The sequence below is a fragment of the Ovis aries genome, chromosome 2 (assembly GCF_016772045.2).
Source record: "Ovis aries strain OAR_USU_Benz2616 breed Rambouillet chromosome 2, ARS-UI_Ramb_v3.0, whole genome shotgun sequence".
Lineage (NCBI taxonomy): Eukaryota > Metazoa > Chordata > Mammalia > Artiodactyla > Bovidae > Ovis > Ovis aries.
Genome location: NC_056055.1, coordinates 18,909,315 through 19,053,493, shown reverse-complemented (window position 1 = coordinate 19,053,493; position 144,179 = coordinate 18,909,315). Strand labels below are relative to the sequence as shown.

At 38.1% G+C, this 144,179-nt stretch overlaps 1 protein-coding gene across 2 annotated transcripts; it reads left to right on the top strand.

Annotated features, from left to right (window-relative positions):
* Nucleotides 1–52,074: 52,074 nt before the first annotated feature.
* SMC2 (structural maintenance of chromosomes 2) lies at nt 52,075–104,282 on the top strand. 2 transcript variants are annotated; one of them, XM_060410813.1, is made up of 25 exons: nt 52,075–52,420; nt 53,817–54,041; nt 54,668–54,817; nt 56,752–56,874; nt 57,474–57,512; nt 61,175–61,285; nt 61,480–61,524; nt 62,775–63,008; nt 65,762–65,911; nt 68,996–69,229; nt 70,912–71,071; nt 71,460–71,577; nt 72,330–72,468; nt 73,043–73,162; nt 75,913–76,117; nt 77,989–78,124; nt 80,502–80,626; nt 85,223–85,416; nt 86,485–86,628; nt 89,663–89,857; nt 91,965–92,165; nt 94,643–94,759; nt 97,764–97,924; nt 101,339–101,486; nt 102,350–104,282. In XM_060410813.1, exons 2-25 carry the CDS (start codon nt 53,874–53,876, stop codon nt 102,506–102,508), a joined length of 3,576 nt encoding a protein of 1,191 aa, XP_060266796.1. In that variant the 5' UTR covers nt 52,075–52,420; nt 53,817–53,873; the 3' UTR covers nt 102,509–104,282. The 2 variants fall into 2 exon arrangements, with proteins under 2 accessions (XP_060266796.1, XP_027819964.1); XM_027964163.2 differs by lacking the exon at nt 52,075–52,420 and adding an exon at nt 52,594–52,764.
* The last annotated feature ends 39,897 nt before the right edge of the window (nt 104,283–144,179 follow it).

The following is a 144,179-nucleotide window of genomic DNA, read 5'->3' as shown; positions in this document are numbered from 1 at the left end:
CTACCTGGTGCTCTCTTTCTCCATGACTTGAATGTTTGTAGCCCTGAGCTGCCACTTGAAAGTCCAACTAGTCATGCCACCATATTGGAGAGACCATGAAGAGATTCTGCATGGACACAGAGCAAGATACCCAAGAAGCCCGTCTTGGTTGTGGTAGTGACACAGAGGCTTGACATAACCATCTGTTTTTCCAGAAACAGGTATGATCTAAGATGGAACCGTGTATGACAGTTTATTAAATCCATTCACTGGCTAGTTATTTTTGCTGATTAACCTGATTAAAATCTATTCAGTAATGATCTGAGATCCATCTCAGGAAAACTTGACATATAGGTCAAAAACTAAAGACTTAAATGTCACAGGCAGTATATGTTTCTTCAAAATAAAATTTATAAAGAATTTTGTTCAATGAACAAAATCTTTTTGAGGCTTAATGACTTAATTACTTAGCACAAAGTCCTACTCTCTTATGGAAGAGAAAGAAACACAACATACAGAGTAGATTTAAATCCAGTGGAAATAATAATATGTAGTTCCAAAGCACTTTCATAGGTATAATTGTATTCAGACTCCACAGTAGTTCTCTATTTCTACACTAGAGATGAACAAGAGGTTCAGAGAAGCTAAGTGTATCTCTATTCAAGCCCCACTTCCTCTGCAACCACCCTGACTAAATCGAATCTCTCTAATATGAGTGTTTATACCATGTTCCTCTCCTTCATAGTGCTTATAACATTTACAATTTTCATTCATTTATGTGATTAGTTAGATATTAAATTTGTTTTCGCCACAAGGTTGTACATTTCACTGGAGCATGAACTGTATTTCTTTTGCTCACCATTGTAACCTCTAGCACCTCTCACAGTCTAGTTTAGTATAAGGATTCAATGATAGCTTATGAATAAATGAATGAAGTGATACTCTCCATTATTGATGAAATAACATCAAAAAAGCACCAAACTTTTAAAGTGAATGTGGACTTCCAAATCTGTAGCTCTTCCCATGTTTTAAAGGACTTTATCTCGGGTCTATACATGTTCGGAAAAATCATACAGTCTCATCAGACTTTTAAAATGCTCTCCCACTGAGCCAGAATTCAAAATTTTAAACTCAGTCATCCAAAAGAAACAGATAATCACAAACAAATAATAAAAGTAAAGGTTTATTTCTAATAAATTTTTTCATTTATTCAATTATTTATATATTTATTTTCCAACAAATACATTTTGTATCTCCTATGTATTTAAAACCATATTAAGTGCTACAGAAAATATAAAATTAAGCATAATATACAGTCCCTATCTCAGGGTCCTCATAATCAATTTTAAGAGACTAGAAAAACATGTCACTTTTTAAAATGGAAGATGATAAGAAATGATTAGTTTCCAAAAGCAATGTGCAGGGAATTAGTCCTGCTAGGCATCCATTAAAGACTGAAGTTTTTAGATGCCGTTTCATGAGAAAGGCCAAACAGAAGCAGAATAAATCATGAATTAATTGTGGAAACCTCACATATGTCTGAGGCAACTAATGGGTGGATGGCAGTGCAGCTTGGAGTGGGAATGAGGTGGCAGTGATAGAGAGGTAGGCAATGAACAGATCATGAAGACTCTTATGTTCTCATAATCTTGAAACCCATTGGAAGCCATGGCATAATTTTCTCATTAGTAAGTCATCTTGGAAATAATGTAGATGCTAGAATGGGATAGATTAGGGTAGCAATGACTTATAGGAAATAAGCTATGAGTATTCTAGATAATATAGCTATGAGACGTCACAATATAGAAGTTACAGTTCTTGCAAATTGAGTGATTTGAGTGAATCCATGAGGTGGAAGGAGTTGAGTATATTGTAGAAATAAAGTATAAGTCCTAGAATTCTTGTTTTAGAGGTTGGAAAGAGATGGTTCTATTTATTTGAAAATAAAAAATAACTGTAAGACATGTAAATTTATAGGAGTGGATAAACCATTCAGTTTATATATATATATATATATATATATATATATATGAAACAAGGTAGTAGTGAAAATGCAATGGTAGATATCCTTGTGGCACTGAACTTTTTTTTCTCTCTTTTTTTTTTTTTTGTCTCTTTTGCTGTCTTGCATACAGGGTTATCATTAACATCTTTTTAAATTCCATATATATGCATTGATATACTGTATTGGTGTTTTTCTTTCTGGCTTACTTCACTCTGTATAATAGGCTCCAGTTTCATCCACCTCATTAGTACTGATTCAAATGTATTCTTTTTAATGGCTGAGTAATACTCCGTTGTGTATATGTACCACAGCTACTTATCCATTCATCTGGACATCTAGGTTGCTTCCATGTCCTGGCTATTATAAATGGTGCTGAGATGAACATTGGGGTACACGTGTCTCTTTCAATTTAAAACATAAAATAAAATAGAAAAAATATAAATAAACCATATAAGCAAAAGGATTGATACAAAGTAGAGCAAGAAGAGTGAAAATAAAATTTGAACATCATCAACACATGGAAGGTATTTATTCAATGGAAACTTTAGAGTGTCATACAGGATCAGTATGTAGTTTGAGAAGATCAGAAAGATGAGAACAGAACTGAAAACTACCAAGAGTTATGGTTTGAACAGAACTAGAAAAGACTGAGAAGAATTGGCTCAAATACGTGAAGAAAAGCTGATGAGACTAATGACACCCAAACTAAGGGAGGACAGAGTGTGTGAAAGAGGAAATAGTTAACAGTGTCAGATGCTGCTGTAAGTTCAAATAACATCAGAATGGAAAATAAAGAGGTTGAATTTGACAATTAGGAAATTATTGGTAACCACTTTTAAAGCAGTTACAATTGAGTGACAGATACAGCAGGTAGATTTCAGTAGGTTGATATGGAATTGGCAGTGAGAAAGCCAGTTCTTCCGTGAAAAGAGGTTAATTTTCAAAAAGTTTGACTGTAAAGGTGAGGTGAGAAGTAAGCTATTGAGGACTGTGTGGCAAATGCAGGGGTCTTTTATTTTAATATGTCAGAACAGAGTGTGTGTATTTGCAGCAGAGATTGTGGTGAGCTGGAGGGAGGAACTAACTAGAAGAAAGAAAACCATTGAATTAACAAGATCCGTAAAGAATTTGGAATGGATACGATCCAGATTACAGATAGAGATATTTGTTTGGCGTAGGAAAGCTCTGAAATTCAAGGAAAGTCGTTGAATGCAGTACTCAATGTTATAAATCTGTTGGAGATAGCAGAGGAAATTCCTGCCTGGTGCTCTCAAAGTTCTCAGTAAAATTGAAGGTAGGACAGAAAGGATTTAGCAGTAAGTAAAACAAGAAGGAAATGAATTGGTGGAAAAGAAGCACAGAGCTGTATAGAGTAGGTAGAATAAGGAGGTAGAGAAGATGAGGGTCTTCAATTTTGAATGTTGGCTGAGTTGATGTTAAAAATACCAGATAGAGCATGGATCCTGTCAATTAGAGTGGACAGCCCTCAACTGAGATGTTGGAATTGGGTCCTAGAAACTCTCTGGGCTGAATTTTAACCCCTCCTTGTATCTTGAGGAGGTCCAAAGTGGTCCCACAGTTACTAGCTTGGTTAGTTAAGCCAATAGGCATGGGGGAGCCTTGAAATAGTTATTTTTCAGATTATTTGCATTTATTTCATCAGTTTGACTATTGGTATGGTCATAGCTTCCATGGTAGCTCAACTGGTAAAGAATCTGCCTGCAATGCCAGAGACCCCAGTTCAAGTCCTGGGTCAGGAAGATCCACTGGAAAAGGGATAGGCTACCCACTCCAGTATTCTTGGGCTTCCCTCATGGCTCAGTTTGTAAAGAATCTACCTGAAATGCGGGAGACCTGGATTTGATCCCTGGGTTGGGAAAATCCCCTGGCGAAAGGGACAGCTACCCACTCCAGTATTCTGGCCTGAAGAATTCCATGGACTGTGTAGTCCATGGGGTTGCAAAGAGTCGGACACCAGTGAGTAACTCACTTTCACTTTCACAACTGTACAGTGGTCCCTTCATATCTGAGGGGTATTAATTCCAGGACTTTCAATAAATACTAAAATTCTCAGATATTCAGGTCTCTTATATAAAATGATGTAGTACAGGCAGCTCTCCATATCCACAGGTTCTGCCTGTGTGGGCAGAGGACCAGCTGTACAAACTGATTCAGTATCAGTCTTTGGTGTTGGCTAGGGGTAACAAAGACAGTCAGGCTGCATACTTTGGTTTTTACCTGTTTTTTTTTTATGCCAGTGGGCAAAGAGGCACCAAACCCCATTAGTGGACAGTGTTGGTCTAGAAAACTGTTTACCTGCAGTGAACTATAAGTAAACAAGATCTTTTGATCCAAAATTCAAGATCTTTGCTCCAGATTTCAAATAAACAGTTGGTAAGAAAGTTTTCTTTTTTTCTTTTTAATTTTATGACTCACCAGAGTTTATCTCTGGAGGGAAAAGATTAGAATAATAAAGTAATAGTCATAAGCGTAGGCTTTTCTTATCTACCACAACTCAACCAGACATTCCCATTATCATACTCTCAAAGTTGCTATTATCAATTATGTCATCAGCACTGAAATTTTTATTTTCTAGCATCCTAGTCTAGGACAAATGTATCATGTCTTCTTAGCATATTCCTTCTGTACTTCCACTCCAACATTATTTGACTACCCCAAGTCTTTCAATATATTGACTATCATTTTTTCATTATTCACTCTCCCAACCCATGTCCTCACTTTTTTCTTACTCAGTTTAGATGCCATGGCCCAGCATTAAATAATCCTCTTTCAAGTATCTGCATTTTTGTCTCCTTTCCCTCTGAAGAACTTACAATGTAAAACCCCTACTCCTGTTAATCAAAATTTGCTTGCTTCTTCCTCTGTTCTTGAGCAGCTACATGTAATGAGAAAAAAAGGCACAATCATGTTAATTGTTATACTTTAAATTCAAAATAAAAAGCCCATGGGGATTTTTACCATTGCTGGACAAACCTACATTTCCCTAATTCATTTACTCTCCCACTCTACCATGCTTTTCTTTTCCATGCTTCCTTCCCTCTTTGCTCAAGATTTCTCCTTCCTTTCAACAGATGCCCTTACTTCTCACTTCACTGATAACACAGCATGTACAGCAGAAACTACATAGAGTTGAAATATCTTGGAAGGTTCCTCATTGGAGACTGAGACATCCTCTCATAAGAAGTATAATAAAACCAGTTTTTCTCTCTGGCATTGAAACTTTCCTTAGTTCGGTATCAGATAAAGTATATAGCCTATATTCACAGTCCATACTGTACCGAAAGATATGTATTTAGATATTATAATCATCCTTTCTGTAGCTAGATACCCACTCAATGAAAGTTATATGGGAAATGACCTCAGCTGACTCTTGCTCTGGAACATAAGCTCATAGAATGAAATGACAGGACAAACATTTATACTATATAGATATTAATTTCTAAAGCTATTTAAACTCATATTTTTAAGTGTGGGAGCTACTGAGCGTGAGCTGTTAATTCACTTTACATAACAGATGCATAATGTGACCCCACTGAAAAATAAGATTCATTATCAATTTTTTGTTAAATTTGGTAATCTGTTTAAAATGCTTAGCACAGTGACTGTCATACAGTAAATAATAAATGTTAGCTATTATTAGCAGTGTTAACATTCAAAAGTTTATGTTATACCCAAGTGGAAAAGACATATGAATTTGAAGATAAGTGGTGATGAATGATAAATACTAAATAATAATTATAGGTGCATAGAACAGAGTGATCACCCTCAGATGCCTCCTCAATGATTAGATATGAAATGTTATGCATAAAGATACATGAGATTATAAGAAGAAACCTAGCAGCTGCAAACCTACAGTTCAGATAAGATACAGGACAGCACTGGAGATAATTTTCAGACCATTTCCAGAAAAAGAAGCTACAGAATCAAAGTTTACATGCATATGCTTTATGGTTTTCAAGAAATATTTACATTCATTCTCTTTCTCATTTGATCATCATGGAACTTAGTTAATAGAAGAACAGCTATTCCTATCTTTATTCTGCTAATGAAGAAACTGCGCATAAGAGAGCCTATGACTTGCATAGCCTCCTTCCACTCAGTGGTAGGGCCAGAGCTACACGGTGGTCCTTCTGACTCTAAATCCAACACCTTAGCCATCATGTTCTTCCTGTTTAGCCTGCAACAATAATTCAAAGAAAATAAATGTATTATGATGGTGTCAGGCTTAATATATTGCTTAAAGTGCATGGTTGTGTTGACAAAGTCCATTTAAGAAGAATGAGAAAATCTTTGAAAGTTGTGCAACCAACAATACTGTTATCGCATTAACTAGACACACTGGTATCATCTTAATTCAAATATTTGTAAGCAGAAAAGATAGGCTAATTTTTATTCACAATGCCTTTCCTATCCCATCTGGCACAAGCAATTTCCTTTTGCGTGCCTTTAAAATGTGTTATAAAGAAATCAGTTTTACCCTGAGAGCTTTCACTATGAATCTCACAACTTTCATTCTGGTTATTTCTCAATTTCATCATCAGTAACAAATTGTTCTTGTGTGGTGGGGGCGGGGATTGTGCTTGTCAATTTTTCTAGTTTAGTCCATCAGATTTCTCATTAGTTCTTGCCACTAACAAATGCCTTTGTTTTCTTTCCAAAGTTGCCAGCAGCTATTATAATTGTCTTATCATAAAAACACAGTTTATATTAGTATATAAGTATTAATTGGAAAATTAACTTTTAAAACTAGTTTATAATGAGAATTACTATGTTTACTGACAGTGGCAAACAAAAAGAGTCAGTTTGATTAAAGATATCTTATTAATAATTAAAATATAAATATCTGTCTTCATTCAATTACATATTTCTTGCAGTTTTCTTGATGACTTTAACAGTTGATTAGAAAAAGCTGCTGATGCATAGCTTCAGCTTCCAAAAAGTCAGTGTTATCACTTTTATTAACTCCTTATTGATTCACTACTCTAAGTTGGGCTCAGGTTTGTTATCAGGGACATGGAGGTAGACAAGGTATAACTCCTGACTTAAAGAAGTCAGTCTAAAAATGTGACAATATCAACAACTACCAGTTAGTCAACCAGAGTAATAAACAGAATTTCAGGGTTTTTTTACAAGGTACATAACTATTTTTCCATTGAAATGTCATATCAACCCTGGAAGGAAAACACATTGTAAATAATGTGAAATCCACAGAGCTCCTTATTAAAGGTTATACTAGACCTAGGAAGTGACAGGTAGATTTAGGATGTGAATCGTCTCTTGTCTCCTTCTCTCCCTATGATGAGAGATAAGAGCCACAGTGGTGGTGCAGCCACCATGCTACAGAAGCACAGAAGAATCACTGTCTCACTTTTATTGGCCTGTGCTGCTCAGAAAGACCTGTCCTCAAGTGTTAGTCAAAGAAAATCCCATTTTCCTAGCACCCACTGTCATTAGAACAACCTGGGAGACAGTGTTGCCCACAGCATCCCTCTCCACAAATCATCAGGCATTATTGAGGCTTTAGGTCAAAGCTTCCAGATTTAATTCTGCTCTAAGCCCAGAGCCATGACCACTTAAACTCCCACTGCAGTATCATACCCAATTTTTAGTTCAGACAAACAAGCAGTTTTGAACCCTAACTCATGTGCCAGCCCCTAAGCCAGGAAGTTTTATAATAAATTAAATGATAAAAATAAAGTAAATAAATGGAAGATTAATACATGATGTCCACCTTCAGAAATTCTAAAGCAGAATGCAGTATAAGTTCATTTTTGATGAGGATGAAGAGTACAGTAGAATTTTTTTTTGAGAGAGAAGTTGCAGAAATGTTTATCTTTACTAGAAATGTCCAAAGACTAAACATTTGTCATTTTCTTTGGTCAAGTTCATCAGTTACCTTTCATGTGGTCAATCCAATGATCATTTCTTAATATTCTTCTTGCTCATTCTGTCAGTAGCATTTGGCACAGTTTATCACTTCCTCTTCCGTATAACATCTTCAAGCAGTGGTACACTGGAACCCTCCTTGCAAAAGACAACTGTTAATTTTTTTGGAATTTTGCAAGCCTATTATTAAATAGTTCATAGCTTAAATTTGGCCAAGGTAAAAGTACATTCGTTAAATATTTACCATCACACCACTGATTCCACAACATTACACTTTTGGTTCTTCGCCTACCTTGCAACATTGTCCTGATCTTTCAACCAGTGACCCAGGGATATCAGTTCTTGGACCTGTTCTCTCTCTCTTTTTTTTTAGCTATACTCACTCTCCAGTGGATCTCATCCAGGTTCATAGCTGTTAATGACTACAAAACTTATGTCTACTTTTTGTTGACTACAGAATATTCATCTCTAGCTTTGACTGTTCTGCAGAATCTAAAATTCCATCTATCCATTGGCCTTGTTGGCATCTTCACACCAGTGTCTAACCAAGCATTTCAAACTTAATATTCCAGAAGCAAAGTATGCCACAGTGAAAGTGAAAGTTGTTCAGTCATGTCCAACACTTTGTGACCCCATGGAGTATACAGTCCGCAGAATTCTCTAGGCTAGAATACTGGAGTGGGTAGCCTTTCCCTTCTCCAGGGAATTTTCCCACCCCAGGGATTGAACCCAGGTCTCCTACATTGCAGGCAGATTCTTTACCCCTGAGCCACAAGGGAAGTCCAAGAATACTGGAGTGGGTTCCCTACCCTTCTCCAGGGGATATTCCCGACCCAGGAATCAAACCAGGATCTCCTGCATTGCAGGCAGATTCTTTACCAGCTGAGCTACTAGGGAAGCCAGACTCTCCCTCAAATATGCCTCTCCATGAGTCCTTCCCATGTCCCTGGCCAAAATCTTGGCATGGTCTTGACTCTTTTCTGATCTTACACCCAACACCTAATCCATCAGCAACTCTTTCTACTTTCAAAATACACTCTGAATCTACTTCTCACCATCTCTACTGCTGTTTCCCTAGTTTAAAGTACTATAATTTCTTATTAAAAAAATATTCAATAGCCTCCTAACTAGTATCCCTATTCCAATCTTGCCAGCCAGCAATCTATTCTCCACTCTTCAGCATTAATTCCAATGGCCTTCTATTTCATTCAGTGCAAAATCCAAAGTGATCCCAATCATATCCAGTGTGAACTCTGGCTACCTGTCTAACCTTGTTAACCAGTCACTGGCCTCTCTTTCCCTAGAATTCAGACACATTCATCTCTTTACTATTCCTCTATGTTCTAAGAATCTTTAAGAGTCTTTGCTTTTCTATCAGGCTATAATATGCATTGCTTGGATGTCTGCAGGGTTCATTTCCTTCAGTTCTTTACTCAGACATCAGCTTATCAGAAAAGACTGCCATGATCACCCCCAAATACTTTTATTTTCCTTTTATAGTCTTTATCATAGCGTGCCTTAATATTACATTTATGTGTTTAGTGTGATTCCCTCTTTGGAATTTAAGCTCCAAGAAGGAAGAGACTTGGACTACTTTGCTTACTGCTTATTCCTCAGCTTTTAGAACCATGCCTTGCACTTAGCAATACTTACTGAGTCAATGATGACTAAAATGCTTTTCGTGTAGTTGTTTGCTTTTGTTGGGATATAAGCTTCAGCTCCATGAAAGGCTACCGAAAGATTATATACCTAATAAATTCTCAGAAGCTATTGATAAACCCCTTGATAGTCCTATCCAATTTTCCCAACAGAACCAAACTCAACATGTCATAAATGAACTCATCATTCTATCCACTGGAACAGCAGGAATGGTCCAGAACAGTTCAGAAGACTGTGGTCACTGTAACTTTCACAGCGACTTTTGGTTGCCTACTCAATAATCATGCCTCCCTTCTTCTTTCTGAAAGAAAAACTTTTTTTTTTTTCCTGGCATTCACTCCTCCTCAATATGTTTTAGATGATACAAATTAAGTTGTCTTAGCCAACATGATTTGTCAGTAACTGATTTGAAAGAAGCATGTGATCTAATTTTAGCCTGTGAAATGTAAGAGGTAGTCTGTTCAGGGAAGGAGATTTCTGAAAGGTGTTCCTATACGCATATAAAGACAGTTCTTCTTCCTCTGATGGGTCATGTCTTACCTTCATTTGATGCCTGAAACTACAGTAGGTGACTTGTGATCACAAGGTAGCTGGCAGAGGACAAAGCTGATATCCTAGCTTTAGCAGAGAGAAAAATGAAAAGAACTTGGCTCTTTGATAATATTGGTGAGATACTTAATTAACCAAACGCAGGATACCCTGAATACAAAAGCAGAGTATTTTTCTGCTTATGTGAGATAACAAATTTTCCTTATTGTTTAAATGAATTAAGGCAGAGTTTGCAGTTACTTGCTGTTGAAAGCATTCCCATTTGATGCCAGCTAAATACAAATCTTTCTTTCTGGCTTTCAAGATTCTTCACCTTATGTCTGTGTCCTCCCCCATCTATATCCTGTTTCAATACACTTCACTTTTGAGCCAAACTGGAAGACTGCAATCTCTTTTAGGATACATTCTCTGATTCCCCATGACCATATCTTTGTATAGGCTGCCCCTCATTCTGTTCATTTGTGCATATGAAAAATCCTCAGGGCCCACTCATCTCAGAATGTATCTCTTCTGAAAGATTTTCTGATTTCTGAAATAAACCTTATCCTTCACTGTTTTGAATCCACGTTGTTATAATTAGGTCCTACTTCTCGCATGACATAGATTTGATCCCATTCTATAATATTATACACAATTCTAAATCTTACCCCTACACTTACTCTTCTCTGTATGCATTAAGCACCTGACTGCCTTAGTCAAAAGGAATATGACTTGCCATCTGGTTCTACAAAGATTAAGTTATTAACCACTGTAGTCACTGACCTACAATACAAAATAAGGCCCTCAGATAGTTAGACATATTTCAGAAGAAATTTTTATGAACCCAGATTCTTACTTCTCAACTTACAGCTCTTATGTTGTATTTTTTTTTCTGTTGACATGACACAGAATTTTGCATATGCAGGAAATATTTCTTAAATTGAAGTTCTGAAAATATTTATCTCCAGATATAGTAAGTTAAATAATGTATTCTTATAATTTGAAAGGCACCACACTTAAATCATTACCTTGTGCTCAAATCACTATTTAAAAATAAAGAATAGAAAAAAATGGGTATTTAATGATCAACATGTTTTGTTTTGTTTTTTCTTTTTTGATTGGCAAATACATGCTACAGATAATGCAATACTTATTTTTCACACATTTTCCCTAGCTAACCAGTTGGCCAAAGTAACTGTTTTATTGGCAGTGTATTTCTGCAATATATAGCAGATGCTTTAAAGAGATATAGGGAAGCTTGCCATACATGATGTCAAATTCTTCACTGAATTAAAAAGAAATAGAGGAAAATATAGAAAAATGTATCAGTTTATAGTTAAACTTCTTATTCAGATTAAACGCCTCTGGTTTAGTATATTTCAAACAGACTTGAGATTCTGTTCCTGCTATGGTTTTTTGTTTTAAAAAATTGAACTTAGCAAGAGAGTGAAAGGCAGGGAGAAGCAGGAAAGGACTTGAGTGCCTAATGTATGCCACATACTATATTAAGCACTTTGGGTACATTCTTTTATTTTAGCCCCAGAAAAATCATCTAAGGAAGATGAATTTAATCTCCAGTTTACCAAAGAGAAACTGGAAGCACAGAATTCTGCCCATGAATACAGTTATTACATGATAGAATGAGGATTTAGAACCCAGGTAATTGATAAACTAGATATATTGGTAAATTAATAATATTTTGAACTAAAAGTCAAAAGCTACATTTAATAATATAGAATTTTTAAGATGTAAATTGAGGAACTAACAAGTTAGGATTAATAGATGAGACAAATGCCCATAAATAATATAATATAAAGAAAAATCCAATAAGACCATAAGGAATTCAGAACTGAAATGCCGAACTCTCTGAATTTAGATTTCCCTGAAGGAACTCCCTAAAGCATATTGGGCACCTACTGACCTATCATTTTGCCTTTTCATACTGTTCATGGGGTTCTCAAGGCAAGAATACTGAAGTGGTTTGCGATTCCTTTCTCCAGTGGACCAGAGGTCAGTTTTCATTCAAATCCCAAAGAAAGGCAATGCCAAAGAATGCTCAAACTACCGCACAACTGCACTCATCTCACACGCTAGTAAAGTAATGCTCAAAATTCTCCAAGAGAGGCTTCAGCAGTACATGAACCGTAAACTTCCAGATGTTCAAGCCGGTTTTAGAAAAGACAGAAGAACCAGAGATCAAATGGCCAACATCCGCTGGATCATCAAAAAAGCAAGAGAGTTCTAGAAAAACATCTATTTCTGCTTTATTGACTATGCCAAAGCCTTTGACTGTGTGGATCACAATAAACTGTGGAAAATTCTGAAAGAGATGGGAATACCAGACCACCTGACCTGCCTCTTCAGAAACCTATATGCGGGTCAGGAAGCAACAGTTAGAAGTGGACATGGAACAACAGACTGGTTCCAAATAGGAAAAGGAGTACGTCAAGGCTGTATATTGTCACCCTGCTTATTTAACTTCTATGCAGAGTACATCATGAGAAACACTGGACTGGAAGAAACACAAGCTGGAATCAAGATTGCCGGGAGAAATATCAATAACCTCAGATATGCAGATGACACCATTCTTATGGCAAAAAGTGAAGAGGAACTAAAAAGCCTCTTGATGAAAGTGAAAGTGGAGAGTGAAAAGGTTGGCTTAAAGCTCAACATTCAGAAAACGAAGATCATGGCATCTGGTCCCATCACTTCATGGGAAATAGATGGGAAACAGTGGAAACAGTGTCAGACTTTATTTTTGGGGGCTCCAAAATCACTGAAGATGGTGATTGCAACCATGAAATTAAAAGATGCTTACTCCTTGGAAGGAAAATTATGACCAACCTAGATAGTATATTCAAAAGCAGAGACATTACTTTGCCAACAAAGGTCCATCTCATCAAGGCTATGGTTTTTCCAGTGGTCATGTATGGATGTGAGAGTTGGACTGTGAAGAAAGCTGAGCACCGAAGAATTGATGCTTTTGAACTGTAGTGTTGGAGAAGACTCTTGAGAGTCCCTTGGGCTGCAAGGAAATCCAACCAGTCCATTCTAAAGGAAATCAGCCCTGGGATTTCTTTGGAAGGAATGATGCTAAAGCTGAAACTCCAGTACTTTGGACATCTCATATGAAGAGTTCACTCATTGGAAAAGACTCTGATGCTGGGAGGGATTGGGAGCAGGAGGAGAAGGGGACGACCGAGAATGAGATGGCTGGATGGCATCACCGACTCGATGGACATGAGTCTGAGTGAACTCCAGGAGTTGGTGATGGACAGGGAGGCCTGGTTTGCTGCGATTCATGGGGTCACAAAGAGTCGGACACGACTGAGTGACTGAACTGAACTGAAAGGAATTGGATGTGGACAGTTATTTACAAAATTAGTATTGTGAGCACAATGAGAAAGTACTGAGAGGGAGGCAAGGTTGGGCAAAACACCAGGAAATAATGCATTAATTAACAGATACTGTGGGCAACTGATGCTTAATCCCATTGGTAGGTTCTGAGGAATTGCTCTGCTAACAAATGGGGGAGTTTCAGTAGTTATTATCTACCCATTCCCATCTCTTAAAGCTTTTATATTATCCCTGGGAGGTGGTAAATCCCCAGGACTTTAGGGCTTCCTTGCTCTCCAAGCACTCGCACTGTGTTAAGAAAGTGCCTAAGTCCTAAGGCAGAGAAGCAGAGATGCAAGCACTTGAGATGGGAACCTGTCAGATGCACATTCACGATGTGTCTACAACTCAGAGGAGGTGAGGTGAGTAACACAGTCAGCCACATAGGGGATACAAAGGAGAAGTGTTGAAGACATGCTAAGGAAATCAGGGCAGGCTTCACAAAGATGTCATTTGAACAGGACATTGAAGAATAGTTAGATTCTAACTCAGCTAGGTCTGGCAAGAGGTAAGGAAGAAGAGCAGGAGGTAGAGTTGAGTGTTGTTCAGTTTCAGTCTATCCTGCCCACTCAGTTTAAAATTGCAGCCCATCCTTCCCACCATTCCTTCCCACAATTCTGATCCCCCTTATTTGACTTTCCATTGCATTTGTTAAAACGGTACATAGTTCAATTATTTCTTATATTTACTCTTTACTGTCCATACCATCTGGAGAAGGGCATGGCAATCCACTTCAGTATTCTTGTCTAGAGAATCCCATGGACAGGAGAGCCTGGCAGGCTACAGTCAGTAGGATTGCAAAGAGTTGAACACAACTGAAGCTACGTAGCATGCATGCATGCATGTCCATACTATTTAGAATACAAGTTCAAGGAAGGCAGGAATGTTTGTTTGTCTTGTTCACAAATGTATCCTAAGTACTTCGAACAGTGCTCAGAACTTCAGAGTAGTTTTGGTTTGTTAAATGAAAGAATGAACCTGATCGTTCAGCTCTTGAGTTAAAAGATGGCTATCCCTAAATTGTTCGTAGTGATGCTTTCTAAGGCCCACTTGACTTCACTTTCCAAGATGTCTGGCTCTAGATTAGTGATCACATCATCATGATCATCTGGGTCGTTTTTGTACAGTTCTTCCATGTATTCTTGCCACCTCTTCTTAATACCTTCTGTTTCTGTTAGGTATACCATTTCTGTCCTTTATCGAGCCCATCGTTGCATGAATTGGTATCTCTAATTTTCTTGAAGAGATCTCTGGTCTTTCCCATTCTGTTGTTTTCCTCTATTTCTTTGCATTGATCGCTGAAGAAGGCTTTCTTATTTCTTCTTGCATTCAGACGCTTATATCTTTCCTTTCCTCCTTGGCTTTTCACCTCTCTTCTTTTCACAGCTATTTGTAAGGCCTACCCAGACAGCCATTTTGATTTTTTGCATTTCTTTTCCTTGGGGATGGTCTCAATCCCTATCTCCTGTACAATGTCACGAACCTCATTCCATAGTTCATCAGGCACTCTATCTATCTAGGGTCTTAAATCTATTTCTCACTTCCACTGTATAATCATAAGGGATTTGATTTAGGTCATACCTGAATGGTCTAGCGGTTTTCCCTACTTTCGTCAATTTCAGTCTGAATTTGGCAATAAGGAGTTCATGATCTGAGCCACAGTCAGCTCCTGGTCTTGTTTTCGTTGACTGTATAGAGCTTCTACATCTTTGGCTGCATAGGATATAATCAATCTGATTTCGGTGTTGACCATCTGGTGATGTCCATGTGTAGAGTCTTCTCTTGTGTTGTGGAAGAGGATGTTTGCTATGACCAGTGCATTTTTTTGGCAAAACTCTTTTAGTCTTTGCCCTGCTTCATTCCACATTCTAAGGCCAAATTTGCCTGTTACTCTAGGTGTTTCTTGACTTCCTACTTTTGCATCCCAGTCCCCTATAATGAAAAGGATATCTTTTTTGGGTGTTAGTTCTAAAAGGTCTTGTAGGTCTTCATAGAACCATTCAACTTCAGCTTCTTCAGCGTTACTGGTTGGGGCATAGACTTGGATAACTGTGATATTGAATGGTTTGCCTTGGAGATGAACAGAGATCATTCTGTTGTTTTTGAGATTGCATCCAAGTACTGCATTTCGGACTCTTTTGTTGACCATGATGGCTACTCCATTTCTCCTAAGGGATTCCTGCCCGCAGTAGTAGACAGGATGGTCATCTGAGTTAAATTCACCCATTCCAGTCCATCTTAGTTCACTGACTCCTAGAATGTTGACATTTACCCTTGCCATCTCTTGTTTGACCACTTCCAATTTGCCTTGATTCATGGACCTGACATTCCAGGTTCCTATGCAATATTGCTCTTTACAGCATTGGATCTTGCTTCTATCACCAGTCACATCCACAGCTGGGTATTGTTTTTGCTTTGGCTCCATCCCTTCATTGTTTCTGAAGTTATTTCTCCACTGATCTCCAGTAGCATAATGGGCTCCTAATGACCTGGGGAGTTCCTCTTTGGTATCCTATCATTTTGCCTTTTCCTACTGTTCATGGGGTTCTCAAGGCAAGAATACTGAAGTGGTTTGCCATTCCCTGCTCCAGTGGACCACACTCTGTCAGACCTCTCCACCATGACCCACCCATCTTGGGTTGCCCCACAGGCATGGCTTGGTTTCATTGAGTTAGACAAGGCTGTGGTCCTAGTGTGATTAGATTAATTAGTTTTCTGTGAGTATGGTTTCAGTGTGTCTGCCTTCTGATGCCCTCTTGCAACACCTACCATCTTACTTGGGTTTCTCTTACCTGGGGCATGGGGTATCTCTTCACGGCTGCTTCAGCAAAGCACAGCCACTGCTCCTTACCTTGGATGAGAGGTATCTCCTTACCGCCGCCATTCCTGACCTTCAACGTGGGATAGCTCCTCTAGGCCCTACCAAAGCATCACTACGAACAAAGCTAGTAGAAGTGATGGAATTCCAGTTGAGATTTTTCAAATCCTGAAAGATGATGCTGTAAAAGTGCTGCACTAAATATGCCAGAAAATTTGGAAAACTCAGCAGTGGCCACAGGACTAGAAAAGGTCAGTTTTCATTCCAATTCCAAAGAAGGAAATGCAAAGGAATGCTCAAACTACCGCACAATTGCACTCATCTCACATGCTAGTAAAGAAATGCTCAAAATTCTCCAAGCCAGGCTTCAGCAATACGTGAACCGTGAACTTCCAGATGTTCAAGCTCATTTTAGAAAAGGCAGAGGAACCAGAGATCAAATTGCCAACATCCACTGGATCATGGAAAAAGCAAGAGAGTTCCATTAAAATGTATTTCTGTTTTATTGATTATGCCAAAGCCTTTGACTGTGTGGATCACAATAAACTGTGGAAAATTCTGAAGGAGATGGGAATACCAGACCACCTAACCTGCCTCTTGAGAAATCTGTATGCGGGTCAGGAAGCAACAGTTAGATCTGGACATGGAACAACAGACTGGTTCCAAATAGGAAAAGGAGTACGTCAAGGCTGTATATTCTCACCCTGCTTATTTAACTTATATGCAGAGTACATCATGAGAAACACTGGACTGGAAGAAGCACAAGCTGGAATCAAGATTGCCGGGAGAAATCTCAATAACCTCAGATATGCAGATGACAGCACTGTTATGGCAGAGAGTGAAGAGGAGCTAAAAAGCCTCTTGATGAAAGTGAAAGTGGAGAGCAAAAAAAGTTGGCTTAAAGCTCAACATTCAGAAAACAAAGATCATGGCATCCGGTCCCATCACTTCATGGGAAATAGATGGGGAAACAGTGGAAACAGTGTCAGACTTTATTTTGGGGGGCTCCAAAATCACTGCAGATGGTGAATGCAGCCATGAAATTAAAAGACGCTTACTCCTTGGAAGAAAAGTTATGACCAACCTAGATAGTATATTCAAAAGCAGAGACATTGCTTTGCCGACTAAGGTCCATCTAGTCAAGGCTATGGTTTTTCCTGTGGTCATGTATGGATGTGAGAGTTGGACTGTGAAGAAGGCTGAGCGCCAAAGAATTGATGCGTTTGAACTATGGTGTTGGAGAAGACTCTTGAGCGTCCCTTGGACTGCAAGGAGATCCAACCAGTCCATTCTGAAGGAGATCAGCCCTGGGATTTCATTGTAAGGAATGATGCTAAAGCTGAAACTCCAGTACTTTGGCCACCTCATGCGAAGAGTTGACTCATTGGAAAAGACTCTGATGCTGGGAGGCATTGGGGGCAGGAGGAGAAGGGGACGACAGAGGATGAGATGGCTGGATGGCATCACGGACTCGATGGATATGGGTCTGAGTGAACTCCAGGAGATAGTGATGAACAGGGAGGCCTGGTGTGCTGCGATTCATGGGGTCGCAAAGAGTCAGACACGACTGAGTGACTGAACTGAACTGATCTGATCCCTTAATTTACTGAAGATGGAGAATCTGAAAAGAGAAAAAAATATGAGAAAAGAATCAATGAATTCAGATAGGAACCCCATTGAATTGAAGGTACCTGGGAGACATCCCAGCCTTATTTCAGTACCCTGTGGAGGAGGATGGAGAAGGAAATGGCAGCCCACTCCAGTGTTCTTGCCTGGAGATTCCCAGGGACGGGGGACCCTGGTGGGCTGCCGTCTATGGGGTCCCACAGAGTCGGACACGACTGAAGCGACTTAGCAGCAGCAGCAGTGGAGGAGGAAGGGCAGGAATCGATGCTCAGTTGGCACTCTGTGTCTTTGCCATTAAACTTGATATTCAACATCATACATTTGATACATCTTCAAGGATCTTTTTCCTCAGGAAATTATCTATATTTACAGCATTAATATACTCTGGCAGGCATAATAATCTCACATTTTTCTGGCATCATCTATCCTCAAGGGCCTCTAGGATTTTGTGCTAAAAAGTTAGTTCTCTTATGATTTGGCCTTCACTTCTTTAAACTAAGAGCATCTATCGCAGGAGATGATTCTGCTTGACAGCTCCCAGTTACTCAGTAGTCCTCTCACCATCACTGTGAAACTCAGGGATCTGCTTTCCCTTGGACTCACTCCTCTGCTCTAATATATCACAGGATTCTCCTCTGACCCTACATGCTGGGTGGAACTTGGGGATGCAAAATCTTCAGAGGTGAGCTCTGTTCTCTGACTCTGTGTGTTAGTCAGTCTTACAATCAAGATTATTCCAGTACTGACACGTATTCTAGTTCTTGGCTGATCAGATATAAATAATAAAGGTTCAAGCGATAGCTAATGTCTGTTTCTGACATTTAAGTTTACACCTACTGTGCCCTGACAGTGAAATTTGCTTGTATCAAATTACCATAATTTGGAAATATTCTTAATTGTGTTGAAGTTTACCTTCACTCTAATGATGAAGAAATGGTTTGTTAAGCAAATTAATAGAGGAAAACCATTGTGAACAGAATGCTGAAAGTTTATAACTAATTCGAAGATGAAATTACTTTCAAGCAAACTTGAGTGCTTTAAAAGCATCATTTACATTTATAAGTAATACCTATATGTAATAGGCTAATTACAGTTGTTTTTATTTATTCATTGAGCCTATTTCCCAAAGCATTCTCTTAAACTATGCTCTCATATTCTATCATCTAGCTTATTTGATAGTAAAACAAGAGGTTTTTAAAAATTACAATACTTTAGATTCTTCCCTAAATCTGCCTCCATCCAATCAATGAGGTTTGCCAAATGTGAATTCACCAGCCAAGAAGCAACATCCCCAAATTAAAATGTCAAAAGCCCAATGCTGTAAGCTTCGACATGAAGAAATTTCTTCATCAACATGATGAAGTTTTATAGCCTTGTTTGAAAAGAACAGATAAGCACTGAGTGAATATTATTTAAGCCAGAGGCTAAGAGGTTCCTCATGGGCCGTAGCACAGTGAGGGGAGCCATAGGCATGTAAAGCAAGCCTTTGAAGGAATCTTGTGCCTTTAGAGATAAAGAAGCTAACAGAAGAAAGACTTTCTCGAAGTGTCTCATTGTCTGACCATTGGTATTTCCATTTCTTATTTCATACTGCAAACACTAATGTATTTTTGTCTTGATAATTACTGGTGCTGAAAGGCATCTCTTTCTGAATATTGTGTGGCTATGTTCCTCTCTCCAAATATGATTCTATTTCAGTCAGAAATTCTCCATATTTATCTACTTTGTATGAGATTGTTTAAAGAAAGAGCTTGAAAAAACATGTCTTTAGTTTTTGTCCTAGTAATTAGTGTGATGCCTTTAGTTTTTGTGTTTTAACTCTACCATGTAATTGTATATGACATTACTCATTGGTGTGTAGATTCACTGAATGAATTTTTCTACTAAAAATGGTTATTCATACTAATCTTTCTTTGCTCACGTTTTTTTTTTTTATTCTACAAGGAAAATAGTTGCAAGCCAAAGACAGATGGGAAATAGAAAGGCATCTGGGGACAATCACTGACTGGCACACTAGGGTGAAATTAGAGGAAAGAGAATGGGTCAGGCTTACACAGGGCTGAACAGCCATGTCTATGCCAAAATTAGCTCCAGTATCTCCTAAACAACTGAGGAAGGCAATTCATTTGATGATGCTTGGTTTAAACTCTCTTCTATGTTACACCCACCATTGAGACCCCCTACACTGACTGGCTCAGAGACTCTCTGGTTCTGTTTCTCTAGGAAAAAACTTCTTATTTCCTGCAGAATGTGGAGGCTTCCCAAGTGGCACTAATAGTAAAGATCCCACCTGCCAATGCAGGAGATATAAGAGATGTGGGTTTGAGCCCTGGGTAGAGAAGATCGCCTGTAGGAGGGCATGGCAACCCACTCCAGTTTTCTAGCCTAGAGAATCCCATGGATGGAGGAGCCTGTTGGGCTACAATCCATGGGGTCACAAACAGTCGAACAGGGAATGTAGAAGAAGGTTAGGTACCTGAAACACCAGGGTCAGGTTGACACCCTAGAGTAGTAACTGGTCTTCATCAGTTCAGTTCAGTCACTCATTCATGTCTGACTCTGCAACCCCATGGACTACAGCACGCCAGGCCTCCCTGTCCACCACCAACACCCAGAGCTTGCTCAAACTCATGTCCATCGAGGTGGTGATGCCATCCAACCATCTCATCCTCTGTCATCCCCTTCTCCTCCCGCCTTCAATCTTTTCCAGCATCAGGGTCTTTTCAAGTGAGTCAGCTCTCCACATCAGGTGGCCAATGTATTGGAGCTTCAGCTTCAGCATCACTCCTTCCAATGAATATTCAGGACTGATTTCCTTTAAGATGGATTGGTTGGATCTCCTTGCAGTTCAAGGGACTCTCAAGAGTCTTCTCCAACACCACAGTTCAAAAGCATCAGTTCTTCAGTGCTCAGCTTTCTTTATGGTTCAACTCTCACATCCATACATGACTACTGGAAAAACCATAGCCTTGATGAGATGGACCTTTGTTGGCAAAGTAATGTCTCTGCTTTTTAATATGCTGTCTAGGTTTGCACAGCTTTTCTTCCAAGAAGAAAGCATCTTTTAATTTCATTTAGTATTGCCTTTCTTGGGAATTAGGATGAGAATTGAACTTTTCTAGTCCTTTTGCCACTACTGAGTCTTCCAACTTTGCTGGCATATTGAATGCAGCACTCTGATAGCATCATCTCAGGATTTCCAATAGCTCTGCTAGAATTCCATCACCTCCACTAGCTTTGATGACATCAGGGCTTCCTAAGGCCCACTTGACTTCACACTCCAGAATGTCTGACTCCATGTGTGTGTGTTTCTCTACATGTATAGGAAAAATAGAGGGAGGAAAGGTGAGTATGTAGTCAGGTGGAAAACAGTGAGGAGTCAGTATAACAAGCTAAGAAATCTGTTTTATCCTGAATAATATGATCATTAAGAGATTTTAAGCATGAGGGTTTCACAATTACTTTTACACTGTAAGTTTTCCACTGCAACAACAATTTGGATGGAGAGTAAATTGGAGGGGTCAAAACCAGAAGCACATAAGTCAAGTTGGAAACTATCTCTGTAATCCAGTCAATGAATGCTATATTCACTAGCTAAAATCATCATAGGAATGGAGAAAAGGTAATAAACTGAAGATATACTAGAATGTCAGAGTATATATGAAATACTAAATAAAAAGCAGGGTTCTCAATGACTCACTAATTCTGTGATAAGGAGGATGACTTCATTTTTATTTGTTTGAAAATAAAGAATGGAAACACAGGATGGGGTTTGGTAAAGATAGGGGGTGGATTTTAGATATTCTGTCTCTGAGGTACCCACAAGTCTTACAAGTAAAAAGATATTCAGTAGCAGTTGGAGACATGGTAAATAGGTTGGGCTTTTCAACACCCAAATAAATGATAAAAAGGAAAAAATTATATAAAGAATAATTTAGAAAAACTTCCCACATCTTTTAATCTCATTTATACCTATGACTTTACATAATATTTATAAACTAATGGTTCTGAATACATAAATTTGGCTCTAATCCTTATAATCCACCTGAGCTGAATCCCTGCTCAGTGTTTTCTAGGCAATAGTACCTTGACATCTAAAGACATACTAAGCCTTATCTTTTATTTATCCTGGTTAATAGATTGATCACTCCTTAGTTTCCAAGGCAGAAACCTCATTTCGTTTCAACAACTCCTGTTCTCTCACTCATTGTATCAAATCAATTCTCAGTTCCTTTCAATATTAATCAAGTAAATATTTCTGGAACCTATTCTACCCATTCTATCCTCACTGCTAATTCCTTGTTCAGACTCATATAATAACCTTCAGTCCATCTATTGCACTGGCCTAGAAGAGACATGATAATATGATTCCAATATGGCTTTAGCATCAGGTGCCCACAGAATACTCAAGGCAGTAAAGTGCCTCTATGCAGTGAGCATTCTGAAGTATCTAGGTTTAGATGCTAAAAAAATATATGTATTAAAAACCCAATAATTTTGTTTGCAAAAAATGTAGAGGCATAGATTGACATAGTAACACATTCTTATATTTAAATGTGGGAAAGCACATGTGCACATGTAGGGGTTTGATCTTAGCTCACTTAAATTGACATCAGATCAGTTCAGTTCAGTTCATTTCAGTCGCCCAGTCGTGTTTGACTCATTGCAACCCCATGAATTGCAGCACGCCAGGCCTCCCTGTCCATCACCAACTCCTGGAGTTCACCCAAACTCATGTCCATCGAGTCAGTGATCCCATCCAGCCATCTCATCCTCTATCATCCCCTTCTCCTCCTGCCCCCAATCCCTCCCAGCATCAGAGTCACAATTCATCTAATGGCATCCATCTTAAAGTCAGTCATGATGCACACAAATAATTATTTGATCTCTATAAGAAGGAAATGACAATCCATTCCAGTATTCTTGCCTGAAGAATCCCATGGACAGAGGAGCTTGATGGGCTATAGTCTATAGGGTCACACAGAGTTGGACACAGCTGAACAGACTTAGCATGCACCTGATTGGTCATTCCTTTTGTGTTCATTTCAGAAGCATAATCTAACACGTTCTGACTATGTTTTCATATACAGCTACATCTGCCGATTTAATGGCAATACAATTTTTTTTTTAAATAGTCAGTGGTATACAAAATAATAGACAGTTGGGGCCAAATGAAAAGGGAAAAGAATATCACAGCCTTTTAAAATGCAGGTTTCAAAATGCATCATCTCCATGGCACATCTGAATGTCAACAGTCTGTATTATGGTTTCTTTACTTGGCCCTAAGAAGAGTAACTAAAAACCCTCTTGATGAAAGTGAAAGAGGAGAGTGAAAATGTTGGCTTAAAGCTCAACATTCAGAAAATGAAGATCATGGCATCTGGTCCCATCACTTCATGGGAACTAGATGGGAAAACAGTGGAAATAGTGACAGACTTTATTTTTTGAGCTCCAGCATCACTGCAGATGGTGACAGCAGCCATGAAATTAAAAGATGCTTACTCTTTGGAAGGAAAGTTATGAACAACCTAGATAGCATATTCAAAAGCAGAAACATTACTTTGCCAACAAGGCTTTGGTTTTCCCTGTGGTCATGTATGGATGTAAAAGTTGGACTGTGAAGAAAGCTGAGCACCAAAGAATTGATGGGTTTGAACTATGGTGTTGGAGAAGACTCTTGAGATTCCCATGGACTGCAAGGAGATCCAACTAGTCCATTCTAAAGGAAATCAGCCCTGGGTGTTCTTTGGAAGGAATGATGCTAAAGCTAATACTCCAGTACTTTGGCCACCTCATGCAAAGAGTTGACTCACTGGAAAAGATTCTGATGCTGGGAGGGATTGCGGGCAGGGGGAAAAAGGGATGACAGAGGGTGAGATGGCTGGATGGCATCACCAACTCAATGGACATGAGTTTGAGTGAACTCCAGGAGTTGGTGATGGACAGGGAGGCCTGGTTTGCTGCAATTCATGGGGTCGCAAAGAGTCGGGCACAACTAAGCAACTGAACTGAACTGAACTGAAGCTAGATATCAATATCAGTTTCTCAGTGATGTGTTATCTTTTAAATTATTTTACTTTCAGGTAAATTATTGAACATAGATACCCTTGCATGTAAACTGTAGCTGGCAATAAATAACTAGGACATCAAAAAGCTTAAGTTACTTATAGTAAGTTTACAGTACAACCCACCAAATGTCCATTACCCGCATTTTTCTTTATAGACATTCCTTTGGAGTCTATTCTAGAATTCATGCTGATAATGAGTTTTTGAGCACTAATTTTATATGACACAGGGTCATATTTGAAAATTTTTTATCAAAATAACAGGAGATGTAATCTTAAATACACTGCATAAATACAGCTGTCTTTAGTCTCTGAGGATAAATAGTGACAAATGAGGCTTAGTTTTTGATTTGTGTGGCTGCTGCTAAAACAAGAGTGGGTGTTTTAATGGAGCTCTTAAGTGGATAATAGGCATGCAGTGAGGTATGATAATAAGCTCTATGTTTGGTTTCAGGATTATATTTTTCACAGTGTTTCTGCACAAGAAAGTGTTTGCAATTTATAAAAGAATCAGAAGCCTATTTACATGGCCACTGGGATGTGTGCTAAATTTCCTTATGCATTTAAATATCCCTATTTTCACACCCACTACAACCATTATTTAGTTTGCAGATTCATTTAACTGTATAATGTGTTCTTATTAACTGCCAAAGAAATCACATCAAATTAGGTGTGGATTTTTATTATGTTAAAAAAAATAAAAATTAAACAGTAATGCAACATGCTAAAAATGTTTAAATCACAAAATGGGTATGAGGAGAAAAAAAACTTTGGATAAAAATCTTTCATCCAAACCTTCACATTAATGAATTTAATGTTAATGTACTCCAATTACAGGAAAGCAGTAGCTGTGATTTTGGGGACTGGTTTGATGAAACTACTAGAGAATCTAGATTCTCTAATTACTGAAATGTGATAGACCACAGAAATGACTACAAATTGGATACAGGGAGCCACGGAATCATGACAAAGCAGCAGAAACTCCTGCTTTTGCAAATCTCAATGTAGTTGGTATAGAAGGAAGAGTACTCAAAGGTACAAGGAAAAGCTACGGTTGGTACTCTGAAAATAACATATTCTGATATCCTAATAAAATCAGCAATTGATTTCCTGCAAATAAGATAATGTGAAGGCAAATATACAGGAATTTTATTAGTATGATGCCTTATATTTCCCACTATATGTACCTACAGAGGGTGGGAATTGGGAGCTCGTATACACCCGTGGCGGATTCATGCCAATGTATGGCAAAACCAATACAGTATTGTAAAGTAAAATAAAGTAAAAATAAAATTTTAAAAAAAAAGAAAAAAAAAAGAAACAGCACAGACTTTCAGGGAAGGCAATGGCACCCCACCCCAGTACTCTTGTCTGGAAAATCCAATGGACGGAGGAGCCTGGTGGGCTGCAGTCCATGGGGTCGCTAAGAGTTGGACACGACTGAGTGACTTCACTTTCACTTTTCACTTTCATGCATTGGAGAAGGAAATGGCAACCCACTCCAGTATTCTTGCCTGGAGAATCCCAGGGATGGGGGAGCCTGGTGGGCTGCCGTCTATGGGGCCGCACAGAGTCGGACAGAACTGAAGCGACTTAGCAGCAGCAGCAGCAGCACAGACTTTGGTGCAGACAAGTCTGGACTCCCATCCTACGTATGAAAATTTCTAGCTATAAAATGTGGGCAGATTATATATCATCTTTATTGTTGGCTTTCTTCTTTTTAAAGTTTGATAAGGGGGTGTACTTCTGATTCAGATGATGAGCTCAATTCCCTTTATGATCCTATAGAGTCAAGATATTTTGAAGATGCTTCTAAATGCCACACAACTAGATATTGTATTTATGTAACATATGTTTTTTAAAGCATTCCTGGACTCACAAGAAATTTTTTTTTAATTTAATATCTTTCCCTAATTTTTTAAAATAGAACTAAAATCAAATGGTTTGGTCTTGACAATAGCTGAATCAATCTTAGGGCCTTCCCTTTTCTTAAAAGACAGCACAAGTTCACAGACAAATAACTCTATGGTCCAGTGGAGCAGGGTTTAAGAAAGCCATCAATTTTCCTTCATTTCATTCTACATTCTCTGTCTTCTTTAGTACAAACTAGCAGTGTCGCTGGTATAATTCCATCTTGATTCTTGCCCTCTGTTGAGACGGTTGATAGTATCCATGGTCTTGTTGTTGTTTAGTCGCTGAGCTATGTCTGACACTTTTGCTACCCCAGGGACTAGAGCCTGCCGGGCTCCTCTGTCTATGGGATTTCCCAGGTAAGAACACTAGAGTGCGTTTCCATTTCCTTCTGCAGAGGATCTTCCCCATCCAAGTACTGAACCCATGAATCCTGCATCTTCTGCATTGGCAGGCAGATTCTTTACCATTGAGCCACTGGAAAGTCCATTCATGGTTCATACCCGCACTTAATCCCCATATTAAAAAGTCATTCAGACACACCCTAGATGTTCTTATTTCTTGTAATATGAGCAGGCCAAGAATTTTCGAAGTCTTCAAGTTCTGTTCTTTTTTGCTAAATGATTTCATTTTCCATTTATCATTCTTCTGTCATATTTTCCTATAAGTAGTGAGGAAGAACCAAGCCTTTCCTTCAATATTTTGCTTAGGAATCTCTCTCCTAGGCTAACAGTCCAACTTCATTGCTTGTAAATGATATCCTCCAGAAAACATTAGAACACAAATATAATTCAGCCAAGTGCTTCACTGCCTTAGCAGGGATTGCCTTTTCTCCACTGTCCAGGAATATATTCCTCATCTCGATCCAGTTCAGTTCAGTCACTCAGTCGTGTCTGACTCTTTGCAACGCCATGGACTGCAGCATGCCAGGTTTCCCTGTCCTTCACCGTCTCCCAGAGCTTTCTCAAACTCATGTCCATCAAGTCAGTGATGCCATCCAACCATGTCATCCTCTGTAGTTCCCTTCTCCTCCCTGCTTCAATCTTCCCCAGCATCAGAGTCTTTTCTAATGAATTCAGCCCTTTGCATTAGGTGGCCAAAGTATTGGAGCTTCAGCGTCAGGATTAGTCCTTTCAGTGAATATTCAGGACTGATTTCCTTTAGGATTGACTGGTTTGATCTCCTTGCAGTCCAAGGGACTCTCAAGAGTTGTCTCCAATGCCGCAGTTCAAAGACCTCATCACAATGGCCTCTACCATTCATATTTCTACCAACATTCTGTACATCATTATTAATGCATTTTTAAAAGAAGATTGAACTTTGGCCACCTCATGCTCATTGGAAAAGACCCTGATGCTGGGAGGGATTGGGGGCAGGAGGAGAAGGGGCAACAGAGGATGAGATGGCTGGATGGCATCACCAACTCAATGGACATGAGTTTGAGTGAACTCCGGGAGATGGTGATGGACGGGAAGGCCTGGCGTGCTGCAATTCACGGTGTCACAAAGAGTCGGACATGACTGAGCAACTGAACTGAACTGAACTGAAAGGAAGATTAGATCTTCCTCTACAGTGTTTTTCTTGTTCTGAGCCCTTACCAGATTGCCTTTAAGAATCCCTTTACAGCAATGCTGAATTTTTCTGGTATGCACCTCAAAACTCTTCATCTAGTTCTAAAATCCACTTGCACATTTTTAGATATTTGTTAGAGTGGAACTGTACTTCTTGATGTAAATTTCTGTCTTAGCTCTGTCTCTCATTATGAGAGCTCCACACTCACAACCTCATTCAAAATTAACCACTCCCTAAAGGCTCCACCTTTAAATACCATCACGTTGGGGATTAGGAATTCACCATATGAATTCGGGGTGGGGAGACAAACATTCAATCCATAGCATTGCCTTAGTACTCTACCATAAACTTTATTAAACTGTACTGTTATTGCCTGTTCATTTATCTGTTTTCTTTTTTATAAATTAGGCTTCATAACAAGAATTTTGCCATTGTTATGGTTGTATTCCATGCATCTAGCATAGTGGTTGTCGACTCCAAGTAAATATCTATTAAATTGCAAAAGGAATTAATATGTAGGAACAGGAAGACATATCTCTCCTTTTTGTAACAGAATTTTTCAATATTTATTAATACTTCTCTAAAGGGTAGCAATTGCAATTTTATTATTTTACACATTTCCAATGAATTCAGTTATTTTCATTAATTTATAGTTTTTTATACTTTTTTTTTCCAGAGAAGCAGAGAAAAGAGAGAAGTTAGTATTAGTATATGCTGCTGCTAAGTCACTTCAGCCGTGTCCAACTCTGTGCGACCCCATAGACAGCAGCCCACCAGGTTCCCCCCCCACCCCCCCCCCCGCCCCTTGGATTATCCAGGCAAGAACACTGGAGTGGGTTGCCATGTCCTTCTCCAATGCATGAAAGTGAAAAGTGAAAGTGAAGTCGCTCAGTCGTGTCCGACTCTTAGAGACCCCATGGACCACAGCCTACCAGGCTCCTCCATCCATGGGATTTTCCAGGCAAGAATACTGGAGTGGGGTGCCGTATTAGTGTATAGATAAACTCAAATCAGGTACTGTCTCTTTCAGAAGTTAGTGCTGGCATTCGGATCAAAACATCCTAAAAATCAGCGTTTGGTGCATAAAAATGATTCCTTAAAATGATCAGTATTATTATGGTTCTTTCTGTGATGTGATAGAAAAAAAGAACTCTATTTTTAACAAAGAATTGTATAACTTCATGGGAAATGTGAATAATATAATTAGCTAAAATCCATACAAGTGTTATTATCGGGGAAAAAAGTATTCTCTTTTTTCAAAAATGACCCACAAGACATTAAAAACACCATTTTCCAGAATCCATGTTTTTCTTTTACCCTATCTAAGATGTATTGAAGTGTTAAGGAACTGGCAAATAATTGTTTTATCATTTAATCTAAACTCTACCCAATGCACACTACATAAATTCAAGTCTGTTATCCTCATAGCATTTATTTCAAATTGATGTCAGTTTACTGATTCAAGAACATTTAATTTAATTTGTTGAATAAAGGAGATGAAGCATTTCAGGGGAAATAGGAAATGACACTGATATTGATAAACTGTGGAGAATCCACTTATAGGTGCCTCCAAAGTATGACTTGGGAATAATTAGTTCCATTTTATTAATTTCTAATTCTGTCTTCTGCTTGTAGCACAAGCAGCATTATACCAATAATGAAAGATATACATAAAAATAAAATCTCTCCCACCTCACTAACAAATCCTTTGTTTTCACTTTTTATATGCTCTTGATCATAAGAAAACAAATTTTATGCATTTGAAAGTATAGTGTACACTTTAATTTTTTTTGTACTTGACAGTATGTTATAAACATTCTTATATGTTGCTATTCTTCACAACAATACATTTTAATGGGTAGTTTATAGTCTACAAATTGATACTGTGCTGTTTACTGAACCATTTCTCAGTTTCAGATAATAAGCTGCTTTCAGTTTTTCACTATTATAATTAAGTTAGCAATGAGTACTATTGCATATGATTTTTCATTTTTCTTTCAAATAACATAGAGTCTCAACAATAGTAATAAGAGGTTCAAAAACTTTAAAATTTTCAAAAGTGAAAGTGAAGTCGCTCAGTCGTGTCCGACTCTTTGCGACCCCATGGACTGTAGCCTATCAGGCTTCTCTGTTCATGGGATTTTCCAGGCAAGAGTGCTGGAGTGGATTGCCATTTCCTTCTCCAGGGGATCTTCCAACCTAGGAATTGAACCTGGGTCTCCTGCATTGCAGGCAGATACTTTACCGTCTGAGCCACCAGGGAACTATTTCAAACTTTTTGCTATTTGGTTTTCTCAAAAAATGACTATTAATTCATCCTCAGGGCAACATGCATTAGTGCTGTAGTTTCAACACAAACTTGCGCATATAAGCTAATTTACTAGTTGTAAAAAGATACATCGTTTGATTTTACTTCTTTAACAAATACATTCAACTTTGTTCCCTATGTGATTATTCGTGTGTAGACTCATGATCCCCTTCTAGATTGCAGCTCCCTAAAATAAGGACTATTAAGAGCATGACAAGGTTTTAAAGGGAGCTGATAATCCTCTGAAGAGAAAGTGATCCTATCCCTCTTTTAGCCCCTTCCCAATTTCCTGGCTTATTCTTCAACTACGTCTGACAGGGATTTGTATTATACTTTATTCTTAGCACAAAATCACTAACTCAATATTTTCTGATGTTGAAACATGGTACGTATCATTCTGCATTTCATCTTATAGAGGAAGTAGGGATACTAATTAAGATGAGAAGGTCATTTATTTATATTTATATTTATTTAACATAAGTTAAATAACTTAAAAATATAAGTTTATATTTATAAATAAATATAAGGACCCCTGATTTTAAGAGTACCACTGACTTTATTCATAAGGTCACTATTTACTCTTTGATTCTAAGGGGACTTTTTAAATGTATTAAATTCTAATTTTGTAAAAAAAAAAAAAAAAAAAAAGAATAGCTACTTTGTTTCAAGTGCTTATTATGTGCCAGACATTTATATATGGGCTTCTCTGATGGTCAGTTGGTAAAGAATCTGCCTGCAATTGCAGGAGACACCGGTTTGATTCCTGGGTGAGGAAGATCCCTAGAGAAGGGATAGGCTAACCTCTCCAGTATTCTTGGGCTTCCCTGGTGGCTCAGCCAATAAAGAATCTGCCTGGAATGCGAGAGACCTGGATTTGATCCCTGTGTTGGGAAGATCCCCTGGAGAAGGGAAAGGCTACCCACTCCAGTATATTGGTCTGGAGAATTCCATGAACTATGTAGCTCATGGGATCGCAAAGAGTCGGACATGACTGATCAACTTTCACTTATATCTAATTTTGCCAACAGTCCTATTAAGTAAATGTCCATTATCTCTATTCTATGGATTAGGAAACTAGGAATCAGAGAAGTATCCTGTCTGGATCTGTGTTGTAAATGGCTAAGGTGAATTTCACATCCAATATTGTCTCTCTCTACAGCTATGATCTTTCACTTATACTGAGTCATTTGAAAGTGAAGTCACTCAGTCGTGTCCAACTCTTTGCAACCCCATGGACACCAGGCTCCTCAGTCCATGGGATTTTCTAGGCAAGAGTACTGGAGTGGGTTGTCATTTCCTTCTCCAGGGAACTTTCCCAACCCAGGGATCGAACCCAGGTCTCCCACATTGTAGACAGACGCTTTCCATCTGAGCCACCAGGGAAAGAGTAAGTATATTTTCTTCTTTAAATCTTAATTTTCTATTACAAAGTACACTTTAACATTAGTATATTTTAAGACATGAATCAGTTATAACCCATGTAATCAAAACTCAATGAATTACTATTTCTGCTTAAAACCAAGAAATATTTCTTTCCATATAAATTTTCACCTGAATTTTTAAAATCCAGTATGAATTTTATAAAGGGCTTCCCTAGTGACTCATACAGTAAAGAATCTGCCTGCAATACAGAAGACCTGGGTTTGATCCCTGGGTCAGGAAGATCCTTGGAGAAGGGAATGGCTGCTCACTAGAGTGTTCTTGCCTGGACAATTCCATGGACAGAAGAGCCTGGTGGACATGGGGCTGCAAATAGTTGGACACAACTAAGAGACTAACACACACATGAATAAAAAACACTTACAGGGCCTTATCTCCCAAAGCTCTGTTATGTTACAGGCTATATGCCATTTTTGACCATGATTTTCACCTTCTTGCTTCTGCACGTCAGCCTACTACATCAGCAGACTTCAACAGCAGACTTCCTTCTTTAACTATTAGGAGCCTAATCCAAAGGGTATCTTCCTTATGACAAATTTATTAATTATTTGAGTCAAAGTAACTTCTACCTCTTTGGAATAGCTGTATGACTTTGTTCTATTCTCTTCTACTTCAGTTTTTTTATTCCATACAGAGTATAGAAAGAACATGGGCTTTGAAGTTGTACAGATGTGATTCAGTACTCTTCTCTAAATTATATCACGTTTCTAAGATCAAAGTTCTAATTAACTACTGTAAGCTAAGTGCTTCAGTTGTGTCAGACTCTTGGCGACCCCATGGGCTGTAGCCCACCATGGGGTCCATTTTCCAGGCAAGAATACTGGAGTGGGTTGCCATTTCCTACTCCAGGGGATCTTCCCCATCCAGGGATAGAACCTGCATGTCTTATGCCTCCTGCATTGACAGGTTGGTTCTTTACCACTAGCACCACCTATTGCTGTGTAACATATAAGGATTTCTTCTTGCTCTTTAGTCTATGAGTGAGCTACATGGTTCTTCTGGTCTTGGCTCCACTTACTTATGTATCTTTAATGAGACTTGTATCAAGAAGGCAGCTTCACTGGTGTTGGCTGGGTTCTTACATGTATTTGTTAGTTGGCAGGCAATAGATGATGTAGGGAAGTCTCAGTTAGGATAACTAGACTCCTTCCACATAATTTCTCATCCTCCATTAAGGTAGACTGAGCTTTCTTACATGGCAGAGCCAGTGCCAAGAGAGAAAGTGAGTATCTTTGAGCCTAAGCTGAGAAATGACAGTCACTTCTATCATAGTCTGTTGGCCAAGAACTAATCATAATAGAAGTTCAGATTCAAGTGGTGGGAAAGAGAGTCCACCTCTTGAAGGGAGGAACTGCCAAAATCAGCATAATGGGAATACCTACATTTCAGAACTCATAAAATATTTGATTAAAATCCTTAGCAAATGCTTTAAATATATATTTATACTCAATACATGTTAAATTACATTCCTTTACACATCTCAGCCTGACAAATCCTGCACAAAGTAAGTCCACAAGAAACACCAAATGAATGGATTATAGAAACATATAATCTAGAAGACTTTCTGGAAAATAATTTTTTAATATTTCAATAAAATATGCAATTAAATACATTATTGCCTCAAAATTATATTTAACTCAAATTATATAAGATGTATAGCAAAATAAAAATTGACGCTAAAAGTCATGACAACTTTAACCATTTTCCTTTAAACTCCTGTTTCCTAATTTATATTTTTATGTCATGTAAAAAGTGGGAATTTTAAAAGGAGGTGTGTGATCATTTTCAATATATAATTTGTTCAGGACTATTATTTTTGGCAATAGATTTTCTTTTATGGGATCAAAATAGAGTATATAAATTCTGCATCACATGCTGGGAGAAAATCAGTGTTGCTACACAATTCTCATGCTTCAAGGATTTTTACCATAAGAGAAATCTGTAGGAACATAACACCTTCGAACTTCACTTCCTCAGTGTGTCTTAGATAGACATGGTGAGAATGCATTCTCGTGAGTTTTACTTGCTGAGGTAAAGCACACATCATGTTTAGTAGCCAAACAGATATGCTGATCTTATTATACTTACAGTTTTATAAATAGAAGCCACCTTATCTTGCCAGAGAGCTTTGAAACAATAATCTGAAAAAAAAAAAAACCAGCATTTCCAAGATAAAATTGAATATTTACATTTATATATGTAGTAAAATTCAGGATTGGGATTTGAATCATATGAAAATCAATAAAATTTCTCTCATTCAATAAGAAAATGTAATTTGCTATAATGAAATTTCTCTAATTAATCTTCTGGTACAGGTTCACATATTTCTACAGAACTCTGAGTAGGCACTTCAGTATTTCTAATGTTTTTGATTGGCTTTTTATTTTTTATGGTGTCAAAAGCAATTTTCATACATATAAGAAAAATGCCTAAGTTTGAATGTGCCATATACAATATTTAAGCTTTTAAAAGTATTGTTTCACAGTTATGAAGTGGTTCAAAAAACGCAGACAACAATGCAGAATAATATAAAAATCATGTGCCCAGCACCTAGCTTTATCATGTTCTCCCAGTATTTCATATTTGCTTTGGGATTTTCTCTAAAATCTTTCATTTTATCATTACCTTCATTTCTTCCCACAGATAATCTACTCTCAATAACTCAGTGTGTTTATTTATAGTTATGTTTTCTAATATTTCTATTTGTATTTATCTATAAACCATATACTACAATTTTGCAGAATTTTGAGCTCTCTATCATGTTATAGGTATTATTTTTCAAATTGCTTTGTGATCTTTATCCATATTGATATATGTGTTGCTCTGGTTTGTTTATTTTGACTGCATTATTTTTGTAACATTCTGTTTTATGACTGCATGACACTACTTATTCTCCTGTGGATGGATACTGCAATTGTTTCTTATTTTTCCCCTTTCAAACAATTCTGCCAGAAAGTCTAGGACATATCTCCTTTTGCACACATGGAAGAGTTTCTCTGCTAAAAACAAACAAAAACAAAACGGTGCTGAATTGTAGGGAATATACTTCTTAGATATTACCAGTTCACAATTCATTTGCCATTGTTGAGAGTTCCCTTTCTCCAAATTTTTCTTTCAGTAATAAGTTATGTGCTTCCTTGTTATCATATAATGACATCTGCAATGTGTCTCTTGACTCAGACCTCAGTGTCGTACTCAACTATGGTAACCGCCAGACTCTTCATTAAGATCATGAATCCTGATTAAACCTACCAGTTCCTGCACCATGGATCAAAGCAAGGAAGATGTTTATTTTGTGAGAGGAAGAAATCAAGAATGTTAAGAATGGGACCTCTCGCTGTTCCCATATAAAAGGTATGTATGATTTGTTAAAGGCGGACTATATCCAGATGAATGCTCTGCAAATAAGCATACAGATCTCACAGGGCACGGTTCTTGGTATTTTGTAGTCTGGGAATCAGTAGTTAAGCATTCTTACCTGTCCATCCCAAATTCTCCTAGGAAGGCTCTATATATTGAGAAGCTTATTTTGTCTTCGGAATGAGACACCTTTGGTATGTGTTGTGTTACACACCAGGAGCATCCAAATTTTGCCCTCCTCCCTCCATTGCCTAGAAAGGAGGCTTTCTAGGAGAATTTGGGAGTGGAGAGGAAAGAATGCGTAACTACTGATAGCAGAGAGCTCACATCCACATGAGTACTGATAGTTTTGTCTCCTGTTCTGATTTTGACCTTCCAGGTAGCATCAAGTTTGTCTGATATTATAATGATATATTTCAATGATATATCATTATACTGATATAATTATATATTAACCTCTTCAATTCCCAGTAGCCTCATTTATTCCAGGAGAAACAACTGGGAATCAGGAAAGGAAAGTATTTTTTTCAGCACAGCCAGAAACTAGTAAACCATGGACTGTAACACAGTGCTTCTGCTTAGAAAAGTATTGCTTCTCTCATATCATTCTTCCAAAATGACTCCCTTTAATTTATGTTGTTTTCCTCTCAGACTTTACTGGCATTTGCTAGACAAAACTGAATTTTGTAATGAGTTCCTAGAATTAATATTGTGTAAATATGAGCGTTAGACTCAATGTTATATAGGTCCTCTGCATCTTATATTCTACCCCCTTTTGAGTCTTACAGCCACAGAATTTCATAGCAGGGGAGATCCTCAAAAGTTGGTTCAACACTTCTGACTTACAGGTAAGATAAAGGTGAAAAACTAAACATAAAGGGGTTGGTTTCCCAGTGTCACACTGCTAGCAAGTGGCAAAACCACTATCATACTTTTTCTAATTGTAACTGAAAAGGACAAATAAAATTCAATGATAAAATTATATTAATATCTGTTTCTCCAATCTAAGTATCCATCAGAAAAATTTATGAAAGAGAAATAAAGGCATGCCTTCTCCATGTATGAATTGCGTATACCTAGTCATGTGTGGAGGTGAGAGTTGGACTGTGAAGAAAGCTGAGTGCCGAAGAATTGATGCTTTTGAACTGTGGTGTTGGAGAAGACTCTTGAGAGTCCCTTGGCCTGCAAGGAGATCCAACCAGTCCATTCTAAAGGAGATCAGCCCTGGGATTTCTTTGGAGGGAGTGATGCTGAAGCTGAAACTCCAGTACTTTGGCCATCTCATGTGAAGAGTTGACTCACTGGAAAAGATTCTGATGCTGGGAGGGACTGGGGGCAGGAGGAAAAGGGGATGACAGAAGATAAGATGGCTGATGGCATCACCAACTCGATGGACATGAGTTTGAGTGAACTCCGGGAGTTGGTGATGGACAGGGAGGCCTGGCATGCTGCAATTCATGGAGTCACAAAGAGTCGGACACAACTGAGTGACTGAACTGAACTGAACTGAAACCATGGACAGAGGAGCCTGGTGGGCAACAGTCCATGGGTTTGTGAAGAGTTGGACACGATCAAGCAGACATCCACATGTCATATGTTTTTAATTGAAGACAAAGCCAAATCTTTGGGTGTCCAACTTAGGCTGACTTAACACATTATAGTGTGTCCCAAGGAAAGCCACCCAACTGTGTTTTGCTCCCACTGCCTGTACCTGCTTTTCTCCTTTCACTTCCAACACTTCATCATCACCCTGAAGGGGAAAACCCGAACCCTATTGCCAGACACAATTTGTTTCTCATCTTGAATTAAGAATTTATTAATTGCTCACTAATAATTGACCTCTCCTATCTTTGTGACCTATTTTAGCTTGAACATATACTTATCATAAACCTGAAGCCTTTTTTTTTTTTTTTTTTGCATCTTTCCAAGCATATGTCTGTACCTTGGAATTATAGATGAATTCATCTTTCTTTCCTCAGTACATAGCAGATTAGGTGTTCTGTGACTATTTGTTAAGGAAGGAGAAAGAGAGAGAAGGAAGGAAAGAAGGATGGACGCTGATAAATTGAAGCCAGACTACGGTAAGGGACAAGAGCATTTCAGCAAGAGAACTGTTTTTAAGAGTAAAAAGAATTGGTCTGAAACGAGATGGTTCCCTTTTAGTGTTAAGTTTTTATTTGTATCCATTCTAACCCAAGCTAGGATTGTATATACATCCACAGAGAATAAAAAGGGCTCTGTGTTAATTGAAAGGTCTGTTTCACTAGACTCAGTAATGATTTGGGACCCAAATAACTCTCCTGTGGAACACTTCTTTTTACAACTGAACATAACATACTTCACAAGTGCAGAGGTACTTGCATATTGGCAGCAGTAATACTGGTTCATGCCAGCATAGATCACTGGACATGGTGCTGTTAAAATAAGTGCAGAACAGATTTGGAGCAGCAGCTAGGAAATCCCTATTATAGTAGCAACCTTGGCTATGACATCAGCAAATCTTGAGAGTAGCTGGTTTTCAATAAATAGTGGTGATAAAAGATGGTCTGATTCTAAGGCCAGTGAGAGGTATCTCTGCTTAGAGCAGAGATGTGTCATCTTGAAGCAACATTTCTGTAGAATTTTTAAGGCTGATGGTGGTGGAATCCTGAATTGGTTATCAGAAATTAATTGACTAATTAAACTTCTTTACAGATTCATCCATCATATATTTGCCTAGTGCCTTCCCTCTATGTTAAGTCAGAGTCCTAAATGTTTGTAAGTGCTGGACACACACTAGAGGACAAAACATATGGATTTTCTGATTTCATAGAACTGAAATTTTAGAAGGAGGAGACAGGAAACAAACAAGTAGATTAGTAAATAGGTAATTTTAGATACTTGTATCCAGATGGCTAACAAAGAAAGGAATCAAGAATGACGTCTAGGTTTTGGAGAATGGTTATGCCATTTACTGAAATGTAGTCATTTAAAAATTTTTTTAGTGAGAAAAACCAAGTGTTTTCTTTTGAACAAGTAAACTTTGAGATGCTGCCTTGATATTAATGGAAATGTTGATTAAGCGGTGAAACATAGGAGTCTGGAGCTTGGTGTCCAGCTGTGAATTTTCCTCTGCAACAAGCATGGAATTAGGTATAGGAGCATTGATAGTGCAGCCTGGAACATTACATGTAGGCTGACAGCAGGTGGCTGCCTCAGCTGGCTCATAATCCACATGTCCCCATCTCTTGGGTATTCCCACGTATGTTTGAGGATGGTTACTGTAAGAGTAAAGGAGCTCGAGTTGCTGGAGGAGTGGATGGGAGCTTGAAGCAAGTAAGATTTGGGTGCTCATGTGGATGTGAGCTCATTGAAACTTACAAATTAGTGAGGAATAGCATGTTCCCATAATAGAAATACACACAGAATGCTATATAATTGTTTAATGAAGTGTCCCAATGTGATTACTTATTTTCACTGTATAATTCACAATTAACGTGTATTAATGTCAACAGACTAGTGCTGTTAAATCAGTGGAGACAATGCAAATATCAGGGTAGTGGATTTGGAACAAAAGTGAGATCATCTTCCTTCAATGAATATTGTGTTGCCTCAGCTGCTGGGAGTCCTGTTGGCAGGCAGTCCACGGCTGCCCTCATCTTCAGAGATGGCTGCAGAGAACCACAGGTCCCCAGTTCACACCCCTTCCCAGGGTGGCCCACACCCAGTGTGGAGAGTCCATGTAGGGAGCCCATGGAGAGAGCTATGCCTGAAGAAGCCCTACCTGCTCTCACACTGGATGTTAGAGACTTTCCAGCCCAGGCATCACACAAACCTCAGAGGTGACCTCAGCCTCAGCCATCACCTGATTGCAACTGCTTGAGAGAACCCAAGTATTATCCCTCAGGTGAGCAAAGAAATGAGCGCTATTATTTTAAGCCACTGTTTTAGGGTGGTTTGTTCACAGCTACAAATTATTGCTCTCATGATAAAATTATTTTAATTCTTTCAGTCTCAATCCCTCTATCTAAGGTATGGGAGTAATTTTATTAAAAGTCCCTGAACCTAACTCTTGAGCATATTGTGGAAATAACTTTAATAGGTATGTAAACTTGCTTTAGAGGCATTAGAGGAGCAATATATTATAATTAGCAACATAAATCATCATTAACTTAGAAGGGAATGTACAGAGTACCAAAAAAGCAGGGCTCCTAATTTCAAGGAGCAACAATATCACCTTTGAGTTCACAATCATTTACCTTAACCACACAAATATGGAAATTTTTAAATGTAAATTAAAGGGCCTGAACTGGGAGGGGGAAAACAGAAATCAAGAAGTGTACTTAAAAGCAATAATATAACATATACTTTTGCTTATCTGTCCCTTTCGTAGAGCCCAGATCAGCAGGGTGTTTTCCAATATACTTGCAGAAGGTCCAGTCTAGCTTTAAGCACAGAAACTCAGTATTTAACAATTCCCTCTTTTACACCCACTAAACACTGCCCACCCTTTCACGTCCCCTCAACCCCCTATCCCTGCCATCTTCTCTTAATTCTCTTCTTCTGTATACTTTGAATTCCTATACAGTGAAAGTCACTCAGTCGTGTCTCACTCTTTGTGACCCCATGGACTATACAGTCCATGGAATCTCCAGGCCAGAATACTGGAGTGGGTAGCTTTTCCCTTATCCAGGGGATCTTCCCAACTCAGGGATCAAACCCAGGTCTCCGGCATCGAAGGAAGATTCTTTATCAGCTGAGCCACAAGGGAAGCCCAAGAATACTGGAGTGGGTAGCTTGTCCCTTTTCCAGCAGATCTTCCTGACCCAGGAATCAAACCAGGGTCTCCTGTATTGCAGGCAGATTCTTTACCAACTGAGCTACCATGGAAGCCCTGTATCTCCATCTAAATATGTGTCTTTAAAGAAACAAATCCAGAGTTTTTTTTTCCCTAAGAGTAACCATCACAGCACTTTGCAAATATTAGAAGATACTTAGTACATATTTTCAGAATAGATAAAATAAAAACAATAGCACAAATATAATTTGAAAGATAATAAAGGATCAATGATTACTTACTACTAAGATTCTTTTTAATTGAAAATTCAACTACCAATTTAACCTATTTCTTTTTCTTTTTGAGTTTCTAGACTCCAAGATCTTCCGTTAGTCATTAGCGAAGTCACTTCCGTTGTGTTCGACTCGTTGCGACCCTGTGGACTATAACCCACCAGGCTCCTCTGTCCATGGGATTCTCCAGGCAAGAATACTGGAGTGGGTTGTCCTTTCCTTCTTCAAAGGATCTGTCCAACCCAGGGATCAAACCCAGGTCTCTTAAATCTTCTGAATTGGCAAATGGGTTCTTTACCACTAGCACCACCTGGGAAACCCTGCCAAAGAGTCCAGTTCTCTCCTCTGACCCTGTGCCTTTCCAGGCACATTTTGATATTGCATTTCCTGAGCCCCTTGTGGAAACCCACTCCAGTATTCTTACCTGAAGAATCCCATGGTCAGAGGACCCTGGAGGGTTATACGGTCCATAGGGTCTCAAAGAGTTAGACATAACTGAAGTGACTTGGCACACATAGCTTGCATGCATTGTAATAAATAGTTGTGGTGAATTGTGAGTATAGGTGGTGTGTGTCAGTTTTGATGAAGTATTTTAAATTCTAGTTCTTGTCCCTTCCAGAGCTCTTGTTCCCTCTAGCAGGGATCCACAGGATTCTAGGTCATGGCTGCTTCCTTACTGACTGTGAAAAGCAGAAATGTCTCCTGCCTCTGCAATGGATATATAGCATGAACAAGAAATAAACCATTGTTGCTTTTAAGGCTGCTGCTGCTGCTAAGTCACTTCAGTCATGTCCGACTCTGTGCGACCCCAGAGACGGCGGCCCACCAGGCTCCCCCATCCCTGGGATTCTCCAGGCAAGAACACTGGAGTGGGTTGCCATTTCGTTCTCCAATGCATGAAAGTGAAAAGTGAAACTGAAGTCGCTCAGTCATGTCCGACTTCTAGCGACCCCATGGACTGCAGCCTACCAGGCTCCTCCGTCCATGGGATTTGCCAAGCAAGAGGCAGTTGGTAATTTTTTTTTTATTTTTTCCTACAGCGTAACTTCCTGATATAGCCCTTCTGATAGAGCCCCTAATACTTGGTGTCCAGAACCTATTGATGGGTTTGGCAAAATCTGAGAACAGAAGGACCATAGCTCAGGTATGATTTCTCTCCTTTCTAGTTGCCAGTGGAGTATAAATTGGTTTAGTAATTCAGCACTTAACTTGAGATGTCAACTTGTTACCATAGAGACCATGAATCAGCACTTCTAATGACTAAATCATATGTACACTTTAAGCTTTCTGAGCTCTACATTAGATTCTGTTAAAATAGCTGGTATATGTGTGTGTATTAATTGCTCACTCATGTCCAATTCTTTGCAACCCCATGGACTGTAGCCCACCAGGCTCCTCTGTCCATGGGATTCTCCAGGCAAGAATACTGGACTGGATAGCCATTCCCTTCTCCAGAGTATCTTCCTGACCCAGGAATTGAATCCAGGTCTCCTACATTGCAGACAGATTCTTTACCTTCTGAGCCACCAGGGAATTCCCCTAAAATAGCCTATAGTATTTCAAATTTTATCTGGTATTATCTTAGATGGTTCCCCAAAGAGTAGACTGAAACAGAGATTTATGTGCAGAAAGTTTATTTGGGAGCGCTGTCCAGAACACCCGTGCCCTAGTGCAGAAAACAGAATTGGCCAGTGGGAGGAGCCACACCATGGTGCAGTCACAAGGCTTCGGCTCATGGCCTGAGAAGCTGTTGCAATGGCCCTTTATAGTTATCCTGGTTGAAGTAAAGGGGCTTTTGCGTCCCTGCACCAACCAGTCACTGGATATGGCCCAACACCAAAGGGGAGATTAACTTCAGCCAGGCAGCTTCCTTCCGTGGAGAGCCATGCTAGGGAAGAGGCTCAGCTGTGAGCCATCTGCAACCAGCTCTCCTGGAAACTGGTGGATCTCATGCCTTGGTCCCAAAGGGGTATTCTGTGTGGTATGGTTCAGCAGCCATCATTAGAGGAGTATAAATTTCTAGTAAACTTATTGGAAGGCTGTACCAGTTAATCTACTACACTTGGACTGCTGATTCCCTATCTCCACCTGTCAAAGGTATATTTTTTCCCTAAGGATTCAGCTCAGATACTATCTAGGAAAACCTCCAAGGATGTACCTCTTGATTATGTTCCCAGCTTTGATTTTTTTTTCTTTTTGTCGACTCCCTGGGCACCTGCACCAATCCTATGTTACATACTTGCCTTATATGAGGAAAAGGTCCTTTAAGTAAACAACTCAGGTTGCTTCTCAAACAAGGCATAGAGAAACTAAGGTGGAAGATGGTGGGGCAGGGGGAATAAGAAGAGGAATTCCAATGGGACACTCCACTCTGGTGGCATGTGTGTTTTCTGGCGCAGAGGACATTACATCTGTGAGTCTCAGAGGATCTTCTTACCCATGCTGTGTCTTGTAAGCTATATTCTTCTCTCTTTTCACCATATTGTATCCTTTCTCCAGTATTATTCCTAACATTCTAGTCAAGGATTATTTAAATATTCCATTCTTGGCTTTACCTTCTTTCAGAGCCTTAAAAGGAAAACAGATCATTCCCATTCCCTTTCAGGTTTTCTGTCGCCATTGCTCAGCCCAGACTCCATCCCGATACACAACTGAATCCTGAATGGTGGTTGTTCTTACTGAAGTATTTCTTGGAGGGAGAGGGATATGTCAGAGAATAAAGGTCTGGGCTGTAAGAGACTGTTATTTTCCAAGTAAAGATCTCTGCTACATAGCCAACCTCTGATAATGTTTGAATTTTTATTTCACCAGAAAGCAATTTCTTTATATTTTGAAATCTTTCATACATATATTTTATTTCCTCAATAGACTTATTTGAGATAAAGAGTAAATTTAAGAAAATCATTAGAAGCCTTAATTTCCCCATTTGAAAAATGTGTGGTTATAATTCTTCAAAGGCCCTTCTATGAGCAGAAGCTGCTGATTTTATGAGTCAGCCTAAAATGATAGGATGTCACAATTCTAGAAGAGTTGAGAATACCTTATCTCTGGTTTCCATATTAGTTTGCTGGCAGAAATGCTGGCTACATCTTTTTGTTACTGTCAAGTAAAATAACTGCTCTGGAATAGAGGGCAAGAATAACACAAAGAAAGTAAAACAAAGACATTTCGCAACAGCCATCATCAGGAACTCAGGAGTGATTCGACTTACAGCAGCTTGAAATTTTAAGAGAAAAACAGAAAATGCAATCTGCCTTTTCATTTACTTTCTGCTTCTTCTTTAAACAAGCACACTTTATCTCCCCAAAGATTTTCCCCTAAAAAGAAAACACATTGCACAGCTTGACCTGTAATTTAAATCACAATTAAGTTTCCAGTTAGGATATATCTTCATCATAAATCTGCTCTAAATTCCCCAGTGTATAGTTAAATTCCATTATCCTCTTAAACAGCATGACCCCCCATTTTAATTCCCCTAGACATAAAATGCTGAATTATAGCTTATTTATGAGTTTCATAAATAAGACCAATTTGATTGCCATTTGCCGACAAATTCTCACCAGGTTATTACACTCCTAGATCTCATTAACTAATAAAAAATATACAAAATAAAAATTATTCTAAATTAGTCTTCCAAGAAGAATTGCTGGCAACATTTTTTTTTGTACAAAAAGAAGATCCCACCAACCAACCCTAACAGGAGCAGTTCTTCCTGTTGTACCTGCTCAAGACTTCTACCTATACTAAATCAAATCTACTTTTTAGGAATATTTACAAGTCCACCCTTTAGCCTGTTACAGCATTTATTCCTAGTGGAACATTGCTACTTCACTAAGAATTCACTCCCTGTGAGCAGTGTTTAAAATGCTTCAGCTTTTGTTCTTGACCTAAGCCTGAGTGCCCACTATAAGTCCAAGCATGACTGAGAATGTCCAAGCGTGACTGAGAATGCCAAGCATCTGGTGAAATAGGCCAGCTGGGGTTTCTATGACTTGAGGGCTTCAGCAGTCACATGGAAAGAACAATTATTTGAGGCATTGAGACTGATAGCTACTACTAAGGCAGAATAAGAGTGCTGTAAAAAGTTACGCTTTACAATCAATAAAATAAGAACTGATATCCACCACGGTATAAGCTCTGTAAGGCAGAAATTCTTGCTGTACTGCTCCCTGATATTGTGAGCACTCAAGCATTTGCTGAATAACTGGATGGACTTTAGTCCCAGTGCTACTCTGATCTTTAGTTCTATGATCCACCTTCTTTGTCTATAAAACAGAGATGATAATAACATGGAATTGTTGAATAACATGAAGTAACATAACAAAAGTATATTAGGATTTTTTTTTTTTTCAAGCAACTACCCACAGATTGGGGGAGGAGATATTGAAATGGCTTGGTGGCTGAAGCCATAAATAGCTGAAATGGCTTTAGCTGTTCCAGCATTAGTAGAAGCTTGTTTTTATTTTACAGGTCAAAAGAGCAAGGACAGGAAAGAGACTTGGTGACATGGTCTTCCTTGTCCAGTGACAAAAGGACATAAATAGAACTTGATCTGGATTTCTGAAGACCCCCTGAACTCTACTGTGAATGTCCCATAAAAGCTGATGTTTTGAAGGGAAATGCCCTCAAATCTTACAAATATATTGATGTTACACTGCCCTGGTCTGTAGTCCCTTAGGAGCCCAAGGGCAAGATCCCACCCTTATGAGAATGAGTGGGATTTGAGGAAAATGGAGTAGAGGAAGGGTGGAGACTGAAAGGTAATAAACCAGGGATTTCCTATCTGCTATGTACCGGATGTGCAACAGAAGTGGGATGGAAGTCAGTGTTTGGAAACAAGGTGGGAATGAGAAAAAGAAAAGAGATAGTAATCAAGATAATTTCTAAGTTTCTGTGCATGTTAGTGTTTGAGTATCACACAAATCTGTAGGAATTTAAGTAAGGGCAAAAATAACAATAAAGCAGCCACCAACATTCATTTGAAAAATCTGAAAAACAGAATGAGTGTTCTCTGATTTAGAAAAAACAACCACCTTAATAATCTTTACATGTTCGTGTAATAGTTCATGCATTTGATAAACATTTATGGAGAACAACTCTGTGTCAAGAACTGCACTGGAGGCAAGGTTTACAGACCCTGATAAGCTAAGACCACTGACATCATGGTGCTCACAGCAGAGACAGACAACTATATAAATGAATAAATAGAACACCATGTAACATAAGTCTGTGTATATAATCAAGGAGTGGGAAGAAAGGGTGTGATTATACCTGGACTGAAGCTAGAAGTGTGGTTATACCTGAATTATATTCTTTCAACCTAAAACTTCAGCTATTCCAGCGTTAGTAGAAGCTTGCTTTTATTTTACAGGTCAAAAGAGAAAGGACAGGGAAAAGTATATGGCTGAGAGCTCTGAGAAGCCAGCAGCTGTTAATGCTCATTCCATGGCAGATTCCTTATGAATGTCACAGTGGCCACTGGCTGTAGTTGTTCAGTCGTAGCCAACTCTTTGTGACCCCATGGATTGCAGCACACCAGGCTTCCCTATCTTCACTACCTCCCAGAGGTTGCTCAAACTCATGTCCATTGAATCAGTGATGCCATCCAACCATCTCATCCTCTATCATCCCCTTCTCCTCCTGCCCTCAATCTTTCCCAGCATCAGGGTCTTCCCCAGTGAGTCTGCTCTTTGAATCAGGTGGCCAAAGTACTGGAGCTCAGCATCAGTCCTCCCAGTGAATATTCAGGGTTGTTTTCCTTTAGGATTGACTGGTTTGATCTCCTTGCTGTCAAGGGACCTCAAGAGTCTTCTCCAGTACCACAGTTTGAAAGCATCAATTCTTTGGTGCTCAGTCTTTGTTATGGTCTCTTACATCTGTACATGACTCCTGGAAAAACTATAGCTTTGACTACAGACCTTTGTAGGCAAAGTGATATCTCTGCTTTATAATACTCTGTCTAGGTTTGTCATACCTTTTCTTCCAAGGAGCAAGTGTCTTTTAATTTCATGGCTACAGTCACCATCTGCAATGATTTTGGAGCCCAGGAAAATAAAATCTGCCACTGTTTCCATTTTTTCCCCATCTATTTCCCATGAAGTGATGGGACCAGATGCCATGATCTTCATTTTCTGAATGTTGTTTTAAGTCAGCTTTTTCACTTTCCTCAAGAGGTTCTTTAGTTCTTCACTTTCTGCTACTAGGGAGGCGTCATCTGCCATCTTTGAGATTACTGATATTTCTCCCAGCAGTCTTGATTCCAGCTTGTGATTCATCCAGCCTGGCATTTTGCATGATGTACTCTGCATATAAGCTAAATAAAAAGAGTGACAATATACAGCCTTGACATATATCTTTCCCAATTTTGAACCAGTCCATTGTTCCATGTCCAGTTCTAACTGTTGCTTCTTGACCTGAATACAGGTTTCTCAGGAAGCAGGTAAGGTGGTCTGGTATGCTCATCTTTTTAAGAATTTTCTACAGTTTGTTGTGATCCACACAGTCAAAGGCTTTAGCAGAAATAGATGTGTTTTTTTTTCTGGAATTGTCTTGCTTTTTCTATGATCCAGTGGATTTTGGCAATTTGATCTCTGGTTCCTCTGCTATTTCTAAATCCAGCTTCTACATCTGGAAGTTCTCAGCTCACATACTATTGAGGCCTATCTTGAAGGATTTTGAGAATCACCTTCCCAGCATGTGAAATGAATGCAATTGTCGGGTGATCTGAACATTCTTTGGTGTTACCTGTCTTAGGGACTGGAATGAAAACTGACTTTTTCCAGTCCTGTGGCTCTTGCTGAGTTTTCCAAATTTGCTGGCATAGTGAGTGCAGCACTAAGCAGCATCTTCTTTTAGCATTTGAAATAGGTGGTTGCTGGTGGCATTACACAGATAGAACACTGCTAGCTGGTGTAAAAAATTTTTCAATGTCAGATCAATGAAATAATCACCACCATTAGCTTGTTGAAGAGTTTATTGATTATGCTGTATATTTCAGTATTTTCCAAGTCCTTTGACTTTTTAAATCTATTCTTTTCCTTTACCTTAATCAGAAAGCAGCAAATGAATCTCCTAAATTTATTCATATTCAACCAATATTGTGCTAGGTACTGAGGAATGTCAGAAGGTATGTCACAGTAGGAATACAGGTTAGAAGTAAAGTCTAGATAAAAGGCTAAGGGATTACATAAGAATCTGAAAATAATTCTCCCAGAAATGGATCAAATTCAGGGTTTAAAATATAAGTAGAAATACACAAGGGAGTAGATATGGAGAGGGGCTAAGTTCAGCATGTGCAAAGACATAAAGATGTAGAAGAGAACATCAATATTTCAAAATTGATAACAAACTTTTCAAGATGGCACATAAAATGTTCCATAATCTGGCTTATCCTACACTAAATCTTGCTACTTCTTGCCTCTTACACTGTGTTTATCTTCCATGTCCTTGCTTGTGCAATATATCATTTATAAAGCCTTTCATTCTTCCTCTGGTTAATTTCTTTATGCATGTCATCTCTATTCATCTATGGACCCTTTGGGGACAGGCCGACATCTTATCCATGTTTGTATTCCAGAGCATAGATTCTTAGAATAAGGTAGGCATTCTATAAATGCCTATTGAATTCATCTGTTCATTTTAAAAGTTGTCACTTTTTTTTTTTTGTCATTGGTTGGTGCTTGGTTTATAGTAGTGAACAAATGACAAGGTAATCTAAGGAAGAAGTTGCAGGACGTGAGTCCTAGGAAAGTAGATGGAGAATAAATTACAAAAGGCCAGGCATGCCATCTTAAAGAGGTTAGAATTAATTCTATAGGCAATTTTCACCAAGAGTTTATACAGAGTAAAGAGATGTCATATTTCTGATATAGAAACATATATTTTGTAGGACATTTAGAGCAGAGACTGGTGGCTAATAAGTATTGCTGAGGTAGAAATTTAAGTAGGAATTTGAATAATGTAACAGAGAGAAAACGCTGATTACTGAAGGGCAGATCTTGTGGAAAATATCTAAGAGTGATATCTAGTAAGAACTGAGCTGGTAACAAAAGGAAACCAACTGAAAGACAGTCAAGCAGATGTGTGTGGACTTGAGTAAAAAGTAGTAAGGGACCACTGTGAAAGGGAGAACGATGAAATGAGAACGGTATTTGAGAAAGGGGAGTGAATAATCCTCCCCATAAAAGGAGGGCTGCGGCAAAGCAGAAGAGCAATGAGATGAGTAGCTTTGGCTGGTAACCAGTGTGAAAGTGATAAAAGCCATCAAGAACAGTAAACACTGAAAGAACAAATACAAAATAAGTACTAAGAGACTGGATTTTATGAGTAGTGCATGAAAATATTTTCTTAAGAGCTGATATACCAGACATCTTTCTCTGTTTTCTAGGAAAAGCTCATTTGAATGTGGAATTGAAAATCTGAAAGCAGGAGCAAAACAAAGATCACTAATGTGCTTCATGAAAAGTAAGTGGAAGGGCCTCCTCTAACCTAGTTGACTGAAATTCTCTTCATAAAGTCATAGAACTACTGGGTAAAATATAACTATTGTCATATAAACCATATACCATGCATAGTAACAAAAACCAGAAAATTCAAAATGCCAGAAACAACCTGAAAATGTAAAGAACAGGCTCTGACAGGCAGCCTTCCAACACTTATTTTATACTTGGCTATAGTGCTCAGGGGGCTTCCCATGTGGCTCTCCCTGGGGCTCAGTGGTAAAAAATCATCTTCCTATGCAGGAAGCACAAGAGGTGTGGGTTCAATCCCTGGGTTGGGAAGATCCCCTGGAGAAGGGAATGACAACCCACTCCAGTATTCTTGCCTGGGAAATCCTATGGTCAGAGGAGCCTGGTGGGTACAATCCATGGGGTCCCAAAAGTCAGACACAACTGATTGATTAAACAACAATAATAGGGCTCAGGAGCCAGTGGCTGGGTTCTGAGGCACAAGCAGTAGCCCTTGAGCTTCAGTGAGCCAGAGGAGCTGGAACTAGGCCCTTATATGAAACCTGCAGCCTTAATGATCTGCCAGTCATTGCGATTGGAAAAGCTCCACATACTAGACTCTGGAAGAGGTAAGAAGGTTTGTTTTTTGCTTGGAGCTTTGGATAGGGAGATAAAACAAAAGCTACTTGTGATAAATTAAAACCACAGACCTGCAACAGACATGAATTTATGATACCTGTATAATTCAGGAACCACAAACTGAGAAACAATCCTTTACAAATGTTCCCAGATCTTTAAGAGCCAAAGAACCCTGGCAGAAACAAATGTGTAAGTGCTCTGAAGGGACCCTTTCACAACTCGGGGCATAAGAGACTCCCATAAACCAAACAACCCCATCCAAGAACCACAGACTCCCATAAACCAAACAATCCCATCCAAGAACAGCACCACAGGAGGAAACAAATCACTATGAGTAAGAGTCAGCAACTGTTGCAGAGTTAGGAACTCAAAAGCTTGAAATAGTAGAACTACCTAAAAAAAAGATAAAGATATTTAACTTGACTAAGGAGGCAAAAATAACAGGAATCAGAAGGAAAATATAAGCAGATTTCACAAGGAACCAAACAGAACGTGTAGTACTGAAGACAATGTGCTCAGTTGCATCTACCTCTTTGCGGCCCATGGACCGCAGCATTCCAGGCTCCTCTGTCCATGGTATTTTCCAGGTGAAAATACTAGAGTGGGTCACCACCCCCTACTCCAGAGGATCTTCCCAACTCAGGGATTGAACCCGCATTTCTTATCTCCTGCATTGGCGGGTGGATTCTTTACCACTAGCACCACCTGGGAAGCCCACTGAAAACATTGTCGGTGAAATGAAAATAAATGTGTCTACATGAAAGAATATAATCACATCCTTTTTTAGTCCTCATTTTAAATTATGCTTAGCTGGCATTCTTTCCAAGTTGCCAGATTGGTTTTATTTGGTGTATTCAAAATGTGCTGCTACTCAATACAATTTTTAAATACGAACTTCAGTTCTTCCCACTGAACCCAAAATTAATCTCTCAACAAAATGAACAAAACTTTCCTTATTTCTGCAATGAAGGTAAAATTCTTTCTCCCCCCTCCCCTTCTGTCCTAAATTCCAGCAAAAGAGGATTGACTCAGTTACATATAATTTTGTAGGACTCCAAAATTAGAAAACTGAGGCTTTGGGAAGTGGGTTCCTCCCAATACCCTGGAAGAGATCAAATCTTTTTCCTAGCTCCTGTTTCACTTGTGTCCTGGTACTACTGCCTTCTACATAAGGACAAAGACTCCACCTGCCCACCAGTGTTCAAGCTTTCAAAAGCTTTTTTAAAAAAAAAAAATAGTTTTGGTTGTGCTGGGTCTTATTGCTGCATGCCAGCCTTCTCTAGTTGCAGCGAGTGTGGGCTACTCTCTAGTTGGGTGCATAGGTTTCTCATTGCGGCGGCTTCTCTTGTTGCAGGGCACAAGGTCTACTGTGCGCAGGCTTCCGTAGTTGCGGCACATGGGCTCAGTAGTTGTGATGCATGGGATTAGTTGCCCCATGGCATGAGGAATCTTCCAGGACCAGGGACCAAACCTGTGTCCCCTGCACTGACAGGCAGATTCTTAACCACTGGACCATAGGGAAGTATTCAAATGCTTTTGATTCACGGTGATGAAACAAGAACAGTGCCCTATTTATTCTGTATCTACCCTATACTACATGGACTTGAGTTTGAACAAACGCTGGGTTTGGAAATAAAAGGAAGCCTGGTGTGCTGCAGTCCACGGGACTGCAAAGAGTTTGACACTATACAACCCTATAGTCTATCTTTACTTCCGTTCCTAATCTCTCCACATTAGAGGGGTTTTAGTGGTTTCATGCCTTGGTGTTCTCCACTTCTCTATGGCAATCCCAGGGGCCAGTTTTAACTAAGCCAGTAGAGATTCCTTAAGTTCATCTATACTAACTGCAATTCGTTAGTGCTTCAGATATGCTTTAAGACTAAAACTGCTGTAGACCTCTCCTTTTATAGGCAATTTTCACTATAATAAATACTTTTAGTGGAAGTAGTTAGATGTCTATTTTTATAACTACCCAGAAATCCTTATACAGCAAAAGTGTATTTGCATGTATTTTTTCATCCACTTGACTTAAAAAATATCAGCTGGTTATTAATTTATTAAAATAGTACAAAGGGTAACAATGTCTGTCCTAACACATTTTCACCCCAAAGAACTATTTATTTCACAACTTGATAAAATCCACATTAGGGTCTGTTGGCAAAATAAAATTCTTCATTCTCAAAGAGATGAAATGAGGAGGACATAGTTGAAAAGAAATGTATTTAAGACCGAAGAGAATCAATACAAGTGAAGAGCTGTGGAGTATAGGGGATGAAGGAATCACCATAGACAAAGCTAAGTGTTAGTTATTCAGTAGTGTCCCACTCTTTGCAACCCCATGGACTGTAGCCCGCTAGGGTCCTCTGTCCATGTGATTTCCCAGGCAAGAATACTGGAGTGGGTAGCCATTCCCTTCTCTAGGATATCTTCCCAATCCAAGGATCAAACCCTGGTCTCCTGCCTTGCAGGCACATTCTTTACTATCTGAACCACTATGAAATAGCAACAAGACAAAAATAACTGACTGAATGATGTTAGGCCTGTAACGACTGACTTATCTAAGTGGGTGAGATAAGAGTAAATAAAGTAATTTTTCTTATACAAACAGGAAACCCCCACAAAACTTTTAATTCTCCCAAGTAGAAAAGATTTTCAAATCAATGGCCCATTCTTGGTAGCTTGACTGGTGTCCAATACTGCAAAGTCGAGGCCGAGAAAGGAATTTTAAATATATAACCCCAAATTAGCATGCTGGCCGCATCATCTCTTTTATACATCACCTAGGGAAAGCACCATAGAGCACGATGAAGCTATTTCCTTCCTAACTCATTAATATCAACATGCTTAACTGTAAGTAAACTGGCCGTTTTTTGTTTTTAAGAAAAATACACGCTGACAACAGCATCTGTTATTACTAGCACTGGAGTCTGTACATTAAGAGAAGTAAACATTAGCTCTGGAGCAAGACCGCGTGGAAAAAAACCTCAGCTTTCCCACTTACTACTTGGAATAAGTTGCTTAACCTGGGACTCAGTATGCTCATTTGTAAAATGAGAACAATAACGCGGATTTCATAGGGTTGCTAAGATTTTAACAAGCGCCTGAAACACAACCTGGCACCCGAAATCAGTAAATATCAGCTGTTATAAGGTGTTCCCCCTAAAATTCTCTGAAATGTTAGTTCTGCCATTGCTTATCATTCCACAGCTTTTCAGAGAAACGAGGGAAACTCCTATTCGTCCAGCCTCTACTATCAGCCCCACTCAACTTCTCCCGCGAGCGCTGCATCTGGTGACAGTCTTATCGGCTGTTTGGGACAGGAAACCCGAGCCCTCCAAGGTCCTTCGCCGGCGAGGGGCGGAGCCAGAACTCGATCCAGTCCTCAGAAGTTCGTTCGGCGCCGCCCCAGCCGCAACAAGGTGCAGCTTCCATTTAGAGGACCCTGGCCCAGCCCAGGGGGATTCTGAAGCAGAACGAGGAAACCGACACGAAGCCATCCTGCCTCCGGTACTCGGAGACCACGGGGTCCTGCCCCACTGAAGCCCGCCGGGCCTGAGAGTAGGCGGGGATTTCCGGGCGCGATGGCGGCCAGAGCCGGCCTGCGGCAGGGCGGGGCCGGCGAGCGCGAGGACCCCAGGCTGAGGTGTGGGGCTGCCCGAGGTGTGCCGGATACCGAGCTCAACATTTGCCGCCGACTTCTTTAGTCCTCAGGTCCGACCCGTCGCTTTTCCTGAGCCGTCCTCTTCTCGACCTTCTTTTCTATCTCTTTGTCCCTTTAACTGCTTGATGGAAGAGAAAAATGGAACTTTTAAGTCAGGCATCTCTGAGGCACCAGCCGATGGAATAGGTAGTGGAGGTGGGGTCCTGTGATCGCGCCGAAATTCAAAGGCAAAAATAGTTCCGCTCCGGTGCCGCGCGCGGGGCAGATGTAGGAGCAGCTTTGGTGGCATTCGCCTCTTAGCGCCCGAAGCTGGGCGAGACTGGCGCACTCTGCCCTAGTGGCTAGGAAGAGCTTGCGCCTCAAGCCCAGGCGACCTGACGCAGCGGCGAGGCAGGTGCGTGCGCGCGGCCGGTTGGGCCTAGCCGGGCATTCCTGGCGGGAGATGGGCGTCGGGGCCTGGGGAGCAGAATAGCAAGGAACTTCAGAGTAAATTTAGTCCTAAAGGGATTCCTAGCAGAATGACTAGTTCCTGTCCAGCCTTGGAGTAGGGCGAGTAAGGGTTGACAGAAAGCCCTGGTGGGGCGAGGGAAGAGCCTGAGTAAAAGCAAAAGCCTTCAGCTATTTATCTGGGGGGTATATCTACTGATATTTAAGAAATATTTACAGACCACCCACCCATCCCGCGCCTTCGAGTCAGGCAGTATTCTGGCATACAACGGTGAATGTAGAAGATGCTACGGAAGATTACATTATGATAGGTTGGGTAGAGCAATAAGTAAGTACTGATTAGTGTTAGCTGTAAGTCCGTGAAGGAAAAAGCAGAGAGGGAATGGGACCTAGTTAGGTGACGTTTGAGTAAAGACGTGAGTGATGTAAAGGAGAGTGAGTCGTGTCAGTGTGCGGGATAAGTGCATTCTGGGCAAAGGGGATGCAATGGTAAATGATCAGTAGTCTGTGTTAGCGGGAGTATGATAACGGTGGAAGATTATAAGCCTGGAGAAGTAGGTGGTTGGCTTCTAGGTTCAATTAACTTCTGTGTATGTGCGTGCTAAGTCACTTCAGTCGTGTCTGACTCTTTGCGACCCCATGGACTGTAGCTCACCAGGCTCCTCTGTCCATGGGGATTCTCCTGGAAAGAATCCTGGAGTGGGTTGCCCTGCCCTCCACCAGGGGATCTTCCCTACCTAGGGATGGAACCCACATCTCCCGTGGCTCCTGCATTGCAAGAAATTTCCTTTATCGCTGAGCCATCGGGAAGCCCAGTTAACTTCTAAATAGAGGCTAATTCTTGTATATTTTTAAGTTAAAGAAAGATACCTTTACATCAGAGGAAATAGCTCAGGAAGTGGCTGTTTTGTTTCTATTGCGCTGTCATTATGATGTAGTCTATTTATTATGATTCCAGTTTTACATTCCACTTATGCGTTGTTTTTCTGTTTTGTACAGAACTGCTTTGTGGCTTGATTTCTAGCAGAGATTTACCTATCCGAGTCAGTAGTGAAAATGCACATTAAGTCAGTCATTCTTGAGGGATTCAAGTCCTATGCTCAGAGGACTGAAGTCAATGGTTTTGACCCTCTGTTCAATGCTATCACTGGTTTAAATGGTAGTGGAAAATCCAACATATTGGACTCCATCTGCTTTTTGCTGGGCATCTCCAACCTGTCTCAGGTAAAGTGTAAACTTTCTGATGTATGTGAATTTAAGTTTGAGAAACCTCAAGGGAATCTTTGCACTTGGAGAGGACCAGTATTACCAATATTCTCTTCATTTGCATTCTTACCTGAATTTTCTTCTACCTCACTGCAGTCCTTTAAAGGTAAGTATTTTAACTCCATATTTTAGGTGAGAACATAGAAACTTAGAGGAGTTGCTTAAGGTTAATCCTTTAAAGATGTTTGAAGCAACATTGAAACTCACACATTTTCATTCCAGAGTTTGTATGCTTTCCACCTGCACCCACCCTCATTATAATGTCTTTTCAGGATCTACTATTGGGATTGAATGAATAATGAAATTTTTAGACACTGTCTTTCCATAAATTTTTCAAATGAGCTCTTGTTAAGAAATGAGTAGAAAACAGTTTAGTTCAGGATTAGAAAGGTCCTATGGAGAGAGAGGCCCATTTCAGGTTGATGCCCATTTTCTTTGCTTTCCTTGCCTATGAATACCACTGCCTGTTCTTGACTTCTTAATGGATACTACATGGGTGGTTTTCCAACAGCAAGAAAGCTATTTTTAGTGCTATTTTGTACAGTACTGAGTTTTGTAACTGATAAACTTTTCCTTTATTTTAGGTTCGGGCTTCTAACTTACAAGATTTAGTTTACAAAAATGGGCAAGCTGGTATTACAAAAGCCTTGGTGTCAATCACCTTTGATAATTCTGACAAAAAGCAGAGTCCTTTAGGATTTGAGGTTCATGATGAAATTACAGTAACAAGGCAGGTGAGTGAGTGACTACTAAACATTTGGTTACCTAAACGCTTGCGTGTCTCATGTGCATTTTGGCAATACGATTACTGGAAAGTTGATCAGCAAAACTGATGGATCAAATACTGCCTAGATTCCTTAAGAATATCTTGTTTTGCTTAAGCAAATTCCACCATTTACCAAGTGGATTGAAAGGGATGTGAAATCCATCCGTATAAGCACTCAGCCATGCTTATTTAAACCATAAACCATACACTTGAGTCTCTCTGTGCTAGAACGCCTGTAGTTCTTGGGATTTCACTGTTTCCTGAGGTAACCCACTCTATTTTTGGTAATTAGAAAGTTATTCTTATAAATTGAGCCGTACTGTAGTGTTGTTTTCAGATTTTACACGTAAATCCTAGTTATCTTGAGAGCACCAAGATAACATGTAATTTATTCTTTATTTCAATATATCAGTGTTCTCCTGTAAGTGTGTTTTCTAAGCTAAATTCTCTAGGTCTTTCAATTGATATTTAGTTGTTTCTAGGTCTTCCACTTGTGTCATCACATGGAATGCAAATTTGCTCCAGTTTTATTTATACACACACATATATATGTATTTTAATGGTTGGCACTTCAAATTGCATGTGCCAGAATTGGTCTGGCTGGGACAGGATTAAGCAGAATTGTCACTTCTTTCATTTTAAGTACTCTACTTCTATTTTTCTCAATATGATGTTGAAGAGTTCATGATATATTATGAACTCATATCTGATTTACTTAAAATCACTCTTAAGTTGTTCCTGTTATTACTTAAGCCATATACTGCCATTTCTGCATCTAAGCAGGTTCTTGAAACCAATGGAGGACCTTAACATTTGTCCCTTAAAATCTTTTTATCTTACTATAATCAGACCGTGTTTTCAGTTTGTCAGAGTTTTATCTTTAAAAATTCTGTTAATTCTCATTTACTTTTCATCTTAGCATTATGTAGCTTACAGATTTCCATCTGTATGTTAATGAAAACTCCGGTTGAAAAAAAAAAAAGGATTAACTATATTGGGACAAAATCCTGTTCTCTGTCTTTAAACATCTATCAAATAATTACCTCTTCAGGATTTGAAGAAAATCTGCTACTAATCTACCCAGAATTCCTGTCCTCTTGTGGTCCATATGACTGTTTCTTCACCAGAATTTTGTTATAAAGACTTCCTCACATTTCTTTAGGCTATATTAGGATTGTTGTTCAAATATTAAGAAATGATCTACCACCCTAATACTGTCAGGAAAAGAAGTGAACTCATATTTATTTAATATTAAGGGCTTGATGTGTGCTGGGCATTCTCAAATGCACGGGGAAATACAGATAGAATGAGAAACAGATCTTGTCTTTAAGGACCTCAGCAAATGGATGAGGCAGTCATACCTCCAAAATGACAATGTACGTGCTGTAGTAGACTGAACAAGCTGTTATCTAGTGTAAGTTGCTCCTATTAAACCCATGCTGCAGTTCCATGATTGTTCTTTTTCTTTCAAATATTCACAAGTCTTATCTTTTATCAATAGTTCTAGAGTCTTGACAAGGATTGTTACTAAAACTGTGTGTCTTTTGTTTTTGGTATTTGACTCCTTTGGAAATCAAAAAGTGGAGGAAGATGGGTCAGCCTCTGAGTAAGGAAAGTTGTAGAAGAGGGTGATCAGGGATAGAAGCTGCATTCTATACATCCTTGGAGACATAAAGGTGGAAGGCACCTTAAAAACCGTGGGAGGTTAGGAGGCCCTAGATTAGAAGCCAGTCTCACATTGTTTTTGACCATGTTATACTTTTTCTTTACTGTTTACCCTAGATTCATTTTATTTATCATTAGTTGGAAAAAACAAATAAAAGATAATATATTTGGGAATTTTTCATCTTCACTCAAGATATGTGTGTTCATTTATGTCTTTCAAAATTATTTCCTTTGCAGGTAGTTATTGGTGGCAGAAATAAATATTTAATCAATGGAGTAAATGCAAACAATACCAGAGTATACGATCTCTTCTGTTCTGTTGGTCTTAATGTTAACAACCCTCACTTTCTCATCATGCAGGTATTTTGTTTGTGGACTTTATATCTCTTTCATAATAGTTTTGGCATCTTTTTAACTTACGGGGGAAATACTTCTGTTTGAATTTTCCTTTTTTAATTTGCTGTTAGGCTGATGTTTGGGCACCTGTTTATAAATGTGGGTTAGTTATTTGTACTTATGTGTTCTGGTATATTGCATACATTTGAATTTTGAAGAATATCTGGAATTAATTTTCTTTGACTTATCTTGAAGGGCTATTGTTCTAAAAAATCAAGAGATGTTCAGTAATTATACCAACATTTATTTACACACTTACCCATTTTAGAGTTGGAGACTTATTACATCATTCCCTGTCTCAGAAAAAGTCTTGAGTTGACTTTGTATTATTTATGTAATTTATATCACTAGTAAGAAAGTAAGTAGTAAAATTCTATAATTAAAAGCTACCCTTGTTCTCAAATCTTAAAAAAGAAACATCTTTTCATGTAGGTGGGAGAAATAACTGCCCAAAGATTTGTATATTAGGATATAACAGCTTTAGTACAGATAAACATGTATGCCTTTAGGTTATTCTTTCTGAATTTATTGTTATTACAGTAAGTTTGTCATTTTATTTTCAGGGCCGAATTACAAAAGTGATGAATATGAAACCTCCAGAGGTAAGAGCACTCTTTAGGTGCAGTAAAAATAGTAATTGTAGATAACTGTCTTAATCTTTTAGCTAATCAATTTTTAAACATAATTTTTCCATTATTAAAATTCTTGGGAACATTTATTTAAGAATGATTAGTGGATAAAATAATTTTGTTTTTTAATATTTGACACCATGCCCTAGGTTTTTTTAAGTGATATAATGTAAACTTTCAGAGCCTTAGTTTCCTCATCCATAAACTGGAGTCTGTAACCTTTACCTCAAGATCTATTCTGAGGATTAAATCAGAATCTTTAAAAGAAGTAAAAGGAAAGTCCTAGGACCTTGTTAAGCAGTTTTTTTAAGTTTTTTTTTTTAATTGAGATATAATTGATAAAGTAGTTTCAGGTGTATACCAAAAAGGTTTGATACATATACAGGATTCAGTATATATGTATATCACAAAATGATCACCGCAGTTTAGTCAACATTGATCACTGTATCAACGTGATATATTGATGTGATCATCTTTCAGAATTTTTTTGAAGATAAAATTATACTGTCTACAATTTTCAAATATGCAGTTAAGTATTATCAACTATAGTCACCATGTACATTACATCCCCAGGACCTTTTACTTTATAACTGGCACTTTTAACTTTTGCTCACCACCTATCCCCCACCTTTGTCAGCCACTAATCTGTTTTCTGTATCTATGAGTTCAGTTTTGGGTTTTTTTTTAAAGATCCTACATGTAAGTGAAATTACACTGTATTATCTTTCTGTCAGGCTTATTTCACTTAGCATAATGGCCGTGTGTTCTATCCATGCTGTTGCAAATGGCAGGATTTCCTTTTTGTACTTTCATGCATTGGAGAAGGAAATGGCAACCCACTCCAGTGTTCCTGCCTGGAGAATCCCGGGGACAGAGGAGCCTGGTGGGCTGCCGTCTATGGGGTTGCACAGAATCGGACATGACTGTAGCGACTTAGCAGCAGCAGCAGCAGCATGCCTAAATAACATTCTATTAAATTTATATATATAAATATTGTATTCTTTATCCATTCATCCATCAGTGGACACTTAGGTTGTTTCCATGTTTAACTGTAACAAATGATGTTGCAGTGAACATGGAAGTGCAGATATCTTTTCAAATTAGGGTCTTTGGTTCCCTCAGATAAATGTCCCGAAGTAGAATTATTGGATCATATGGTAGTTCTATTTTTAATTTTTTGAGGAACCTCCATGCTATTTCCCATAATGGATACATCAGTTTACAGTCCCACAGACAGTATACAGGTTTTCCCTTTTCTCCACATACTAACCAGTCTTTGTTATTTTTTGTCTTTTTGATAAAAGCCATTTTGACAGGTGATGTCTCATTGTGGTTTTGATTTGTATTTGCCTGATTTGTATTTGTGGATGGTTTCCTTTCCTATGCAGAAGCCTTTTAGTTTGATGTAGTCCTGCTTGTTTATTTTTGGTTTTAGTGCCTTTGCTTTTGGTATCAAATCCAAAAAAAAAAAAAAAAAAAATCATCACTAACACAGATGTCGGGAGCTTACCACTTACTTTTTTTCTAGGAGTTCTATGTGCCCATACAGTATTAAAAGAAATTTTGGTTCTAAAGTAGCTTTTCTCAGCTCGTGTTCCATGTCAGAGTTAAACCCTATGGGAAGAGATTTGAGTGAAATTAATTCATTAGATATAATGGATTGCTTAAGACATTAAGACTTAATTTTGTTTTGGAGCCCCCTTGAGAAGAGTTGATATGAAGGAATAAATGTTTTGTATAAGAGCAAAGGCTCTTTTGGCATTTTTATCTATGGAGAAGAACTAAAAAGACAACTGATAATTGATGATACTAGTCTGGTTTAACCATAGGTCACACTTAACTTTCTGCAGATAACATCTTAAGGGAAACTTCTCATTCAAAATCTGCCCAATATATAGAAATCAAACTAGTTTTCAGAGAAATAATCCTCTTGAGGTAGGGATTGATAGTGATTAGAAGCTTCTGATAAGGGAGTGCTAAAAAATTGTCCTTATAAAATTATAATTAGTGTTTGCCTTTTTCAGTGTACTCACGTGAGTTACTTTACTTCTCAATGGCACTGAGATACTTTCAGTCCTCAGCAGATGAAGAAAGAGGAACAGGGAAAACTAAGTTACTTGCCCAAGTTCTTAAAGTATCTGCCACAGTTGGAATGTAAATGTTAGGCCACGCTTCATCTTTGTAGGAACAAAACAGCTCAAGTCTCACTTGGAACAGTTTTAAGTAGAAATTTATAAATTGAAGTATTAGTTAGCTTTTACTTTCTTCTTATATTTGAAGGAAAAGAGAAAGGAGGAATGAAAGGTTGTTGCTGAATGAAAAAAGGCGGCCAGGGTTCTTGGCCTCCGGAGGAGAAGAATTCAACCTGGGGCCAGAGACTAGGCTTGATCGCTCAGAGCTTTGTGTGATAATGTTTTATTAAAGTATAAAGGAGATAGAGAAAGCTTCTGACATAGGCATCAAAAGGGGGCAGAAAGAGTACCCCACTTCTAATCTTCAGCTGGATGTTATATACAGTCACTAGCAGTCTCTTCTCTTGCCTGGAGAATCCCAGGGACAGGGGAGCCTGGTTGGATCTCAGAGTTGGACATGACTGAAGCGACTTAGCAGCAGCGGGCAGTCTGTTAATGAAAGAAAGGAATGTCTTAAAACTCAGAATGGCACCAAGCCCCTTACCCATAAGATGCATTTTGGGATAACCTTGGCACCAAATGGTTCATCCTGGGCCATAAAATGATTAACTTCAATCTTGTAGAAGGACAGATTACCATACAAATAGTTTCGTTTACATAGATTCAGTTCAGTTCAGTTCAGTCTCAGTCGTGTCCGACTCTTTGCGACCCCATGGACTGTAGCCCACCAGGCTCCTCCGTCCATGGGATTCTCCAGGCAAGAGTACTGGAGTGGTTTGCCATTTCCTTCTCCAGGGGATCGTCCCGACCCAGGGATCGAACCCAGGTCTCCCGCATCATAGGCAGACGCTTTAACCTCTGGGAAACAATATCTGCGTATAACATACTGGTTTGTCAAGTAGGTTCTGAGCCAAGAGGCCAAACCTGCTTGAAGACAGAGTCTGGGGTAAATGCATAGTACATTAGCATAGCTTAAGACAAACATTTCCATAAGAAAAATGCATTGGTTATCTCAAGGTTTGAGAATAGTTAACTTCAGGTGAAACCAGGTGTCGTTATGGCAACACAGTATTTTAAGAAAAACCTCCTTTTAAATTTGTATAGAGAAGGAAAAAAATATCGCTAGTTTGTTTCCTCTTGCCAATTAAGAGAGATAAAAATGTCTGACACTTGCAGGCTATTTCCTCCCTTTGGAGACCCCTGGCCTTCCTGCCTGTTACCCTCTCAGGAATTACTGGCTTCAGTTTTCAAAGATACGTACTCTGGAACCTCAGTGTAGCATAAAGTTTGATTTTAGAATTGGAGTGAAGGCCAGAAATAATTGTTGAATCTTAGGGTTATAGATAATATGTACATTTTTTTTAATGTACTTAACTTTTATGGTCCTTAACTATTTTGTTAAGTTACTTCATGGCGTTAAGGCCTTAAGTAATATCCTAATGTAAATTCCAGTGAGACTCACTGGCTTTGATTCTTAAAACATTAATGCAATTATCTTTCCAGATTTTGTCCATGATAGAAGAAGCAGCTGGAACCAGGATGTATGAATACAAAAAACAAAATGCTCAGAGGACTATAGAAAAAAAGGAGGCTAAGCTGAGAGAAATTAAGACGGTAATTAAATTTATATAAAATATTTTTAGGGAAGAGAGTACTTTTCTTTTAGAGTTTCTCTGCTGTAAAAGAGGGAAATTTTACCACACCTGTCCTCTCCCCAGCCTTTGGTCAGTTTTCCTTAGTCTCTTACCTTTTAAATTTCTTTAGTGGTACTTCACGTACTCAAAAATATTTTTTCCTTTATTTTCCAGATACTTGAAGAAGAAATTACTCCAACCATTCAAAAATTAAAAGAGGTGTGTACTGTATATGTGAGGACAGCCAGCTAGAATGTCTCTCAAAATTGGTGATGAATCCATGATGATACTCATGGGGGTGACATGTGTTCCATTCCTCAGAAGTGTTTCTTGGAGATGAGATAAGGAGTTAGAGTTGATAGTCCATGCTCAACCTTCTGCTTATAGGGGACAGTGCATTTCGTATCTGTTAAGTCATAATGGTTTTAGAGATTGACTGTCATAATCTCAGAAAGCAACATGCCAGATTTTCATTCTTTGTTGAAGACAAGTGTAAATCTAAATTTTCCTGGATAGTTAGAATTGAGTGGAATAAATATTTCTTACAGGTATGGTACTCTTAGAACCTCTTGGTAGAGTGAGTAACTTCTAGGGTAAGAGGGGTTATCACTAAAATTACTGCTGTCAAGGCAGTTAGTAGATAATAGGTATTGAAACAGATGGCTGTTTTCTCTATAATCTTTGCACTTCTGACATCATATCACTGTTTCAGTGAAAGTATTTTAAGTCATGTATTTAGAAATTTCTTACATGTTCATTAAAATTTGATAATTCTCAAGCACTGAATCTATACAGTAGCATAGATGTAATTGGAAAAAGTGAAAAATTGTGAACTTTAAGGCTCTGCTTTTGTATGTATGATTTAGTAGAAAAACACTAGTTCATGAGTTTAAACCTAGGTGTCATATTTGATTTTGCCAAATTCTATATCTGATAATATGAAGAGCTTATTTAATCACCCTGAATTTGTTTCTTCATCTGCAGATTGGGAATTTTCATTGTTAACTTTGTCCTAGTAGGTACCAGTGGGAATGAAGTTTAGTAATATGTGAACAAATATTTATAAATAGTTATATGAATTAATATAGGGTGGGCATCTTGGTAATAGTACTACAAAATACATTTAATAGTGTATCATTCATGGTTTTATAGTTTTATAGACTTATTCCCACTAGTCTATGAATCTTACGACCATATTTCTTTGTTAATCCCAACTGTGTGGTTATATTTGAGAAGAAGTAGCCACAGTGAATTCACTAAGATGACATTACTATCTAAAAAGCCACAGTTCTAATGTTGTTTGAGCTTTCCTAAAATTAATAGTCCATAATTACCCAAATTTAAGACAAAATCTATTATATTTATTGTGTAATGGGAAATTTTTTATGTGTTGCTGTATTTAAATTCTTTCCAAATTTGTTTAAAAATATTAATGTAGAGTTATACGTTATTGGTGATTTCTCTTTTAGGAAAGATCTTCCTACTTGGAGTACCAAAAGCTATTGAGAGAAATAGAACATCTGAGTCGTTTATATATAGCTTATCAGTTTTTGCTGGCTGAAGATACTAAAGAACGCTCAGCTGAGGCATTAAAAGAAATGCAGGATAAAATTAAGAAGCTTCAAGAAGAAGTGTCTGAGAATGATAAAAAAATAAAAGCACTTAGTCATGAAATAGAAGAGTTGGAAAACAGAAAAGATAAGGTCAGACGTGTAAGAATAATAATACACTGAAAAATATTAAATTATGTAACTATTTTGGGTTTACTGGGCATTGTGTTCGCCAATGAAAAAAATTTATCTTGATGTATGATAATGATATAGTTTCAGTTCAGTTCAGTTGCTCAGTTGTGTCTGACTCTTTGTGACCCCATGGACTGCAGCACACCAGGCTTCCCTATCCATCACCAACACCTGGAGTTTACTCAGATTCATGTCCATTGAGTTGGTGATGCTATCCAACCATCTCATGCTCTGTCGTCCCCTTCTCCTGCCTTCAGTCTTTCCCAGCTTCAGGGTCTTTTCAAATGAGTCAGTTCTTCACATCAGGTGGCCAGAGTATTGGAGTTTCGGCATCAGTCCTTGCAGTGAATATTCAGAACTGAATCCCTTTAGGGTGGACTACTTGGATCTCCTTGCAGTCCAAGGGACTCTCAAGAGTTCTCCAACACCACAGTTCAAAAGCATCAATTCTTTGGTGCTCAGCTTTCTTTATAGTCCAACGCACATCCATACATGACTCCTGGAAAAACCATTGCTTTGACTAGATGGACCTTTGTTGGCAAAGTAATGTCTCTGCTTTTTAATATGCTATCTAGGTTGGTCATAACTTTTCTTCCAAGGAGCAAGCATCTTTTAGTTTCATGGCTGCAGTCACCATCTGCAGTGATTTTTGAGCCCAAAAGAATAAAATCTGTCACTGTTTCCTTTGTTTCCCCATCTATTTGCCATGAAGTGATGGGACCAGATGCCATGATCTTCATTTTCTGAATGTTGAGTTTTAAGCCAACTTTTTCACTGTCCTCTTTCACTGTCATCAAGAGGCTCTTTAGTTCTTCTTCACTTTCTGCCATAAGGATTGTGTCACCTACATATCCAAGGTTATTGGTATTTCTCCCGGCAATCTTCCAGCTTGTGCTTCATCCAGCCCAGCATTTCTTATGATGTACTCTGCATAGAAGTTAAATAAGCAGGGTGACAATACACACCCTTGACGTACTTCTTTTCCTGTTTGGAACCAGTCTGTTGTTCCAATACTTGTTATAACTGTTGCTTCTTGACCTGCATAGATTTCTCAAGAGGCAGGTCAGGTTGTCTGGTATTCTAAACTCTTTCAGAATTTTCCACAGTTTGTTGTGATCCACAAAGTCAAAGACTATGGCATAGTCAGTAAAGCAGAAATAGATGTTTTTCTGGAACTCTCTTGCTTTTTTGATGATCCAGCGGATGTTGGCAATTTGATCTTTGTTCCTCTGCCTTTTCTAAATCCAACTTGAACATCAGGAAGTTCATAGTTCATGTACTATTGAAGCCTGGCTTGGAGAATTTTGAGCATTCCTTTACTAGCGTGTGCTGCTGCTGCTGCTGCTGCTAAGTCGCTTCAGTCGTGTCTGACTCTGTGCAACCCTATAGACGGCAGCCCACCAGGCTCCCCCATCCCTGGGATTCTCCAGGCAAGAACACTGGAATGGGTTGCCATCTCCTTTTCCAGTGCATGAAAGTGAAAAGTGAAAGTGAAGTCGCTCAGTCGTGTCCTACTCTTTGCGACCCCATGGACTACAGCCTACTAGGCTCCTCCATCCATAGGATTTTCCAGGCAAGAGTACTAGAGTGGGGTGCCATCACCTTCTCTGACTAGCATGTGAGATGAGTGCTATTGTGTGGTAGTTTGAGCATTCTTTGGCATTTCCTTTTTGGGGATTGGAATGAAAATGGACCTTTCCAGTCCTGTGGCTGTTGCTGAGTTTTCCAAATTTGTTGGCATATTGAGTGCAACACTTTCACAGCATCATCTTTCAGGATTTGAAATAGCTCAACTGGAATTCCATTATTTCCACTAGCTTTGTTAGTAGTGATGCTTCCTAAGGCCCACCTGACTACATGTCCTGCATACAGATTTCTAAGGAGGTACTCACTCTAGGTGAGTGATCACACCATCATGATTATCTGGGTCTTGAATATCTTTTTTGTGTAGTTCTTCTGTATATTCTTGCCACCTCTTCTGAATATCTTCTGCTTCTGTTAGGTCCATACCATTTCTGTCCTTTATTGTGCCCATCTTTGCATGAAAAGTTCCCTTGATATCTCTAATTTTCTTGAAGAGATCTCTAGTCTTTCCCATTCTTTTATTTTCCTGTATTTCTTTGCATTGATCACTGAGGAAGGCTTTCTTATCTCTTCTTGCTATTTGGAATTCTGTTTTCAAATGAGTGTATCTTTCATTTCACTTTTGCTTTTCGCTTCTCGTCTTTTCACAGCTATTTGTAAGGCCTCCTCAGACAACTTTTGTGCCTTTTTGCATTTCTTTTTCTTAGGGATGGTCTTGATCCCTGCCTCCTGTACAATGTCACGAACCTCCATCCATAGTTCTTTAGGCACTCTGTCCATCGGATCTAATCTTTTGACTCTGTTTCTCACTTCCACTGTATAATCATAAGGGATTTGATTTAGGTCATACCTGAATGGTCTAGTGGTTTTCCTTACTTTCTTCAATTTAGGTCTGAATTTGACAATCAGGAGTTCATGATCTGAGCCACAGTCAGCTCCTGGTCTTGTTTTTGCTGTCTGTATAGAGCTTCTCCATCTTTGGCTGCAAAGAATATAATCAATCTGCTTCGATATTGACTGTCTGGTGATGTCCATGTGTAGAGTCCATAGTTTATTAAAAATAAATATATATAAATTATACGCTAACAGATTTTTAAGTATATGATTGAATTGGGTGCCTTTGATTATAGGAAGTTGGAGGTATACTTCGATCTTTAGAAGATGCTCTTACAGAAGCTCAGCGAGTTAATACTAAATCTCAAAGTGCCTTTGATTTCAAGAAGAAAAATCTGGCAAGTGAAGAGAACAAACGCAAAGAACTGGAGAAAAATATGGTAGAGGTAAGCAAATGAGAAGTGTAATTTAATTCTAGTAATATACATTCCTCCATTCTGTTAATGTTTATTGAGTGCCTGCTGTGGACCCAGGGTAATTGTTTAGGCTAGGATGTAGCAACTGACAAAATGACAGTAATGAACAAAATGCCTTGTGGGTCTTCATTCCAATGAGGAAAATGATGATAAAATAAGTGAAATATGAAGTATGTTATATAGTGGTAACTGATGAGGAGAAAAAAAGCAGTGGATAGGGTTAGTATTGAGCAGAGAGGTGCAGTCTGGAATTTTAAACTGGGTAAACATTAAAGGTCTTATTGGGAGGCTTGTATTTCATTAGAGACCTGAAAGTGATCAGAGAAGGATGTAGATAGATTGGGAGGCTCTGGGGGGAGATGTTCCAGACAAAAGAGCAGCAGCTGCCCCGAAGTGCCTAAGGTATTAGGAAAGCAGAGAGATGTAAAGCTGGTTACCACTGAGTAGTAGAGATGGGGTGTAGGATCACATGTGATTTTGCAGAATACATGAAGGACTTTGCCCTTTACTCTGAGTGGCATGGGAAGCTGCTGGAGTTGGTTGAGCACAACGGTGACATTTTAATATTTTGGTAGTACTATTCTTGCTGTTTTGAGGATAAATTAAAGGGAAGAAGTAGAGAAACTAGGTAGTAATTGGTAGTGCAGGTGATAGTCCTTGGATAGATGCAGTAGAAGGTGGAATATTAGAGAAGTTGTGGGATTTTATGTGTACTCTAAGGGTAGGCCAACAGATATACCCTGCAGATTTTTTTTTTTAATTAAAGTATAGTTCATTGGTTTAGAATGTTGTTTTCTGCTGTACAGCAGAGTGACTCAGTTATACATGTATTTTCTTTTTTTAATTTTCTTTTCCATTATGGTTTATCACAGGATATTGAATGTAGTTCCCTTTGTCATACAGTAAGACCTTATTGTTTATCCATCCCATACATAACAATTTGCGCCTGCTGATCCCAAACTCCCAGTCCTTCCCTCCCCTTCCCACTCTTCCCCTTGAAAACAAGTCTATTCTCTGTGTCTGTGAGTCTTTCTATTTTGTAGATAAGTTCATTTGTATCATATTTTAGGTTCCACATGAGTGATATCATGACGTTTGACTTTCTCTTTCTGACTGACTTCACTCAGTTTGATAACCTGTAGGTCCTTGGTATCCATTGATCCAGTGGCAATTTTTCATTCTTTTTAATGTCTGAGTAATATTCCAGTATGTATAACATCTTTATTGGTTCATCTGTCGATGGACATTTAGGTTGCTTCCATGTCTTTGCTACTATAAATAATGCCCAGCAGATTGGTGTTTGAATATGAAAGAGGACTGAAGGATAACTCCGGAGTTCTGTTGTTGACAGTTTGAAATATGGTTACCATTTGTTGAATGGCGAATAATAGGCTTGAGGAGATAGTTAGACATCTAAGTAAGGATATTGATTTGATAGTTGAAAATATGAACTTTGAATCCAAGTTAGAAATGCAAATCAAAATACATATTTTAGCATGCACCAGGGCTAATGGTCAGACTTCTTTATATATACTCATTTCTTCAGTGATCCCATCCAGCCCTGTACCCCTCAGTACCATCTACATGTTGATGCCTTTCAAACCTATAATTAACCTTGACTCCTTCTTTGAAGGACTCATTTGTCCAGCTATTTAATTGGCATTTTTATATGGATGACTTTAAAAAACTTGAAACTTAACATATCCAAAATAGAACTCTTAAAATTTTCCTCACCTACCCAAACCTGCCTGAGCTACTGAATTTTCCTCATGTAAGTAATGCTGCTGTTCACTCCAGAACCTGGAGTCCTGAATTTTCCTCTGTCTCCCAACCCTGTGGTATCTAATTCATCAACAGATTTTGTTGATTTTAAAAGTATATCCAGAATATCCAGATATATGTGTATATCCAGAATACAGCCACCTCTCACACTTCTTTCACTCCTCACGTGGTTCATGCCATCACCTCCCAGGAAGGTACTCAGTAGTATCCTCATTAGCTGTCTTTTTTTGCTTGCTCACTGTGTTCCAGCCACAGTTCCTCCAATACCCAAGCATATTCCTCAGAGCTTGGCAAGTGTACCATCCCCCTAGTATTTGCATGGTCACACCTTTTGTTTCGTTTAAGTTTCTGCTCAAAATGTCATCACAAAAAGGCCTTTTCTCATTACTCTTAAAATTGTAGTTCCATCATTTTTTGCTTTATTTATTTACTATGTCTTCCACCTTAGAAATGTAGGCTCCCTGAGGACCCTGTGTCTTTAATGTCTAGAATAATGCCTGGTACATGGTAAATATCTAAGAAATGCCCAGTGAATCATGAATTAAGTGAGCCAAATTTCTGATCACTTTCATGTAAATATGAGATTTTTTTTTCCTTTTGGTGCAGGTATCTCGTATAGGATTAGATATCTGGTTATTAGAGTGTTAGTCTTTCAGTCGTTCCAACTCTTTGTGATCCGATGGACTGTAGCCTCCTAGGCTCTTCTGTCCATGGAATTCTACAGGCAAGAAGACTGGAGTGGGTTATCATTCCCTTCTCCAGAGGATCTTCCTGACCAGGGATCAAACCGGGGTCTCCTGCATTGCAGGCAGATTCTTTACTTACTGTATGAACCACCAGGGAAGCTGTTCCCATAATAATTTAATACTTAAATTTTATGGCCTTTAATAGTTTATAAAAGCATTTTCATATACATGCTCTTAATCCTGAAATTTCTTTTATGCTTGGGGTAGAGTGGATATTATTTCAATATTATAGTTCTAGAATGTGATTTTTAGTTGTTTCAAGTGGTTTGTTTAAATTTGCAATAATATTTTAACTCATTCTCTCTCAGACTTGACTATAACATGGAATGAAGGTATTTCTTTTAGGATAAGAGGTACATTTATCGTAAAAATTGAGAAATTTCAAAATGAGAATAAAATATTTAAAATTATGGTTAAATTACCATGTTCACTTCAAATTGGTATGAAATTTGATGACATTAAAGGTATATATGTTTCAGTGGTTTTCTAAAATATGATACTTTCCGATTTCAAACTCTTCCTAAAGGATTCTAAAACTTTAGCAGCAAAGGAAAAAGAGGTTAAAAAAATAACAGATGGACTAAGTGCCCTTCAAGAAGCAAGTAATAAAGATGCTGAAGCTTTGGCCATTGCACAGCAGCACTTTAATGCTGTTTCTGCTGGTCTGTCCAGTAATGAAGATGGAGCAGAAGCAACTCTTGCTGGTCAGATGATGGCCTGTAAAAATGACATAAGTAAAACTCAGACAGAAGCCAAACAGGTAAGTATAGACAGTAAGAACTATGTGATTGCAGTTTTTATTTCTTTATTATTATTTTATTTTTTGTGAAGCTCCTTCACACTATGCTTTGGCGGTTGTTAAACAAAATGTTGAAAATATTCAGATAACTATCAACTATTACATTCTGCTGCTGCTTAGCACCTATAACAATGAAATTCATATATACTGATCACTACCTATTGACAATGTCGGTGTAAGAGGCCATAAAGCATAAAATACCTTTATAGATTAATTGAAATTTTAAGTGCAATAAATGTTCTGTTTTCAGCATTGTATGGAATACTTGAGGTTAGCGTATTTGTTTTCATCTTTTTGGTATTTTATTGACATTATAAAGTTGAAGTTTTAAGCTTTAATAGGAAAATAAAAACATCATCTTCACTTATATGCCTGCAACACTTAAAACTATAGCATTTCAGTGTCAAACTTACAGCATATACATTTTTCCGTCAATTTAACATCTTCTTGCTGTATACTTTTATTCCTCATCAATACAGTTAGGTGCACAGTTGGACAGCATAAATATATATAAGTGCAAATATGCATACCTAAGTGAAAAAGAAGGAAGTGATTTCTAGCTTTCCATTTTGTTTTTAATTTGATCAGTTCAGTTCAGTCGCTCAGTAGTGTCCTACTCTTTGTGACCCCATGAACTGCAGCACACCAGGCCCCCCTGTCCATCACCAACTCCCGGAGTTCACTCAGACTCATGTCCATCGAGTCAGTGATGCCATCCAGCCATCTCATCCTCTGTCATCCCCTTCTCCTCCTGCCCTCAATCCCTCCCAGCATCAGAGTCTTTTCCAGTGAGTCACCTCTTCACATGAGGTGGCCAAAGTACTGGAGTTTCAGCTTCAGCATCACTCCCTCCAAAGAACACCCAGGACTGATCTCCTTTAAAATGGACTGGTTGGATCTCCTTGCAGTCCACAGAACTCTTAAGAGTCTTCTCCAACACCACAGTTCAAAAGTATCAATTCTTCAGCACTCAGCTTTCTTCACAGTCCAACTCTCACATCCATACATGACCACTGGAAAAACCATAGCCTTGATGAGATGGACCTTTGTTGGCAAAGTAACGTCTCTGCTTTTGAATATGCTATCTAGGTTGGACATAACTTTTCTTCCAAAGAGTAAGTGTCTTTTAATTTCATGGCTGTAATCACCATTTGCAGTGATTTTGGAGCCCCAAAAAATAAAGTCTGACACTGTTTCCCCATCTATTTCCCACAAAGTGATGGAACCAGATGCCATGATTTTCATTTTCTGAATGTTGAGCTTTAAGCCAACGTTTTCACGCTCCTGTTTGACTTTCATCAAGAGGCTTTTAGTTCTTCTTCACTTTCCTCCATAAGTGTGGTGTCATCAACTAATGACAATTCTTTGATATTAACCTTTGAGCTCATTGATGTTAGTTTTATAAATATTAAAAATATAGACTTAAATTATAAGATATTTAATATTTGAGCATATATTCATTTATATTCTGAGTAGTATTTTGAGGAGAATACATTGGGGAATGATTGACCTGTTGATATAGTGATCCAAGTAGTCAGTTAAATTTTCAAGGCTGATGTCTCTTAAAACATTCTAAATCTGTGGCCATTTTATCACTAGCACTGTCTGCCTCGTATAGCCTGTTTTATGTTTTTCTGTTACAGGCTCAGATGAAGTTGAAACATGCCCAACAAGAATTAAAGACTAAACAAACAGAAATTAAGAAGATGGATAGTGGCTATAGGAAAGATCAAGAAGCATTAGAAGCTGTGAAAAAACTTAAAGAAAAACTTGAAACTGAAATGAAAAGGCTAAATTATGAAGGTTTGCCTTTAAAGACATGTTAAATCATTAGGAAGTAGTGATTATTAATAGAAACTTAAAGGAGATAGCAAGTAGGAAATTTTTTTTACCTCATTAATGTTAATGGGAATAGTATAAAAATTATTTATACTATAATCAGAAAAATATCAAAGCATAAAACAATCCTTTGAATTGAAAGGATGAAAATGGTTTTATGTGTTGAAAATATGTCTACTTGACACAATAGAAATTCAAAAGTTAAGTATGCTTTTCTTTAATATTTATCAGGAATTTGCATTTTGCTTTTAGAAATGCTTTGGAAATAGAGATTACTAATATTTTCCTTAAAAAAGTAGAATATTTGAGCTTTTAAAACATGGTTTCAATTTACTTATGGCTTACTGTTCAGAAAACAAGGAGGAAAGCCTTCTGGAAAGGCGCAGGCAGCTATCTCGTGATATCAGTAGACTAAAAGAAACAGAAGAAGCTCTCCTGGCCAGATTTCCCAATCTTCGATTTGCCTATAGGTAAGAGTTGAATCTTGAAATTGAACATGGTAGTAACTAGGATATATTTTTGTATAAAAGATACCGTAAGCTGCTTTTCCTTAATTGTTTTTTCTTTTTTCCTTAAATCTTTATTGAACGTTTCAGATTTGTAGACAGGAAATTCTTGTGAAATTTAAGGTTACTAATGCCACTCATCTCAAAACCAAAATAAGGGGAATTTAATCTTAGTCCAAAAAGTTTGTTTAATTTATTTTTATCATTAATGTTAAATAGCTGTGTTAACATTTTACAGTTTGTTTTATTAATGCTATATGGTTTTTTTCTTGGAATACTTAATATATGTATTACAAAGATTAGGACATTAAAGTTATTTTTGTTACCTTCAAAACATTATGTTTACTGAAATCTTTTGATTTGAAAACAATAGTCTATTAAGGATAAATTAGCATACTGTATACATAGTTTAAAAAACCAGGGTACGTTAATTTATAAAAGCTTCATTGCTAAAAAGACTCAGCTGACAATGCAACAGAACTTCAGTTTGTAAAAAAGAAAGTGACAACGGAAAACATAAATATTTGTGAAACACAATAAAAGGTGTGTCTGTAGCTGGACAATCACAAGACATTTGAAATCTTTTAATTTTGATAAAACTGCTGATTATTGTGCTTTCTATTTAATGTATTGTCAGAAAGAGCTCTTGACTAGTAAAATACAACTTTTTCTATTTTCTTGTCTAAGATTAATTTTTGTCCACTTTTCTGTTTTAGGGATCCAGAGAAGAACTGGAATAGAAATTGTGTGAAGGGACTTGTAGCTTCACTGATCAGTGTAAAAGATACTTCTGCAACCACTGCTTTAGAATTAGTGGCCGGAGACCGACTCTACAATGTTGTAGTAGACACAGAGGTAAACTGATTTTATTTAAAACATATAATTGCTGTTAAAACTATAATAGCTGCTAGCTTGAAAAATCATGTGCTCTTAGAAGAATTGGGTACTTTATTGATGTTTTAAACTTTTTCTAAGGCTAAATGTTGGGCTTCCCTGATAACTCAGCTGGTAAAGAATCTGCCTGCAATGTGGGAGACCTGGGTTTGATCCTTGGGTTGGAAAGATTCTCTGGAGAAGGGAACGGCTACTCACTCCAGTATCCTGGCCTGGAGAATTCCATGGCCTGTATATAGTCCATGGAGTCGCAAAGAGTTGGACATGACTGAACGACTTTCACTTAAGGCTAAATGTTTATCTTTACAGGGTAAAACGATAGAGTTAATGATTTTTTACATTTTATTAACATTATTCCAGAGGAAGTCGTATGCTAACTCCAGAGTCCAGAATGCACATATCCATCTTAGAATTTTGATTGTTCAGGATAGTAGGCACTCAGCATGTTTATAAATTCCTAAACTTGTACTGTTTCCATTTAAATGTTTTTTGTTGTCATTAATATTTTTTTCATTTCTAATGCACGATGTTTTAGGTTACTGGAAAAAAACTACTAGAAAAGGGGGAATTGAAGCGTCGATACACTATAATTCCACTCAATAAAATTTCATCCAGATGTATTACTCCAGAAACTCTGAGGATTGCTCAGAATCTGGTAAGTCTTTTTTATATGCTTTGTCTGCATCTTACTGTTTTTTTGTTTTTTTTTTAATTATAGGATATTAACTGTCCTCTGAAGTAAATTGGGATTTTAATCATATATCAAACCACACAATTTTATTGTGTTACTGTGCTTTAAAAAGTTAAGATACCAAGAGAATAAAATCAGCTTTTGTGAAATTAGATGGAAAGAGAACAGAAATGTTGGAAGACTAAAATTCTCTTTGATATTTTAGAATGTCTTTAAAAGATTTTTATTGGACTATAGTTGGTTTAAATGTGTTTTGGGTATACTGCTAGATGATTCAATTATACATACATGTGTATATCCATTATTTTTCAGACTTTTTTTCCCATATAGATTATTACAGAATATTGAGTAGAGTTCCTTGTGCTGTACAGTAGGTCCTTGTTATCTGTTTTATTTTTGCATGTTGTGTGTGTTAAGTCACTTTAATCATGTCCGACTCTTTGTGACCCTATGCACTGTAGCCTGCTAGGCTTCTCTGTCCCTGGGATTCTCCAGGGAAGAATACTGGAGTGGGTTGCCATGGCCTCCTTCCAGGATCTTCCTGACCCAGGGATGGAAGCTTCCTCTCTTATGCCTTCTGCATTGGCAGGTTGATTCTTTACCACGAGCGCCATCTGGGCAGTAGAGTTCCCTGTGCTATACAGTAGTAGGTCCTTGTTGGTTATCTGTTTTATTTATACTAAGGATTCGCTCAGTCATATCTGACTCTTTGCAACCCCGTGGACTATAGCCCACCAGGCTCCTCCATCCATGTGATTGTCCAGGCAAGAATACTGGAGTGGGTTGCCATTTCTTTCTCCACTGTTTTATTCGTAGTAGTGTGTAACTGTTAACTCCAATCTCCTAATTTATTACTTCCCCTACATTTCCCCTGTGGAAGCCGTAAATATGATTTTTAAAATCTGTGAGTCTGTTTTATAAATAAGCATTTGCTTGTCTGTAAAGCTTTTGATTTCTCTGTTGAAGCTGAATGAGATCCTTCTGTGTAGAGTAATCTCTTCATTGTAGGTTTTTCTCTTTCATCACTAGGGCTTGTGGCTCAGCTGGTAAAGAATCACCTGCAATGCGGGAGACCTGGGTTCCTTCCCTGGGTTGGGAAGATCCCTTGGAGAAGGGAATAGCTACCCACTTCAGTTTTCAAGAGTTGGACATGACTGAGTGACTCACTTTCACATTAAATATTAAACTTTTGATTTCTGATTAATGAGAATTATAGAACTTATAGAGAAATATAGGAGTTCTGCAGGTTTTTTTTTTCATTCCAGGCAGACTTAAACCAGCTATGGTGATAACCATTATGGAACATAATCTGTCAGTCTTGCAGAGATGCTTCTCTACTAGAGTTTTTCTAGATTGCCCACCAACCTGTGAACATACAAAGCAGGTAGCCAGGATATGCAGTCAGCTGCTGGGCTAGATCTAAAGTAGTATGGTTTCTAGTGAATAAATGAGTGCAAGGAAATATATTTAAAAGGCTACTGTGGTTGTATAATATTTGGTAAGAACATGAAACCAGTTTTAACTTTCAGTAGTGATATCAGTATTTGAGCAGGTATTCTAAGTTCATAAGTAAAAAAAACAATTATGTGAAACCTGAAACTGCATGTATAATTAAGATAATAAATGGATATTCAGTAAATTTCTGAAATTGAGAAGCATATTCAGTAAATTTCAGAAATTGAGAAGCCTTCAATGGAAATTGTTTACTGTCAGAAGAAAGATGAGTATAGAGTAAATAGGTGGTAATTTTGGTTAGTACTTCTTTTACTTTGAAAAATCACCTAAGTCTAGAAGGAAGTTATTCTCATCTGGGGTCAAGTTCCAGTGTTAGAAGTAAGTTGGGGTTTTAAGTAACAACAAAAGTACTTTTACCCAGATCCCTTAGCCACACACACTGAATGGTAACTGCTATGTCAGAGGACATTGCTGAACATATGTTGCAGAGAGCTGCCTTCATTATAATTTCTGCTACTGCTGCACTCTGTAAAGTATATTCAGTTCAGTTCAGTTCAGTTGCTCAGTCATGTCCGACTCTTTGTGACCCCATGAATCGCAGCACGCCAGGCCTCCCTGTCCATCACCAACTCCCAGAGTTCACTCAAACTCACGTCCATCGAGTCGGTGATGCCATATTAGGTTGTTTTAACAATAGGCTGAGGTAGACATTAAAAAACAAAGGGTGAGAAAAGACAGTTGGATCAAAATAAAAGATTGAGAGATTTTTTAAGTTACTTTTTTACTCTCAATTACTGTTTTCGTTTCTATAACTGGAAGGTAGTTGCTCTAGCATGTTTTATTTGAGTAGAAAAGTATTCACTTTGGGACAACCAAGTTGATAGTTGAAGTAAAACATGTAATTGTGTAACTGTGTTGATCTAGAAATTGTACTTTAAGAAAGTGTGTTCACAGATAATCCACTTTGAATTTAGAAACTTGATAGGGGCTTCTACTTGATTGAAACTCATGACTGGTATTTTAGCTAAATGTTTTACTTAGATTTTTCAGTGCTTAAACTTGAATTGTTTTTTTTTCTAAAAGTGAGTTTTCTATAGCATTTTAGAAAATTCAAAAAGAGTTGTAGTGCTGGGTTCATATATTAAGTTACTGTTAGTATTTATACTAACAGTTGTGGGCGTTATTAGTATTTTATAAAATAGTATTTGAAAGGAAAGGAGTAATATGTATTATGACATATGACATATGTTTTCTCACAGGTTGGCCCTAATAATGTTCATGTGGCTCTTTCCCTGGTTGAATACAAACCAGAACTTCAGAAAGCAATGGAATTTGTCTTTGGAATGACATTTGTTTGTGACAATATGGATAATGCAAAAAAAGTAGCTTTTGATAAAAGGATAATGACTAGAACTGTAACTCTAGGAGGTGATGTGTTTGATCCTCATGGGACATTGAGTGGAGGTAGGATTTATATCATTTTTTCCTCCTAACTCCTTTGTTCTAAATAGGATGGGGACTTTTTTTTTTAATAGGAATTATTGGGGTTGGAATAATTCAGTGTTTCATTCCTAAAGGATTGAGTTTTCATTTGTGACAGTTACTTATTATTAATTGAGAAATTATACACTGTCATCATCCAGATGGAACTCATAGTCTAATAATCAGTACTATAGCTTTTCTTGCTCACCTATTCTTGTTTTCTCTTTTTTGCCAGATATTCTAGTCACTGGGAAACAAAGTATTTTTATTCAGTGCAATTGTAGCTTGACCACCCAGTTTTCCTTTAGGAAACATGTTAACTTCTAATATGTGTATATGCTACTGCTCCTGTCAAAAGTAAAGCAAAACTTTAAATCTGCCCTGAGATGGTGCCTTAAGAAAGGAATTCTTAAGTAGTGAGCATGTATTTCGTGTCCTAATATTTGTGACACTGTTTCCATATCCATGTCAAGTGACCATGTGATAAACTAACAAATACTGAACAGTACTTACTGTGTACTAGGCAGTGTTGTAAGCCTGTATGTCCAGTACAGTAGCTACTAGCCACATGTGACTTTCCATTTAAATAAGGTAATTAAAATTAAATAGAATAATTTACTTAATTGCAGTAGGCATATTTCAAGGGCTCAGTAACCACAGTGGTTAGTGGGTAATTAGATAGTGCAGATATGGAAAATTTCTATCATTCTATAAAGCCCTATGCTAAGGACTTTAATTAGTTCATTTAATCTTTATAGCAACCTTGAAGTAGACATAACTATCTTTTCCATTATATGTTTGTAGAAACTAAAGCATAGAACAGTTAAGAATTTGCTGATAAGTGGCAGAGCCAGGGGTCAGAGTTTAAAGAGGTAGCCTGATTTCACAGTTTGTGCTTTTAACCAAACCAAGAGACTTGGATCCCTCTTGAGTTATGAAGTATCTTAATTTCTTTCTAGTCCAAGAAAACAGTAGCCAATATAATGAGTTTCATGATCAAGTTCCTCAGAGTACACAATAACTAGTATTTTACAGTTGGAAGATAGAGACCAAATATTTTAAAATATCTAGATTAGAAGGAACATTTTAGATTTCACTGAATTATATGTTCTTGAAATCCCCCCTTAAGTGATGGCAGATATGTAACCCCATGTCATATAAGCAAAGTGTTCATAATAGCATTGTTGATTGACCTTCCTTTCTTCCATCAAACCTAGAGTTTTCTTGACAGCTTAACACCTCAGCCTGTTACTGCCAGACAGTTATAATGCATGTAAGGTGAAACCAGTTTACTATGCTGTGTCAAGTTTAGATCATGTTACGATATGGTAATAAACAGCTCCCAAATGTCAGTGGCTTACAGGTTTATTCTATAATTATGCTACATCATGTTACTTGTCTCTGCTCCATGTTATTCTCATTATGGGATTTAGGCTGACTGGAAAATAAATCTTTTTTTTTGAACATACTTTATACATGGGAAAGGGAAAACACATGGTAAATGATGTGCTCCCTCTTAAAGCTTACTCTCAGAAGAGGCAGATTTCCCACCTCATCGGCTAGAGCACATGGCTAAGCCTGATCTTAGTAGAGCAGAAAGTGGTTCTGAGAGGGATCCACCCAGTGAGCAAAGGCAATGATGATTCTGAATAAATAATCCACCACATATAGAGTGTTTGTTATCATATATGTATGCCCTAAGATTCAAGTGATAAAATGGATTCTGTAGCTTCATAAACCACTAAAGATTGGCTGTTGAATTATTTCAAGTGTAAATCTCTTACAAAACTGTATTGTTTCCTAAATACATGGCAACTCAGTGTCCAAGGCCTGTTTCAATTTGCCTCTGTCAGGTGCTCGATCCCAGGCAACTTCCATTTTAATGAAGTTTCAAGAACTTAAAGATGTTCAAGATGAGCTCAGAACCAAGGAGAATGAGCTGCAGGCTCTAGAAGAGGAATTAGCCAATCTTAAAAACACTGCTGAAAAGTAAGACTTTGGTTGGATTAAGCTGTTATTAAAATTTTTAAAAAATAAATAATAACCTTAGTATTGAATAAGTTGTGAATTGATAACTTATCAGTTATATGTATTTTTTAATATAAGTGATGTCTTTGTTTTACAAAATTATGGAAAGTTAATTAAAAAGAAGAAAGAAAAATCAACCAAATATTCCTGTTTTTCTACTGAGATATATACTCTGTTAACATTCTGTGGGGATTAGTGGGGAAACACACAGATGCTCTGAAGGTTGATGCCAGAGGACACTTGAGTCCTTGATTTGAAATGTTGTAATATACTGTAGCATTGATTGGGTGTCTGTAACTAAGTTTTGCAGCCTTATGGCTGTCCTATACATGTTGAAAATAGCTAGGTTGCCTGTGGAGAAGTTAAACAAGTTTATGTCAAAAGTCACTGCGAAAATTAAAGTGTTTACTTCCAGTGTTCTTTCTTTGTGGGTGTGGATATAGGTATGTGTGTGTACTGTTCAACATTACTTCTGTTTGTGTATGATACATATTTATGTATGATGAAATATATGTGTGCCACATTTTTTTTTCATAATTGGGGTCATGCTATTCAATGTAACCCTTTTTGTCTCCTAACATTATTTACTATTGCGTGTCTCATGTGCCAAGTACTCTTCAAAGAACTGGGAATATAGCAGTGAATCAAATAGATAAATTTCTTCCTTTATCTTATTTCCATATGTGGAGTTGGGGCAACAGACAATATAAAAAGTTAAATTGGTAAAAGGTATGTTAGATAATCTAAATTCTAAGAATAAAAATGTAAAATAGGAAAGAAGTGTTGAAAGTTTATATGGGGTGGGCAGGGAAAGCCTTACTGAGAAGATGACTTTTGAATAAACACCTGAATGATGTTGAGTGAACTCACTATGTGGTTATCCAGAAGAGTCTTTAAAAACTTCAAGAGTATAAATGCCACAAACTTAACAAAGTACAGTATTTGAGAGTTTAATCGTAATTTTTTTCTAATCCCTCTGAAGATGGCAAGTGGGAGATGAGATAAACATTTTATTTAGAATTCACAATACTGAATAAAGGTAAGAGAAAATAAAAGATAAAAACTTAAATTTTTTTTGAGGGGTAAACTTTTGGCATTTATCTTCTGAAATTATCAAAGCTTAGAATAGTACTAAGACTTTTTTGGGACACAATATATATATGGAAAAGATTGTTTACAGTAAGTCAAAGGGGCCATTCCAAGATGTAAATTGTATCATAAATGCCCACTTTCAAACATATACATGTAAAGCCTACCTTTTACCTTCGTTGACATATGACATTAATCATAAAATTAAAGAACTTTCTGTGAGAAAGATAAAAAGATGTTTCTGAAATGTGGAAGCTCTGTCAAGGGAATGAATTACAAACTCAATTGTAGTCACATTTGGCTTGGAACTGTTTGTTGAGCAGTACTAGGTCGTTTATTCTACAGAGTTGTTTTGTAGACTAATTGTGGCCCTGAGGTCCAGGAAGAAAAGAAGATTTTGAAAAATGAAAGTGGAAGGGTCACCTAAAGCCATTCTTTCATAGACCATATCAGGAAAATAGCTTGCCTTTTTTAAAAACTTTCTTTACATTTTTAAATGAGTTGAAAAATGACTCTGAGTTAAAATTATGGCTTTTTAATTGCTGTCAAGCAATCTCAGACAAGAATACTCAAGGGAGTATTTATAAGTTGCTTGTTTTTTGCCCTCAAACCTCGTGATTTTCTAGTTACAAGCAACCTTTGAATTTACTATAATTTAAAATTTCACTGCAGCTGAATTAGCAAAATACCTTCCAAAGCCATAATTTGAAGCTGCCAGAACTGGGGGACAATTAAAGGATCTACAAAAAATAAGTGCTTGGTGAATGTTTAAGTTTAGTACTATGTCATTTTGAACCACCAGTCTCCTTACAAAATGGAGGCAGTGTTATTATTTTTTAAAACATTTGAAACTGGGGACTAAGCTAACCAAACTTTTGAAATTTTATACAATTGTTTTATATTCTGTTTTTGTGATGGAGGCTGTTATGGAGTTTTTCTTTTAGATAAGGATCAGTGAGAAGGGTTATTTTTAAGGTAACTTATTTATTCAAAGATTATTAGTATTTTCTAAAATTAAGAATATTTCTGTGGATAGTTACTATTGGTCTTGGTCATTTAGAGTACCTTCAGTAACCAAGTCAAACTTGAGTTTAATTGATGTTTTAGAAGTGTGCAAGTCATCAAAATGAGTCTTGTAAAGTGGCATCGTACATTATGTTGTATGAGTTTGTTTTAGGTAAGAGCTGTTTAAATGCATGTCTCAAACATCAGAAAAATTGTCATTTATTATAAATTTATCTTCCTTAAGGTATCGCCACCTTAAACAGCAGTGGGAGATGAAAGCTGAGGAGGTAGATTTATTACAAACCAAGCTTCAGCAAAGCTCGTATCACAAGCAACAGGAAGAATTAGATACTCTTAAAAAAATCATTGGTAAGTTAAAACATTTTGTGCTAATCTGTTTCAACTGATAACCATACTTTAGGTATTTGAAGCTCTCATGTTTATTGTATGTTTTAATTATATGTAATAATTTTCTGTTAATTTGTGCTTTTTTGTTGGGTTGCTCATAGCTTGTTTTTATTGTTCTCATGTACCACATTTATAAATACCTTTTGTGTTATATGCTTGTCTTTTGGTTTTGTTTATGTTTATAGTATTTTTGTTATATGTGTATAACTATCTCTGTCCCTAATTTTAAGAACCTATCTTAACACCTTTAATCAGAATTTAATTGTATGTGGCAGTTTTAAATTTCTCTTACTCCTTAGGACTATTCACAGGCCTATTTTCCCCCACTAATATTTTTATTCATTTTTTCTCTTTTATAAAATTTAAAATGTATTCACTTCATTCACCTTCCCCACCCCCTGCCTTTGCTGCTGCTGCTGCTGCTAACTGCTAAGTTGCTTCATTCGTGTCCGACTCTATGTGACCCCATAGATGGCAGCCCACCCAGTCTCCCATCCCTCTGTGACCTAAGATATTTAAGATTCCACATATAAGTGAGATCATATGGTATTTATCTTTCTTTGACTTATTTCACTTTATGTAATGCCCTCAAAGTCCATCCATGTTATTGCAAATGGTAGGATTTCCTTCTTTTTTTATGGTTGAATAGTATGCTGTGGTATGTTCATGCCACAGTTTCTTTATCTATTCATCCATTAGTGGACTCAGGTTGTTTCCGTGTTGTAAATAATGAAGCAGTGAACACCACCTGTCTTTTGATAGCCAGTATAACAGTTGAGGTGATCGCTCTTTGTGGTTTTGATTTCAATTTCCCTTATGATTAATGTTGAGTATCTTTTCATTTACCTCTCAGCTGTTTGTACATCTTCTGTGGAAAATGTGTATCCAGGTCCTCTATTTTTTGGTTTGATCAGTTTTCTTTCCCGTTGAATCATATGAGTTCTTAATATGGTTTCGATATTAACCCCTTATCAGATAGATGATTTACAAATGTTTTCTGTTCAGTAGGTTGCCTTTTAGCTTTGTTGATGATTTGCTTTGCTGTGCAGGAGCTTTTTGGTTGGATGTAGTCCCCCTTGGTCACTTCTGCTTTTGGTGTCAAATTCCAAAAATCATCAACACCTATGTTATGGAGCTTACCACCTGTTTTCTTCTAGGAGTTTCATGATTTCAGGTTTTACCTTCAAGTCTTTAATCCATTTTGACTTAACTTTTGTATGTGGTGTTAGACTTAACTTTTGTATGTGGTGTTAGAAAGTGGTCTGGTTTCATTCTTTTGTAAGTGACTGTCCAGGTTCCTTGCAACATTTACTGAAGAGACTGTCTTTTCCCATAACATATTCTTGACTCCTTTGTCATAAATTAATTGATCATGTGTGCATGGGCTTTGTTTTGGGGTTCTTTTATTCAGTAGTCCCATTGATCCTTGTGTCTGTTTTTATGCCACTACTCTACTGCTTTAATTACTCTAGCTTGGTAATATAGTTTGAAATCAGGGAATATAGTGCCTCCAGTTTTGTTGTTCTTTTTCAAGATTGCTTTGGCTGTTCAGGGTCTTTTGTGGTTCCATACAGATTTTCAGATTGTTCATTCTATTCCTATGAAATAGGACATTGAAAGTTTGAAAGGATCTGACTTGAATCTGTAGCTTGCATTGGGTAATATGGACATTTTAACAATATCCTTCCAATCTGTGAAGAGAGAATATTTTACCATTTATTTCTGTCTTCAGTTTCTTTCATCAGTGTTTCATAGTTTTCAGTGTACATATCTTTCACCTCCTTGGTTAAATTTATTCTGAGGTATTTTCTTTTTGATACAGTCGTGAATGGGATTGTTTTCTGTATAGAAACAACAGATTTTTGTAATTGATTTTGTATTCTGCAGCTCTGTTGACTTGCTTATTATTTCTAACATCTTTTTGATGGAGTCTTTACAGTTTTCTATTTATAATAGGGTTTTCTGTTTTGTCGTCTACAAATAATGACAGTTTTACTTCTTTCTTTCCTATTTGGATGCCCTTCTTTTCCTTGCCCTGTTGCTGTAGCACTTCCAACACTTTGTTGAATAAAAGTGGTGTGGCATCCTTATCTTTTTTTTGGTCTTAGAGGAAATGCTTTCAGCTTTTTACCATTGAGTATCAGAAACACTGGGCTGGAAGAAGCACAAGCTGGAATCAAGATTGCTGGGAGAAATATCAATAACCTCAGATATGCAGATGACACCACCCTTATGGCAGAAAGTGAAGAGGAACTAAAGAGCCTCTTGATGAAAGTGAAAGAGGAAAGTGAACAAGTTGGCTTAAAGCTCAACATTCAGAAAATGAAGATAATGGCATCCAGTCCCATCACTTCATGGGAAATAGATGGGGAAACAGTGGAAACAGTGTCAGACTTTATTTTGGGGGGCTCCAAAATCACTGCAGATGGTGATTGCAGCCATGAAATTAAAAGACACTTACTCCTTGGAAGGAACGTTATGACCAACCTAGATAGCATATTGAAAAGCAGAGACATTACTTTGTTGACTAAGGTCCATTTAGTCAAGGCTATGGTTTTTCCAGTAGTCATGTATGAATGTGAGAGTTGGACTGTGAAGAAAGCTGAGTGCCGAAGAATTGATGCTTTTGAACTGTGGTGTTGGAGAAGACTCTTGAGAGTCCCTTCTACTGCTAGGAGATCCAACCAGTCCATTCTGAAGAAGATCAGCCCTGAGATTTCTTTGGAAGGAATGATGCTAAAGCTGAACTCTAGTACTTTGGCCACCTCATGTGAAGAGTTGACTCATTGGAAAAGACTGATACTGGGAGGGACTGGAGGCAGGAGGAGAAGGGGATGACAGAGGATGAGATGGCTGGATGGCATCACCGACTCAATGGACATGAGTCTGAGTGAACTCCAGGAGTTGGTGATGGACAGGGAGGCCTGGCGTGCTGCGATCCATGGGGTCGCGAAGAGTCGGACACGACTGAGTGACTGAACTGAACTGAAAACATCAATGTATCCCTGGAGTAAATCCCACCTAGTCATGGTGTATGATTCAGTGTGTTCTTGAATTCAGTTTGCTGATGTTTTGTTGAGGATTTTTACATTTATGTTCATCAGGGATGACAGCCTGTGATTTTTTTTGCTTATGGTTTCTTTGTCTGGTTTTGATATCAGGATGATGATGGCTTCACAAAATGCATTTGAAAGAATTTTCTTTTTGTCTGATTTTTGGAAGAATTTGAAAAGGAAAGATTAGTATTAACTCTTTAAATGTTTGATTTAATTCAACTGGACTTTTGTTTGTTGGGAGGTTTTTGATTCCTTATTAAATTTCCATATTACTGTCTTTTCACATTTTCTATGTCATCATGATTTAATCTTGTTAGGTTGTCTTTTTCTAGGGATTTATTTCTTATGGGTTGTCTGATTTGTTGGTGTGAAATTTTTCATAGTTACCTTTTATGATTCCTTATATTTCTGCGGTATCAGTTGCAGTATCTTTTATTTCTGACTTTGAGTCTCTTTTTTTCCCCTTAGGTCTAGCTGGAAGGTTATTGGTTTTAAAGAGCCAGCTTTTAATTTCATGGATTCTTTTTTCTATTTCTTTTTAGTCTCAATTTCATTTATTTCCACACTGATCTTTATTATTTGCTTCCTTCTACTAACTTTGGGTTTTGTTTTTTCTTCTTTTTGATGCAATTCTAAATGGGACTGTTTAGTATATAGAAACACAACAGATTTTTGGTGTAAAGTTGTTTGAGATTTTTCTTTATTTCTTTAGGTTGGCATTTGTTGCTATGAACTTAACTCCTCGAACTGATTTTGCTACATCTAATGTACATTTGGTTTGTTGTATTTCTGTTTATCTTTGTGTTGGGTATTTTTAAAATTTCTCTTTTGATTTCTAGAATGATATTCTACAGTGAAAACTAGTATAGGAAATTGTATAATCTTGGCTTTCAAGGTTATGTTTGTACCTAGTCCTAACACTTAACAGTGTATGTTGATTGTGAGCATAACATGCTCATTCTATCTTACTTTATTTTTTTAATGTCTAAATTCAGAGGTAATATGTTTCCTATGCTTCGTCCTAAGTATAGTCTCACAATATTTCTCCACTTTAATAAGAGTTTCCTTGAATAAAAATAAGTGAGCAAGGAACACTAAGTTAAGCTTTTTTATGGGGTTAATTAAAAGTATTCTTATAACTAAAATAAAAGTACCATAGTTATGTGCTCAGTTCTGGTTTTATAAAGCATATGGTATATAAAACGGTCTGTGATCTTTTTATAAGTTAAATTGTAGATAAAGTTTATGTTACTCAATTTCATGTGATTGGAAATAATTTCTTTACAGAATTTAGATAATTCAAGTATGGCTCTAAGGTATGACCTGTGTTTTCAACATACTATTTCTAGGATAAAGTTAGAACAGTTAATTTTTTTTAAACTCTTGACTCCAACTTTCTATACCTTTTCTTCTCTTAAAAGTTGAATTTGTAAGCCCTTTTCTGTAGCTGTTACTAGTTGGAAGATCTCATTTAGTTGTATTTGCCTGCTTTATAATGCAGAGGAAAGTGAGGAGACCTTAAAAAACACCAAAGAAATTCAGAAAAAAGCTGAAGAAAAATATGAGGTGTTGGAGAATAAAATGAAAAATGCTGAAGCTGAAAGAGAGAAAGAACTGAAGGATGCACAGAAAAAACTAGATTGTGCCAGAACTAAAGCAGATGCTTCTAGCAAAAAAATGAAAGAAAAACAACAGGTAATTTTTTTTAATAGAATTAATCTTTTAACATCAGCGTAGAACTGAAGGGTGGTAGAGCACCATTGGTTGACATGGCCTTCTTCATCGATATGTGTCACAAATCAAAAAGTGAGAGACAAAGTTGCTTGATAAAGGTTTGATTTTGATAATGTTTCATTCAGGAGTGGACCAAAGCTTGTATCATGTAAGCCAAGCTGTGTCTTATCAGAGAATCACTGTTGACGTTTCTGTTTGGTGATCATCTGTTTGAACAGACACTGTGAAGGAATAATGATGGCAAAGCATGTTATATTTGCAGTGCTATTCAGTTGTAGACTATTTTGGATAGTTTCAAGGCTGGAATTTGAACCTATGTTTTTCTGTTTACAAAGAAGGCTACATGCTCAATCACTATTCTATACAATTTCACTATTGAATACAGTTTCACTTAAATCTAACTTTGCTTCACAGTTCTTTTTAAACCCACCTTATGATTCTACTATTAAATATTTAGCTTTATACAAAGCATTTTGTAAAGAACTAAAGGCTATAATGGGAAAGAAGAGAAGCTATTTTTTTTTGTCATTAAATAATTGTTTAAAAAAGGTTTTTAACCTCTCCTAATTTATCTGCTATATAGAATTCTGTATTATTTTTCTCTATAGGAATAAAAGGATGAAATAGTTTATGCAGAGTTCTTTGAACCCATAAAAATTGTATGTACATTTTTTAATATAGAAAAATAAATTCATTTTCCCTTTTTCTTCTTTGGAAGCAGCTTACATGTTTTCAGTAATTGAGTAAGCTATGGTCCTTACTTGCTTAAGTATCTTATTAGTTTTGCTGAAGTGAAGTCGCTCAGTCATGTCCGACTCATTGTGACCCAATGGACTGTAGCCTACTGGGCTCCTCTGTCCATGGGATTTTCCAGGCAAGAATACTGGAGTGGGTTGCCATTTCTTTCTCCAGGGGAACTTCCCAACCCAGGGATCTAACCTGGGTCTCCCGCATTGTAGGCAGACGCTTTACTGTCTGAGCCACAGTAGTTGGTAACTATTGAATGCCCAGATGCTGTGTTTTTTATAGGAAGTTGAAGCTATCACCCTGGAGCTGGAGGAGCTCAAGAGAGAGCATGCATCCTATGAACAACAGCTTGAAGCTGTAAAGGAAGCTATCATATCCTACGAGGGTCAGATTGCAGTAATGGCCTCTGAGGTGGCTAAAAATGAGGTGAGAGTGATTTAACCACATTAGAGAAATACAGATATCAGTCTGCTTCTGAAATGGTGGCTTAAAGATGTTTGACTTCAGAGGTCTCAGTCTCTTCACCCCTGTCATGATGAGAGGGAAAATGATGACTACCAATCAGAAAGAGTCCTGAAATAATATCACTAATTGTTTTAGTCCAGGTCTATTGGAAAATGAAAACACCCAGTAATTTGACCAGGCCGAGTTTAAATAAAAATTATTAACTATAACAGGAATTTGGAATGATGTATGACTGGATTGCTAAGGGGTAGAGAAAACTCTAAAGAATGAATAGCAGATATAGGAGCAGTTATTACCTATAAGCTGAAGCAGTGCACCCCCAGAAGGAACAAATCTGGAAAAGAGCCCCATTCTACCTGCAAGGCTGATAACTACATGTAGTTGGAAAACACATTATTGTGGCCCTCTGGTGGTGGGGTTTGGTGTAGTAGGGAAACCATGCTGAGCAAAGTGCTGCACAGGACATCTGCTGGGAAAACAGCTTTCTGGGACACCAGGGGGACTGGCCACAGGGAGGTGCCCAGCCTGTGAACAGGCTGCAAAGACTGCTGCTGGGTATGCCATGTAAGTGACAACCTTGCCTTTGAGAAAAGCACATCAGAACCAAGAAGTGAAGCCCCTTCCTTCTCCAGTGTCCCTAAAGCATCCTTTACTGATGAGGCTTCATATTGTTACACTCGGCAAGGGAGAGTTGTTCCCATCTCAGAAGCAGGCAGTGAAGGGTGGATTTGGGGTACGAGGTTTCATGTTGTGAAGATATTTCTATTTCCTGCAAATATTAGAAATGCTCCCTCATGAATATTGGATACCCTCTTGACCCTTTCTTTGATTTTGACCTTGAATTCTGTTTTGTTTCATTATTTCTACTCATACTTTTTAAAACTCAGATTTAATTGGCATAACATTTATATTGGTTTCAGGTGTACAATATAATGGTTCAACATTTTAATATATTGTGAAATGATCACCCCATAGCAGGTTTTTTTCTTGTGATGAGAACTTTTTAAGATGTGCTGTCTTAGCAACTTTGAAATACATAGTAGTAGTTATTATTACTACTGTCACCATGCCCTACAAAGTGTAACCACCTTTGGTTTTTTGATACACCTTTTTGTTGTTGTTGTTAGTTTTCTGTTCTGTTGCAGTTATGTACTTTTTGTAGGTCATGTTAACTAAAATGTAATAGCTTCTAACAGGGGCATTCCATCCATTTACCTAGGATATAGTAAAGTGTGTTTTTTTTGCCTTTTGTCCTCTACTTTTACATTTCCTGTTACATTTTTTCCTTGAGATGATTGTTTTAATTGCTGTAGTGTGCATTGTTTTAGAAAGTAGTTCTTTTCTCTTCTATTTGTGGTTAAACTCAAGGGTTTTTTTTAACACATTATCAAATCAATAGCAGAACAATTTTTTAACTATCTTTTTGAATCAGGGTTCAAAATGCTTTTCAGCTTTGTGTTTTGTCTTGCTGATTACCTTTTCTACAGTTTCTTTTCTGCCTTCTGACTTGCCTTTTTGTCTCATTCCTCCATATCTTCTACCATCTTTCATGGACGTCATGTTGTGGAATTTTTTTTAAAATTAGATGTCATATTTTTAAAGAGAAATGTGGAAGTAAAATAAGTCACTTCTTCCTTGATCTAAATAATGATAAAATCAAAAGCATATACATATTTCGATAAAGAGAATATCTATTTTTCTATGGAAAACTATAAAATGTATCTCTAAGTTTGTAAATGTTGTTCTTTTAGTCTCTATATTCTAAATTGTTTCTGTTTGCCCTCTTAGGGAGCTAAGAAGATAAATTGCCTTCAAATTAATTATGTTCAAACGAAACTAAAAACTTTGGCTCAATCTGAAGTGATAGATATCCTTGTTTTTCTCTTAACCATTGTAGATTGAAACAGTTACACCTATGACACCATCTTCAGTCTTTAGGTGTGAGAGAATCAGCTTAATAAACATGTTTTTGTCATGCGCTTTTGTTTTGGATTTTTTAGATGAATGCTGAGATTTAACTTCCTCCTGCAAAGGACCTTTTATGACACAAACATTATAAAGAAATTACTTATGTCATGTTCAATAACTTAACCATAATGTCAGGTATTGTTTATCGCTCAAAATTATCTTGTTTTCTAATGAGCATGCCTTAAAAAATTCCTAAATTTTTACTGACGCTTATCGTCACTTCAAGATATCTATTCTTCCTCAGTCTTTTAGCAAGTTGTTCTACTCTTTGTTTTTCCCTACCTAAATCTGAATTGAGCTAGGTTCTTTTTTTTCAGATGTTTGTGTGAGTTTGTGACCATATCTTTACCAGAAAGACCTTTAAGATCTAGCAAAGAACTTTCATGGGGAGGAGGTGAGAGTTGGTAGACTAAATCCCAGCTGTAATTTTCACTTCGGAGACAAACCGATGATACTAAAAGAGTGAGAAGTTTTTCTTTGTGCCACAGATATGTTTCTTCAAAAAGTTTCTCTTCCTCTTCCATATCTCTGTTTTAACCCCTGTGCTAGAACTAAACACCCTGACCTTTTGTTGCCACTGTCAGAGGCCTTATGGCTTACTTCTGTAGAAGGGAAAGGAACCAATGCCAGCTTACCTTACTTCCACCTCCATTCTTTGCCTTCATAATAAATGGCATTTGGGGGTCTGTCATATTATTTTGTAACCACCACCAGAATCCCACTCTTTTGAGAGACCGTACAGGGCAAATCCCAGTAACCCCTCCTCCACCTAGGTGATCCCAGTTTTACTGTGTCACAGGAACTTTGTTGCTTCCAGCATGAACAATGCATCGCATCCCTTTTTCCGTAGTGGTAATACAAGTTTTATTTGTAAATGTGTTAGTCATTTTCATGGGGATATAAAATGTAGAAGGTTAGATGACACATTGCCTGTGTCACATAGAAGTCTGTTGGATGATCTTTCAGTAAACCAAAAAATGTCTCCATCTTACCTTGCTGTATGTTATCTTGTAATTATTCATTGCAGGAGTTAGTAAACAAAGCTCAGGAAGAGGTGACCAAGCAAAAAGAAGTGATAACAGCCCAAGACAACATAATTAAAGCTAAATATGCAGAAGTAGCAAAACACAAGGAGCAAAACAATGACTCTCAGCTTAAAATTAAGGAACTGGACCATAACATCAGCAAACATAAACGGGAAGCTGAAGATGCTGCTGCAAAGGCATGTTTGTATTGTTCACTTTTATTTTTAATCAAATTTTTGCCTCTGGGTTTTTGAAATGTTCTGGTAAAGTGCTCAGTGAAGAACTTAACTGTAAATGGCAGAACTACTGTGTAACAATTTTGAGGCATGCAACTATGACTGCTTCTCAGCAGTCACCAAATGGCAAAAATGTTTTATTTTTAAATTTAATCTCAGGGGCTTTATTCCCATCTCCAAGATGTTTTTAACCAAATATTGAATGGCCTCCCATGGAAATGACTGTTTTTTTTAATCCCCAGTTGTTCATAGAACTAATTACTAATGTATTAATAGTAGTAATATGTATTCTTTACCTAATTGCAAATTGAATTTAGGGAACTCACAGAGAAGTATCCACAAGGTACTTCTGAAGTAAGGACTTAGTTGGTTTAGGATATCCTTATGAGGGTTAGTATAGTCAATGTTCGAAGTCTCATTTGAAATCTGACATTTTGCCAGGCAGTGTCTTTGAAGTTATCCCACAGTTTATTGGTCACTCTTAATTAAAATTTCTTTCATGTATCACAGTAACCTAAGTACTTTAAAGAAAATACATAGTTTTGCAGGAATTCATTGCTTAGTTAGGAGGCTTCATTTATGTGGTTTTAATAATTCACTCATCATGTTTTCTTACTGGTGTGTAACAGTTTGGTGCCTTTTAAATCTTTTTTAGCATCATAAAAGTACAAGAGATTTAATTTCAAAAAGATGAGAACATACAAAACAGTCTTCCACCCTTTTCTGCAAGAGCCATGATTGCCTGTTCAGGTTCATTACTTTGTTTAAAAAGCATTTTTTTAATGACCACATGATAATATCCTAATATTTTATTAGTATTGATTTCCCATTTGCCTAGTAGCCTAGTATTAGTGGATTCACTGAACTATTACCAATGCTAATATTACTGTTAATAGGTTTTTTTAAAAATATAATTGACAATACTAGTATTGGTGGTTGCTAGGGGATTCTATTTACAGTTAAGTGAAGAGGGTACAAAGAGCGACTTGCAAGCAGAACTGCTAAAAAGTCAAGTATTCTTTAAAATACATAGTTTATCAAATATTTATTGTATACTTGTACCAGGCACTGACTTCCCTGGTGGTGCAGATGGTAAAGTATCTGCCTACAATGCAGGAGACCTGGGTTTGATCCCTGGGTCGGGAAGATCCCCTGGAGAAAGAAATGGCAACCCACTCCAGTACTCTTGCCTGGAAAATCCCATGGATGGAGGAGCCTGGTAGGCTACAGTCCATGGGGTCGCAAAGAGTCGGACACAACTGAGTGACTTCACTTTCACTTTACCAGGCACTAAAGATACAAGAATGAGCAACATGCCACAGAATGTGTTCATGGTGCTCACAGATGAGCAGGAAAAAAAGATAGACTAGAAATGACCATATTACTTTGAAGTCTGGTGGTGTGACTGTACTCATGGGATTAATAAGGATGATTGACAAGGATTAGCTTTCAGCAGTCAGTACCAATCTTAAACAGTTATAGTAGAAGAAAGTCTTCTTAAGCACTATAATTAAAAATCCTTAATGGTTATATTACATGAGTATTTTACTGTGCCTTGTCAATGAGGGTAGCAAGGGGATGGAGTCAATATTTAAGATAATGTTTTACTTAGATTATAATTTCAAGAATTATTAGGTACCAATCACGATTAGGCTTTCATGATTTTACAGTATCTATGACTTAAATATTCATATAAGACTAAACTTTCACAAGTTGTTTTTTTGAAGTAATACGTTGAATTTGGTAAAATCTGGAGCCTCATCTCATTATAATGGCAATGTTTACACACATACACACACCCGCATACACTTAACTGTTTCTCTGAGTTCACATTTATTTTGATGCTTAAGTAATATCTTTTTCTATTTTTTGTAGCCTATCCTCTAGATAAAAATATTCATACTTCTTACAGGTTCACAGTCAACAATGAGTCTCATTTTTTTTTCAAATGAGTCATTGTGGGATTTTCCTAAAAAATGTTTGTAAAAATTAGTAAATACTTAAGAAACTAATTTTTAAATATAGGTTTATGAGCAATGATATCATTCTATTATCATCTTTTGGCTAGGTATCCAAAATGTTGAAAGACTATGACTGGATTACTGTAGAAAAACACCTCTTTGGGCAACCCAATAGCACCTATGATTTCAAAGCTAACAACCCAAAAGAAGCTGGTGAGAGACTTCAGAAGTTGCAAGAAATGAAGGAGAAACTGGGAAGAAATGTCAACATGAGAGCCATGAATGTGCTGACTGAAGCTGAAGAGCGTGTAAGTCACTTTGCTCTGCCTGTGGCCGCTGCAAAACATGAGTAGCCTTGGTGGATTTTATGACCCCTGGCGTGTGTGCGCTCAGTCTGCAGCCCATGGACTGTAGCCCGCCAGGCTCCTCTGTCCTCGGGATTCTCCAGGAAAGAATACTGGAGTGGGTTGCCATTTGTGTCTCCAGCAGATATGACCCTTGAGACAATTATTAGAGTCAGTCTAATAATTTAGGCTTAAATTTTAGATTTAAAATCTTTGCTTTATGCTTTTGAAAATTTGTTTTGTGTTTTCCTTTTCTTCCTTTTCGGTTATTTCTTTTCTTATTTCATTCTTTTTGTTTCATCAGTTACCTGTTCTGCTGTGCTTAAATGACTTTTCCACTGGCTTTTGCTTTTGCTGTGAACATGTTCAACCCCTCTCTTATTTTTGGTTTAAATAAAAACACTTTCGATCTTGTTAACTCCTCACATTTTTACCATTTCTTTCACTTGTCTTTTTGAAAGGCTTTGAAGAAGACTCTACAGATTTTCCCCACTATCCAAAAAGTAGGGCATTCCTTTGAAACCCTTCCTATGCCGAAATGGTATAAAGCAAAAAAGCAATTACCGTAGGGCCCGTCTTGCTAACAGATGCACAGAGCAAACTGAAATAAAGCACAGATGCTTATAGACACAGTTCAAAGCTCTGGGAGGAGGTTTGATGCTGAGATGCTCAGTGTTGTTCCCATGAGGAGCTTGATGGTGCCACTCTCACTGCTTAGGGTGTGTCCTGCTTCTGTAAGAAATGGCTCACTGCAGCACACATGCTGAACGTTATTTGTGCTTTTTACCGTTTCTTGTAAAAGCAGTGATACAAAGTGAACTTTGAAAAAGTGAGAGAATACCTGTCTGTTCTAACCAGTGTCTTCCTTTGATTCAGTGTATTGCAAGAACCATTACATAAGTAAATGACTAAAACTGTTATATACATTAACACTGTTTTACTAATCTGTAAATCCAGCAGCATCTTCTCTGTTTTAATGCTCTCAGTTACTTGATGGTGTTATTCATCTCCCTTACCTTTTACAGTCTGCATGTCACTAGAAAAACCCAAAGGGGAAAGCAATTCCTATTCTTTATGGCCCCATAGGAAATAGCAATCTGAGTAATTTTATATTTTGCCCTGTATCTTCTTTAATTCTGTAAAACTGAATTTGTATAACAGCTAATGAGAGTGCTATAAAAGTGAGTACCTGTGAGCTCAATCACTTTTAACAAATTTTTTGGTAATGGGTTTCTTAAAGCTGTTACTGACATTAGTATCTACAAAGAATCTATATTATGTCAGATACTAAACAGATTAATAATGCACATACTGTGACCTTCTGTTAAATATTCCTGCTGGTTTTCATTTCTCCATTAAGTCTTTGCAATATATGGCATCTTCGTGGAAGGGAAATATTTTGTCTGAATTTGAGCTGCTTAACATTGTGAAATTTGTTTCCTTATACTTGTTTGCTTTTATTATATAATAATAACTTGAGCTAGTTTTGGGGGGTTTTTTTTGTTTGTTTTTTAATTTTACAACTCCCATCTCCATATCAGAGAGGAAGGGCTTTGTTATTGTATTTTGGGTCACCTCATGTAAGAAAATACATGGAATTATGCAAGGAATAGGATAAAAATGTGGCCAAGGTCCTAAAACCTTTTCTTCACAAAGGAAAGGGACAGCAAGGAAACTAGCAAGACTGGCTGTAGTTTTGCAGGGAGAATATGAAGCCACCTTGAAATGTGAGGCTGTGAGGAGAAATAAGTTAAAAGGGTTTTTAGAAAGTTCTGCTGCTCCTCATGATTTGATTATCCCTCTGTAGTCTCCCTCAAATTTTTTTTTCAGTAAATTTCTTCATTAACCAGAGAAGGCCACTCTGAAAATGAGATGTGGGAGTGGAAACCTGAGGCGCCAGTTAATGTCTGAAGTAGAGGAAGAACAGTGCAGGGGCCATAGGGCTACAGTGAGCTTATGCTCAGGAAACTGAAAATGAGACCATATGGCTGGAGCCTGGGGAGGAGTGTGTCGCCAGAAGTTCAGAGATAAATAGGAGCCAAATTATGTGGGACTTTATACATCATGGTGAATAGTTTAAAAAGTTACATCTTTATGTCACTGCTAAGACTGACCTTGCATGCAAGGCTACTTTTGAGTTTACATGACAAATACTCCCTTTTTTGCCTTGGCTACTGGGTAGATAAGGGAATATAAGTGAAGTCAAAATGTTTCAAGAGTTTGTGCTATCAATTCTCAGCTATAGTAATTGAATTTTACATATAGATGTGTTTACTTCCCTCAGTTTGGGTTACGTTGTAACTCAATGTAGTGTTATCTTTTTGGTAAGAAGGAGTTGTATGTATCGCATATAAAAATAGTAAAATCTCTTTATTCTTGACCGAAGCCTAAAATAGAAATTTTTTGGTTTTCTCGATTAAGTCTGCTTTTTATCTTACTAGTATAATGACTTGATGAAGAAGAAGAGAATTGTAGAAAACGACAAATCCAAAATCCTGGCAACTATAGAAGACCTTGACCAGAAGAAAAACCAAGCCATAAATATTGCTTGGCAAAAGGTATTTGAACCCCAAAATATTATCGTTTATTCTGTATGAGGCAAAGATGGAAGATGACATCATGTTAATAGCGTTGTACTCTAAGATAAATTTGAAGCAACAGCTTTGTGTTTGAATAGGGCACATGCTCATACCTTGTAGACGTTTTAAAGCATTTTGTCCTTTTGGACTTAACTGCTGCTGCTGCCATTATGGTCTCATCATCTTCTTGTCTGGTTCTTAAGCTACATTAAGTTAACTCTGTAGATTTCCCTCCATCTCTTGCTAATTCTGGGTTACCTTTAAAGGGGACAGTATTTGCCCTCTTTCTCATGAGATCATAGGTTCTAATATTGGACAGTATTCTAAGGTTTCTTCCAAATATCTGCCATATCCTTACTCATCCTCTGCCTAAAACTGGAAGCACTATTTGTTTCCCGTTACAGAAGTGCTAATTGTTGGACTACCTCTCCAGAGGACCCCTTCAGTTGTAACCTCTTCAGTTTCTCTTGCCATAACCCACAGAGGTCAAATATTAGTGCTAAGAATATTTCTATAGCAAAATTGTATTCCACTTACAAATCATTAATTGTTTCAAAATTCATAAGTATTATATATTCTTAGGTTTTTTAGCAAATCATTTTATAATATTAGATTTATAATTATAAAATATTATTTTTATGTAAGTATAACTTATTAACAGACCATTTGCTCTTATTTTATATTAATTATCTTAAAATAATTCCATAGTTTTGATAATTATTATCTCTATAAATGAAGAAACTAAAGCTTAGAAAGTTGAAATTAGCCTAAGATCGTAATAGTCAAAAGATAGGAAAACTAGAAAATTCTCTTTTCCTAAATTAGAACTTAAGTTAAAATTACCTTTTGTTACTCTTGGAATTAGAACTGGTTAATTGGAAAGTCAGTATTTCCAGGATTCATATTCAACAAAATCCCAATTAACCATTTTGGTTTTGTTTTATGACAACTTCAGCAGATTTCAAGGTTCCTTACTGTTATTTCTAGTTCTCTGGCTGCATAGATTTGTCTCCTTTAGCATAATCCTTAGCTTCTTCTGTAAAGTTTTCCTACCATAACAAAAGACTGCTAGTCAAAAGCTTTCATAGACACTGTGTTGTTTGGCATGTTAGCAAGTCTGGGCCTCTAGGATTTAATTGGGCACCTTACCACTTTTTCTCTTTTTAATTTTGCAGGAACTTTATTTTTTGTAATGGCAGAATAGTTATCTTTTTCATTTGGATTATTTTTCCTGCTCTACAACTTATTTTCAGTGTTCTATCTCCCTGTAGTATTTCTGTCATTTAAAAAATGCTTGCAGAAAGTTGGCCACAGTACATTTGGATTTAACACTAGATCTGAGATTCTGTCTCTTGGTTTCCCCATGATTCCTGGATTTAATTTGAGTACAAATTTATATTTTAAACTGATTTTTCATCAGTCCCCAAAGTTCTCCCAAACCAAGTAAATCTACTGAGTGCTTATTACATATGTCAGACACTATTCTTATATTAATTTTCCTATTTAATTCTCAACAGTAACCTAATGAGATAGGTATTATTATCAGCATTCCATACTTCCTTATGGCTTTAAGTGTACTTCCTTCACAACACCAGAGTATTTTAGAAACTGGTTGTATTTTTGTTTCCTTCTTAACCTCACTGGATTTTCAATATTCGACTTATTTCCTGTCTATGATAGGGCTGTATTCTTCTCTACTTATTAACTGATAAGATTCTTTTTTCCCTTTTGAATAGTCCACATGGGATCCCATGGTCATCTTTTGGATTTATTAGCGTTCCACTGTCTTAATTTTGAGCTGTCTTTCTCCTGTCTGTCTGGTCAAAAAATTTCAAGTGTTTATAGACACTGTTATCTTCCATCTTTCCCCCATAAAAAGAGTAGACCTCTCCCCATTGTAATGAACCTTGTGTAGCTCTGGAAGTTTAGCCTAGATAAAACTAGAATCTACTTTCTCTGTGTAGGCTATTAGCATGTGTGCAGTTCTTAAAATATGTGTTCCTTAGCAAATTTATATTTAGGAGACTGTTTAAGTCTAGGAGATTTCCTTATTACTACAGATATTCATAAAATATGTACTTGCATTTGAATTTTATACTTGATTGGAGAACTTGGCTGTCATATATCTTTGTTGGCGGGGGGCGGTGTGCATGCGTATATACACTCAATTTTGTCTGGTGAACCTCTAAGATTATTAGTCATATCTGAAGACAGATGGCTGAATTCTCAAATGTGTATGCACAGAAATTACTCAGTTACAGCCTAGAATATTGGTCCTAAATCTCTGTGTAATCTCCTGCTGCAGCTTTATGGGGATAGGCCAAATAGCTTCTCCGGCTCTTTTCTTTTGGGGCTCAGTCCGGCTCCTGTCCCTTGACAATCTGTGAAAAGTATAGAAAAGAACCATTAAACACCTTTACCAGATGTGTTTTGATTTCATGCCTCTTTTTCTCCTAGACTTCACTCTGATCTTAAGCTTTTTAAAGGTAGCTGATAATGATAGGCCTGTCTTACCATATCAGTCAACAGAAAACAAATTATACCAAAAAAAGTTTTTGTTTTTCTCCTCTAGCTGAAAATTCAGCCTCCAATATTATCCAATTGTGTGTCTCTGAGGATTCCTGCAACATGGCCACCTGTTGTATCAAACTTCATCTTAGTGTTAGAGGTACAGCCTGTAGTTTCCCCTCAAAGTTTGAGCAAAGCTTAGTAAATGATTTCTGTGAAGAGACACATAAATGTATCACAGCTTTATATACTCTTGTCGCAACCACTGGACTCTGATGTTGTGATGTTGTATTGCTAGCAGCTATAGATAATGCATGAATGAATGGGCATGACCAGATTTGTCATATGGACCATAATTTGCCAACCTCAAAACAAGAGTAACAGATAACAAAATTCACCTGCTGGTTTGCAAATATACATGTCATTTGATTTTTCTTGGAGAACCTTCTATGATATAAATCTTTTTTTCATCCAGGTAAACAAGGACTTTGGATCTATTTTTTCTACTCTTTTGCCTGGTGCTAATGCTATGCTTGCACCACCAGAAGGGCAGACTGTGTTGGATGGTCTGGAGTTTAAGGTTGCCTTAGGAAATACTTGGAAAGAAAACCTAACTGAACTTAGTGGTGGTCAGAGGTGAGTGTTCCCTTTGAAATAATTCCTCTTATTATAATCCATCAACTCTTTCCCTCACAATTTTATTTCAGATTTGCTTTTCTGTATTTGCATGTGGAATTTAAGGAGCCTAATCTGTGAGACTATGAATTCTGATTAGAACACTTGACTAAAATGATAGGTAACAAAGTAGAAATAAGGATTAGCATCTAGGAAACTAGACCAAATACATGAGAAACAATTATTTTCAGATACTGGAAAGTGAATGACCCAGGAGTACGATCCTGAGAGAAAAGAAACAAAATGCTTAGTCCAGTGTTTACCCTAGCTTTCTCCCTAGGAGTAACTCTTGACTACAGATGCAGGGAGGGAAACCCACACAAAGCCCAGTAGTCTTACTAAATGAAGGAAACATTCGAATTTGGGGAAGTCTCAGGGAAATACATCATGGCATTACATTTGCACCGTCCCTAAAGTGAAGGCTATTCTAGACACACCTTAGCAAAGGTTAATTGCAGGCCTAACGCTATTTAAAGACAGACCACAAGGTTGAGACTGTAAACAACATAATCACAGTGTTCAGCATCTAATAAACACTACTAGGCAGAAATCAAGAAAATGTGATTTATAACTTAGAGGAGAAACAGACCCAGAAGTGACAGATGATAAAACTAGCAGACAGGAAGTTAAAGAGAGTTACATGTCCAAAGATTACAAGGCAAGAGAAATGGAAACTGTTAAAGAAGATGCCAGTGAAACTTCTGGAGATTTCTTAAAAAACAAACCTGAAAGGAAAAGTTCTCTGCCTGAGATTGATAAGAAATTTAACATTAAAAGGAACTTGAGTGAATTTGAAAACATAGCAATAAACTACTAAAGTTAAACTTAGAAAGAGCTTCAGTGACCTGTGGGGCAATATTGAGTACTCTAACATACATATTATTGGACTTTCAAAGAGAGGAAGAGGTAAAACAAGATACTTGAAGAAATAACAGCCCAGATTTTCCAGGTTTGATGAGTTCTGTAAATCCACATACTTGATTTCTGTGAACCCCAGGTAGGATAAGGGATGGCCAGATGTTAAAGAATCTGCCTGTAATGCAGGAGAGCTGGGATCACTGGGTCAGGAAAATCCCTTGGAAAAGGAATGGCTACCCACTCCAGTATTCTTGCTTGGAGAATTCCATGGACAGAGGAGCCTGGTGGGTTGCAGTCTGGGGGGGTGGCAAAGAATCAGATACCACTGAGGAATTAACACTTCGCTTTCACATGTAGGATAAATGTATGCACTCTCTTCCTACACATAACAATAACACAGCAAAGCATGTCATACATAGTTGCTGAAAACCAGGATTAGGAGAAAAAAAATCCTAAAAGCAGCCAAAGGTAAAAAGGCACATTAAATGCCAAGGAACAAAGATAAGAATGACTTTAGACTTCTTGTCAAAAACTATGCAAGCCAGAAGTCTGGAACAACATCTATAAAGTGCTAAAAGAAAAACATGATAACCTAGAATTCTATATGTAGAAATAGTCTTCATATTGAAGGCAATATTTGTTTTCAGAAAAACAAAAGGTGGAAGAGCTGTATAAGTTAAAGGAAGTTCTCTGGTGAAAGGAAAATACAAGTGGAAACTTGGGTCTACATGACAGTGAAGTGTACTGGAAATATGTTCTAGACTTCAGGGAAGTTTCTGCAGCCTTACACAGTGATTCAGACAGCATACTGAGAGAAACTTTAAAAGATCATTAGGCCTCACTCTTTACCTGCAGAGAGCCAAATGATTAAAAACCTCTGAGAGAAAATTGTGAATATTCATATAATTGAAGATGTGTATTAATTTTGTATTTTCCCCCTGCGGGATGTACAATCCATACTCCTTGATTGTTCTCATGTGCTCTTTGCTGTCATGGAACTCTTCTCCTTTGGATATAGAAAATAATAAGATCTGTTCATTTCTCTTATGAGATCTTTTGTCGTTTTTATGAATAGAATAGCAGTCCACTCTTTATTTTTCACTGTTGATAAAATTCCTAAATGTTCTAAGAGTCAAAAAAGACAGCTTCTGCTTCCTGGTCAATCAAAATTGAATTCCACAGTATAGATCACAACATCTTTAATTGTTTTTGCCAAAGTCCTCAAAAAACTTTTTGAGGAAAAGAGAGAATATTTGCTTATTTTCTTACTGGAACCTAAAAATTATTTCCATAATTAAGACAATATAAACTTATTTTCAGATATACTACAGTCTAGCATAGTAGTTTAACTCTTGGTGAGCCTTTTTTTTTTTCCCTCCTGAATGAATAAGTTGAAAGCTCAATGCCTTAAATATTTGGCACAGAGAAAGCCATTGAAAAGTAGTTTTAGGTCACTTTAATGACCTCAGCTACTCTGTTCAGCTTGTTTGCTTTTTATTGTACTGTTTCATTCCTTTCCTTTGCTAGAAAATTTGGTTTCACTTTCCTAGACCCCTTCTATACACATTTTCCCCCCACTTACATGTTTCTTTCTTTTTTTTTTTTTTTTTAATTTTTATTTTTACTTTATTTTACTTTACTCTATTGGTTTTGCCATACATTGACATGAATCCATCACGGGTGTACATGTGTTCCCAAACATGAACCTCCCTCCCCATAACATCTCTCTGGATCATCCCCATGCACCAGCCCCAAGCATGCTGTATCCTGCATCGGACATAGACTGGCGATTCGATTCTTACATGATAGTATACATGTTTCAATGGCATTCTCCCAAATCATCCCATCCTCTCCCTCTGAGTCCAAAAGTCCGCTGTACATATCTGTGTCTTTTTTGTTTCTTAATAAATACCCTATTGGAATACAGTAAGCATTAGACTGTTTAGTGCCACATGCTAGAAGATATTTGAAGTTATAGAGTTAAGTGTGTTATAGCTGTTACTGTAACTTTAATTCTATTTTTAAATAATTATAAATGTTTTATATTACAGTAAATAAAGATTTTTAATGAAACACTTAGGAAAAAATACTATGAGAAGTATTGTATTTCTTCATGCCAGATTAGAACAAAATCCATTACAATTAAAAGGGATATAAAAGAACTGAAAAAGAGTTTTGAGGACGGAAAGGAAAAACTATTAACACTAATATGATGTCTCAAGATTAGATGCTAAATTTAACATTCTAATTATCTGACAAGAAAGAAGAACATATAACTGTTCTATTCAAAATAACACTCATTGAAGAGAGGGAAGAATGGAAAGCTAAACTAAAAGAAACACTTTAATACAACAAAAGTTTTCAAGTTTGAAACTTAAGATTCTTTTTTGTATTAACTATCTTCAAAGCTAAATCAGCACTATTCATAATAACAGGATAGCAGATTTGCTTCAGCGCTTTGGTAAAAAGTGGTAAACTCGAGTTTTGATGGTATTTCTGTCGGCCTTCTTTCCTCAGGTCTTTAGTGGCTCTGTCATTAATCCTGTCCATGCTCCTTTTCAAACCTGCCCCAATCTACATCCTGGATGAGGTCGATGCAGCCCTGGATCTTTCTCATACTCAGAATATTGGCCATATGCTGCGTACTCATTTCACACATTCTCAGGTAAGAACCAAAGAGAGCCTCAGAATAGTTCTAGGATTTGTTTTTCTAAAACTATTCTTTAGTAGTGGTCAATATATATAAGGAATTTAGGATTGAGGAATACCAAGGTGTTGTATATCTTTAAATATATAATTCTATTCAAATGGTTCCAGAAGGAAAGAGGCTTTCATCTCTTATTAAAGAAAGAGCCTGGAATTATAATTGCAGGTTATAGCCTGAAGAGGAGTCTATTTTTTTTGTCACTTGGAATTATTTAGCTTAATTATTTTCTCTAGCTAGCTGCCAGAAGATGCACAATCAAAACAAGACTTGTTTCAAAGATGTACCTGGAAAATATATCAGAAAGTCATGTGTCGTTTGATGGATATACTCTTCATTCCTCCTAAAATGCAGAGAAAAACCCTTGAAGCTAAAAACAGTTTTTTATTGAACTGTTGCTGCAGTAACTAGGGCTACCAAATAGATAAAGCATTGAACAGCTCTGGGGGGCTTCTCTTACAGTTATCATAGATTGTGTATTTATTATGGCAGGTTTTTAGCAGATAACAGTGGCATTTAGAGCTAGCAATAAGACAGTTGATACTAACTGGAGAAGATAGCAACAAGCAGTCAACCAGCAGGAAATAGTAACTTGGGTAATGAAGCACTCACAGTAGAATTAAGAGACTCCTAAAACTGCATATGGAAAGAATTAATTTAGGTGCCTAATGATAACTATTTATTATGTGCATTTGCTTAGAGCCCAGCATTTAAAGAGATAGCCAAATCAAATTTTTTCCAAATGATTCTTAACCACAGTATAAAAAGAGTGAACTTCACGGATGCTACAAATTTTTCTTTTATGTTTTCCTTTTTCCCTTAAGTTCATTGTGGTATCCCTAAAAGAAGGTATGTTCAACAATGCAAACGTCCTTTTCAAAACCAAGTTTGTGGATGGTGTTTCTACAGTAGCCAGATTTACTCAGTGTCAAAATGGAAAAGTTCCAAAGGAAAACGAATCCAAGTCAAAAAGACCCAAATGATCACACATGAAGTTAAAAGTAAAGATTCACTTCTTCACCTTGACCTGTTTTTTAAATATACACTTTATAAGAACTTGGGATTCATGTTGTTTATATAAAAATTTAATATTGTTACCTAACCCATTTTCTCTTCCTTATATAATCAGTTATAACTGAGCATAAATTCCTCTTTTCTGAATCAGTGTTAACTATGGTCCAATTACTGTAATTGTGATTTTATGTATGTCACCAAGTGTTTTTTCTTACACAAATCTTTTCTATATTAGGGAGCCTGAGATACATAGTTGGTGGTAAATTTTGTATGTAAGAGCAAAATTACCAAGAAGCAGATGAAATTATATTACAGAATAAATATAGCTGATAATTAGCTTTTAATAGCTAATTCCTAAATTAATATTAGTGTTTTCTGTTGCTAATAATGTCACTCAGGTAAGGAAGAATCATATAGCAAGTAGCTGGACCAACAGAGGGAACACAAAGCTGTTAGCCATGCACTGAGCTATTTTGTTTAGTTCCTTGAAGACAGTGCCAGGTCTCTGATTTAGACTCAAATAGAAAGCAGATTTTTAAAAGATTCCTGTTATTTTAATGATGTTTGAATATCATATTATGCTTAGTAATTGGTCTGTGCAGTCTTTTTTTTTTCGGTCTTTATGAGTATTTTAATAAGAGCTTGGGAGAAAGGTATCCTCTGCATGCTGCTCTCTGCTGCAGGTTTATCTGAAGTCTCCTAATATGGTCAGAGATGTTGTTAGCCTTTTCATAATCCAATCAATAACAGTCTGTTGGTGAGTAAGAATATAGGAGCCAGCAGACTAAACCAAATTAATCTTTTTCTTTTAGTCAGATACATATGTAAATAAATAGATTCATCTGTTTTACCAAAAGGACTCAAAATTTCATGACTATTTCTTAGTGTCCTCTGTTTTCCAATTCAAAACCACAGTTTCCTTTTAAGATTTCAAAAGATGGCGCTAACAAACAGCATAAGAATACTATTGGTAAGACTCTTAGTATCTCCTAGTTTATCCCTAGAACCATGTCTTCCAAACTCCAAATCTTGAAAGTTCTGACGTGATTTAACTTGACCTCAGGTATATTATTTTGGCCCCACATTTCTTCTTACTACTTGAGTTTTTGTTCCTTTTTGGTATCCTTTTCCTAGTATATGCTCATACTTCCTGGTCTTGGGTTTAATATTTCTCATCCTTCATCCTCATACATAGCTGAGGATGTCAGGTAACACCCAGGTAACTGTGGGGCACATTGGAAAGATTGAATATGGAATTAGTTCTGTCCTTTGTTGGAGGAGACAAAGCTATAAATGCTGAGTTACAGGAAGGCCCAGTATTGTATACGGTAGATGTAAGTATGGTCGTGATGGTTTAGTCACTTAAGTCATGTCCAACTGTTGTGACCCCATGAACTGTAGCCCATCAATTTCATGAGATTTCTTTCCAAATGTATTGCAAATTGTTTGCCAAAAAGAATTAATTCACACTGTTGTCAATATAGTATACCTGTTGACTCCATCATGGTCAGCAGTGGCTGTTAATTATAATGATTCTAATTTACTAGTTATAAAATGGTATTTAATTTCTATATTAATTATAATTTTGTAAGTAATTTGTAGGATTGACTGTTTTACCATATGTGCTAATTTTATTTCCTCTGCCAACAAATTTTCTATTTGTTTGCTTTTCCAATTTTTGTCTATGTATATAATCTTGTTTTTTGATGGAAATCCTCTAATGTATTAAACTTTTGTGAGTAATGTTGTCATTATTCTTTAATTAGAGGGAACACATTAAGGGGAATGGGAACATTTGTTTCACAGTAGTATGAGTAACTAGTATTTGAGCTTTTTCTATACATCAGACACTGTATTCATTCATGTTTTCACACTTAATTCTCATAATAGTCCAGTGAGGTAAATACTGTTATCATTAGCACTATATAACTGAGGAAACTCAGTTGAGCCGTGAGGTTAAGAAACTTGCCCACTGTGTTAATACAGTTAGTGACTAGCAGAGCCAAAATACAGATCTTACTGTTAGTCTCTAGAACCTATTTATACTCTACCTCTCTGATAGCTTGAACATCTGCATTTGTTATACATAGTAAATTTATGAGATGTCTGGATGACTAATATATACCATGTGAAACTTAGGGAAAAACCTCAAACATTCAAAGAAAGGATTCCTTGCTTTTTTGTTATTGGGGTTTCAAGTATGCTAACAGCAAATTCCAAAACAAAGATGAGAGAATCCCTCTTCTACAATATATGGTGGAGTAATTTAACAGGCTAACACTCCCACAGTCATGTCATTTGCAAATTAAGGAAGTTGCTTTTTTTTTAATCTGTTACCTTTTTTATTCTGCCTTATTTTCACTGGCTTGAACTTTCAGCTCCACGTTGTATGTAAGAGTGATGCGAGCTGGCATATTTGCCTTTTTCTCAGAATTAGGAGGAAAGCTTTTCAGTCTTTCACCACTGAATATAATATTAGTTACAGGCTTTTGGTAGATATTCTTTATCACCTACCTTAATATTTATTCTAGATAAATAAGAATAAAGCAAACCCAAATTAGAAAGATGGAAATAATAGAGGGTAAAAAATCAACAATTTATAAGAGAAAAATAAGACAAAAATTGATGAAATCAACATTTGTTTCTCAAAAGAGCAACAGAATCAGTAGCTCTCTAATTAGACCAATCAAATAAACCAGAGAAACTACCAATCACTAATACCAGGAATGAAAAAAGAGTTGCCACTATGGATCTTAATTAAGGATACAAATTATGACCACTCTTCTGTCAGTAAGGTTGACAACTTAGGACAAAATGGGAAAATTAGGAACATAAAAATCACTGGAACTGCCACAAGAAGAGACAAAATCTGAATAGCCTCAAAGTTATTATCTTCCCACAAAGAAAACTCCAATCCCATATAGTTTCTCTTGTTATTTCTTCCAGTCATCATTACACAAAATTTTTCAGAAAATGGAGGAGGAAGAAATAGTTCCAACTTATTTCATGAGGTCATCCTTGTTCTGATATTAGAACTAGACCAAGACATTACAAAACAAGAAAATTACAGGACAATGGTCCTCATGAACAAAAATCCTGAAAATATTAGCAAACAATCTAACATCTATAAAAAATAAGTCATTTTCAGATTTTTTCAACAGATGGAGCTGACATATATGGAAAACAAGCACTCACCCTTTACAACATACATGAAAAATAACTAAAAATGAGTCATGGACCTAAAAGTAATAGTCACAACACTTCTAGAAGACACTTTTAGTGGTCACAGATTAGGCAAAGATTTCCTAGGACAAAAAACAAGGCATTAAAAAAAAGAAACATTACATTGAAAATCTCTTCAAAAGACAGGAAAACAAAAACCACAGATTCCGAGAAATAATTTGCAGTGTGCTGTGCTTAGTCGCTCAGTGGTGTTCAACTCTGCAACCCCATGGACTGTAGCTCCTCTGTCCATGGGGATTCTCCAGGCAAGATCACTGGAGTGGGTTGCCATGCCTTCCTCCAAGGGATCTTTTCAACCCAGGAATCAAACCTGTGTTTCCTGCATTTCAGGCAGATTCTTTACCAGCTGAGCTACCAGGGAAGCCCTTGCAATGTACAGTTAACAGAATAACATACGAAATGAAGAAAACTGTTATTCACATGTTCAGTATTTGCATGAATGGTGCGAAATGGTAGGTGAAACTGCTGTCACTTTAGTTTAAATCAAGGCCACGTGGTATAAGTAGTACCAACTGCATTCACTACCATGCATTTGAACTTTTTAAAATGGCATTTTGAGTGTATTTAATAAAGCTTTAAGAGTTATTTTATATCTCAGCTTCCTGAGTACATGTCTAATAATCTCAGTGATTAAATGTGAGTTATGTATAAAGCACTTACGTTGCATATCAAAACATGATGGTTATTTTGCAGAAATTGAATTATTTCAGTTGGGTGAAGAAACTTTTTTCATAGAATTCCACTTTTACTTGAAAAGATAACTTAAAAACAAACTTGGTATTTGTTAGACATTTCTCAAAATGAACAAACTGAGCCTGTCACAAGAACCTAACATACATGTTGCAAATAATTGTAGCTTTGAAATGAAAATTAGAATATTGGCAACCTTGTATTCCTCATTGTGAGCCTGATATCAGTTCAATTTCTAAAGACTTTTCTGATAACACTGGTGGCAAAGTTAACATGGGTTTTTTTAAAAAAATATTGTAGTATGAAATGTATTAGCATTTTGAAGATCTTTGTAACTCAATGAATGGTATTTTTCAGTGACCAATATGTCCACGTTAAAAAATCATGGATGGGTAAAATAGCCATTCTAATTACAGGAAAGACTGATGATTTTAATATTACAAGGTAGAACTTTTGGTTTCAGATTCCACATTGCAACTGGCTTAAGAAGCTGTCACTTTTTGTTGTTTGTATCAAGAAAGAATATCCACATTATCTAATATTCCTCCTGTTCCCAACTCCGTGTTTATTCTCAACTCTCGACAGGAAATTTGAATAATTTGTTCAAAGTCATACAACTAGAAAGGGGTGGAGGCAGAATTTAGACTCACACTGTGTGGCTGAAGAGCCATATCCCATTATGATGTAACAAACTATGAGTTGGGTATACCTAATGCTTTGTACCTGGAGCTGAGAAAACATACTATTTTGCATTGCCAAGATTCTTAAACTTGTCATGCATGGGTCAGAACAAGGAGTGATATATTTAAATCCATTGTGGAGAACAGATTGCCGATTAGGTCTAAGGATCTAGTGAAATACTATGGTTACTAATCCCTAAATCTATGACAGAATGGTAGGCAGAAGCTGTCCCTTTTCTTGTTAATCAATTAAGGATCAGAATTTTCTTCAGTGGCCTGAGAGAAAACACAATTCTTTACAACTTTTCTTATGCAGATTATAGGATGAGCTCAGTTTGTTGATGGTCATTAAGCATCTAAAGTTCTTTTAAACTTCAAGGTTCACTCTTGTTCCATTCTGCATATTGGTTCTAGTGCACATTGCTACCCTATGTAAACATTTTGGCATTCTAAGCTCTCTAATTGCCCACTTGAGGAGTTACAGCCTATCTTAAGCTAACTACTTTTATGAAGGATCTCTACTACACCCAATCTGCAACAGTTGCCACTCCTGAACACAGCCCTCTTCATGTTTTGCTCATGCTCGTCTGTGTGGAATAGTCACTACACCATCCTACCAACAGTGTACCCATTCCCCAAGATTCTGCTCAAAAGTCACCACCTCTGGGTTCTTCTCTATTCCCATTTCCCTCAAGTGTCATCCAAAAAAAAAAAAAATCCAAAAGTGTAGTAATTGAACACAAGTCTTAGTTCTAGTAGATTATAAACAGCTGAGTGCATCTCTTAAGAGCTCATAACCTATTAATGCATTGATCACAAAGATTATTTGCTAAATAGTATCAGTTAAGTTCAGTCACTCAGTCGTGTCCAACTCTTTGAGACCCCATGAATCGCAGCACGCCAGGCCTCCTGTCCATCACCAACTCCCAGAGTTCACTCAAACTCAACGTCCATCGAGTCGGTGATGCCATCCAGTCATCTCATCCTCTGTTGTCAACTTCTCCTCCTGCCCCCAATCCCTCCCAGCATCAGAGTCTTTTCCAATGAGTCAACTCTTCGCATGAGGTGGCCAAAGTACTGGCGTTTCAGCTTTAGCATCATTCCTTCCAAAGAACACCCAGGGCCGATCTTTAGAATGGACTGGTTGGATCTCCTTGCAGTCCAAGGGACTCTCAAGAGTCTTCTCCAACACCACAGTTCAGAAGCATCAATTCTTTGGCACTCAGCTTTCTTCACAATCCAACTCTCACATCCATACATGACCACTGGAAAAACCATAGCCTTGACTAGACGGACCTTTGCTGACAAAGTAATGTCTCTGCTTTTGAATATGCTATCTAGGTTGGTCATAACTTTCCTTCCAAATAAATGAGTGACTGTGAAGAAGGCTGAGTGCCGAAAAATTGATGCTTTTGAACTGTGGTGTTGGAGAAGACTCTTGAAAGTCCCTTCGACTGCAAGGAGATCCAACCAGTCCATTCTAAAGGAGATCAACCCTGGTGTTCTTTGGAAGGAATGATGCTTAAGCTGAAACCAGTACTTTGGCCACCTCATGCAAAGAGTTGACTCATTGGAAAAGACTCTGATGCTGGGAGGGATTGGGGGCAGGAAGAGAAGGGGATGACAGAGGATGAGATGGCTGGATGGTATCACTGACTCAATGGACGTGAGTTTGAGTGAACTCCAGGAGTTGGTGATGGACAGGGAGGCCTGGTGTGCTGCAGCTCATGGGGTCGCAAAGAGTCGGACACGACTGAGAGACTGAACTGAACTGAACTGAAGGAATCATAAAAGTTAAAGATGGACCAGACCATGGTATTAATCATTACCACGCTGTATGGATTATCAAACTAACTAGAATGAGATAGATTAACTCATATTCACTCTGAAAAGTTAGTTACATTTTGTCATGTAACCATGCAGTCTTTTTGTCATGTTACATGTAACCATGCAGGATTTTGTCATGTAACAATGAAGTCTCACAGCAAAATTTTATAAATGAAAATTTCATGCTAGAGATTTTTCCTCCAAAGAAAGAAAATTGATAGTGTCAGCCCTTTTATTATCTGTTCCTTGCTATTCTGTTTCTATAGGTGTGAAAAGTATATAAATTGTTTAAACCATTGTATTCCAAAGTTGAAAGGTTTTTATTTCATACCAACTTTAATCAAAAAGATAATTTCAAATCTGTTAGTAAGAGGTATAGAAGTTTGCTTTATTGGTAATTACTTAGTATTAAAAATTCAAGGCAGATGGTAATTTGAGAAAAAAAGTCTAAAAGAGACTTTTATCCTTAGATTGCTTCCAGCTCAGCCTAAGGAGGCAGGTGTTAAGTACATCCTGATTACCTGTGCTTTTGGGGACTAGAAACAGCATGAGTAATTTACCTTTATAAATAATTCCAGTGCATTAGCCATATCTTCCACTCCCTCTCTCAAGTAATTTCCACTAGGGCTAAATGGACCAAAAATGCACTGTGCTGCCAATCGATGGGCCATGTTCTTTCCTGGTGGGTTGCTATTGAAAAGGTTAGAAGGTGAAATGTAGATTCAGAATAAAGAGAGAAAAGGAAGGAGGAAAACAAGCATATTGACTGCACATGGTTTCATCTCTTACGTATTTTAACAAGAAAGTTCCTGTGATCATTCTCAGATGATAAAAACAGGCACAAAGAAAGGCTGCTGCTGCTGCTAAGTCGCTTCAGTCATGTCCGACTCTGTGCGACCCCATAGATGGCAGCCCATGAGGCTCCCCCGTCCCTGGGATTCTCCAGGCAAGTACACTGGAGTGGGTTGCCATTTCCAGAAGTTAACTTACCTCAATTATGGTGCCACAAAATCAGAATTTGAGAATGTCTTTACTTGCAAGGTTCATGATCTTTCAACTGCGCAACTGTTTCTAAAATATTATTTTAAAATATAAAATTATTTGAAAGAAAACCCTTTCCACACAAGACTTAAAAATGAACATAACTTTGAGATGAACCCCGTTTGCCCTCCATTTTCATAAAACAGTAAAATAACAAAAAAATACAAAATAAGCACAAACACCACGAAACAAAGTTTAGCTCAATAACATCTAATAAAAAGTTGGCTTAAAGCTCAACATTCAGAAAACAAAGATCATTGTATCCGGTCCCATCACTTCATGGGAAATAGATGGGGAAACAGTAGAAACAGTGTCAGACTTTATTTTGGGGGGCTCCAAAATCACTGCAGATGGTGATTCCAGCCATGAAATTAAAAGACGCTTACTCCTTGGAAGGAAAGTTATGACCAACCTAGACAGCATATTGAAAAGCAGAGACATTACTTTGCCAACAAAGGTCTGTCTAGTCAAGGCTATGGATTTTCCAGTGGTCATGTATGGATGTGAGAGTTGGACTGTAAAGAAAGCCGAGTGCCGAGAATTGATGCTTTTGAACTGTGGTGTTGGAGAAGACTCTTGAGAGTCCCTTGGACTGCAAGGAGATCCAAGCAGTCCATTCTAAAGGAGATCAGGAATGCAAGGGATTTCTGTGTGTTGATTTTATATCCTGCAAAACCAATACAATATTGTAAAGTAATTAACCTCCAATTAAATTTAAAAATTGCAATAGAAAAAAAAGATCAGCCCTGGGTGTTCTTTGGAAGGAATAATGCTAAAGCTGAAACTCCAGTACTTTGGCCACCTCATGCGAAGAGTTGACTCATTGGAAAAGACTGATGCTGGCAGGGATTGGGGGCAGGAGAGGTTGACAGAGGGTGAGAGGCTGGATGGCATCTCTGACTCGATGGACGTGAGTTTGAGTGAACTCCAGGAGTTGGTGTTGGACAGGGAGGCCCGGCATGCTACTATTCATGGGGTTGCAAAGAGTCAGACACGACTGAGCAACTGAACTGAGCTGATGCAGATAAAGGTGAAATAGTTACTGCTTAGGGTGAGACTTTGATATTATCTGAAGAGCAGCATGTTCACACAAATCTTGTAATCAATCATTTTCTCACCATTTTCCTCTCTTCACCACCATAAAACCTTACAAAGCATGCTGTAGTGTCATTTTCTCATCACCTACTAGGTGTCCATATTAAGAATACTTTAATTTCATATCCTATTAAAATACCTCTAGTTCATGCTAAAGAGAATTATAGAAGTATTGGGTTGGCCAAAAAGTTCATTCGGGTTTTTCCCTAACGTGCTACAGGAAAACCTGTTAAGGAAAAATTCAAATTAACTTTCTGGGCCACCCAATATAAGTGAGATCACCATGCAATGCTTAAGATGCAAGTTGCTGAGATGAGCCCCAAATATGTTCTTATTTTTAAACTTACCAAAATAAAAGCACAAACACTTAACCAAGAAAGCATTACAGACCTGAGAATGTATCCCTAGAGATCTTGCAGTTGCAGTTTGAAAAAGACTGCAATCTAGTATATCAAAGATATACCTGCATAATTTGTACAGACAATCTTTATTCTCTGACAAAGGCAAGGATCTTCTCACAGTAGCATTTTTTACTATCCACACCTGTGTTCCACCGTACTTTATGTAGGATAAAGCTTTTCCACTTGAATGGTAACAATTTCAGAACACCCTTTCTGCCCATTATTTTGGGACTAAGGAAAGTGAGCCAGAATAACTTTGCTATTTGGGGTCTAATTTTTAATTTCTCAAAGTCCTATAAAAATGTCAAATATAACCTATTTATTATGCCTTTTTCATAATGTGAAATTGATAATACCAAACTGTTAGGATAGAAAAATTAGAACATGGTACATGCTTGACCTTTCTTAAAATATACAAGGTACAGGGAAAACAAAGTGTTAAACTGTATTCCCATTAGCATGTGGAGACAAGATATGGAAACAAGTGTCTGTTAATGGATGAATGGATAAAGAAACTATCACACACATACACTGGAATATTATCCAGCCATAGAAAGAAGGAAATCTTGCCGTTTGCAACAATACGGATGTTCTTTGAGGACCTTACACTAAGTGAAATAAGTCAGACAGAGAGAGACAAATACCATATGATCTCACTTATAGGTAGAATCTAAAACAAAACAGAAAACCTATGCTCAAAGAGAACAAATTGGTGGTTTCCAGAGGTAGGGGGTGGGTAAAATGGCTGAAGAGGGTTGACAAGTGCAAACTTTCAGTTACAAAATAAATCATGGGGATGTAATATACAGCATGGTGATTATAGTTAATACCATATTATATTGATATATTTGAAATTTGATAAGAGATCTTAAAAGTTACATAAGAGAAAATTGTGTAACTGTATGATGTTATAATAGGCTTACTGTGGTGGTCACTTTATGATGTGTACAAATATTATGTTGTACAACTGAACCTGATGTTATATGTTGTATAAGATGAAACTGTTTTGCCTCATTTTTAAAAAACAAGCTGGAAAAGTGGTCTAGGACTGGAATGAGGAAATTCTGATTTTCAGCTGTCCTCAACAAATTGATTTGAATGGACTGAAGGGAAAACTGATGCTAGAAAATCTAATCAGATATCAAGAGAATAAAACTGAAACTTCCTCCTAAAATATATAAGGAAAACAGACAAAAATTATTCAAATGTGTTACGGCCCCATTTAGAAATTAGAAAATTTAGCACAATTCTAACAAGAGCAATGACCAGAGGTATAATTAAAATGTTCCTGCATTTTAGGCAAAATTGTTGGAAAAGGAACCACACCTAATGCCATCTGGGCTTTCTGATTTGCTTTTTATTACAAAGTCACCATCTATAGCTAAATAGTTTATAGTTTGATAAACTCAAACTCAAATTCATGGTGTGAAAACTGTCAATTCACTACCTTTTTAACTCCAGGCACATTAATGAAAACTCACTGTAACTTTTGGTCCCCTCTGCTGTCTAAACCACAGACATGATGACAAGCTTAACTCAGTAACCTGGGACAGAAATAAGGGTTGGCTTACATTAGGTGCTTCGGCCTTAGAGTCTGGGTAACAGGACATCAAAATCGACAAGTCACTTTTTTTTCTTTTCTCCCTGCCTCAGGCACTCTCCTCTTTTTTCCCTCCTGACCCTACCTGCTCAAGTCTTGCTGACTAATTCTTCCATTTTTGCCTGGCCTTCTTTTAATGTTTGATGGCATGCTTTTGCAGGTAGGTCTTTGCCAGAATTTCCACAGGACAGTTTTTCCCCCAAAGCCGTGTTCCTACTTCCCTCCCAGGTTCAGTCTCAGTGTCTAGAACTACAGCCCACACTAAGCCTTTCATCAAGCCTTGCATCATCTGCATCTGCTTGTCTGGGAAGGAAATCTGGACCTTTAGAATATTTTTAAGTACAAATAAGCTAACAAGCAATTGACTCACACATGCTTTCTTTCTCTAAAAGAACATCAAAAGTTTTTGAGAATAATGCCAACTAATCTAGTAATTGCAGAATCCCTTACATCATTGATGCTCTCCAACATGTCACAGGGAAAATTATCAAATAATCCAGATAAAAAGGCTTGTTGCACATTAAGTTTATAAATGTAGCAACGGCCACAATGGAAGAATTTCTCAGCACTGACTCTTTGTGGGTGATAACAAATTAACGGGTTGGTGCAGGTTGTGACAGATTCCACTAAAATTGCCATTAGCAGCCTTCATGTTTTTAACATTTTCTTTCCTGAGAACACACGCTCAGAGATTTTCAGTTCCAGTGTTTAGCTTCTTACCCAAATTATCACTCTTAATACAAATTCCTGTTTGCACCTGAAAACACTCAATTTCACCTGGTATTTTCTTATAGCAAGTATGTATTATTTAGTGTTACAAGGTTTCAAAATGAGCTTATTAAAACCCACACCTTCTTTTTGGTTGATATGACTCAGAAAACAATGAATCGGCAGCAATTATTTGGAGAGAATGTGGCATCAGTTCATAGATCACTTTTGTTAGAAAATATGACAGGAGAAGTTATCTGTTGAATATAATGTTTATCCACTGGATCACAGAAAAAACAAGGGAGTTAAAAAAAAAATCTACGTCTGCTTTATTGACTACTCTAAAGCCTATGACTGTGTGGATCACAACAAACTGGAAAAGTCCTCAAGAGATGGGAATACCAGACCAACTTCCCTGTCTCCTGAGAAACCTGTATGCGGGTCAAGAAGTAACAGAACCAGACATGGAACTGGTTCCAAATTGGGAAAGGAGTAAGACAAGGCTACATATTGTCACCCTGGTTATTTAAGGTATATGTAGAGTGCTGTGCTTAGTCACTCAGTCGTGTCTGACTCATCACGACTCTATGGACTATAGCCCACCAGGCTCCTCTGTCCATGGGGATTCTCCAGGCAAGAATACTGGAGTGGGTTGCCATGTCCTCCTCCAGGGATCTTCCCAACCTAGGATTGAACCCAGGTCTCTCGCATTGCAGGCAGATTCTTTACCGTCTGAGCCACCAGGGGAGCCCTGGTGGGCTCTACATGTAGAGTCCATCATGCAAAACGCTGAACTGGATGAAACAGAAGCTGGAATCAAGATAGCCAGAAGAAATATCAATAACCTCAGATATGCAGATGACACCACCCTTAAGGCAGAAAGTAAAGAGGAACTAAAGAGTCTCTTGATGAAGGTGAAAGAGGACAGCGAAAAAGCTGGCTTAAAATTCAACATTCAGAAAACTAAGATCATAGCATCCAGTCTCATCACTTCATGGGAAATAGGTGGGTGAAAAGTGGAAACAATGACAGGTTTTATATTCCTTGGCTCTAAAATCACTGCAGACAGTGACAACAGCCAGGAAATTAAGACATTTTCTCCTTGGAAGAAAAGCTATGACGCACCTAGACAGCATATTAAAAAGCAGAGACATCACTTTGCTGACAAAGGTCCATCCAGTTAAAGCTATGGTTTCTCCAGTTGTCATGTACAGATGTGAGAGATGGACCATAAAGAAGGTGAGCCCTGAAGAATTGATGCTTTCGAACTGTGGTGCTGAAGAAGACTCTTGAGAATTCCTTGGACAGCAAGGAGATCAAACCAGTCAATCCTAACGGAAACCAACCCTGAATATTCACTGAAAGGACTGATGCTGAAGCTCCAATATTTTGGCCACCTGATGTGAAAAACTGACTCACTGGAAAAGACCCTGATGCTGGGAAATATTGAGGGCAAGAGGAGAAGAGAGCAGGAGAGGATGAGATGTTTGGATGCATCACTGACTCAATGAACATGAGTTTGAGCAAACTGTGGGAGATAATGAAGGACAGGGAAGCCTGTCATGCTTCATTCCATGGGGTCAAAAAGAATCAGACTTAGTGATTGAAAAACAACAACTTCTGCTCTCTGCCATTTTCTAAGAAAGCAAAAATGCCCCAAACCACCTATATCTTTTCCATTGTACATGCATATGAAACAGAATTAGAAAGTACTAACAGTAATGCTGGACTTCTAGAACTATATTTGGATATTCCCTCATCCTCAAACTTTAAATTACATCATTAAACTTATTGTAACTATTTTTATTTATTCTATATTATAATAAAAGTGGATGTGCAGGGGAGGAGGAACTCCATTTATATTTTATGTGTAAACATTAAACAGAAAATTAGCCCTCTGCCTCTCCACCCACATTCCTATTTCTAGAATAATGCCTTTAGACCACTTCTGTTTCAGTCTTTCTTTCCTAAAGAATATTAGCAATTCCCTTTCCTTTGTGTAAGTATCATAAAGTTTCAAGGTTTTATTAGAGCAGGTTTCTTTTTCATTTAGGTGATATGGAAGTGACCTTTCCATTTAATTGGTTTGAGAAGAAATTTTGTCATACATTCTACTTTGTATTTGCATCCTCAATAAAATATCGTAATCTCCCTATCCATGTTGTATAGTGGACTTCTTACAAGTAGACAAGGCAAATCAACTTTATTCTAAGACAAGACTAAGAACTGAATGATATAATATTAATCCGTTCACACTTATTCTTCTCTCATTGGTGATATACTTTTATGTCATTCTTATTGTAAACATAGAACATTAGTGTGTCTCAATTATTCTTACAAAAGAATTCAAGGCAGTGTTTTGTTCAAGTTTTCTGCTGCTTTGCATACTAAATGGCATAGCTTCTGTATACTTTCAACTCTGTTTAGACAATACTGAATTAATTTTTCCATGGTCCACTAACCTGCCTCCCTCCCCTCTGGGTAGAAAGAAAGAAAATTATGTCATGAGGGAGGAACACACTCTCTAGGTCCCAGCTTCTTGGAAAAGCTTCCTTGGTCAAAACACAAGCTTGCATTTTTCCTTATTTGTGATTGCGTCTAGGAGAATACTATATATGTATACTTTTTTTCTTACTGTGTAAAATTCTGAAAGATACATAAAAGGTTTGGAAGGTATTGTGCAAAACACGAAATCACAGAGGATAGTGGTATTTAGGAGTGTTTTTATATTCAATTAACTCATCCATATTATTGATACGTATATAGATTATAGTATATTTCATGTTTTAGAAAGAATGAGGATAACATTGTTAAGAAGACTAGAAACAACCATAGTTTGTATCTGACCTGGATGCTGGAACACAAAGGAAATTATGTAAAGAAAATTGATTCAGCTGAGAAGAAGACTAGTGAATAATATGTCATTTCCCTGCTTGAACTATCCATGACTCAATTTCACAATCAGCCATGAAATGATCTGAGATGATCATATACATTTGTATGAATTTATTAACCATCCATCTGCAAATGAGACTCTAAGAGCAGTGAAAGTGTATATTCAGTTCAGTACAGTTGCTCAGTCGTGTCTGACTCTTTGCGACCCCATGAATCACAGCACGCCAGGCCTCCCTGTCCATCACCAACTCCCGGAGTTCACTCAGACTCACGACCATCAAGCCGGTGATGCCATCCAGCCATCTCATCCTCTGTCGTCCCCTTCTCCTCCTGCCCGCAATCCCTCCCAGCATCAGAGTCTTTTCCAATGAGTCAACTCTTCGCATGAGGTGGCCAAAGTACTGGCGTTTCAGCTTTAGCATCATTCCTTCCAAAGAAATCCCAGGGCTGATCTCCTTCAGAATGGACTGGTTGGATCTCCTTGCAGTCTAAGGGACTCTCAAGAGTCTTCTCCAACACCACAGTTCAAAAGCATCAATTTTTCGGCACTCAGCCTTCTTCACAGTCCAATACATACATACATACATATATGTATGTATGTCTAAGCCCCACTCCAGTATTCTTGCCTGGAGAATCCCATGGACTGAGGAGCTTCATGGGCTACAGTCCAAGGGGTCACAAAGAGTCAGACACAACTGAGTGACTAGGCAAAATATATGTCTATGCACTAAGCTGTCAGACACTTCTAGTAGTTAAATAAATTAACTCCCCCCCCAAAAAAAAATCACTTAGCAGTATATTGTGTATAGCATGACTCTGCAACATAAACTATAAATAAAGTACTTACAGTGGAGAGAAAATATACCTTAAAATATACTAGAATAAAATTGTAATGAGAAGCAGACAAATAAAAAGAAACTATGATATTAAAAAATCTAATGATACTAAAAAACAAAATTAAAATTTACATTAAAAGTTGTTAAGGTCACTCTGAAAAGCCAGATCAATATTATGGAAAACAAGTGTACTGTTTCAGTTACTGGGGGGTTGGGGGGGGGGAAGGGGGCATAAAGAGAAAAGTAACTTAACAGAGTTTAGCCAAAGGGACCTAATACTCTTTTCCTAAAGAAATCATAAACAAGTTTTCTAGAAAATATGGATGTAAGGGAAGAATATTTTCCTGAAGTACAAGAAGGCTTGAGCTTAAAAGGTCTGAGTGTTTAATGCTTAATGAAGAGAAAAACATCTAGGTAAACACTATGTCTATAAGTAATACACAAAATATATAATTTAAATGTAAGTAATATATAAACATATGTACTTTATTTATAAAGAATTTCATTGGTGAAGGAAAAATCTCTGACTAGCCTTGATATCTCTTCACAATATTATATATGAAAAGATATTTGAATAGAATCTACATGGGGAAAAGTTGTAATAGATGAACTCTATGTTCAGTCAAATTGATAATCATTTGAGAAAGCAATTAAAATTTCATATAGTATTGTATATATTGGATACAATATATTGTATTCCAGTGGTGCCTAACTTAAATGGTTTTCCTTCTTTCTGATTTTTTTAAATTGTTTGACAAACTACCTGAAAAGAATTCAAATTAGGTTAGGCTTACAAATCACAGCTGTGTTCCATAAAATAAAGAAGGTATACAGCACAATAATGTTTACTATATTTCCACTAGAAGTGTACATTCTCATTATTAAGTGGTCACAAATCTGTATTTCATGCAAAATAAAATTTCTTTATAATCATAGTTTATTATAATTATGGTACTCTAAATTTATTGTGGCTCTAAATTTTATTAGAACTATTAAAATGAAATTAGAAACCATTTAGCTCCCAATTTACTGACATACTGGTAAAGAAAAAGTCAGCTCCACAGGCCAGATTAACTCTATGTGTGCGTTTAAACATTAAGTGCCTACTCTTTAGACTGGTGCAGTCTGAATTTTGGATCAAATTTCTATGCCAAGAATTTGGAGACGAATTGATCTAGCCTGACATAAACCACTCTGGTCTATTGCTAAGGTAATATTCAGAAATGCAGAAATAATGTGGACAGAGGTATAATTCAGATATCGATAGTCAGCAGTTTCTCAGGTTCAAAAGGTTTGTAAATAACCATCAGGTACAGTCACCCATTCAAACACAAGCAAATATATTCAGATTTCACCTTGCATTCACAGGTCATAGAATAGTTTGTGTGAGTTCTATTGGCCTTTGCAACTTCATATAGAGGTGGAAAAGTTTTGACTATATCTGGTATAACAAAAATTTTCTCTTTACAAAAATATGTAGTTCACTATTGAACACACATATAAGACAATAAAAATCACAGTGGTATTACCCAGTTGTAACCAATCCACACTGTCATGTATACACCTTTGGTATTTCTTTCTGTGAGTAAGGAATATATCCTTTCTTTTCTACAAAGGTACATATTTTTACATTGTCTTCTTTAAAAACATATGAACAATTTGCAGAAGTTTTCATGTACTTTTACTATAAAATAAATTATGTATATTACTTAATGGGCTTCCCTGGTGGCTCAGACTGTAAAGAATCCACCTGCAATGTGGGAGACCTAGGTTCAATCCCTGGATTGGGAAGATCCCCTGGAGAAGCGCATGGCAACCCACTCCAGTGTTCTTGCCTGGAGAATCCTCATGGACAGAGGAGCCTGGCAGGCTGCAGTCCATTGGGTCGCAAAGAGTTGGACACAACTGAGGGACTAAGCACAGCACAGCATATATTAATACATTCATCATAATTACAGTACCTATGTTTTTATATGACCTCTCAATACTTATATCTATATTACATGTATATGTATACATACATGCTATAACTATGATGGAATGCATTTATATTCAGATAGCAAATAGTTATGGAAATTGTTCATAATATTTTGTAAAATGGAAGAAAATGTACAAAACTCATGTGCCTTTTAAAAGAGAAGTTGTATATACACATACTTGTTGTCATTCAGTCACTCAGTCATGTCCAACTCTTTGCAACCCCATGGACTGCAGCATGCCAGGCTTCCGTGTCCACCACTATATCCTGGAGTTTGCTCAAACTCATGTCTGTTGAGTCGATTATACCATCCAACCATCTCAACCTCTGTTGCCCGCTTCTCCTGCCCTCAGTCTTTCTCAGCATCAGGTTCTTCTCCAATGAGTTGGCTCTTCATACAGGTTGTGTGTAAATATTTGTGTGTGTATAAAACAGAAAAACTGCTATTTTTAACCAGTCTAATAATTGTGGGTCTTTGATTGTTTCCAAGTTTTGTTGTAAGTACCTTTGTGATGAATATCATTATAGCTAAATCTTTGCACACATCCTTATATATTTCTGGTTTTTCAATACCTGTTACACGTACTAAATCACTTGTCATGTCCAACTCTTTGCGACCCCATGGACTGTAGCCTGCCAGGCTGCTCTGCCCATGGGATTCTCCAGACAAGAATACTGGAGAGGGTTGTCATTCCCTTCTCCAGAACCTATTACATGACACATATCTAATACGTGTTTATTAAATGAACAATTTTCAAAGCATTTATAAATCGAATTATAAACATTCTAATTCTTCCTTTGTGGAGATTCCTTTAAAAACCGGAAATAGAACTGCCTTATGACCCAGCAATTCCACTGCTGGGCATACACACCAAGGAAACCAGAATGGAAAGAGACACATGTACCCCAGTGTTCATTGCAACACTGTTTATAATAGCCAGGACATGGAAGCAACCTAGATGTGAATGGATAAGAAAGCTGTGGTACATATACACAATGGAGTATTACTCAGCCATTAAAAAGAATACATTTGAATCAGTTCTAATGAGGTAGATGAAACTGGAGCCTATTATACAGAATGAAGTAAGCCAGAAAGAAAAAACACCAGTACAGTATACTAACGCATATATGTGGAATTTAGAAAGATGGTAACGATAACCCTGTATGCAAGACAGCAAAAGAGACACAGATGTACAGAACAGTCTTTTGGACTCTGTGGGAGAAGGAGAGGGTGGGATGATTTGGGAGAATGGCATTGAAACATGTATAATATCATATAAGAAATGAATCATGAGTCTAGGTTTGATGCATGATACAGGATGCTTGGGGCTGGTGCACTGGGATGACCCAGAGGGATGGTACGGGGAGGGTTCAGGGAGGGGCATGCAGGATGGGGAACACATGTATACCTGTGGTGGATTCATGTTGATGTATAGCAAAAACAATGCAATATTGTAAAGTAATTAGCCTCCAATTAAGATAAACACATTTATATTTTTTTTTAGAAAAGAACTTTCCAATACTGAAAATATGTTAAACGTGATAGTAAATTTTACTACTTAGATTTATGGTTGATCCCTGGATTGGAAGATCCCCTGGAGAAGGAAATGGTAACCCACTCCAGTATTCTTGCTTAGAGAATCCCATGGACAGAGGAGCCTGGCGGGCTACAAGTCCAGGGGGTGGCAAAGAGTCAGATATGACTGAGTGACTGAACACACACGGATTTTTGCTATAGCCTTGCAATGTGATACTGTAACTGTGTTCTCTGCTTCAGGTTTGATCTCCACCACCCAACTGTCTCACTCCCAGGTGCTTTTCTGCAGCCATAACATGATATACACATTCATTCATGACCTATCCCTACTTCCTGATCAGCTCTCATTCTTCAAAGCCCAACATAGGCATTACTTGCATTGTCATGGTTTTTTCATGCTTCTAGTACTCTTGCCTGGAAAATCCCATGGATGGAGGAGCCTGATGGGCTGCAGTCCATGGGGTCGCTGAGGGTCGGACAAGACTGAGCAACCTCACTTTCACTTTTCACTTTCATGCATTGGAGAAGGAAATGGCACCCCACTCCAGTACTCCTGCCTGGAGAATCCCAGGGACAGGGGAGCCTGGTGGGCTGCCGTCTATGGGGTCACACAGAGTCAGACACGACTGAAGTGACTTAGCAGCAGCAGCAGGATTGCGAACATTCTTCTAGTATAACCCTTATGAGTCCGAACTGTATTTATATTTCTAAATTCCAAAATTAGATCACTAACTCCTTGAATTCAAGAATTCAAGGTTCCTAGAACCTTAACACAATTTGTGAGTAATCCATTTTCTTCAGTATGGGTTTAGACTAAAGAGAGTAACTACAATGCTTAACAAACTTCTAACCAGTTGTAGAACAGTTTTTTATCAGAGTGTTCAAACAGTATTGCATTTTAAAGATCAGAACTGGTAGTCACAAGATTTTGGTGCTGACAAAGTCCATTTTTGGCAAAGATAAGCAAGACACCATGAATATTTTAGGTAGTTCACCTGTATTTAGTTTCAAATAAAATGAATTCAAAATGTAGCTTTTATAATATGATTTCACTTTTTCTCGGCTCAAATTCTGTACTCTTCTTTGTGTGACTAGGGCATAAGCCCATAAACAAACAAGCGAAATCCCACAATATTTAGGAAATATGGCTCATAATAACCTCAAAGTGTCTTTAAAGGAAAAACCATTACATTTTTTCCACAGTGATATAGTTTATGCAGATTAGGGTTATTCAGGGCACCATCTTGTCATGATATAACTTATCTATAGACAACTTTTACTCTTGTCCTCCAGATTTATCCCTTAAATGAGCTTTCCTGATCCATAAAAACTACTAGTAACCTTTTTATCCTCAAAATTTTCTCACCCCAGGCTACCAGGGACTCAGGTCAAATTGAACTTTAAATAACAATACTAAATATGTTTTATGGCCTGCCTCAACATCAGAGAGCAGAAACATTTATATTGTGTGTGAAAACACTTGACATGGCTATAAAAGGCTGCTGGTTTTGGCATATTGGGGTCAATACAAGATAGGTGTTCAGGAGGGCACAGGAAGTGGGCCAGACAAACTGACCCTGAAAGGCTAATTTTTGAGAAGGTGATGGCATGCACAGCCCTTACTCTGTCACCTGCAGATGCCAATTAGTTGGGTATGGGCACACAGGGGAAATCCAGACATGACAGAACCTCTGGAGTCACAAGAGTGATATGGAAACTTATCATCAGAAAAGTACTGGGTAGCATTTTATAAAATTCATTGCAGGATTTAACTAAAAGCCAAGACATCTCTGAGGGCTTTTCTACCTGTTTGTCTTCTTTCTACACACACACACTTCCAATGCCAAACAGAACAATTTATCCAACTTCTCTGAGCGTCTCTTATCAGTCCCCATCAACCATGTAGACATTCTCCTCCCAAATGTTATTTCCTGTAAGGTATAGAAATACTTTCTCCAAATTCAGGGTGTTTTGCACTGAGCCCTCTTGTTTTTCATTTAAATTTTTAATAAAAAATTAATAAACACCTTGTTAAGTATAACATAGTAAAGAAGGGTACACAAGTTATGAGAGTATAGCTTAATCAGAGTAAGCACATCAACCCAGCACTGGGGACTGTGTCAGCTCCTGGAAACCTGTTCAGGAGGGGAAACATTACTGGAAAGGGAGGTAGTTCTGGGCACATGACTTGCAGGTGCATTTTTAGAACTCCATTCTCAGGAAAGCAGAACATGAATGAATAGTGAAAAAGAAGGAAGCCTCAGTCCCAGGAAAGGGAATATTGAATAAGGAAGGTCATGACTCAGAGTCTAAGGCATGATAGACTTTATCACTGAACTACTAGGTATTCAGGCACAGCCTAGAGGAGCTACCCCACACCTGAGGTAAGGAGCAGCAGCTGCACATTGCTGGAGCAGCTGTAAAAAGATACCCCACATCCAAGGTAAGAGAAACCCAAGTAAGACGGTAGGCACTGAGAAAGGGCACCAGAGGGCAGACGGACTGAAACCACAGTCACAGACAACAGGCCAATCTGATCACATATACCACGGCCTTGTCTAACTCAATGAAACTGAGCCATGCCGTGTGGGGTCATGGTGGAGAGGTCTGACAGAATGTGGTCCACTGGAGAAGGGAATGGCAAACCACTTCAGTATTCTTGCCTTGAGAACCCCATGAACAGTATGAAAAAGCAAAAAGATAGGACACTAAAAGATGAACTCCCCAGGTTGGTAGGTGCCCAATATGCAATTGGAAATCAGTGGAGAAATAACTCCAGAAAGAATGAAAGGATGGGGCCAAAGCAAAACAACACCCAGTTGTGGATGGGACTGGTAGAAGCAAGGTTTGATGCTGTAAAGAGCAATATTGCATAGCAACCTAGAATGTTAGGTCCATGAATCAAGGCAAATTGGAAGTGGTCAAACAGGAGATAACAAGAGTGAACATCAACATTCTAGGAATCAGTAAACTAAGATGGACTGGAATTGGTGAATTTTCTCAGATGACCATTATATCTACTACTGTGGACAGGAATCCCTTAGAAGAAATGGAGTAGCCATCATAGTCAACATAAGAGTCTGAAATGCAGTACTTGGATACTATCTCAAAAACAACAGAATGATCTCTGTTCATTTCCAAGGCAAACCATGCAATATCACAGTAATCCAAGTCTATGCCCTAACCAGTAATGCTGAAGAAGCTGAAATTGAACAGTTCTATGAAGACATAGAAGACATTCTAGAATTGACACCCAAAAAAGATATATTTTTCTCTATCAGTTCAGTTCAGTCACTTAGTCGTGTCCGACTCTTTGCGACCCCATGAATCGCAACATGCCAGGCCTCCCTGTCCATCACCAACTCCTGGAGTTCACTCAGACTCACATCCATCAAGTCAGTGATGCCATACAGCCATCTCATTGTCTGTCGTCTCCTTCTCCTCCTGTCCCCAAACCCTCCCAGATCAGAGTCTTTTCCATTGAGTCAATTCTTGGCATGAGGTGGCCAAAGTACTGGAGTTTCAGCTTTAGCATCATTCCTTCCAAAAAATCCCAGGGCTGATCTCCTTCAGAACGGACTGGTTGGATCTCCTTGCAGTCCAGGGGACTCTCAAGAGTCTTCTCCAACACCACAGTTAGAAAGCATCAATTCTTCGGTGCTCAGCCTTCTTCACAGTCCAACTCTCACATCCATACATGACCACAGGAAAAACCATAGCATTGACTAGGCGGACCTTAGTCGGCAAAGTAATGTCTCTGCTTTTGAATGTGCTATCTAGGTTGGTCATAACTTTCCTTCCAAGGAGTAAGCATCTTTTAATTTCATGACTGCAGTCACCATCTGCAGTGATTTTGGAGCCCCCCAAAATAAAGTCTGACACTGTTTCCCATCTATTTCCCATGCAGTGATGGGACTGGATGCCATGGTCTTCATTTTCTGAATGTTGAGCTTTAAGCCAACTTTTTCACTCTCCACTTTCACTTTCATCAAGAGGCTTTTTGGGGACTGGAATACAAAAGTAGAAAGTCAAGAAACACCTGGAGTAACAGGCAAATTTGGCCTTGAAGTACAGAATGAAGCAGGGCAAAGGCTAATAGAGTTCTGCCAAGAGAACACACTGGTCATAGCAAACACCCTCTTCCAATAACACAAGAGAAGATTCTACACATGGGCATCACCAAATGGTTGACACCAAAATCACCCTGATTATATTCTTTACAGCCAAAGACAGAGAAGCACTATACAGTCAGCAAAAACAACACTGGGAATGGACTGTGGCTCAGATCATGAACTTCTTATTGCCAAATTCAGACTGAAATGGAAGAAAGTGGGGAAAACCACTAGACCAGTCAGGTATGACCTAAATCAAATCCCATATGACTATACAGTAGAAGTGCGAAATAGATTTAAGGGACTAGATCTGATAGACAGATGCCTGATGAACTATGGAATGAGGTTCATGACATTGTACAGGAGACAGCAATCAAGACCATCCCCAAGAAAAGGAAATGCAAAAAAGCAAACTGGCTGTCTGAGGAGGCCTTGCAAATAGCTGTGAAAAGAAGGGAAGTGAAAAGCAAAGAAGAAAAGGAAAGATATACCCATTTGAATGCAGAGTTCCAAAGAATAGCAAGGAGAAATAAGAAAGCCTTCCTCAGCGATCAATGCAAAAGAATAGAGGAAAAAATAGAATGGGAAAGACTAGAGATCTCTTCAAGAAAATTAGAGATACCAAGGGAATATTTCATGCAAAGATGAGCTCAATAAAGGACAGAAATGGTAGGCACGTTACAGAAGCAGAAGATATTAAGAAGAGGTGGAAAGAATGCACAGAAGAACTGTACAAAAAAGATCTTCATGGCCAAGATAATCACGATGGTGTGATCACTCATCTAGAGCCAGACATCCTGGAATGTGAAGTCAAGTAAGCCTTACGAAGCATCACTATGAACAAAGCTAGTGGAAGTGAAGGAATTCCCATTGAACTATTTCAAATCCAAAAAGATGATGCTGTTAAAGTACTCCACTCATTATGCCAGCTTATTTGGAAAACTCAGCAGTGGCCACAGGACTGGAAAAGGCCAGTTTTCATTCCAATCCCAAAAAAAGGCAATGCCAAAGAATGTTCAAATTACCACACTATTGCACTCATCTCACATGCTAGTAAAGTAATGCTAAAAATTCTCCAAGCCAGGCTTCAGCAATATGTGAACCGTGAACTTCCAGAGGTTCAAGCTGGTTTTAGAAAAGGCAGAGGAACCAGAGATCAAATTGCCAACATCCGCTGGATCATTGAAAAAGCAAGAGAGTTCCAGAAAAACATGTATTTCTGCTTTATTGACTACGCCTAAGCCTTTGACTGTGTGGATCACAATAAACTATGGAAAATTCTGAAAGAGATGGGAATACCAGACCACCTGACCTGCCTCTTGAGAAACCTATATGCAGGTCAAGAAGCAACAGTTAGAACTGGACATGGAACAACAGACTGGTTCCAAATAGGAAGAGGAGTACGTCAAGGCTGTATATTCTCACCCTGCTTATTTAACTTCCATTCAGAGTACATCATGAGAAATGCTGGGCTGGAGGAAGCACAAGCTGGAATCAAGATTTCAGGGAGAAATATCAATAACCTCAGATATGCAGATGACACCACCCTTATGGCAGAAAGTGAAGATGAACTAAAGAGCCTCTTGATGAAAGTGAAAGAGGAGAGTGAAAAAGTTGTCTTAAAGCTCAACATTCAGAAAACTAAGATCATGGTATCCAGTCCCATCAGTTCATAGCAAATAGATGGGGAAACAGTAGAAACAGTGGTTGACTTTATTTTTCTGGGCTCCAGAATCACTGCAGATGGTGATTGCAGCCATGAAATTAAAAGACATTTACTCCTTGGAAGGGAAGTTATGACCAACCTAGACAGCATATTCAAAAGCAGAGACATTACTTTGCCAACAAAGGGCTGTCTAGTCAAGGCTATGGTTTTTCCTGTGGTCATGTATGGATGTGAGAGTTGGACTATAAAGAAAACTGAGTGCCAAAGAATTGATGCTTTTGAACTGTGGTGTTGGAAAATACTCTTGAGAGTCCCTTGGACTGCAAGGAGATCCAACCCGTCCATCCTAAAGGTGATCAGTCCTGAGTGTTCATTGGAAGGACTGATGGTGAAGCCAAAACTCCAATACTTTAGCCACTTGATGCAAAGAGCTGACTCATTTGAAAAGACCCTGATGATGGGAAAGATTGAGGGCAGGAGGAGATGGGGATGACAGAGGATAACATGGTTTGATGGCATCACTGACTCGATGGGCATGGGTTTTGGTGGACTCTGAGAGTTGGTGATGGACAGGGAAGCCTGGTGTGCTGCTGTTCGTGGGATCACAAAGAGTCGGAGACAACCAAGTAACTGAACTGAACCAGGTATTCTGGCTTCCTTGGAAGCCAAAGGATTAAAACTAAGGGAAAACCAATCCTAGTAGTGGTTGGGGAGTGAGTGGGTGGGCAATGGTGGAAGAAAGTGGGGGTTTAGGGGCCAGGTGAGCAAAGAGGGAGGGAACTACTGAAATGAATTATGAATTACAAAAGTGATCAAACAACAAGCCTTCACATTTTTTCCCCTGGTCCAATTGCTAGTCTAATACAGAGATAATAAAAAGATTAAAATACCTTTTAACAATGAGATATAACATTGTCAGTTTAACAATGTTTAACATGTATGCGTGATGATTTGATATTGTTGTGTTCAGTCACTCAGTTGTGTCCAGCTCTTTTTAAGACCACAGACTCCTCTGTCCATGGGATTTTCCCAGCAAGAATACAGGAGTAGGTTGCCATTTCCTCCTTCAGGGGATTTTCCTGACTCAGGGATTGAACTCGTGTCTCCTACATTGCAGGCGGATTCTTTACAGCTGAGCTACTGGGCTTCCCCCGGTGATTTGATATACGTATATATTGCAAATGGTTATTACAATAAGGTTAGTTAACACATCCATCATCTCACATAATTATCAATTGTGTTGTTTGTATGTGTGTGTGTGTGTAGTGAGAACACTTAACATCTGCTCTCTTAGCAGCTTTCAAATACACAATATTGTTAACTCTAGTCATCATGTTGGGTTTCCCTGGTAGCTCAGCTGGTAAAGAATCTGCCTGCAACTAAAGAGCCTCTTGATGAAAATGAAAGAGGAGAGTGGAAAAGCTGGCTTAAAACTAAACATTCAAAAAATAAAGATCATGGGCATCTGGTCCCATTACTCCATGGCAAAAAGAAGTGGAAACAATGGAAACAGGGAGAGACTTTATTTTCTTGGGCTCCCAAAATCACTGCAGATGGTGATTGCAGCCATGAAATTAAAAGATCTTGTCTCTTGGAAGAAAAGCTATGACAAAGCTAGACAGCATATTAAAAATTAGAGACATCACTTTGCTGACAGTCCGTCTAGTCAAAGCTATGGCTTTTCCAGTTGTCATATATGGATGTGAGAGTTAAACCATAAAGAAAGCTGAGCACCAAAGAATTGATGCATTTGAACTGTGACATTGGAAAAGACTCTTGAGAGTCCCTTGGACAGCAAGGAGATCAAACCAGTGAGTCCTACAGGAAATCAGTCCTGAATACTCATTGGAAGAACTGATGCTGAAGCACCATTACTGTGGCCACCTGATGCGAAGAAGTGACTCATTGGAAAAGACCCTGATGCTGGGAAAGTTTGAAGACAGGAGGAGAAGGGGACAACAGAGGATGAGATAGTTGGATGGCATCACCAACTCAGTGGACGTGGGTTTGAGTAAGCTCCGGAAGTTGGTGATGGACAGGGATGTCTGGTGTGCTGCATTCCATGGGGGTCACAAAGAGTTGGACACAACTGAGCAACTGAATTGAACTGATAATAGGAAATATGTATTTGGTCTTTGTCCCCATTTCTGGCACAGAGCTCCTAAACCCCTTTCAGCTAAGTGATGAGAAGCTAAAGATGTCTTTTGTTATGTCAAAGAGGTGACTTTTAGAAAGCCCCTGGTGGCTCAGAGGTTAAAGCGTCTGCCTGCGCCTGCCTGCAATGCGGGAGACCTGGGTTCGATTCCTGGGTCCGAAAGAGCCCCTGGAGAAGGAAATGGAGACCCACTCCAGTATTCTTGCCTGGAAAATCCCATGGACAGAGGAGCTGGTGGGCTGCACACTCCACGGGGTCGCAAAGAGTCGGACACGACTGAGCGACTTAACTCACTCACTCAGGTAACCTAGGAGAAGGCAATGGCAACTCACTCCAGTGCTCTTGTCTGGCGAATCCCATGGACAGAGGAGCCTGGTAGGCTGCAGTCCATGGGGTCGCTAGGAGCCGGACACGACTGAGCGACCTCACTTTCACTTTTCACTTTCATTCACTGGAGAAGGAAATGACAACCCACTCCAGTGTTCTTGCCTGGAGTATCCCAGGGATGGGAGCCTGGTGGGCTGCTGTCTATGGGGTCACACAGAGTCGGACACGACTGACGTGACTTAGCAGCAGCAGGAGGAGGTAACCTAAGGATAAGGGCTTCCAGGTGGCTCAGGGGTAAAGAATCTGCCTTCCAATGCAGGAGACTTGGGTTCCATCCCTGTATCAGGAAGATCCCCTGGAGAATGAAATCGCAATGACTCCAGTATCCTTGCCTGAAAGTCCCATGGACAGAAGAGCTATACCCCATGGGGCTGCAAAGAGTTGGACAAGACTTAACTGACTGAAAGAACACCAACCAAAGGATGGGGAACTGGTTCCAAGGGAACCAAACTTGTGATGAGAGTGTTGGAACAGCCTCTCTGGGGGAGGGAGAAAGGCTGAAGACTGAGTTCAGTTACCAGTCACGTCTATGTAACAAAGCCTCCATAGAAACCCAGAAGGATGGATGTGGAAGAGCGTCCAGGCTATTGAGCAGGTGAAAGTGCTGGGCAAGCTCAGAATGAGTATGAATATTATCTCTGTGCCCTTTTTCCCCACACCTGGCCTTATATAGCTCTTCATCTGGCTATTCATTTGTATCTTTTAATATCTTTTGTAATAAATCAGTTATCTAGTAAGTAAACTGGTTTCCTGAGTTCTGTGAGCTGCTCTGGAAAATTAATCAAACCCATGGAGGGGTTTGGGAACCTCTGATTTATAACAAATCAATCAGAAGCACTGGTAATGAATGACTTGACCCTGTAATTGGCCTCTGAAGTGTGGTCAGTCTTGTGACTAAGATTCCATAACCTGTGGAATCTCATGCTATCTGCAGGGAGACAGTGTCAGAATTAAGTTAAATTTGTGGGACATTGGGTAAGCATCTACAGAGAAATGAGTTGAATGATGCTAAAGCTCAAACTCCAGTACTTTGGCCACCTCATGCGAAGAGTTGACTCATTGGAAAAGACTCTGATGCTGGGAGGGATTGGGGGCAGGAGGAGAAAGGGACGACCGAGGATGAGATGGCTGGATGGCATCACTGACTCGATGGACGTGAGTCTGAGTGAACTCCGGGAGTTGGTGATGGACAGGGAAGACTGGCGTGCTGCGATTCATGGGGTCGCGAAGAGTCAGACACGACTGAGCGACTGAACTGAACTGAACTGGAAAAAAATACTCATTTGAAGTAGTACCACAGACTGGGCTCTAAGGCTGCCTGTTCAGGCTCCTGGGTCGGGTAGAGCCGGGGTTCGTGTTCCATGGTGGGGCGGGAGCATGACTGCAAGATGGGCTCTTCACTGCCTGGACTCTCTGACCAGGCTTCCTTCCTAGGCAGAGTAGAAGCACTACTCAGCAGTTTAAAATTCTTTGAATATGAAATATATTTTAATCCACATTCTTATTTCAAACTCAATTATTTCTCACTACTCTCTCAGACAATGGGCTTAATCTGCTTCCTCTCTCTGTATTTGTTTCTATAGAACACTTTGAGATGAGAAATCCCAGCTATATGGATTAGAATGAAGATGTGGAGAGAGAATATGTGACTGGGATTTCCCTATCTCACTGAAACATACAGAGGGAAACCATAATCAAGAGGGAGGCTTAAGCAAATCCCCCACAGATCTGTGCCTTCCCTGGAGTCCATGAGACTCGGCGGGAGCTGCCAGGAATAGGTTTGCTTTCAGGACACACAGGATCATGAATTCCTTTGTTGTATGGCAGGCCTCTGACTCTCACTGTTTTAATGAAAAAGTAACAAAGAATAGAGTTTGAGATTTTTGCTCAGTGTAATGATCATATATTGTTCTGACAAGATTTTTATGTAAGAGAAAATGGGAGGTACTGAAGAAAAGCTAGAAACACAAATACCATTCAACAGGACATTCTTCACATCTGATGTAATAAGTGGTGGTACTTCTTTAGAAGGATGGTCTTCAAGTTAGGTCCCTTAGATATCCTGCCACAAGGTTGAGAGAAGCCAGTGGCTTTGATATCTTGTTCCAAGTCTATCAAAACAGTTTCAGATTTTACTGCTGGGGTTATATTTTGTAGAAAGGGTGTGACCCTGCATGCACGCTAAGTTGCTTCAGTCATGTCCAACTCTTTGCGACCCCATGGACTGTAGCCTGCCAGGCTCCTCTGTCTATGGGATTCTCCAGGCAAGAATACTGGAGCAGGTTGCAATTCCCTCTTCTAGGGGATCTTCCTGACCCAGGGATCAAACTCACATCTCTTATTGTCTCCTGCATTGGCTTGTGGGCTCTTTATCACTGTGCTTATTTGCTCAGTCATGTCCAGTCCAGGTCTTAAAAATGATGCTATTTAGCAATAAAAATTAGCCATGAAATATAACCCCAAAATTTAATTTACTACTTTATCATATGTCAGAAATTCTGCTAAATGCTGAGAGCATTAAGATGAATGAAAGATGATCCATATCTGAATGAATTTATAGTTTAGAGAGTTCTGATTTCTCCGCAAATCTGTGTGTAGACACATTTTGTTTACATTTTAATTTCCAGATCTTAGCCCAGTTCTTATTATAGAGCTGGAGCTCAGGAAATATATGTTGAGTGCCTGATTTGCTTTGTACTCCTGAAAGTAGCTCACTTGTCCCTTTGACTCATTTTAGCTTTGTAATGTCATCAATATAAGTCTTGCCATCATAGATTTCCTAAAAACAACTGGTACCTAGAAACTGACAGTAATGTTGTGTACCCAATACATTCTTCTAAATGGGCAATGCATGAGGATTCTATTAAGAGCGCCTACATGATGGGGTCAGAGGCTTTATGTTTGGCATAGCTGGGAACATCAAGAATAGCACAAATGTCATCTATTGACAGTGGATGAGTTTGATAATGAGAAGCCATGGTGGTAGTATGGAGAAGCAATAATACATTATAACCATTAGTAACTAGAAATTACTATGCCTGTCCTTTTCACAGATACTGTACCCTCATGGAATCCTAGTAACAATCATGTAAAATGATGGGTGCTATTACAATTGTATAGCAGAGAAGCTGCAGCACCAACAGATGAAGTAGCTTGCTTTGAATGATTGTTAGTAAGAGGTAGAATACAGATAACTTTTAAAAAATAATAATAAATTTCATTATCAAGATTAAAATATTTATGAGAATTTGAAAAGGTAGGAATTATAGAAGGTGTGGCAATTGTTAAAATTTAAACTGTTCCTTTTTATTATGAAAAGTATTCAATTTAGAATTTAGTGCATCATAAAGGGATAGTATTACAGTCAATGTTCTTTCTTGTTATAATGCATCTAAAATTTTTAAAGTTGTACATAGTGCAGGTAGATGCTATTATGTAATTTATTACAATATATAGATGTTAAAACCATTTTTGCTATAAAGCAATTTATTCTCAAAAGTGACTAAAATTCTTAACATTTAAGAAGTCATTTCACTGAGGAAGAAAAATAATATAGAAAAATTAAAATATCTTTACTCTTTGTAGTAGAAATGTCAAACAATTCCATTTATTCATAAATAGGTCAAATGAATCATTTGTCAAACAAAACACCCAGTCCTTATTATGTCAAGGAGTAGTGAAATAATTTAATGCATGAGAAGAACTGAAACTACAGGATAATTCAAAATCCAACCAACTAAGTAAAAAGCATTTAATAAGAAAAAACTATTGAATCTTCCTTATAGTGAGTTTATGGGTTTCTTAAATGTCATGACCCTAATTTATCAGAATAGTAATGATTTAGTCACTCTTTTGTGAGATTCCCATTAATTTATTTCTAAATCTCAAGCTTCAATTTTTTGAGGTTTGAATTTTAATTAAGATGGAGTAAGTATAGCCTAAACCCCCAGGTAGCCAGTGGTAAAGAATCTGCCTACAACACAGGAGATGTAAGAGGTGCAGGTTCGATCCCTGGGTTGAAAAGATCCCCTGGAAAAGGAAATGGCAACCCACTCCAGTATTCTTGCCTGGAAAATTCCATGGACAGAGGAGACTGGCTGGCTACAGTCCATGCATTCACAGTCAGACACGATTGAGCACACATGTGCATACACACACACACACACACACACACACACACACACACACACATGCACACACAAACTCAAGCTACCCTATTTCCCCCAAACATTATATGTAAACAAGGTACTAACTGAGAACTTTCAAATGCACATAATAATAGCAAGTAGATTTAGGAAGGAAATAAAAACATAAAGAATAACTAATACAGCCATGAGTCACCTGTGTTGTTTTTTTTCTCCCATGACTCCCATGATCTCAGGTTTTAAGACATCACAAATTTGTGGGTATGAACAGAAAAATTACCAAGAAATTCTCTCTTCTTCTCTGTCCAGAGAATGAGGAAAGAGAACCCTACAGAATAGTTGTAGAGGAAGCTCCAGTTTTGTTTCTTTTGTGGGGTTGGGTTTGTTTTTATTGAGATAATAGTTCTTTATAACATTATATAAGTTTCATGTGTACATTATGTTTTGACTTCTATATAAACTAGCATGTTCACCATCCAAAATTAAGCTGCTATCTGTCAACTTATAGTTTTTCCCTTTACCCATTTTGTCCTCAGCCCCTTCCCCTAGTTAACTAGTACTCTGTTCTCTGTATCTATGTATTTGGGGTTTTTTTAAAAAATTATTTTAATTGGAGGCTAATTACTTTACAATATTGTTATGGTTTTTGCCATACATTGACATGAGTCAGCCATGGGTTTGTTGTGTTTTGTTTACTTATTTGGGGTTTTATTTTTTATATTCCACATATCAGTGAAATACAGTATCTGCCTTTCTCTATATGACTTATATCACTTAGTATAATACCCTCAAGACCCATATATATTATTACAAATGGCAAGACTTCATATTTTTATGCCTGAGTAGTATTCCATTGTTTCTGTGTGTGTGTATGTATACATACCTTCCTTATCTGTTCATCCATTGATGGACACTTAGGTTATTTCTTTATCTTGGCTATTGTAAACAACACTGTGATGAACATAGGGGTGCATACCTCTTTTTGAAATAGTGTTTTCATTTTATTCAAATAAATACCCATGAATGGAATTGCTAGATTGTTTGGTAGTTCTATTACTTTTTTTCTGAGGAAACGCTATACTGTTTTCCACAGTGGCTGCATCAATTTACATTCTAACAATTATATATGAGGGTTCCTATTTTTCCGCATTCTCACCAACACTTGTTATTTCTTGACTTTTTAGTAACAGCATTCCCAGGAGTGTGACGTGACACCTCATTGTGGTTTTGATTTGTATAGGAAATTGCAGTTTGTTTTTTTTTTTAATAAAACCACACAGCCCAAGCCTTATGCAAGCCCCAGTCAGGAAGCTGCATCTACATAGCAAGGATAGGACTAGTGGCCACTCGGGCACTAAAACCATGAGATAAAATCCTGCTTTCTGACAAAAAGAACTCAGAAAAGAAGTCCCTTTAGTCCAAAGATTTCAGGGGAAATTCAGGCTCTTGCTCTCTTTTTTTTCTCTCACTACTTTAATGCTGAGGTATATTCAATAATAGGAAGTTTATAACAAAGTGTAAGTGTTAGTTGCTCAGTCATGCCTGACTATTTGCAACCCGATGGACTGCAGCCCACCAGGCTCCTGTGTCCACGAGATTTTCCAGGCAAGGATATTGGAGTGGAGTGCCATTTCCTTCTCCAGAAGTTTATGAGAAAACAGGACACTAAAACTTTAGCCCAATAGCCAGAGAGTCAGCAAATAGGACCTCTTGAAGTCAGAGAGTATGGGGGAAATCACAGAGAGGAAGGATCTGTTGCAAGAGATCCCTAAACCTGTGTATAAAGCCACAGGCTTATCCTCTGAACTGCATAAGCATGGTATTAACCTGAGATTTGCTGTCACAGTTCAGTTCAGTTCAGTTACTCAGTTGTGCCTGACTCTCTGCAACCCCATGGACTGCAGCACCCCGGGCTTCCTTGTCCATCACCAACTCCTGGAGCCTACTCAAACTCATTGCGTTGGTGATGCCATCCAACCATCTCATCCTCTGTCATACCCTTCTCCTGCCTTCAATCTTTCCCAGCATCAGGGTCTTTTCAAATGAGTCACTTCTTTGCATCAGGTAGCCTAAGTGCTGGAGTTTCAGCTTCAGCATCAGTCCTTCCAACGAATATTCAGGACTGATTACCTTTAAGATTGACTGCTTGGATCTCCTTGCAGTCAAAGGACTCTCAAGAGTCTTCTCCAACACCATAGTTCAAAAGCATCAAATCTTCAGTGTTCATCTTTCTTTAAAGTCCAATTCTTACATCCATACATGACTACTGGAAAAACCATAGCTTTGACTAGACGGACCATTGATGGTAAAATAATGTCTTTGCTTTTTAATATGCTGTCTAGGTTGCTCATAGATTTTCTTCCAAGGAGCAAGCATATTTTAATTTCATGGCTGCAGTCACCACCTGCAGTGATTTTGGAGCCCAAGAATAAAGTCTGTCACTCTTTCCTTTGTTTCCCCATCTGTTTGCCAGGAAGTGATGGGACCAGATGCCATGATCTTCGTTTTCTGAATGTTGAGTCAACGTTTTCACTCTTCTCTTTCACTTTCATCAAGAGGCTCTTTAGTTCTTTTTCCCTTTCTGCCATAAGGGTGATGTCATCTGCATATCTGAGGTTATTGATATTTCTCTCAGCAGTCTTGATTCCAGCTTGTGTTTCATCCAGCCTGGCATTTTACATGATGTACTCTGCATATAAGTTAAATAAGCAGGGTGACAACATACAGCCTTGATGTACTCCTTTCCCGATTTAAAACCAGTCTGTTTCATGTTTAGTTCTAACTGTTGCTTCTTGACCTGCATACAGATTTCTCAGGAGGCAGGTTAGGTGGTCTGGTATTCACAACTCTTGAAGAATTTTCCACAGTTTATTGTGATCCACACGGTCAAAGGCTTTGGCGTAGTCAATAAAGCAAAAGTAGATGCTTTGGGGGAATTCTCTTGCTTTTTTGATGATCCAACAGATGTTGGCCATTTGATTTCTGCTTCTTCTGCCTTTTCTAAATGCAGCTTCAACATCTGAAATTTCATGGTTCACATACTGTTGAAGCCTAGCTTGGAGAACTTTGAGCATTAATTTGCTAGCGTGTGAGATGAGTGCAATAGTGTGGTAATTTGAACATTCTTTGGCATTGCCTTTCTTTGGGATTGGAATGAAAACTGGCCTTTTCCAGTCCTGTGGCCACTGCTGAGTTTTCCAAATAAGCTGGCATAATGAATGGAGCACTTTAACAGCATCATCTTTTTGGATTTGAAATAGTTCAACTGGAATTCCATTACCTCCACTAGCTCCATAGTATGCTTCCTAAGGCCCACTTGAGTTCACATTCCAGGATGTCTGGCTCTAGGTGAGTGATCACACTATCATAGTTATGTGGGTCATGAAGATCTTTCTTGTATGGTTCCTCTGTGTTTTCTTGCCACCTCTCATTATCTTCTGCTTCTGTTAGGTCCACACCATTTCTCTCCTTTATTGTGCTCATCTTTGCATGAAATGTTCCCTTGGTATCTCTGATTTTCTTGAAGAAATCTCCAGTCTTTCCCATTCTATTGTTTTCCTCTATCTTTTCATTGATCATTGAGGAAAGCTTTCTTATCTCTCCTTGCTGTTCTTTGGAACTCTGCATTCAAATGGATATCTTTCCTTTTCTCCTCTGCCTTTCGCTTCTCTTCTTTTCTTGCTATTTGTAAGGCATCCTCAGACAACCATTTTGCCTTTTTACATTTTTTTGAGGGGGGATGGTCTTGAATACTGCTTCCTGTACAATGTCACAAACTTCCATCCATAGTTCTTCAGATACTCTATTAGATCTAATCCCTTGAATCTACTTGTCACTTTCACTGTATAATCATAAGGGATTTGATTTAGGTCATACCTGAATGGTCTAGTGGTTTTCCCTACTTTCTTCACTTTAAGTGTGAATTTGGCAATAAAGAGTTCATGATCTGAGCCACAGTCAGCTCCTAGTCTTATTTTTGCTGATTGTGTAGAGCTTTTCCATCTTTGGCTTCAAAGAATATAATCAATCTGATTTTGGTATTGACCATCTGGGATGTCCACGTGTAGAGCCTTCTCTTGTGTTGTCGGAAGAGGGTGTTTGCTATGACCAGTGTGTTCTTTTACAAAACTCTATTCTCCTTTGCCCTGCTTTGTTTGTACTTCAAGGCCAAATTTGCCTGTTACTCCAGGTAGCTCTTGACTTCCTCCTTTTTTTGCTGTCACACTATAGTTTAAATCAGGGTCCCCAACCTCCAAGATCTAATGCCTAAGGATCTGAGGTGAAGCTGATGTAATAATAATAGAAATAAAATGCACGATAAACATAATGCACTTGAATTATCCCCAAACCATCATCCACACTCCCTGTCCATGGCAAAATCATCTTCAATGAAACCAGTCCCTGTGCCAGAAACACTGGGGACTGCTGGCTTAAATCTGATGAGTTCCCAAACTGGCACAAAGAGCACTATATAAACTTTGAAAACTAAATTGGCCTGTAGACTAGAGCCCACCAAAAAAACAAGTTAAGACTTGCATCGGAAACGAATGAGGTCAACTGCTGCTAAAAGAGAATGCCAACAACATTCTCTGAAGAATTTAACAATCTCATAATATTCAAAAAGTTCTATATATAATTGATTTACAAGTACCTGTAAAATCTTAATAAAAATCACAGATGCTAGAAAATTCACAGATGCTAACCCTGAGATGACTCAGATATTGGAATTGTCAAATAATATAAAGCAGAGATTATAACCATGCCTCATGAAGTAATGGAAAATGTTCTTGAATGGGAAGATAGATGTTCTCAAGAAAGAAGTAGAAATTATAAAGAAGGAAATAAATGACCATTTTAGAACTGAATAATACAGTAATGGAATTAACAAAAAGCACATGTAGCTCACTTGCAAAATGGATATGACAAAGGAAAAAATCAATTAACCTGAAGATAGAACAATTGAAAATTTCCAATCTGAAGCTTTTTTCCAAATTGGAGAATTAATATATATGTCATTGAAGTGCCAGAAAAATAGAAGGGAAAAATCAATTAGAAAATACATTTTAAGAAACAATGGCTTAAATTTATTTTTAGGGTAACAATGGAGAAACAGACATAGAGGACAGACCTATGGACGTAGAGGGAGGATACAAGGGAGAAGGGGAGATGTTTGGAGAGAGAAACATAGAAATTTACAATATCATATGTAAAACAGATAGCTAATGGGAATTTGCTGTATGACTCAGGAAACTCAAACATGGGTGCTGTGACAGGCTGAAGGGTGGGAAGTGGAGGGAGTTGGGAGGCAGGGCCAGGAGGGAAGGGACATGTGTGTACCCATGGCTGAATCTCATTGATGTATGACAGAAAACTACAAAATTATGTAAAGCAATTATCCTTCAATTAAAAAAATTTAGAGAAACAATGGCTTAAATTTTCCAAAATGTGGTTAAAGATATAATTAAACAGATACAAAAAAATGTGGTGACATCTAATTAGAATAAATGCAAAGAAAATTACATCTCAATACATCATAATCAAACAACTAAAAAATAAAAATGAGGAAAAAAATCTTAAAATCAGCCAGAGGAAAGCAACATATTACATAAAGGGAAAAGCCAACTCAAATGACCTTAGATTTCTCACCGGAAACCATGAGGGGTGTAAAACATTGGGGAAATTACTTGGACTTCCAAAGAGAAAGTTATCTGCCCAGAATTTATATCCAGTAAAATAGCCTTCAGAAATAAAGGAGAAATAAGGCCATCTCCCCTGGTGGCTCAGTTGGTAAAGAATCTGCCTGCAATGTGGGAGACCTGGGTTCAATCTCTGGGTTGGGAGGATCCCCTGGAGAAGGGAAGGGCAACCATTCCAGTATGCTGGCCTGGAGAATTCCATGGACTGTATAGTCCATGGTGTCGCAACGAGTCAGATAGGACTGAGCAACTTTCACTTTCACTTTGGGCTTCCCCAGTGGCTCAAGGGTAAAGAATCCACCTGCAGTGCAGAAGCCACAGGAAACACAGGTTTGATCCCCTGATCTGGAAGATCCCCTGGAGGAGGGCATGGTAATCCACTCCAGTATCTTTGCCTGGAGAAGCCCATGGACAGAGGGGCCTGGTGAGCTACACAACTGAAGTGACTTAGAACACAAGATGAAATAAAGAGAATTTGCCTCCAGAAGACCTTTTCTAAAAGAAAGAAGTTGTATAGGCAGAAGAATGGTATCAGAAGGAAATTTGGAACTTCAGAAAGAGACACAGAACAGTAAATAAATAAGATATGCAAAATAAACATATCTTCTCTGGTTCTTTAAAACATATATGACTATGGAAAGCAAGGACTTCTCTGGTGGCTCAGATGGTAAAGCATCTGTCTACCATGCGGGAGACCTGGGTTCGATCCCTGGGTCGGGCAGATCCCTTGGAGAAGGAAATGGCAATCCACTCCAGTACTATTGCCTGGAAAATCCCATGGACAAAGGAGCCTGGTAGGCTACAGTCCATGGGGTCGCAAAGAGTCGGACACGACTGAGCGACTTCACTCACTCACTCACTCACCCTAGGGGAAGGTAAATAGTTAAACATTTTATGGAATGATGGGTAAAGAGTGTGAATTAAATTGGTACCTACAAGTCTAAAGTGTCAACATGATCTGTTAACATGGGGGCATATGGAAGCCAGGTAATAAATGGAAAAAAAGGAAAACTGACTCAAAGGATTCACTGGGTACATGGATCCACCTAGTGGTTATCTTCCTTGTCCCAAATGTAGTCAGGATAGACATCCTTGGTAACGTTACAACACCTACAAGGGATGCTTGGCATGCGGGGTACAAAGGTGTTTTGGTGTGAATTCTAAGTAGGAAGTTTCTGATACTGTAAAACTCCCTTCCAACACAGCAAATCAAAAATACTACCACATGCCTGGGAGTGAAGTCGCTCAGTCGTGTCCGACTCTTTGTGACCCCATGGACTGTAGCCTACCAGGCTCCTTCCTCCATGGGATTCTCCAGGCAAGAGTACTGGAGTGGGTTGCCATTTCCTTCTCCAGGGGATCTTCCTGACCCAGGGATCGAACCCAGGTCTCCAGCATTCCAGGCAGATGCTTTAACCTCTGAGCCACCAGGGAAGCCCACATGCCTGGGACTGATGGAAATTCATGCCACTCAACAATGTACAGAAGGCAGGGTCAATGTTTCCAGTCAGTTCTACACCTTCTTCAGTAGCCCAGCCCCTTGTGATAACCAGATGGATTCTAGAAAATGGCGTTAGACTATGGCAAACTCAACCAAGGAATAGTCCTAATTACAGCCACCATGTCATGTGTGACATCTTATCTTGAGCATATTAAAACAGCCCCAGGTACACAGAATACGATTCATCAAACGTATTCTTTCCCATAACTATCAGAATAGGGGATCAGAAATAGTTTGAATTCAGACAACGGTAAGGCAACAGTATTTATTTAGAGTTTAGTCTAACTTCTTGCAAAATACCATGTTGAATCATTATCTGTATCAGTGAGTGCATGCTAGTGAGAGTGAGAAGTGGCTAACATGTCAGAGGCCTTGTTAAGAAAAACCCTGTGCTCCAGAGGATGAGAGATTAACCCTAAGGACTCAGGGATAGGTCACATTGGTAAAACTGTAGTGGTCACAGGCATTCTAGGGCATTCCATGCCAAGTAAAAGATAAATTATTGCCTCTTGCACATCCTAGTACAAAGAAAGAGGTAGAATGACATGTAGGCTTCTTCAGATTCTAAAGGAATCAACAACTGGGAACACTGTATGGACGTATACACCAAGTGACATGGAAGCTCTGAGTGAGACCCAAATAGGAAAAGCTCTGTAGGGAGAGCAGGCTATGATGGAAATAGCCTTGCTATTTGAAACAAACCAGTCATACCCTGTGGCCTTACTAGCTGTGGGTAAAGATAGCATTTGGAGTGTATGACAACCACCAAAGGGACATTCACAATACAGAATCACGGAGCAAGGTCATACCATCTGCAGAGACTTTAATAGCTTCTGAAAAACCATTCCCCCATGCGCCTTTGTAGAAATGAACTATCTAACCACGGGGTACCAAGTGCCCACACAGCCTCAGTGGTGCATTATCGGCTCCGTTCTCAGATTTTCTAAGTCGTAAAGTCAGGTGGGCCCTGCAACAATCCTTTTTAAGATAAAAATGCTCTATCAAGATTCAAGTTGGTTTTTACACAGGTAGCACATAGTCGTAGTCCACCACCATTACCTGGGGCCTCTCCCTCCTACGCTTGCCTGCCCCATCTCAGGAAACCATGCAAAGTGGTTTCCCCACACCCTTCCCCTGACCCAAAGGCCAGAATCACGCTGGGACAGCAGCTGTCCTGTGGGCCCCCCGCAGAGAGAAGGACAAGGCTTCCTCCCAGTGTAGATCAAAGGCAGGCACATCTGCGACCTGGTCACGGCAAAGACCAGCACTGGCTGGGAGTCCTAGGCAAGCCCCAGGATACCGGCGATTGCATTACAGGCTTAGCTCTAGCAGGTCAAACGCCGGAGCAGTCCAACAGCTCAGCACAGGGTTACAGTATCCTCAGGGCAATTTTTCCTCCCAGCAACAGCGAGGTGTCAGGAATTCTCCCAAGGAGGCCGCCTGCTGCTGGAGCTTTCCCCGGTTCAGCCTCAGAGCCCCGCTCTTTCTTTTGACTCAGCCCTGCTGCCCACACCCTGTGATGGGGCGCTGGCTCCTTCGTCCACGCCCCTCTGTCAGGAAATGTTCCCCTCTTATGAGTAGCCCAAGTGGCACCTGAGGACCAGGCCTAGGGCCTGATGGGGGTGTGGAGTGTGTGGCTTCCCAGGAAGACAAATTGGAGCCTTCACACGCGCTCTGTGGCTCAGTGGGGGGCGGGCGGGGGGCCGGGATGGTGCAAGGAATGAGCTGGGGCCCTGTTGGACGGGCAGGGAGAGGACCGGCTGTGCTGTGCTAGGCGCCTGGGAGGCTCTGAGAACTGCAGAATCAGGCCTTAACTGCTGCCTCCGCCAGCTCACTCTTCCAAGAGGAAGCCGTGTCTTGCAGGATCTCAGGAGATATAATGGGGCTGGGGGATCGGCATAGGACCCCTGGAGGAGAAACACCTGCGTGCTCTTGGTCCCAACGGCCCCTTTTCCCCGACTCCTTGAAGAGTCTGGGTCACAGGCTCTGATGAAAGAGACGCATAGTGCAAGGAGTCTGTGCTTGTGCCCAAGAATAGGTATTTTTACTCACCATTGTTGATTGAGTTGATATTGTTACTGACCTGGTATCTAGAATGAAGAGCGCTGGTCCTCTGGTGGGGAGACAATGAGGGTCAGCTGTGCCTCTGAGACCGGCTGCAGTATCTGAAGTTTGTTTCACTAACTTTCCTCCTCTGTAAAATTCATTTAAGAAGTCTGCTAGAATTCATGGAAGTCGCTCACAAATTGTTTATCAATAAATAGATTCAATTTGCACACAGAGTGGACCTGGTGGACACTATAATGTATCCCCCAGACCTCCCTTCAGTGCAGGACTTATGGCCCCAATTGTTGGGAGTGCTGCTGGCTGAAAGTCTTCAGCCACTAGCTCTTTCAGCAGTCTTGACCTCAGCTGCACAAGTGACCTTGTGCAAGATTATCTCTCTGCCTTGGATCCACATCCAATGAATGACTGATAAATCTGTATGAAGAACTAACCATCTTGGCCCAACTCAGGACAACTCTGAAAGGATATTCGCAACAACTTTCAGAGTACCCTGAGGCTGTCACTGGTCCTTTGCTTAACTCTTTGCTTAACTTTTCTCTTCCCTCAATCCCATTTCCTATTTCCCCTATCTACAGAGATTGTCCTCACCCTGGATAAGCATTCAGCCAACTAAATTCAGTCTTACAGTCACGTTCTGGAGAAACTCAACCCGTGACAAGACTTCACACTCAGTGTCGATTTTTCTCTTTTGCATTTGTAATTTGAATAATTTCATGTCTGTGTCTTTTTAAGCTCTAGAACAGAGAAATTTAGCACTGAAGGAAACATTACTGGCCAGCCATCTACCTAAATTTTTTTCTTTTATACAATAATTTTTCCCTATAGTGTTCTAACCTCAACTTATGTTTGGGTATTTCCAATGGTATGCAGAATGGACAGTCATACATAGCTCTAATATTTACAAAGTCTCTTCCTATGATGAGTAGAAACTGGCTTCCTTGTGTTTTCTATTTGCCTTTGTTTTGTATATTAATCTACTTCCATATGACAGTTTTAAATAAATGAAAGCACCTAGGATGTCCTCTGCTGAATTTTCCTGAGGCTAAATAAATCCATTTTCCTCAACCATTCCCCATATGTTTCAAGATCCTTCACCATCATATTCCACCTCTCTTATAAACTCGGTAAATTACTCATCCCTTAGCATAGAGAACTCAATTTTTTAAAAACTGTTCAGTCATTCCCCTTATGAAAAGCATCTTGTCCACAGTGGGTGTTAAAATGCAAATAAACAATTTAGATTGACTGGAGAGATGATACATCAAGTTATTTAATCCCTTTCAAGTACTAATATATTTTAAAAGTATCCAAACCTTTTGATATAATCTCTTCTTCCTCAAATAGAATGGCTTGCTCATAAATGTTATGGTGAGAATTTTA

Excerpts from the sequence above, each read along its gene's own strand:
- SMC2 (XM_060410813.1), top strand. The coding sequence starts at position 53,874 with ATGCACATTAAGTCAGTCATTCTTGAGGGATTCAAGTCCTATGCTCAG. Across the intron at positions 69,230-70,911 it reads CTCAGACAGAAGCCAAACAG|GCTCAGATGAAGTTGAAACA; the intron begins GTAAGTATAGAC and ends TTTCTGTTACAG. Across the intron at positions 71,072-71,459 it reads GAAAAGGCTAAATTATGAAG|AAAACAAGGAGGAAAGCCTT; the intron begins GTTTGCCTTTAA and ends CTTACTGTTCAG.